Genomic DNA, 144,179 nt, shown 5'->3' on the forward strand with positions numbered 1-144,179 from the left:
AGATTTTTATGGTATAATAAGAGAATACAAGAATTACATGTCTTAGACACTGAGATATTGGGTCTAATAGGATCATTTCATTGGTTATCAAACAGTTTGGGGAAGTAAAACAAATTACTTCTAGTTCTTTATTGAGCAATTACCATGTGTCAGACACTATACTGAATATTTCAGTTGGATTAACTTATTTCATCATTACAGCAACTGATTGAAACAATTTTATTTATTATCCCCATTTTATGGATGAAGAAACAAAGGCTCTAGAAAGAAAATTATATTTCCCAAGATCATGTCGTTAATAAGTGAAGGACCTAGGATTCAAAGCTAGCTTTGCTAGACTGTATCTTGTTTATTTACAGAAGAATCATCATTGGATACCATATTGATCTGAATTTAAAGTCTATACTCTTTCCATAATCTTCTACCAAAGACCTTGCATTCAGAGGTTCTTATTTATGTTTCTAGATTTGCCATTAATAATATAATTTTGATCTGGCTGGGTAACCCTGAGGGGTAACAAGATACATCTCACCCGTAAAGTTTGTTTTTCCTTTTTTCAACTTTTGGATTTTTTAAAATTTATCCAAACATATGCCCATTAGTTCAAACTTTAGACTTGGGTATTTAATAATAGAAAATACTGTTGGGGATACAGTGATTACCATAAGTGTATTTGGTTGGAAATAGAATTTGGGTTTGTGGCTATTGGAACTGAACTGGAAAAGAAATTATTTTTATCATTCTTTTCAAGTGCAAGGAAGTGTACTTTGCTGCTTCAGTGTCTCATTATAATGGTTTCTATAGTGAGGTTTGTTGCATTTGTTTATTTACTCAGTCATTGGCTCACTCACTCATTTTCAAGACCCTAAAATGTGCTTCGTAGTATTTTGGGTTCTGGGAGTCCAACACTAAAGACAGCAAAGCCCCTTCCCTCTGGAGCATCATTTAGTACACATCTGTTCTTGGAAAGGTTTGTAGATTTTATTTCATCACAACTTTCAGAAGTGATATAATTTTAGTGAACTTATTGTTGCTTACAGAAGCTTTTGGGTAATTTATTTAAAATGTGGTATGATTGTGAACTGAAGAAATGTGTACTTTCCTTGGATTTGGTAGACTTCTATCTATAAAAATATGACAAGATCCCTCCAAATCATCTGGAATGTCTTGAATGATCCAGATATTCGTTCTCTAGATATTATTTAGTAAACTTCACCCTAGTCTTTACCTCTTTTTGTTATCCCTGGTCATAATATATTTGTTAGTAGCAACGCCATTTCTTTTAATTCTTGTCTGTATCATGAGCAAATTTTAATATCAAGAGGTCATTTTCATACCCCACCATTTTTATATTTTTCCCTTTCCTTCAGATATTAGTTTCTCCTGTAGAGAAGCCATATATTGCTAACATATAGCACAGTGTCTGATGTACAGTGTTTGCTCAAATAACTCAAGATGGAAAGAGAAGTGCAATTCAGGTTGTTGGAGTCGGTCCCAGTGATGCCACTCAGCAGTTCCAGGAGGAAAATAAGATGGAATTTTTTGAGGAAGAGTTGAGCACCCAGATTTTGTAGCTATTGAAATGACTACTGCGATTATCTTGCTGCTTTCCTCTTTTAGCTTTTTCCTCCCATGGAAGTGCATTGTTGCTGAAAGGAACTTGATTGTCAGCCAGAGATAGTGAAAGTCTTTTGTCTAGTTCCAATCCTCAACTGCCTTTGCCGGCATAATGCACACTTCGTGCTGCGTCAGGGATGTAATTCAACTTTCACCTGGCACAAACAACTCAAGGGGTCAAAGGGGAGTCAGCACACAAAGGGGGTGGGGGCTGTTCTGGTTCTGTGGCACCAACAATAGAAGGCTTTGTGTGGTGAACATCATTCTAGAGCAACACTTTCTCCTCTCAGACTCCCCAATAGAGCCTCCTGAGTCACCATGTTTTCTTTTCCTTTCCCAGTGGTTCTGCTTTGTCTGTAGTGTGTCTGTTCCAGCTTTAAGAATGGAGAGAGCCAGCGCGGCTGGCTGGCTGGATTGGCTGTATCATGTAATCATTAAGTGTCTTAAACTGAGTCTGAATTTGAAGGTGTTAGAAAATTCACAGGAGGCCATTCTTTGTGTGGCTTCAAAATTATTTTCAATTACAGATTAGAGCACGGCAGTGTCTGTAATGTCATTTAATGAGGCATAATGCTTCCTTTTGTCATTTTCCCCTCTGATTGAGATGGGCACCCTTAAGCCGACTGACAGATTCCTGAGTGCTGACAATCACCGCTCCAGCAGATGAGAAGGAGGACAATGATGCTGCAAATGAATGCCAATGAAAGTGATAGATTTTTAAAATAAATTGCGAAAGGGTTCCAAATTGGATGTAATTGGGATGTATTCATCAAATTTTGAATTTGGACTCAATAGTAACAGGAAGTTAGTATTGAAATATTGAATAAGAGACCACTTAGGAAATAGGAGTCATTGATTGTGTATATACATGCAGAGGGGAAAAGGTCGCTAAAAATATTCAGTGGCTAAAATTCCACATCTAGAGACAACTAATACGAAAAGTGTAAGACATTTAATACACGGTATTGCCTACCTATGTGTGTGTGTGTGTGTGTGTGTGTGTTCATCTCTTCACGTATCCCTTTATCTAGTTGCTTTTTATCTCTCTACATTTAAATTATCAAAAATCTACTGATTAACTATAATGACTCTCAGGAAGCATGGTTCTGAGAGAGATAATGTAGTTGACTATACAAACAAACAAAAGCCATGGAAATAAATTCACCTCTGATAACTAATTTTTTAAACACATAAAAGTGAATGTGCTAGAACATAGTAATTGTTCAATGGAATACCCATCCAATGGGATTTTAGGGTTTTTAATGTGATTTGGAATTCTGGATTTCCGGATCTTTTGGTAGATTGCTGAAATCCATGCTAATGAAATAAAATAATTTGGATGAGAAAAGTTATTTTATTTTTACTCAATTTACCCATTGAATAGTGTCCTGAGTATGATGGGAAATCCAAAGGCTTAGAGAGGAAGTAGGCAAAGAAGATAACAGAAAGAATCATGAAGATTTATGGATGATAGAAAGAATAAAAAATGGAGAGCAGTTGCAGTGAAGAGAATGAAGAGAATGTTGTTATTACTACTACTACTACTACTACTACTACTACTACTACTACTACTACTACCAGGGATTTAATCTAAGGGTGCTTAACCACTGAGCCACATCCCCAGCCCTTTTATATATATTTATTTAGAGATAGGGTCTCACTGAGTTACTTACAGCCTTGCTAAATTGCTGAGGCTGGCTTTGAACCTGACATCCTCCTACTTCATCCTTCCAAGCCTCTGGGATTATAGGCATGCACTTCCATGCCTAAAGAGAATGTATTCTTTATGGGATATAATGTCCCAGTAAAAAGCCAGGTTATTAGACAAAAGGTTATTAAGAACCCTGATATTCATGACAAGAGTTTGAATGTTATTCAGTTAAGTATAGTAGGTTGTTTTAAATATTTACATGAATAACAGAGTCCAGAAATACAATTTTTAAATATAATAACAGTTAATTTCTTCTATGTGCAAACATAAGCAACGTGTGGATAGTGTTTGTTAAGGACCCAAGTTATCATCCTCAATGTGTGGTTCACAACTGTTTATCTTGTATGGCTATTTAAATTTAGTGATAATATTTCCCTTTGGGTCTCTGAAAAATGAATAAAAGAGCAAATGTTATAAGCTCTTTAAATCCATATCCTGGAAGTCACACAAACCACCTTTATTTACATTCTTTTACCCAGAACATGCTACACCTATCTACACAGAAGAATAAGGGTAATTTTTGTGCTATTCCATCACACGACCAGGTGAGAATAGTGTAATATTGCTGTAGAAATAAAAGTAAATGGATACTGCAAGAAAATTACTGATTTTTCAACAAAATGCCATAGAAAATGTTACATGACACAATATCAAATCTTTGCAAATAAATGATGCAGTTAAAGAGGGAAACCCATCAATAAAACAGGTATGCTCTGGGAGCAGTGCTTTAGTTAATAATTAGTGACTAAATTAGGAAAATGGAGAGAAACCCCTGTATAAGTTGAACATCCATTGAAGACATAGGGTTATAACCATATTTGTTGATTCTCTTGTGAAAGATTATCAAAGATCTGAAGGTAATAACTTTATTCTGTATTTCTGCATTCATTATATAGTTAACTCTTTAGTTTTATGGTTGTTATTTGTCAACATGGGATTTATTTTCACTGTATTTTTTTATTTCCTAAATTTGCATGGTATAGCCTCAAGTAACTTTTTTTTTCAGACAGACACAAGAACTCCAAACATTCAGAGCCACTGACTTCTTTAAACTCCCTCATTTTGACTAGATTTTGGATTCTTGATTCTGAATTATGTTTTCAACTTTGAAAACAGTGTCTTATGAGCAAAGTTTTTGTGAAGATTTTAAGAAAATAAATTTATTTTCTTCCTCTCTTCTTCCTTTCTTTTTTCTTGCTCTACCTCCTCTTTCTTCTTCCTCTTCCTCCAAACTATAAGACCATCACTTTTCTTCTCACTTCTTGCATACTTATTCTAAAACCTCTTAAAATTATTTTCACACAATTAAACTCCCCCCAACCTAAGTCAGAGTACAGAACTGTTTATACTGATACTATTAGGCCCCAGTAAGAATATTTCATGCTGAAGTAGACAATTTTCTTTCTTTCTTTTTTTTTTTTTTTTTTTTTTGGAGGGGGGATTGGGGTATCAGGTATTGAACTCAGCAGTGCTCGACCACTGAGCCACATCCCCAGCCCTATTTTGTATTTTATTTAGAGACAGGGTCTCACTGTGTTGCCTAGATCCTAGCTTTTGCTGATACTGGCTTTGAACTTGTGATCCTCCTGCCTCAGCCTTTCAAACACTGGGATTACAGGCGTGCACCACCTAACCCAGTGACAATTTTCTTTAACATAGGAAATTTCTGTCTTTTATAACCTCTTTCCCTCTCTTGCCTATATTTTCTAATTGTGAAATCCCTTATAGATGTCCCTTGAAGTTCCCAAATCTATAGTTCTTCTACATTTACTTCTTTATCTCTATTTTTTTTCTGAATTTTAGCTTTCCACGAGTTTTGTCTTTCAGATCTCCAACTCTAAAATCATATTCAAGATCCCACTCAAATATTGATAAAAATCATAATTTGGATTCATAGAATTTCCTGTCTTATAATAGTATCATTGTGTTTAGTAAATTGCTGTAATAAACCTATAGATAATATTAATTTAAATCAAACTTCATGCAGGGTTAATTAATTCTGTTCATCTAGAGAGTTCTCTTTAAAGTTAATGGCTTCCTTCACATTTCTGGTGACCCTAAATTGAAGATTTATATGCTGAATTGAAGGGAATCTTCAGGCTGGTTAATTTAGGTGGAGGGCATTGTTGGATAGACATTTTTCCCCCAAATAGCCCCTCAATGAGAGGAAGTCATATGCGAGTAGAATAAGAGTAAAAGATATGAGTGTCTAGAGTGTCAAGTTAAGTACTGAAAACATGGCATTATCAAAGAGATAGGTAATTCCACACTTCCTAGCTAGAACAGTTACCATGCATCAATCTCAATGCCACCTCTACATACTAATATGGACATTAATATTCATCTCTATGCAGTTTGAATTTTGCAGATAAAGTGAGTTGGCCTGCACAGAGAAAAAGAAATATGCCCAGAATACAGTTCTGCACTATTTATTTCAATTATAGGTCTGAGGTAGCAGTACCAATGTCACCAATACAAAGGGTGCAAAGGGACATTTAAAGGAGACATTCATACATGATTTTGATGAATTCTAGAGGCAACAGTGTCTGCAAAAAGAGAATGTGCCTGGGGAAAGGTGATAGAATGGACTTTTCCCCTGTCTGTCATGAGAGTATGAAATGAAATTAGGACTCAGGTAAAAAAGAATAAGGACAAATGAACAATTCAAGTATGGAATATTAAGTGCACAGGAAATAGGAACCTAGTCGCCCCCCTCCCCCATCTCACATTCCCTTCCTCTCTTGGGAAATTTCAAAGCATGCATTGAAACAAATAGGGTAGAAGTATACTTTGGGAGTATTACATAAGGCTGGATGTGTTGCCCAGCTTCCTGCCTCCAGGCAGAGCTCTAGTTAAATAATTCTGGACAGATGGATGCCTATCCTGGGAGAGCAGGGACAGTTAGGACTGAGGATGGACACAGAAGTTGTGTGCCAGGCTGCTTCCATCTGGAACTAGTGAATTCTTCCTTTTGTACAAAGTTAGTAACCATTCTGCTCACACAATGCTCTGCATAACTGTTATGGGATATGCTTTGAGATCATTATCCTTTCCTGATGATCCAGGTTAGTTATATTTTAGGGCATGCATTTGTATCTGGTATGTATGTATGTATGTGTATGTGTGTATACACACACACACACACACACACACACACCACTTTTTCAAGTGTACACAAGAGATTGAGTCAGCTAAGCTCCACTTTTGTTGCTGTGATACACATGACAGATGACCTTCCCATGCACCAGAAGAGCAAGGCTCTGAGCTACTTGTGACACACCACTCCCACTTAAGAGGATTCTGAATAACACCCACTTTACCACTCCCATTTTGGAAGCATTTGAATATCAAAATAGGAATCAAATATTGGCTTCACTACTGGTAAAGATTTGAGAATAAACATTGAATTTTAGAAAATTCTCTCTGTTCTGCTTTTTACCCAACGCCTGATCTTTGGATGAGCTCACTCTTAAGGTATCTTGTATGTTAGATCTATACCTGGAAAGGTAAAAGGAAAATATCTGCTTCAAGTGTTGAGCCTCAATTTTAGGGATAGAGAGTGATGAGTATTCAGACTTACATATAAAAGAAAAACTGAAGTCTAGGCTAGATATATTTGCCCCCATTGAAGAAGGATCAAAAGAAATACCTATCCTTTCAAGGCAGGCAAGCTCCAAAGGCAGAACCAACAAGTGATAGGAGTTCCTTCTTCTATTTTTGCCTTTCAGATAAATTACTTGTAGTCCCTTGAGTCAAATTGAGTTAGAAGGATGGGCATAAATCTCTTCTCAAAAATAGCAAGATGTCAGTCTTACTCTAAATGCTTGGGAAAAACACCAGAAAATTATTTTCCCAGTATTTATCAGGTATAATTCCACCTATCCTACAGTGTTCTCACATTAGAAAAGGTAGCAGAGTATAAAGGAGAGAGGCTGATAAAAAAATATATGGGTATCATTAAATCTTATGTAAAACAATATTTTAACTATAGTAAGTTAGTTTCTAATAAGCATTGCACCTGGGAACAAATCACTCATTGTTTAAACAAAAATAACTCCAAAGAAGTGGTCTCTTTATAATCTGTGTTGGTGAAACAGCTAAGTAAGAGTAGTATGAAGTGTTAGAGATGAAAGTTCCAAAAAAATCTCATGAATCCCCTTTTTAACATTACTCATTGAAGAGTAACCAGGTTACTAGAGGCCTTTGATGTTTATAGCTATAATATCTTAACTCTTTACTTAGATGTAATTTACATAGCATAAAATTCACGCATTTAAAATGTATGTCTCTCAGACCAGAAAATCTGAGCTTACTGGAAGATATAGTAGACCCAACTCTCCATCATGTAAGCATAGGAACTGACTTCCTTAATAAGACCTCTGAAGCACAAGAAGTAAAATCAAGAATCAATAAATGGGATGATACCAAACTGAAAAGCTTCTTCACATCAAAGGGATCAAGAATGTGACCAGAGACCCTACAGAATGGGAGAAAATCTTTACCATCTGCACCTCAGATGAAGCATTAATCTCTAGGATGTACAAAGAACTCAAAAAACTGAACACCAGAAAAATAAATAACCCAGTGAATAAATGGGTCAAAGAACTGAGCAAACATTTCATAGAAGAAGAAATATGAATGGTCAAAAATATACCCCCAAAAATGTTCATCTTTTGCAATTAGAGATATGCAAATTAAAACTACACTGAGATTCTATCTTATTCCAGTCAGAATGGCTATTATCAAGAATCCACATAAGAATATATGTTGGTGAGGAAATGGGGAAAAAGGTACTCATTCATTGTTTGTGGGACTGCAAATTGGTGAAACCACTTGAAAAGCATTCTTGAGATTTTTTTTTAAAAAACTTGGGATGGAACTATCATTTGATCCTGTTTTCACACTCTTTGCTCTATACCTAGAGGATTTAAAAACAGTATACTATAGTGGTACAGTCACACAAATGTTTATAGAAACTCAAATCATAATAGCCAAGCTATGGAAACAACCTACATGCCCTTCAACAGATGAATGGATAAAGAAAATGTGGTGTATATACACAGTGAAATATTCTAAGCCATAAAGAAGAATTAAATTATGGCATTTTGTAGTAAATGCATGGAACTGGATACTATCATGGTAAGTGAAATAAGCCAATCACAAAAAATCAAAGGCTGAATATTTCCCCTTATATGTGGATGCTAACCCAAAACAAGGCAGGGTGAGGAAGGGAATAATAGAATTCATTGAAATAGACAAAGGGAAATGAAAGAAAGGGAGGAAAAAGGAGAATGGGAAGGACAATAGAATTAATTGTCCATAACTTTCCTAGTCTTATATTTGAATATATGACTAGAGTAACTTCACATCATGTATAACCACAAGAATGGGATTCTAAACAGAATATGTTATACTCTAAGTCTGTATAATTTGCCAAAATACATTCTACTATAATGTATAACTAAAAAGAACAAATAAAAAATAATAAAATATAAAATCTATGCCTTAATTTTTTTTTTTTTTTTTTTTTTGTATTTTATGGAGTTGAGCAATAGCCAATTAGTTTAAATTTTTTTAAGGAATTTTTGTACCTATTAGCTGTAATTTCATAGTCCTAAGGAACCACTAATCTTTTTATATACATTTTCTCTACTGCACATTTCTTATAATGTGCAGGTATAAATGTCTTTGTATGTTACTGGGTTTGATTTGCTAGTCTTTCATTGATGATTTGAAATTCTTTGTACCTAAAGAACTCAGGCCTATTGATATCCTAGATTATCTTTTCTAGGTTTTGCTATTAGAGTAATACTGGAAACAAAAAAAATGAAATGTAAATGTTCTGTCTCCTGTTATTATTTGAGGATATTTAATTGGAATAGTATTAACAAATAAGAATTGGTATTAATTTTTCTTTCAGTATCTGGTAGAATTTACCAGCCATATGGTTTGGGACGCATCTTCATGGCAAGTTATAAAACTATTAATTCTATTATTTAGTTATTATGAAGCCATTCAGGCTGACTAGTTTTTGGTCAGTCCAGTCATTCCTGTTTTTCTACAAATCCATCTATTTCATCTCAGTATTTTAATTCATTGGCATATAGTTGTTTGTGGTGTTTCCTCATTTTTTATAATTATTTCTGTAATGGTAATAAGAATACTCTTCATTTATTCCTCATTCAGGCGATGTGAGTATTCTCTTTGCTTTGGTTAGTTAATGAAATATTTATCAGTTTTGTTGATTGTTTCAAAGAATCAGCCTTTAGATTTATTGATTTTTTACTCTTATTTTTCATCATCTACTTTTCCAATTTTTACAATTTTCTTCCGTCTGCTTACTTCCGTCTGTTTGCTTTTTCTTTTCTAGTTTTTTGTGGGTTTAGTTAGCTCTTAATTTGAGTGTTTCTTTTTTTTTTTTTTTGCTGTTGTTTGTTTAAATAAAAGGCATTGTACCTAGTACCTATTAGCTGCCCTCTGAGCACTGTTATCTTGCACCCCATGAGGTCTGTATGTTTGCATACATTCTCACTTATCTCTGGATATCTTCTGATTTGCTTTTAATTTCTCTTTGATTCGTTGATTGTTCAGAAGTGCATTATTTTACTTCACCATATTTGTGGATTTTCAAGCTTTCCTTCCATTGTTGATTTTCTCATCTTACTTTGAGAGAATATATTCTGTAAGATCTTGATTCTTTAAATATATTAAGGATTTTCCTTTTGTTTTGAGTTCTCAATGCTGGAGATCAAATCTAAGCCCTTGCTTATGTTAGGCAAATGCTCTCTCACTGAGCTACATCCCCAGCCTCAGGCATGCTTTAAGTCCTTATAAATATAATATTTTGAAACAAAAAATGTTTAATCTTTCCCAACAGTCTTCTTGCCTGGGCTTAGCTGAATGGTTATAACCCTAAAAAAAATATTGTTATATATGCATCATAAAACATATTATTAACTAAACTTTAAAAAATATTTTTAGCAAAATCAATTTCAAGATCACTGAGCTTTTATTTCTTCTGTGTTGGTATTATTGACATCTATATCAATAATATAAAAATAAAATTTTATATCAACATGTCTATATGTTGTCATCATATATCTATACATGTATATAAATACTTCCACACATATTATGCATATATATTATATTAAGTTTATTCCTTTTTCTTATTCTACCAGAAACAGATACTTTATATAACCAGAATCATAATTAACAACCTAACAATTAAAGACATACACACAAAAGCTATGGCCTGGAAGTTCATTTGCATCATTAACATTTTTCTATTAACACTGCTGAGTATAAAGAATGTCTATATTAATTAACCAGCATAAAGATAGACAAAAAGAGGTGGGGGAGGGAAGGACATATTTAATGAGTGGGTCTTCTCCATGACCTTTATTTTACTTCTGCACACATAATAATGAAGGATTGCTATAATGACAATATATTGTTGGTATTATTTTATTCCTAATGGTAAGTAGAATTAGTGAAGCATTTAAAAAAAATACTCTATCTGAAAACACAATGCTGTTAAGGATAATTGATGAGGCTTTATTGAATATGCATGTTAATTGCCAAAGTAGAGATTAAACTTGAAATTTGTCCTCCTCGTCTCTCTCTGGGGGAGTTCTGAGAGCTTTTCCCTTAGATGAATATATATTTCTCCAGATAATGAGCTTCCATTGGACTTCACTGATGTTTTTCATTCTCTTCTCAAGAGCACCTACTCTATTTATTTTGATCAACATATGATTTTAAGACAGTACTGATGTCTTTTCTTTAGGGATGCTATTGAAGAAAAGATAAAACCAGGAGAATCATAGTAGCTGAGTGTATTGGTCCCTCTCCTTGCGGAGCATGGAGCATGTGCTCATAGGAGCAGGGCCACAATCACAAGTCAACCCATGGAAGAGCAGGAGTTCAGTTGTCAAAACTTGATTCTGAAAGAATAAGCACATGACTTTGGGTAATTCCCTTAACTTTAGGGCCTTATGTTTCCTACCTTTGAAAAAAGTGCTTGGATCAATTAATCACTTAACCCCATGGATAGGAACTTTTGACTCTCTTACAGTAAATGTAAGGTGTTAAAAAATAAAAGGTTTTACTATTTATTTGTACTACAAAAGAGACTTTTCTTCTAGGAACCCAGAGGATTTGATTTAGTTTTTTTGTAGAATTGATTATTTGTTGCTTGTTTGTATTATTTTATATTTTAGTTGAGAAACAACAACAACAAAAAAGAAACAAACAAACAAAAAAGAAACAAAAAAGCACTCCAATTTTTGGCAGAAGTAAAACTGAATTCTTGAGAGGTGAACAGGAAGATAAGACCAAAAGTTTCTGCAATTTTATATAAAATGTGTCTTATGGATCTCTCTAGAAGCATTCCAACCAGTTAAGAAATGCTTTGTGGAACAAAAATGGTAGTACCTTGGCAGGATTATCCAGAATGAATTTGTTGCTGGTGTGGATCTTTGGCAATCAAACTTATGCAATGGAGCTACTGAGATGGATCCAGTTTCTCCATATGTAATAGGGCCAAAATCCAGACAGAAGTCTATACTTGGAAGTAGAAGTGTTTGCTTAGATAGAAAAATTAACCAGTTATTATCTTTATTGCTTATTTTCCAAATAACATAAGTTTCCTGAGTCTTGAACTGTATAATTTTTATAACATTTATTTTTCAACTCGTATGCATTAGTCAGTTTTGCATTACTATTTACTTCTTTTGAGAAGAAAAAAAAGGAAAAAAAGAAGTTATGTATAGTTTTGGAGGCTGAAAGTCCAAGATCAGGCAATACCACATGTTTGTTCTGCAGTGGGAGCCTAGCAGCAGATGGCATTGCAATGGCAGGAGCATGAGGAAGACAAGAGATCACTTTTGAGACAGGAAGCCAGAAGTGATTCAGGGGTTAGGCTTGGCCTCAAAACAACTCACGCTTACTAGAACTAACCAAAAGTCAGCTTGTTAACCTTGGAAGACGAATCATATTGAAACTATAGCACCAAGTATGACATTCCTTTGTGTCTGCCTTGTAAGCAAACAAACAAAATTTGATTCCTGGTTTGTTGAAAGAACCATACCATGTAAAATTAATTGGATGCCAGCAATGGTTGTTTAAATTCAGGCCAAATTAATACAGATAAATAATCCACTTAAAAACAAGTAAAATACATACAAATAAAAATATAGGCCACTGAGATATAGTACGGGTTTATTTTGTTTTCTATATTTTTTGTTTTATTATCATGTTCTATATAACAAATAAAGGTAAGATAACTTTGATTCAGCTGAACTCAACTCATTTATTAACCAAAATATACTTAATGAAAAGTCATTGGGTAAGACAATGCTAGTACTTGAAATTCTAAAATTAATTTAGAAATGTTAAGACAGGTTGAGAAGAAGCTTTAGAAACAGACTGCCTAGAAAATCTCAGTACTCGTACACTTTAGGAATTTATGTAAGCCCAGTTATGGTCTCAATTTTCTCACTTGAAAAAAACAAATTAATGATACTATGTATCTCAAAGTGTTTATCAGAAGACTAGATGAAATAATGTGTTTCACCAGCACCTGCTGTGTTTCACCAGCACCTGCCACACTCTGTATACATCAGGTATATCATTGATCTTTTTATCCTGTGGAAGCCATCCCTTAATGACTTTCCCACAATAAGGTTTTAAATAGTTTCTGTTGTATTGAATAGATCTCAAATGAAAAATCTTCATCAGGAGATAACTTTAATAATGTGAATTTTCTAAATTACATTTTTGCAAAATTTCACGTTTTAGAGATTATGTTCTTAAAAAATAAACAGTATTAACATACCATATAATGATGAAGGATAGTTAATGATGCTTAAGCTATACCAACTCTCAAAATGTGAATGACACTGGAAAGATGTTTGGCAAAACCCTGTACTAAAAAGAATACTTATTTATATCGTATTTACATTACCTTGCACGCTAAATTCTATAGGTGCTCATTAGGAGTGAAATGGTAGCACTTTAATCAAATTAATACTCAGTGAGCTTCCACTTAATGATGAAAATTTGCTGTGTGAAAACTTATTTACCTTCTCAGGGTACTATACTGAGTATGGACAACTGGTCATCTGGGAAAATAATCCCTGGAGGATTTATGACATATCAAGGATCTGATGGAAAGTGCTGATTCCCAGAATTTCCACAACCTATGGGAAACTTTCTAAGGTGCCAGGACACAACTGTGCAATTCCTTGGATAGCAGGCAATTATTATCATTTCTCCTATTTGTCAAAGAATATGAAACACAGACTACATTCAGAAACCTGATGGCCCTCAGATTAAACCAGCCTTTCTTGTGAGCTTTAGTCAGCCAATCATAAAAAAAAAAAAAAAAAAAAAAAAAAATTCTGTGGAGTGATTAAAACAGAACATAAAATTATTTTTATATAGAATAATTTCAGGATTCATAGTACTTTTTCTTGAAGTGCGTGACTAAAATCATTCTCGTATTCTACATTCATATCCATTCTTAAGGCAACTTGTTTTTTTTAACATTCAAAATGTTGTAGCTATTAAGTGAGATTTCAGACATAATGTACAGGCTATTTTATCTGGAACATATACTGATGAGTCCTCCCTCTTTCTAAATTTCAATAAAGGAGCAAAGAAGTAAGAAAACATGAGCAAGGCCACACACACATGCTGCTCAAAGATTATTTGATCCCCACAGTTTCCTAAAACTTGAAGAATATTCTTCACTTTTGTCTCCCTAGAGAACCACATTTTATCCCCTTGGATAAACTTAAAGGTTGAGTTTTTTATTAAACTTTTCCCAGTATGTCTAAATATCAATAGTGGACTCCCTCTCTCTGATTCTCACTTCTGTCATAGGATTTCTGTTACTGTATTTGATTTATTGATAGGTCTGTCCGTCTCCCCAGCTGTACCTGGAGAGTTTTTGCTGTCTGAATCCCAGGACCCTTTTGTAGTATCTGACTTAGTAGTTGAGGCTCATAATTCTTTTTCTGAATTAATGAGTGAATGAAGTTTTCATGTGGGTCAAATCCTGAAAATTTCCCACCTTTTCTTTCCATGTTACAAAACTGGTGACGTTAATTAAATTCATACACTTAATGAGGAGGCACTTTATACTTCTCTAATGACTCTTCCAATAAAAGTGTTCACGTAATTCATCTGTTCATGAAACACAATGATCTGCTATGTGTTTTAAAGAAAGTTAATCTACCATTGCTAGTATATAATACTTTCAATTTCTGGAGAATTTTCATATTCATTTGATCTTCACAGTACCTTTGTAATGTTGGTGGGAACAAATATTATACTTTTCTCAAAGAAGAGTTCAATAAACTCAGATAATTGGAAAAAAAACCACAATTTTGAAATGAGGTTTTCTAAGTCTAAATTTAGATTTTGTTCAATTCTAATATGATAACTTTTTAAAACATTTGAACTATCCAGAAAAGGAAATTCTCAAATGAATCTGTGTTCTAAATTGGTCAAGTCTCTTTGGGTTGCAATTGGTAGATCCAGATCAACTTGCTATAACTAAAATAAGAAATTTACTGCATTACAAAAGAGTCTAGGGAAATAACTGCAGGCATACTCAATTACAGCAGTTTAAACTAGATTACTGGAAATCATACTTTGGTTTTCCCCATCTTTTGGACCTTTATTTATTTATTTACTATCTATTCCCTTCTCTGAGTTGGCCTCAATCTCAAGAAGTATATCCTACCCCCACCCAAACTTGCAAAGTGTGGATAGTTACAGAATTATCACAATTTTGAAACTACAAGAGTTCTGTTGAACAAATATTTAAGAATTGTCATTCAATGGCTTGGTCAAAGTCATGTATTCACCACTGACCAGTCAAATCCTGGAGATGAATAATAGCTATATTGGGAATGATTCTGAAAGACTACTGTAGCATCAAGCCCAGAGTAACAGCCCAGAGTAGGAACAGAGGAGGTATACTTTCCCAGTGAAACCGGAGTGCTATTTCCAGGAGAAACAGGGATGGATACTGGGTTAATAAAAACAACTTTCACTACAGTATCTTTGAAACCTTTAGAAGTTATGAATTTCCTTACTTTTTAACTTCTATTAATAAAAAGGTAGCAATTTTCAAAATAACCTTGTAGATTTGAAAATCAAAGACTTTTTTTAATCCCAACTTGATTTCCAAGTTGTACAGATAAAAAATGTGAAAAGTACATGATTATTTAAGTTTTTAATACAACCTTGAAAAAATAAAATAAGAAAAGTCAGCTTCTTGCTTTTTATTTAAGAAAATGAGTAGGTAAAAAAAAATGGTTTAAGAATATTTCCTGAGAGGGCAAGGTATACTCGTTCATGATGGATCTGGATCTTTCACTGTGTGAGACACCGCAGAGCATAAGAAAGATACAAAATTCTCCCAGTCTGGTCAGATAGACAAGCTTTTAACTTATTAAATATATTAATTAAGTGTCCACCATCATCCATTTTTGTTGTAGACATTGGGGATGGAGCAGAGAAAACAAGAATACAAAGATCCCTACCCTTCCAGAGCCAAAATTCTAGTGGAAGAATGCAGATAGAAACAGAATATACAAGTTATTATAGAGAATGACTCAGGAGAAAAATAAAAGAGAGAATGAGATACTTGTGAAAATATTTTTTGGAGGGGTTTTTGGAGTTTGGGTGATATTTATTGTGTTTTTTTTTTCCTTAATTTTTTAAAAAGACAAGGAAGGATTTACTGAGAATGTGACATGTGAGAAAAACTGGCAGAAGACAAGGAACTGAGTCACAAGGGCAGCTTGGGAAAGAGCATATTAGGCAAAAGCAAACAAGAGGTGTAAAGTCCTAGAGTGTTACCATGCTTAGTCTTGTGGAACAGTAGCTCATTGTACTGGGAGCAGAGTGAGCCAAGGAAAGAGAAGCTACAGGTGAAGTCACCAAGCAGTGAAGTGTAAGGGCTGGTGGGCGGGGTTGCTGGGGAGCTTCTCTAAGGAAATTTGGAAATGGGAAGGCCTTGGAAGGTTATGAGCAGAGAACAGACAGGATAGACTTATAGAAGGATCACCATGGCTTCTCTGTGGAAAGTAGACTGCAGTGAGATAAGACAGATGTGAATTGTCCAGTTTCCATGTGTCTATGGGGCGACACTATGTAGACTGACCTAATCCTTGTCTTGAGTTACTTCATGTAGTGGAGAAAAAAGAAAGACCCTAGGATCAGTACCAACTTACATTTCTTACTTCCATTATTTTTTGGAAGAATATGATTTGCTCTGGTATACAGAGATCAAAAACAACTATCAGAAAGTTAACTATCCCCCACCCTCAAAAAAAAAAAAAAAAAAAAAAAAAGGAATAATACTACCTTCAATCCATAGCAGCTACTTACCCTGATTGCCCTGTCCTTAAAGTGAGCAGACTTCCCCTGAGCTCTGGAAATGTTAATCCTTCTGGCCTCAGAGGTCTGAGTCTTTTTTCCCCTTCTTTTATATTTCTGACAGTGTCTCACTGAGGGTTTCCATCAGCAAGCACTTCCTTTGTACCTGGGCAACCAGAAACCTCCAACCTCCCCTGGGAAGTCCAGCTGTAGTTGAAGTCCTCAAGGGAGCCCTGGCTGACAGGGCAGTTCATCACTGTGCTGGGTGTAGCAGTCTGCAGTCCCTGCTGCCACTCTCTATAGCTCAGCTGGTGTGTTACAGTTTGGGCTGCCTCTGGCAGATGGTGTCTCAGTCTCTTCCCATTCAAGCTTTGAAGACACATCTCAGCCTTGTGTTCAATCTGTAATAACTCTGTGGAGCCGCAGAGCTTTGGGGATGGAGTTTTTCCTCTTGGATCCCACACCAGACTCTTTAAAATGGGACAGAATAGATGACATCTGACAGATTCTTTCTAATTATCTCTTGTTATCCCTGTGTGCCTAGATTGGAGCATTTTCTAGGAAGCTTTGCATTCCTCTGGTCATACTCCTATTTCCTTAGACTGACTTTTGGACAAGAGCAGCATTTCATGTGCCTTGTATCCCTGTTATGCATATATACACTTTCATTAAAAGCCAAAGGAACTGAGGAATAAATTCCTCAAGCTTTCTGAAAAGCCTACTCAGGAACTTCACAAATCTTTCTGTTAATGCTTAATTATTATTTTAGGCTCCTGAGTAAATGAGAATATCCTAATTTTTTCATGTTGATAATCCAAGCTGGAGTACAGTAACATTTATTTTTGAGGGATCAACACATAAGGCGTGGATATGATTACAAACTGTGTGGGTAACAAGATTTCAGCAGATAGGTAAGATTTTATTATGTAATAGTGCTTGAGCTGGAAAATTAAAGATAGATGGGGTTTGATTAAGCAGAGGAAAGGATTTTCAGGTGGGAAGAATAAGACAGACAAATTCTCAGTGTGGGGAAGGGTCTTGGCATATTAAGGTAATGAAAGTTAGGAGGAGTCTCACATCATTGTAACTAACCCCAGGGAGCCCAGAGAAGTAAGAATAAATGAGCAAGATGCAACCAAAATATATATGGATCTCTGGAGGTTTTCTCCCCTCCCCACCACCTACTAATCCTCCTCTAGAAGTTGGGTTAACCTTAAGGTGCAAATCCTTTTTCATGTTCTTATTGTAATCACTGATGACTTTACATGTTCCCACTCTTTCTGCCCCAACAACTATTTTTTTCAATTTCCACTAAATATTAAGTCAAGGACTATCTCCTCCATTCAGAACCCTGTAATCACTTTCAATATCTTCTGAAAGGGAGGCCCAAATCCTAACCATGGTCCTTGCAATGAAGGTTTGGTCTTGATCCTGCAAGACCTGGGGATTTTGCCACTGAGAAAGTCTAATAAATCAATGCAGATGGAACACTATACATAATCCTCCCATTACCTCTCCCCATATTTTCTTCCAAGCTTTTTTACAAAATATCAATACTAATTCAAAAGTTTTACCTATTTGGGAAGCAGATAAAGTAAATATCTCATGATTCAGAAGTTTGGTCAAGTACCTAGTGCTATAGCAACTTAGGTGGTGGGCACAGAGGGGATGGGTGCCATGCACTGCCTCTGAAAATGGGATTGAGGCAGCCACAGTCTGAGCAGCATATGCTGCTAGTTGGCTGCCTGCTTACCCTGACTGGGTCCATTAATATAAAGCATAAACAAAGCCTGGGTGTGTGGGGCTGGCCATTTTATTGCAACATATGGTGGTGGCGTCCCGGATATTTTTATACTGCTCCCACCCAGATGTTTAGTTCTCCTGGCACTCAGTTTTATCTGGCAGACAAGGTAGTAGAAAATGCCCTTGTGATTTGAGTAGGGGAAAGTATGTCGATTTTTATTTGATGCCTTGCAAAAATAGGATAGTGGTCAATTAATAAGGCTTCTAAGGATTTTTAAAATATCACCACATTTTTAAACAAACCAAATAAATATCCACTAATTTATCATTCTTCTGCTTTCACAGTTTCTTCTTGAAACTCTTAAAATTCAAACAAAATAAAGCATACCTTTTCCAGGAAAGGTACAGATAAACCAAATATAATACTGCAGTCAAAACTGTTCAGAGAGTTTGCTTGTTTTTCCCTTTAGTTCCACAGTTCTGGAGACAGAGCTTTATTATGTTCAGCCAACAATCATTCTGAAGAATGTATGCATGGAGCCTGCAGGTATAGCATAAAAGATAAGTGTAAGTCTTATGTTCTTTCCCCAGCTGACTGGGTCTGTGGACCTGTGTTAAAAATCATGGACTACCATTGCTTCTAAGATTCCCCTGGAGTTTTTGGTTTTGATTCTTTGTTTTCTTGAAGCACCATGCTTAGACCTCTCCACTTATGCAATACTAAGCCATTATGTGCCTTGCAACTTTTGGAGACCAGCAAGGAGATGAAAAAAATGCTCTGGATTTGGCTATTTTTGCCTCATTGGCAAGGTTAGCAGTTATCACACTCTACCAGACAGAAAAAGAATGAAGCTTGCCCTTCCAAAAGCCCCTGTTAAAGCTCCAGGGTAGCTGAGAAATAAGCAATCTTCTAATAGGAAGGAGAGTAGTGTTGAGTATAATAATAATAATGTGCCTGCATGGATATTTCATCCTCAGACTCCAAGGTGCTCTGCCAACATTCCATCCACTAATCCTAAGTGGCAAGTATGATTGTCAGCATGTTGTAGGTGGGAAATCCTGAGATGCTAGGTAAGACAGAACCTAAACAAGTAAGATCACAGGTGGTAGATTTGCTGAAATTCTCAACTAACTACTGGATAAGAAATAAGAAAAGAAGGTGTTTAAGTCACTGTTTGCATTTACTCTGAACCTAATTCTCCCTATTAGGCTTTAATTTTTAGAAGTATTTAATCAAGTATATCTTTAAGTTTTTTGAAATTCCCTCAGTCCTCATATTTGCTGGCCCAATTTTAAAGTTCACAAAGCAAGTCATCCCTTCTATTTGAAATATTTTTGTCTCTTCTAGGTTTGGAACATACCTCACTCTTCTTGTGTTTTTTTTTTTTTTTTTTTTTTTTTTTTTATGTCATAGTTGATGCTTATCAGCCTCCTTATCTCCACAAACTTTATATCCTTGGATGATAGATAGATAAGAAATACACACACACACACACACACACACACACACACACACACACATACACATATCTTCTGTTGACCATTGTATAAATACCATATATTTACATGTCAAATTTCACATATATGTGTGTATACATGTGTGTGTGTTCCCTCTCCTGTCTGCTACCTGCTGACAGGCAAATATTGGTCAGGGACCCTGTCAGTCTGAATTCATCTTCAGAGTTAGTGGTTACATAATTTTCTCCATATTTCACCTTTTTTATTTTCTCTCCTCAGTATACCTGATTTTGTGGGAAGTCAGAAAGTTAAGATTTATGAACCCTTATATTCTTTTACCTGAGTTGTTGCTAGAGGCTCTGAAATAGTCTTCTTGGTATTTTTATTGTCCTTCCAAACAATCTCTCCACCCAGTCCTATATATCATATCACCAATCCATGGCTTAAAATACTTTTTTTCTTCTCAATTTCAAAAGCACAACAGACAAGCAAGCTCTTTTATTTCTGTATTATTTATAATACACAATAATATAATATTTGTCATGGTATGTAACATAAAATGGTTGAAAACAAATTAACATCAAAATTGACTCTATCCACAATTCATTCTTTAAAACCATTATGGAATTATAGTTAACTTTGCATTTTGAATGTTATTTGCATAGTAAGTTAAAATAAAAGTTAAAAATATACACACTACAATGTAATATTATTTTGGTGCTTGGTGTTTTATGAATGTATGTGTTTGAAGATATATGCAATATAATGATTAAAGTAATCATCCTTGGGTTTTTACTTTTATTTACTGTACTATTCTAAATTTTTATGATAATAATTTATTAATTATTGCATGAAACTAAAACTATTTACCCACCTAAGATTTAAAAAAAAAAAATACATGAACTCATTGATCTGACATTCAGTGCTAACATGGAACCACCAGTTTTGTTTTAAGAAAAGTACACTGCATGGGAAAATGAAAACTACTTGAAAAACATTTTTTACTTTTGATTGTCATTGCATGTTTGTTGTCATCAATTAAGTTCTTATTTATTTTTTAACAAAATAAAAATGGACAGCACATTTATTTTGTGAATGGCTACAAGGATATAAGTCAGGTGATAAAAGTAAGATTAAAGAGTGCAGAAAGAAAGAAATCATTAGATACTGAGAAACGTGAAGATATCTGCACATTACTTAATGTGAAGAAGATCAATTCATATTAAATGTCCTGCCTCCAAAATAAAAAAAAAATGTTTCAGCACTTGGACAGCTCCTGTCACTTTTCTGCAAACTTGTCTTTTCCAAAATAACAGAGATTTCAGAGAGAAAGCTCCAGTCCTGTCAGTGTGTGCTTTTAGCACCATGTTAAGAGCCAAAGGGAAAGACTAAAGCATGTAAAATTATTTCTTCAAGACACAATTTTATCAAAGATGAATTTTTATCCAACTATGCCCAGGTATGCATTGCAGCAATATACATTGTGATTATTCAATGCATGGAGAAAAGAATGGCATGTGCTGGGATTATCAGAGGAGATTTCAAGGAGATGTTGCAAATTCATCTGTATCTTAAAAGGCAGATGCAGCAACCTGAAGAGAGTAATCCTGGGCAGAATGAACAGCAAGGGGCATGTCAATGAGGCTGAAATTGCATGGCATGTGTGCATGGATAGGTTAATGGGATATAAGTCTGACAAGCTATCAATGTTGTATGGATAAAGCAAAAGTTGTTGTGTCAGCTGGCATGGAAACTTAAGGTGGTCTGACTGCTGGCCAAGGAGCTGCTTGTAGAATTAGTGCTCATATACAAGTCTCCATTGTGGTGGGTGGGCTGAGAATCAAGAGATTGAGTTCCCTGCCATACCTCTTCGTAACTGGCCTACACAGGTAGGTTGTAGCTCTTCTTCAGGATTGTTGAGTTATTATAACATAATGAACTCAGCTTCCTCAAATGTAAAATGAGGATAATGAGTCTGATATTGGTATTGCTTTGAGAAAAAGATGATGCATATTAAATATTGCCACAATTCTTAGGACATTTCCGATATTCAATATATCATAGATAAAACATTTCATCAAGGAATTAGTATCTGGGAGGGTTTTAATATCAATTTTTTTAAAAAAGGAGAGGAGAGGGAAAATGTAGATGAAGGCTCAAAGGAAGTGATCAAGGTAGAAATAAAGGAATGGAATAGATAATTCTAGATCATTGGGGCTGGTTGCCTAGCAATAACTAAAAATCTTTAAAGTATCATATGATTGAAAATGTTTGATGTCTGAATATTGAAGATAACATTACACCTTGATTAGGGAGAGAGTAAGAGAAAGAGAGAGAGATGTGTGGTAGAAGGCAACCAGTGGCTGAAAGGACTTCATTCATATATCCCTGAAGAAAGGTGGGAGGGAATTCCTGCAGTGACTGGGCTAGTTACAGCTGGAGACACCATTTTGCCCATTTGAGAGGACTACAGGGGCCCCAGTTCTTCAGGAGAACAAAAACACCAGTTCAAATGGGTTCATCTGAACATGTAAATCTGACCTTCTTATTCCCTAGCATGCCCACTGAAAAATCAAGAGGTACTTAGAATATTGAAAACTCTGTAAACAACTCCATGGTATTTCATATTGTAAGGCTTTTCCATCAGAAAACTTTTTTTTTTCTAGAACATTGATAATATTTCACCAACCTTCTCTCCAGATACTCCCATTCTATATGCACTTTCTTTCCTTCTAAGATTCCTTATCAGTGCCCCCCTCCCCCCACTGCACAGTGATTTTATGTTAACCCTTCTGATGTGAAAACTGAGAAAAATCTTTCCATGATCTTTTTGAAGCTTTGATTGATGTAAAGCACAACAAAAGCACAGCTGGAATTAGAGATACCAAGCTTTGCTTTTGGGCTCATCATTGAAGAGTGGAGGAGGGGGGGCTTTGTTTGGTGTTGAATGTGAAAGCAGAGCCAAGATGAAGCAGGGTGCCATTTGTTAAAATACTTTGGAGCAATAACTGTGCTGTGAAACTAATGAGAATAATGTTTAGATTAATAGCTTAGGTCATATTTCATGTATTATATTTAACACTGGAGAAAAAGAACAAAAGGAGAAAGTTGGCATACCCTTCAAAACCTACACACATCACTAATCAAAGGACATGTTTTAATGTTCTTGCAAAAATGCAATAAATGCTAGCTAAAATCTCAAACAATGCATACCATTTCTTCTGTAAACTTTGTGTTATCATCTTGTAAAATCTAAAATATCTCTGTCAAAGAGATACTTAACACTTTTTCAAGGGGAAAGGTAATAGTATTTTGTGAATCTGAAAAACACCATATATCCTCAATTTTAGGAATTCACATATACTTCCTTATATATTTTTGGACCTGATTTGAAGGGGATAAGAAATCCATGATGAATACTTAGTTCCCTGAATGCTAGTCTAAGGGTTCCTAATCTAAAGCAAGTCAGTGTCAAAGTAACTCCAATGTGAATGAAAATAAGTGTCCCCAACTCTTAAGATGGATGCAAAAGACTGAATAGGTAAAAGTAGTTTAAGAGGTCATCCCCATGCCTAGAACTCAATAAATATTAGTATTTTCTATTTCTTATTATTATCATTGTCTCTACTTTGTTAATCCATTTAAAGATTTAGAAAAAAAAATGGTTTTGAAAAGGACCTTGAGTTTCATGGGAAAAAATGACTTGATCTACATTTACTTAAGATCTTCAGTAATAAGAGCTTACAGGTTTATTGTTTTATAAAGTAAAAAAAAAATCAATCTTAATTATATTCCCTATAAGTTTTTAAAATAAATATGTTATATGAAAATAGTAATTTACCATGATTCGAACAACTTCACAACTGTTAAGGGTATGTTAATTAGAAATAAGCTTTGTTCATATCTTGCTTGATATTACTTGAGAGAAATTCATTTTATGGGAGAAAATTCCAGCAATTCATAGCATGACATGTAAATAATACAGTTCATAGTTATAGTTATCCAGTAAATGAGAATAAAAGCAAGTTTTGAGATGGAATTCCACATGAAGGATTCCACATGAGATTTTTATTAAAGAGCTATCCTCAGCAGCAGTAGGATTGATGAAGCCAGACTATGCTCAGCGTCAGGAGTAAAATATCTTCAACTAGTACATATTGTATGTTCTTGTTTCCATGACATCAAGTAATACAGGGACTTCTGTGTATCTGGCAGGGTATTTAGGCTTACAGGGCTCCTGATGTGAGATAATGATTATTTTTGTTTTCATCTTGATTTTTTGCCTTCCTCAGTTCCATACACCCACTATAGAATCTTGGTCCATAATCCAGTAGATAGACTTAGTCTATGTCATCTTCCTAAGGCTGATGGTCAGCACCATACATCACTACTGCCTGCCTATGCCTACGTGTGAGTCAGAAGACTGTGATCAAAACCTATTGAGTCTTGGTACCTAGCACTTTAGGAGTCAAGGCTTTATAGAACACTGTTTTCTTCTTCTTTATTCTACTCAATAGTATCTTCTCATAACTCTGCTGGCAATTGTGTGTGTAAGCTTGAGGACAGAAAGTGTGAAATATTTAGCTCTTTAGCATAATGACTGTCTTGCATTGGAACCACCCAGGGCTTGTTCCCAATATCCCTTTGTGTTTTCAACAACATCGCACTTCACAATTTCATCTCCTGTAATGCAGTGGGATTTTCTGCAGCTTTGTATGGCAGTTTGATTTCCAAAAAAATATATCCTTTGTGTCATTTATAATGAATAAATCAGATCAGTTTCTTACATTGAGTCATTTTACTGTCTCCAAGATCTTCCTTGAAATGACATTTGCTCCCTGTCATGATTTTTGCAAAGACAGCCTCCGAGGTCAGTTTCCTCTACAATTTACTGCCTGTGGTGTGAACTTGCTTTCTGTCCCCTAAAGACAGAGATGTACAGAAGGGGTGGTGAATATGGGGTCGTAACCTCCTGTGCATGACACAGAGCAGCCAAACCTGGGACGAGATGGCACCTGATCCAGTGATGGTGGCTTCTCAGGGCTTCTCAGGACCTTTTGCCAATGACATAAACTCTCTTACTGTGAACAGGAAAAAGGTGGTGTTACCATAAATTAAGTTTCCAAGATTCATAGAATGGGACAGCAGGAAAGTCCTCTTAAAAATCATTTTATCCAAACTCTATTCTAAGCATTCTTATTTCACAGAGTCTCAGGGGAATTTGCTTGTCCAAGGTCAACTTGGCTCTAATATAACAGACTTGCTCTCAAGGTCTCTTGCTTTGAGACAAAAGGTTATACATAAAACAGAAGTAGCTTTAGTTCGAAACTTTAGAAGTCTTTGCTCTCAGCAACTAGGAAGCCAGAGGAGGCACATTCAGCCTCATGCTGAGAACTTTCAACCTCCATTCCAAGAGGAAATTTCCCACGAGGCGTGTGTGGCTGTCTTCATTATTGCACTGTTTGGCCTGCAGTACTCTTGTTCTAAGAAGAATGCCAGAGCCTTCACAGTTGAGGCCATCCTTTCTACTTGTTAGAGATGTATTAACTGAAGGAAAGCAGCTTACCCACAGGCTATCTCCTCCTTGCTTCAAACCCTTCCTAATATTTGGGAACGCAAGCTCTTAACCTTGACTTAAGTGTAACTACCTTTCCTCCCATGCTCAGATGGATGTTTTTTCTTTTTTTACTTTTTGATCTCTGAAGACTGCACCCCACTGAAAAAAAATGTTCTCTGTATATAACCAATGATGGGTGGAAAGTCCTGACACGCATATAATTCAATGATTTTGTTCAAAGAACTTGTTGTTCAAGAAAGAAGGTTTTCTGCTCGTGTTACCAGAACTATAGAAGAGTTGATAGTGTCTCGATTCGCCAAATAAGAAATATGAATGCAGACATTTATGCACATGACTTCTTTTTTCCATAAAGTATCTTAACTTTGGTTTTGTGGGAAATCTTGCAGGCACTTATTAATGGTTTTCTAAAATTTTATATCAGAAATTAGAGAGATCTTAGAGATCAGCTATTCCAAATAAACTCATTTTACAGTTAGGGAAAACTGAGACTCAGGATATTTCATATGCCAAAACCATATACCAAGTCTGTAGCAAAATTATAAAAGTCTATTAATATTTCAAGCCAATTTATCAATACCACTTTCCTTCTATAATCAGAAAAGGCCTGAGTACAAGTTTAGGAAATCAAGATTGCCTAAATCATGCCTGAAAATTAACATTTTGAGACTGAAATCTAATAATAGCTCAGAAACAACTAATTTTAATAGAATTTGTTTATTCTATTTCTGGGGGCAGACCGAGCTGGTGTTCACTGGACTGTTACCTGTATTGATTTGAATTTTATTTTTTAATAGGGAGCAATTCTTGGGAAAGAAGTCTTTCTGGCTTAGAAATCCTTGTGATACATTTTAGAAATTTTTCACTCCTCATAGCATATTTATTAGATTGTCTTTTAATCAGACAATCTTTGAAAATAAAGATTTTATAAATTTAAGACAAGCAATGTTGTCTAAAAATTTGTGATTTAACTTCCCTTTAATAACAACTTATTGTTTTGCTTTCTCCTATGTTCTCCATCCCCAATTTTCTGGATCTTTCTCTAATCCCTGTCCTTTCTTCTATATTGTCACAAATATTAGACCTTACTCATATCTTCTCCAATTAGCTCTTGTATGCATCTACTTTGTACAATATACGCTGCTGCTGTGTCACCTAAATGTCTCAGAAGGTTATTTAAAACTTACTATGTTATGTGAAGACTCTGACAATTCATTCAGTTAACAAAACCACTAGATCTAGATATCAAAAAATAAATAAATAAAACTTGACCAGAAGAAAGATAACCTGCTACTATAAGTGGAGAAAGATTGGAGTCAGTATATAGAGAAACAGGAATAAAAAATCTTTCAGTCACTAAAAAGATTATACAATAAAAAAAATCCCTTGAGTTTGTCTGTTTAAAACTATTAACTGTTTAACTGCTAGGTACCAGGCACTATTTAAAATGTCCAGAATATATTCATGAACAAAATCAACAGATACTTGCTTTTAAGGAATTTTCATTCTGAAGTCAGGAGATAGTACAAACTGAATAAATAGTTCAAGTATATAGTATATCAGAATTTGACAAATGCTAAGGGAAAAGTTGTGCTAGGAGATCAGTAGCCACAGAATGAAGTACATTGAACAGGGAAGTCATCCTTGAGAATATGACATTTGAGTAAAGACTTGATGGGGTGAAGGGGATAGCTTTGTGGTGTCTCTGGAAAGGGGACCCTAATCACAGCAAATAAGTGTAAGCTCCTGAATGTGCAAAAGCAGATGGTATTATGAAAAAAGAAAGTGGCTAAATCAAAGTGAGGAAGGGGAGAGTGGCAGTGATACTTCCAGTTACCTGTGACGAGTCCTGCTCCCTCAAATGCTGAAGTATAACATTAGAGAAGCACGCCAAGGCAAGCCTATAAAGCAGGGTTTATTTAAAGAGGGATAACATAGACTTCTCCTGGGAGGGGGCGGCGATAGCTAGTATCCTGGTATCCCAAGAAGGGAGGCATTCTGCCTTTTTTCATATGTTCTAGGCTTCCTTTGTTCTCCTGCTCTCTTCTCTTATCTCTCTCCTTTCTGCATACATGATTAGGCCCAGGAGATGCTGGGTGGGATGGCCAAAAGGTGGGAAACAGGTGGGCTGAAGGGGGAAGGGCAGGATGGAGCAGCCCTGGACACAGTAATTAACAACTTTATAACTCCCTGTAGGGAGGGGCAATTCCTGGGACAGGTTACCTTAGCAAAATGTTGGAGCAGGGGCAGGTTCCTGATAAGGGTGGAGGAAGGGCATTAACATTTCAATTTCACCATTCTCTGGATCTGATCCTTGCCTATCTGGCTTCAGCAGGATATGAGCTCATAGGAATATGTGTCAGACATAGTTTTCTCTTCTCCAGCATTAAGGACAGGTCCATGGCATAGAGTTAGAAGAATAACCAAGCAAACAAGTGGAAGAGGAGAAGGATTGAACAGCACTTCCTGTCATTTAAAGGGGAAAACTGGGTAGGGTGAAGTTGCATCTACTGTCCAAGATGACTAAGTATCTGTGTATATACTAACATGATAATGAATTAGATTTGTTTTAAATTTTTCTAAACTGAAAGAGATCAGACAATAATTTAGTTCCAGTGTTGCACATCAGGATATAAGATAATTAGTGTCACAATGTCTGATCTGGTTGAGTTATTTCTTGCTTTAATTTTGCTCTTCACTATTCTCACTTTCCCTTCAATTATTGTTCTCTTCACTTCAACTCCCATTTCTCTTCCATTCTAACTTATTTTTTTATTTTATTTTATTGTTTGTTCTTTTTAGCTACACATTATAGTAGAGTGTACTTTGAAATATTATATATGCATAAAATATAACTTATTCTTATTAGGATCCCATCCATTCCAACTTCTTACCCAATGGTTATCTGAGTTTATGGAGCTGACAATGTGTAGCAATAGTGCACTTATGTTTACAGAGTCTCTGATTAACACCAAAAGAATTCCAAGATAGAGCTGAGATCATGAGAAATAGGTAGAAAAAACTTGTACTGCATCTTGTGGACATCTCGAAAGCTAACAGCTAAAAAGCTAATTTCTTTTTTATCAAGAATATCTCATTCCTTTCTATTTGTCTCAGGGTGCCCTTAAAGGAGAGTGCAAATCCCCCTGCTTGATAAACACAGGGTTGGTCTTTTTATGGGTTCTTAATTTATCTGCCATTGACTAATTTCATGAAGCAATCTTTAGTCCAGCTGTTTCTGAATTATGAAAAAGAAAGGGAAATCATTGAATTTTACTATGTCTCTTGAGAACTTAAATCCTGGTATGATCGAATATCCCCCATTCACTTAGTGTAAGATATTTTTTGTTGTTTTTGTTCTGTGTAAAGGTGAAATTTCTTCATTTATCTTCTGAATGTAAGGTTTTAATGATTTTGAAAGGAGCTGATAATATTGCATACCTTGCTAACTATTTGTCTAGAAAACATGGAGAGTGAATATTATAATTGTTCTCTACCTTCCACCTGCAAGAAGAATTAGAGATCAAAATCTACATGGATCATTTGTTTATTGAGCTGAGTTTTTACTTTCCTATGTACACCTATGAATATATCATAGTGAATCTCACCATCATGTACATCTATATACACTAATTTAAAAAACTATTAGTAAACAACAGAAAGATCAGTAGAGTAGAAAAGGGAACAAGGGGATGGAGGAGGAAAAGAAAAGGGGAAGTGTTGAGTCTAAATTACAATAAATTATATTCCATATTTTTATAATTATGTCAAAATAAATCCTATTGTCATGGATAACTAAAAGTGACTAATAAAAATATGATGTTTTAACATTTTTTTAGATTAGTTCCTGCTCATTAAAAAATATCAAACATTACATAAAAAACTAAAAATGTAAAAGCCCCAAATAAAGTTCCCTAGTCCTCAGAATTTTCAGTGTTAACAATTTGGAGTCAACCCTCAAAAAATTCTATGCATAATCAAATATAATGTACTTACAGTTTTTTTTTTAAATAATGCCATTCATGTTATGCAGACGTGGTTGACATCATTCCAAGTCACTGCACAGAGATCTACTTCATTTCTAATGGTTACATAGTATTGCTTGGGTAGACATGCTGTAAGATATTTTAGCTGATCTTTTTTTGATGTTCTTTCCATTTATCATTATTGCAAATGATGCAAAAATTATTGCGTATACATATTTATGCATTGAAATCTATTTTAAAAGCACTTCAAATTATTTCTTTAAAAGTGAACTGTATAGAAATCTATAAAAAGGGAGTGGCAAAATACTACTGATTTCATGTATTCCTAAAAATACAGACACTAACAGGCAGATTGTTCCTAAATATTATTTTTTTTTCTTGGAGAAGAGGCAAATTACAGTAAGCTGAAAGTATTTAAGGTGCTTTAACATGCAAAAAGGAAACATGAAAATATAACTCCTCCTCAATTTGAAGTTCATTTACATTCCTCCATTCATCAGAAGATCTTTGTTAGTTCATGCTTCACTGGAGTACCAGTTTTGAAAGAGATAGTGAAATGCATTTCCAGCTTTTTCAGAACAGATGTTCCTACTTTCCTGGAGGCCACTTCAATGTCATGAATCTATATAAAGATTAATTAAGGTGATTTCTTCTCTGCTGTAAGATGGATTCACCTTCCTGGTTTATAAGGCCTTTCATATTATGTTACCTTGCAAGCCGATTTTATCAAGTGGTTTTCTGGTAAAATTGAACAACAGATTCCCCCTACCCAAAAGTAAAAAATATATATCTAGTATGAATATACACATATTCAAGGGCATTGTAAAATTTATTGATGTAAAGCATACAGAGGACATCATACATAAGGTACATGTCTCTTTAGGGGTTAGGGGTTATGTATACCTGTATGTATCTTTTATTATATAAAATTTATAATTTAATAAAATATTCACTATGCTTTATTCCAAATAACAAATTATTCTCATACAGTACTCATATAAATTTTTGTTAAACTGTTGTATCAGTAACCAACTTATATTTGCAATTCTAATGAATACAGTTCTAAACAAAAACATTGGTTAAGAGTTTAGTTATCGTGCTGGGGCTGGGGTTCAGTGGTGGAGCACCTGCTTCACATGTGAGGCACTGGGTTAGATCCTCAGCACCACTAAAAAAATAAATAAGTAAATAAAGATATTGTGTCCATCTACAATATATATATATATATATATATATATATATATATATATGAGTTTAGTTACATTAAAATTAATACAAAAGTGAAACAATGAACACCCATGTGAAAATCTCTGTCATTGTGATCACCAACAAAATGAACCATTGACTTCCTGAATAAATTCAGATAACACCATTTTGATACTGGAACACTATTATTCTCAATTTCATGTGCTATTCACAATGTAGTATGTACAGCTATGAGACATTTTTTAATTTAATCTTCACTATCATTTTTTATCACTTCCATTAATCTAGAAATGAGCAAAATAGCAAGTTAATCCTGATCTTCAGCATTTGGTAATATTCACACCATGGTACACTTCATGTTATCAAGGTGAGGTCACTAAAGAGCAGGGAAGAGATGTGCAGTAACAGGCCACTGTATATAATTTTTGCCAAACAGGTACAAGGGACATAGGTAACGGTAAAAAGCATTAGACTAGTTAGGAAGTGATGTGTTTTGAATATGCATTAATTTTGTTTTTAATAAAACTTATTTAATTTATTTTTATACAATTTTACATTTTTTCTTTTTTTCCGTAACCCTAACCCCTAATAAAAAGTTTTACTATTATTAATATTTTTATATAAAACTGATGCACAAAATTCTTCGGAAATTAAATTGGATTTGTGAGCCCATACCAAGAGCACCAGCTTACTAGTGATTTATATTTTATCACTTTCCAAAGGGTAAATTTTACTACTGTGTAATATTCCTCATGTCCCTCAAGATGGCTCAAAACATTTTTAAGTTCTAATTATGCAGATTTGTTGTGTTTGCCTTTTTGGTAAAATGTATACAATAGGCTAAAATTTTGTTATGTTTGATCTTTTGGTTTTGTGTTTTTAAATAATAGAAAAGGGTGACCTATTGGGTTAGATCTTGGTATGCTAGCAAAATTCTTTTATTCAAATTCGTATTATATGAAAAATGAGGCTAAAATGAGTAGGCACAGAGGGAACTGTCCCATGGAGAGTTGTGTTCTACCCTCCAACAGGAAACCAACTTTGAACCTGACATGTGTTTAGACAATAAAAGGACTTTTGAATTGAATTTAAAATTATTTCAAAATTTGACCATTTCCAAGCTTAGAAAAATGCATAATAATAAAATCTTCCGAGAGAGAAATATGCAAATAAATAATAAAGGCCTTGTAGGGTCATATCCCGTATTTTGGTCATTTTGGAAACCAATCTCATCTCACTGCTATACCTTTGCTCACTGAGTTCTACTCCATGTCTCTTCACTCAGTTGGGGGCAAGCATCCCCTTTTAGCCTCTTGTCCTTGTGACACTCCATGTCTTCTTGTGATGTTTATTATGATCTGCTCACAACTTCCTTTACTTCTCATTTCACTGTGAGTGAATGTGAAACTTCATGAACTAAACTATATGTGGTCAGACGGAATACCCAATTGGAATTAAATTACATGAACTGGGCAGAATTTACCTTGCGAGGGACTGTGGAGGATATTCCCTGCAGAGCCGAAGCCTTCACTAAAACAGTGGGCTCGCTTTGGTTTAACAGAGTTTCACCTCGACAAGGAGGGTGACTTTGCAGTTTCTCCGCAGCATTTTGCTTTTTATGTTTTCATTTAATGGTGTGACATCCTATGACAATTATCATTATTTTTGGTCCAATTTTCCCTCTGAAGCAGCTTTGACACAGATCAATGCGTCTCAGTGTCGTTTTTTATGGAGCCGCAACATCAGAAACTGACAGCTGGAAATCTTAATTGGTCCAGTGACAGAAAATATAATGACTACTCACAGTGACTTATTTTATCTGACCTTGTGTTTAATTCAAAGGTAAATTTGAATCTCACTATTGGAAAAGAGAAAGTTGTGGGGCTATAAGTGGTACAGATGGGCCGGAGAAAGGCCCTTCGTTTAGAAGGAAATTACTACTGTTTGTAGGGCTGTTATTAAATTATGGTTTAAGTGCTGGCCTTGAATGATGGATACCAAGGGTCTCCACGCCTATTTGAACTGCCACCCTTTCTGCTGTGCCTGTCATTACAAATGGCAACAGGCACAGAATGCAGCATGGAAAGTTGCCGACAAGTGACTGGCTGGAGGCTTTATCACAAAGGCCACCAGACAGCTGTCAGACAGACTAGCATTTGATCATTACTGACTTGGTCCAGAGCCCAGTGACTTTGACCCAGAGGCAGAAGGTTTCCAATAATACCACCCAAATTGCCCAATCCTCCTGGTCCTATAGATGAATTCTAGAATAAGAACATTAGATTTGTCCTATTGAATGCAGTTATTCAACCAAGATTTCAAGTGTCCTTACTGGCAGTTTAAAAAGTATTACATTTCTAACATCTTTATTTTATTCTTGAGTAAAGACATACCATAGAGGAAGAAGTGGCATAATGAATTAAAAAAAAAAAAAGCTGATTTAGGTTGAAAGGTATCTCTGAGGGTCAATTGCAAGATTTGCCTAATGGGTATAATGAGAACTAAATGGCAGAATGTATATTTAAGTGCTTGATTAACTTAAAGATGAAGATGAGAATAATCATGATGAGAATGATCCTAGTGTTAATGGTGTCAAATTAAACTTTCTTTTCCCCTGCAAATATATTATTAATGTTTTCTTATTGTGTTAGTCAGTTTTCCATGACTGAGACACACTACCTGAGACAGACAACTTAAAGTCAGAAAGATTATCTGACTCACAGTTTCAGAGGTTTTAGTCCACAGTCACTTGGCTCCATGTTTCTGGGCTTAGGGTGAGGCAGAGCATCATGGCAGAGCATAGCTGCTCACCTAATGGTGACTAGGAAGGAGAGAGAAAGTGAGAGGGAAGGGGGAGGGACTTGGGACCAGATATATCTTTCCAGGGCATTTCCCCAGTGACCTATGTCCTTAAACCAGGTCACACTTCCTAGTTACCACCACCTCCCAATATTTCATTGATGGAATTGAACCCTTCAGTGAATTATTAATGAAGTCTGAACCCTCATAGTTTAATCATTTCCAAAAGTCCTACCTTCCATGAGCCTTTGGGGGACATTCCAAAAACAAGCTCTACCATTTACTATATAAAAGTATATTAAGGATATTTTTGAATAATGATTTAGTTAAAAACATACATTTTAAATTTTGAATAAATAATGTAAAATAAATAGCAGGCTTAGAATTTTGTCTCTAAGCTCATGAACTAGTGAATTGCAATTTCTTGTTTTTCTTTTCCTTTATTTTCTTTTGGTACCTGGGATTGAATTCAGGGGCACTTACCTAGTGAACCACATTGCCAGCTCTTTTTTGTATTTTATTTAGAGACAGGGTCTCACTGAATTGCTTAGGGCCTCTGTAAATTGCTGAGGCTGGCTTTGAACTTGCGACCCTCCTGTCTCAGCTTACCAAACCACTGGGATTATAGGTGTATGCCACTGCGCCCGGCTCACAATTTCTTTATCAATACAGAAATAGAATACTATTTTGCCTTGAAAAAGGGAGTTTAATCATTCAAAGAAGCAAGGATGGAATTAGAAAACATCCTTCTAAGTGAAATAAACCCAATACAGGAATGTAGATACCACATTCTCTCACTTATAAGTAGAATCTAAAGCAATTGAACTAACCAAAGCAGAGAGTAGGATGGTGGTTACCAGAGGTTGGCATGTGGGAAGAGTGGGGAGAAGATAGTGAAAGGATACAAAGCCTGGGTTCAATAGGAGAAATGGTCCTTTTTCTTTTTTAAAAAATTGATTGCACAACCTGATGAATATAGCTAAGAATTGAATGCTGTATATTTCAATATTACTAAGATTGCAAAATTCTAATGTTCTCATCACAAAACAAAAAAGTTAAATATTTGAGGTGCTGATCAGCTTAATTGAACCATTCTACATTGTGTTAAAAATCCTAACACCTTTGTGCCCTGTAAATATATACAACTATGATTTGTGACTATATAATAAAAATAATTAGCTTAGTCTTAATCTTGGCATTAGTTCTGGTCTCCCAAGAAGAAGAAACCAACGCTGGATTTTTTTTTTTTAATAAGGGCTTTTGAAAGAATGAGGATGTAGTTCAGCAGAAGAGTAGGAGGACTATCAGCATAGTGTGCCGAGAGAAGGATAGAGGGAAGGGAAATTGGTGACTAGACGGCTGGGGTGCCTAAAAGAGGCACAGCAAGTCTATCAGGTAGTCACTGAGACAAAGTTGGCTGCAAGAGGAGCCCCTTACCTTCCAAAAATAGGAATATCATGCTCATTCATAGGGGGAAAGTAGCTTGAAAGGAACCATAGCCTTAACACCAACGTGACAGCCAATTTCAGTGTACAACATTTGAGTTCCTGGCTCGATCAATGGTTTCCTAATTTTGGAGATCTGTGAGGCAATCTGGTGGCCACAATCTCCCTGCCTTTGAATACTGTGATTGCTTTCTTACTGTCATGAATTCATTCAATCCTTCAATTCAAAAATAAACATATTCATCATATTTGCTAGGCTGCTCCAGGTGCTGGCTCATGTTTGCTGTTGTTTTCATCCTTCCCATGTTTTCTGTTCTTCATAAACAGTTAATAAGGAAAATTCACCTTCTTTACTTGCTTATTCTTCCAAACATTAAGAGTCATCAGAAGTTCATGGAAATATCCAGACCTGGTACCTCATTCCTCAGTCCTTTGAGATGCTCATTTCTTATGAGGAACATTGGCTGCTCTGCTGGGAAAGTTGAACATAGCTATAGGGCCACTGTGCCTGTCAGGGCTCCAAGGGACCTGCCTCTTTTTTTTTTTTTTTTTTTTTGGAGGGGGGACCAGGAGGTACCTGCCTCTAGTGACCTGGGAAGTTCAAGCCCCCATCCACAGCCCCTATGTATTCTTGTCCTGCTCCTCTTGATCACATGTGTACCTCTGGGTCTACGGGTCTGGTTTTTATTAGTGGAAGGCACAGACCTTGTTTGGTGTAGGAAGTTGTTTAGCTGTCCACCTTTGCTCTTTTGCCAAGTGAAAGTCAAAGTGAGGAAAGTAATCAAACGAGTCATGCTTTGGAATTTATTCTGAAGGGTGCTGGCAACATTACTCTACGTTATAGCCGCACTAGCTCCGCTCGATACCTGAGTCAGGACCCAACATTGACACAGCTTTGGCTTTTACCATCTTTGAGCAGCAGATGAGCTCCAAACCATGTTTCACTGCCTCACGATCTTCCTCTTTCCAGAAATAGAGATCATTTTATCATTTTAGCAAGGGCCTTCTTGCAGTGATATAGGATACCTCTCAGAAAAGGTTGTTCAAAGGAATAAATGAATAAATGTGCAAACTTGTCTGGTGAATATGTTTTTCTGAATACTGTGCATCATAATTTGTGTTTCCTCTTTGTTACAAAAGAGAATCTTTATGAATCGAGTCCATTTGCTAACAAACAATTCCTAGAACAATCAAATCCTAATATAGGAGAACTGGAAGTATCCTCACACAGCAAATGTTCTCTGTGACTTAAAAAACAAACAAACACTGAATTCTGAAGGGAAATGACTGATCCCAGGTCATATAGCCAACAAGGGTAAAGTCAATCTCCTTCCTTGTTATTCTTTTATTCTAAACTAAATCACACTGCTTTACTTTCTCATATTTTATAGTTTATTTGAAAAGGAACATTTACTGGTTCTCAAAGTATATAGAAACTTCATCTTCATGATCCATCAGCCATCCACAGTCATGAAGATAGCATTTGCCAAATAAGATACACATTCTCACATCCATTCAGCAAATACTGAGAGCTTACTATGTGGTCCAAGAATAAAGCAAAACAGGGAAGATCCTTTCCTACTGGGCTTTACATTCTAGTTGCTCTTCAGGAAGAGTGTTCCCTATACAACTGTGTCACTCACTGACTAGATAATCTTGTATTTACTTACTTGAATAAGAAAACCAGGTAATCCACTTTTCTTTGTGGTTGGAAAAACCAAAGTCATAACGTCACTGCATCATTTAATAGAGTTCCAGTCACATAATAACTTGGTACAGGACGGCTTTTGTTGTCATCAGCTCTAGTGTTCCTGTTATCCCGGGGTCAGTCCTATCAGTTTTCCTCTTCCAAAAGATGCAGTGTGATACAAGCAGAGTGATGAAATTCCCTCCTGCTTATACGTCGCAGCCACACTCACTCTCTTTCACAAACATTCTGGTGCCCCCCTCTAACACCTTGGCCTATGACTCTTTTCCTAGAATATCCTACTTTCCCAATGTTCACCTCCATTTTCTGTTTTCGCATCTTTCTCTACTTCTGTTCATGTTTCTATCTCAGTTTAATTGTCTTGAAAATGAATTCTTCTCTCACTTGCTTGGCTGAGTTAGTTCTTTTTTGCAGACTCTTACAACCAGAGCCAAATACTACAAAATTTGTGTAAATAACTTCAAAATGAAAATGTTTGATTTTGTGTTCCAAAAGGAAAACATCTGTAATCCTAACAATGTAGGAGCTTAAAGAAGGAGGATCCCAAGTTTGAGGCGAGTCTAGGGAATTTATTGAGACCCAGTCTCAAAAAAAAACTGGTAATGTAGCTCAGTGACAAAGCATGCCTTTGTTCAATCCCCAGGGACAAAAGATGAAAATCAAAACACAACTGTTTCTGGTGGTATAATGTACAATCTCAGTTTCTTTGGGAGGCTAAGGCAGAAGGATTACAAATTCAAGGCCAGCCTGGACAATTTAAGAAAACACTGAGGGTGTGGTTCAGTAGTTGAGCACTAAAAAAAAAGGAATGAGCTTTCTTAATTGTATTAGATTAAAAACATTTTCCCTTCCTTTTACCACCTCTTTTTCAACTTTTCATGTTGTTTTGTTTGATATGTAATATTGTCCCAAGTAAAGAAAAATTTAAACATTCACTTATTAGTGTGGATTTTTACCATCCATCTTTATATTGTTCAATGGAAGTTTTTATAGAATCATAAAAGCCTTTAACACATGAGGTAATGGGAATTGCAACTCCAATTTCATAGTTCATAAGCATGTGTATTTCATTCCTACCAGAACATTGCAATTACTTCAGAGAGCTAATAGGTGTTTTAATTCCACTTCTTAAATGCACACATTCTTTCAATATTCTCTATTTTCAGCTCACTGATTGATAAGTAACCTTAAATGAACTATGGGTTGCCCTATCTTCCCCTTTGCTGCAAAGTCTTTTTTTTTTCAGAAGTGGTTGGCTAACACAAAGAAGTAGCATAAGTAAGAACAAAGAAATATGATAGGGCCCTTTGATCATTCATGTGTCTTTCAATAGTATTACTCTCTTTCTGAAGTCAAGTACTGGTTAGAAGAGAGGTGTTGCCTCTGTGAGCTGTCAGTACTCCTGCCTCTTCAGTCATTGATATAACACACTTACTTTGTACTCATTTTAAGTCTCACTGAATATTCATATTGTAGGTCCACTGGAGTCCATGTTACATATGAAGGGAGGAGGTTCACACTGCACTGTCACTTCTGCTCATGCACATATTCTATTTACAATTTTATGACAGATGTAAGACGTAATTTCAAAGGTGATATTATTAATAATACTGAGATAGCAAGGGATAGCAATAAAGGAAGGCCCCAGACCTCTGAGCAGGAGCCCCCATGTGATTGCAGAGTCACTCTACCTGTGAAGCTGTCCCTGATTGTTGCACCATGAACTTATCCAGGATAGTCCTCACAATTATTGCAATTATATATCTGTGAAGGTATATTTCCTATTCAGTTCTTCTTAGTAAATTATAGGAATATCATAGGAATAGATACAGAACATACATAGGTTGGTAGGCAAGAAGTCTGAATTCTCCCTGAACAAACTTTCAGGGAATGACTTGAAATTAAAAACCTGGGTTAATATTTATATATTCACTTTGAATTGATAAATACTGTCCTTATCTGTCAATTCCTTTTCTCTTTGGGGTTGTATTACCTCCTAATTTTGTATGTTCTGCTTGGTCAACCCATAGTAAAAAACAAATGAGATAGCCATCCATTCTAAGAGTCACTTTGTGTGTGTGTGTGTGTGTGTGTTAATGAATGCATGACTAACACACATAAAGAAAAATGCTGTCCATTTCATTAATAATAGATTGTCACATTGCTCAAGTTCCGAAAGGGAATGCATTTTCTATTTTTACAAGTCTTACTTTATTAACCACACAAAGAGAAATAACAGTTCATTTAACTATGTCAAAACCAATAGAGACTCATTGCTATTTACTTTCTTTTGTGTAAATTTTAATGCATTTTTAATTCCACCCCACTGGTTGATAAACCAACCATTACAGTTACTGCTGCCCTGTAATGCATTTCAGTCATTTCTAATAAGCCTAGACTTTAAGATGGTTTATCATTATCTCTCTAAGCTACTGTGAATGGATTCCCTGCATGAACTGCTGGATCTTGCAGCATACTAGCTAATGAAAGTGAATTTGGAAACATTATTCCAATAAACAAAACTACTGAGATTTTTTTTAGCCAAATATAATGTTCAGTAAATTCTGTAATCTCACATTTTGACTTTCTTTGCAGAAGTTATTCATTTAAATACCAATCCCCTGGTACCTACTGCCTGTGTATCATTTCTTTTACAACATAATTTCAAAGAAAATCATCCAGACATGTAAGTCTAGAATTTCCATGAATTTTCAATAGAAAAGAATAGACTTAAGCACAATATACTTTCATGATTTCTTAGCCATGAAAGAGCAGACATGTGTAATGTATAAATGTTGATGCAATATCACCTCTGTAGACTCAAATGAATGGATCACAATCACATGTTACTTGATAAAGTAATACAAAATAATGGAAAGTGTGTATAGTTGTTAGATTTCCAATAACAATGAAATTCATCATTTAAAGGAGAGTATAATGACATTGGAATTGTGAAGATTGTATTTGGTTGCCATTTATCCACCAATATGAATTACTAATGATCATATCAATAAAGAAGACTGAAAATGAGTTCTCTCTTTAGAGTAGGGACAGGCAAAGTCAGTGAGGAGACCAGGGCAGCAAGTCATTTTCACTCTCGAGTCTTCTGTTTTATAACATCTTGATTCCCTTAATTATAAACATAACTTCCATGTATTATAGTAAAAAGAAAAGAAATGTTATATGTCTATTCATTTTATGGACCTTATATTCTCTAAATAAGAAAGAATTAAAACAAGGCTTCCTTGAGGATACAATGTTTGAATTAGTCCTTAGGAGATGTAAGCAATTTGTGAAGGTTGAGATAAAGGAAGAATGGGAATTATAAGGAAAGAGAATGGAGGATACTTAAAGTTGTGAAGACTACATGCAAGTATATGATACAATCCCATATGGCTAAGTACAGGGGATTTGGATGCTTCGTGTGCATACTTTTAATGACATGGTCCATTGATATCTGCATGGACAACAAGGCCAGGCCTCTCTTGCCCTCCCAACACAGCTGTCTCTACCTTTCCCCAATAGGGCTTTTATGAGGAAACCAACCATTTCCTGTGTTGTGCCACTGCATGGCTGTATTATTACGGGGCTATTTATTTATGAGGCTGTTAGTTTTACTAGATTTCAATTTCCTTCAAGACAAGCACTGTATCTATCCCCTTTTGTTGTCTAGATTGGTTCTGTCCAAATAAATGTTAAATTAAATTGACTTGGAGTCAAGAGAAAATGTGAATGTTAAAATGGATTGAAATTAGATACCAAGAATTTTGCATGGTCTGTCAAGAAATTTAAAGCTATGATGCCCCCTTTCCCTGAATATAATAAAAATAGCAAATCATTTTGTTCTGGTCCCTATTTTAAGTGATATGCATATTTCATACTAGACAATATTTTATATAGTCTAGTCTTTATAACAACCTGATGATACAGGTGATATTATTATTCCCATGATAAAGTAAGGATGCCAAGTCCTGCTGATTCAGGGACTGTTCCAGAATGACAAAGTGACTCAGTGGTAAAGACAAAATTGAAACTCTCATTACCTGGCTATAGGATAAATGAATGCTCACAAACTATGAAGGAGAACAGTTCTTCAAAAGAAATAATTTGATAGAAATACCCAAGATGAATCTGAGAGGGAAGACCAAAGTCAAGCATTTCAATTTGGAAGTGAATGCAATAGAAAACACACACACACACACACACACACACACAGTGTCTAAATGATGGTGATGGAGGCAACAATTAAAAGGAGAGTTGTGTTTGTTTTTACTCAGAATTAAAGGAGTTGCTAAATCATTACATGAGGATAAGTGAAAATATAGGAGTAAGAGATCATTCAATGTTGAACTCTTGCAACTGGGAGGAGTGTGTTCTTATTATTCACAAAAAGACATAAAAGCACAGAATAAGCAAGTTCAATAGGGAAGATGGTAATTCTGTGATCAATAGTACAGTTTATTGGAGATTCATAAATTATAAAAGTCTGAATGTATCATCCTTTTGTGAGGCTACTTCATAGATAAAAATAACTATTTACAATAAAGCTTATTATGGCTATCATTGTTGCCATTTGTATTCTGGTTTTGCAGAGTTTTTTCCTCAAGTCGAAACTGACTTATTTTTGAAACATAAGCACCACGTGTAAAAGTATTTTTTTGTATGTGTGAGGTTTAGAAAGAAATCTAAAGTTTCAGGCCACCATAGGAAAATAAGGATTTTTACCATTAGTTTCTATTACAAAAAAAAAAAAAAAAAAAAAAAAAAAAAGTATACTTTTTAAAGAATTCAGTATTTAAATTAGTCCAGAGACCCTGTGTCTAATATAAGTTGGCCCAAATTTTCATCATGTTGGATTAGGCCCCAATTGCCTTAACAAGGCTTCTAAAGTGCAAGAAATAAAATCAAGAATTAATAAATGGGAAGAACTCAAGTGAAAAAGCTTCTTCTCAGCAAAAGAAATAATCAATTAGGTGAAAAGAAAGACTCCATTTGGAGAACAAATTTTTGCCACATGCACGTCAGATAGAGAGCACTAATATCCAGTATATATAAAGAACTCAAAAAACTTAACATAAAAAAAACATAAGCACACAATCAATTAATGGGCTATGGAGCTGAACAGACACTTCTCAGAAGAAGATATCCAATCACACAACAAATATATGAAAAAAAATGTTCAATACCTCTAGTAATTAGAGAATTCAAATCAAAACTACTCTAAGATTTGATCTCACTCCAGTCAGAATAGCAGTTATCAAGAATACAGACAATGATAAATGTTGGAGAGGATGTGGGGGAAGAGGCACACTCATACATTGCTGGTGGAACTGCAAATTGGTGCAACCAATATGGAAAGCAGTATGGAGATTCCTTAGAAAACATGCAATGGAACCACCATTTGACCCAACTATCCCACTCCTCAGTCTATACCAGGACTTAAAATCAGTATACTATTTATTTATTTATAGTATATGCAGCCACATCAATGTTCATAGCAAATCAATTCACAATAGTTAAACTGGAAGCAACCTAGATGCCTTTCAATAAATGAATGGATAAAGAAACTGTGATATATATACACAGTGGAATATTACTCAGCATTAAAAGAGAATAAAATTATGGCATTTGTAGGTAAATAGATGGAGTTGGAGAATATCATGCTAAGCAAAGTAAGCCAATCCCCAAAAAACCAAAGGCTGAATGTTCTCTCTGATAAGTGGATGCTGATCCATAACAGGGTGGGGAGTCATAGGAAAAATGGAGGAACTTTGATTGGGCAAAGGGAAGGGAGAAGTGGGGAAGGTACTTGGGAGCAGGAAAGATGATGGAATGAGATAGACATCACTACCCCTAGATACATGTATGACTGCACATATGGTGTGATGCTACATCATGTACAACCAGAGAAATAAAAAGTTGTGCTGCGATTGTGTACAATTAATCAAAATGCATCCTGCTATCATATGTACCTAATTAAAATTAATTAAGTAATTTAAAAGATAATTCATTGTTTTAAAAAATAAATATAATATTGAAAAAAAAATTACTCAAACTCAAAAAAATTATTTACTCACCTCTAAAATGAGAACAATATTTGGAGCAATTTCATGGATTTGACAGGATAAAATGAGATATTATATATAAAATATTTAGCATAGCTTTTAGACCATATTATGCTCATCAAAATATTAGCAACTATTGTTATATTATTATTGCCAGTTTTATTTTTACTGGATTTCTTAATAATTAGTGTTCACTAGAGCACTAATATCCAGTATATATAAAGAATATATAAAGAATATATACTGGAATATATATATATATATATATATATATATATATATATATATATATATATATATATGTTGTTCAAAACATTACAAAGCTCATGACATATCTTCTTTCATACATTTGATTCAAGTGGGTTATGAACTCCCATTTTTGCCCCAAATACAAGTTGCAGAATCACATCGGTTACACATCCACATTTTTACATATTAAAGAATAATCATAAGAGTAGCTTATATTTATTTCAAGGTAGTTTATTTCAAGGTAGTATATAAAATGTTTTATAGCCACAATTGCAGAAATCCTAAATTCTTTCTTCCTAAAACCTATAACATTAAAGATTTACTTTATCTTATGATTTGAGGTAGAAAGAGTAAAGACAGAAGGGATAAATAGCATTGAACACAAGGAAAAGAAATATATTATAGAGCAGTCCATCTTCCACATGTTCAGAAAATGTAGCACATGGAAATACAATGTTACTATCTGAAACATTCAAATGGAATTTTTTTAATGACATGCATTTTTGATGTGTTTAATTCCATTTTAAAATCTGGAATCAATTTTAATACATTAAAACATTAATTTACAAAATTTAAAAGCTCTAAATCCTCAACTCTGTAAACACAAGTCCACAGAACATAAATGAACCAAAGAGTGACTTTTTCTGAGTTCTTCCAGTAACATTTTTTGCTACATTTTTTATTTTCTTTTAATGCTCAAGATGTTCAACAGCAATAACATTTTTAAATAGGTAGTAAAGTAATATAAAATTAAGTCAATATGATAAATAATATTCTTTTACCTCGCTTACAAAATAAAAATACTTATTTATTTTTATTGTAGCCTGAGAACATGATCTACTTGTCAACCAACAATGTTCCCTGTGAGCATAGCCTTTGAATCACATCACGCAACTAAGAAAGCAAAGGAAAAGCCCTACTTAAATAAGATATGTTTATGCATCTTTAATTGCAACACTTTAAAAAAAGACATGGAGACGATATTTTCCCATGGGTATAATAAGAATCAATGGTGAGATGTGGCTGCCAAGGAAACTAATTGGACTTAGACTACATTAACAATAAAATTATCTCTGAAGCAAAAGAGATGACATTTCTTCCTGTTCTAAAATGGAAAGGAAACACCTAGATTACTTGATTTGGTTCAGAGTTTGGAATGTTAGCTTGGGTAGAAATTTAAAAAAAAAAAAAAAAAAAACAGACTTTTAGGATTTTGTCACAATTACCAGGAAGGAAAATGACTCTAAGAGGCACCTCATTCCTGCTCTCCAATTATCAGTACACTCAACCCCAGCAAATACTGTTGGCCAGGAATTCTGCCAGCAGAAAAGAGAGAACAGGACAGGAAACAGGAATATAGTAAAGTGCAAGCATGCTTTTCAGTGGCTGGGGACCTCACTAAACATTAGAAGTCCTATCACCTAGAAATACATATGCTAGCTGCTATCCAGGTGTTTTATCTGAGCACATGAGATATGTTTAGTCTGAATGGAGAGGAGCTATAGATACAAAACACACTAAATTTTGAAGATTTAGCCCAAGAAAGGAATGTGAAATATTTTATTTTTAATTTTTATATTTATTTGTATTAAGATGATAATGTTTCAGTGATTACCGTGTGCCTACTGAAAAATTTTAAGACATATATGTACCTAATATTATATTTCTATTGTACATTCTTTTTCTAGAGTAGTATTCAACATATTTCTAGTGATTAGTTAGATATTAAGTTTTTAAGGCTTTATCATTGAATCAACTATTTAACTCTTTAATGCAGTGTGGTAGCAGTCACAGACAATGTACACAAATTTATGTAACTATGTTGCAATAAAAATTTTCATGGGTGCTGAAATATATTGTTCCTAATTTATTTTTAAATGAAAAATTAAATTACCTATATTTACTTTGCACAACATGGTGTTTTGAAATATGTATATACTGTAAAATGACTAAATTGGACTAATGAATATATGTGTTATCTTCCATACTTAATAATTTCTTTGTGGTCAGAACACTTAAATCTACTCTCTTAGCAATTTTCAAGAATATAATACATTGTTATTAACTATGTTATAATATATAGTCACCATTTGGTGCAATAGATCTCTGGGATGGAATCTCATACTTCAGTGAAATTTTGCATCCTTTGACCAACATCTCCCCGAAACCATACCTCTTCATCTCCTAATAACTACAATTCTTCTCTCTAAATCTATTAAGTCAAGGTTTTGGGGCGGGGTAGGTTTTTAAGTAAATTGGTTCAAGAGGAATTTTTCTTTCTATGCCTTTCTTATTTCACATAAAAATTATTCTAAGGTTGTCAATTTTCATAAATGATAGGATTTCCGTCATTTCTAAGACCAGATGGAACTCCATTGTGTATCTATCTATTCACTCACTGATGGGCATAGATTGATTCCATATTTTGGCTATTTAAAATAGTGCTGCATTAAGCATAAAAGTAGTACAGATATCTCATTGACATACTGGTTTTATTTCCTTTGGATACATACCCAGTAGTGGAATTGCTGGAACATATGGAAGTTCTATTTTCAATGTTTTCGGAACCTCCATACTGTTTTTCATAATGGCTCAACTGATTTACATTCCTACCAAGAGTATGCAAAGATTCCTTTTTTCTCTGCATCCTTGCCAACATTTCTTATCTTTCCTCTTTTTGATATTAGCTATTCTAACAAATATAAAGTAATATATCATAGTGAGTTTAATTTTATTTTCCCTGCTAGTGCCCTTGAAAATGTTATACCTATTGATCAAGGACCTATTGAAGTCATTTGCCCGTTTTTTTTTTTTTTTTTTTTTTTTTTTTTTTTTTTTAAAGAGAGAGTGAGAGAGGGAGAGAGAGAGAGAGAATTTTTAATATTTATTTTTTAGTTATCGGCGGACACAACATCTTTGTTTGTATGTGGTGCTGAGGATCGAACCTGGGCCGCACGCATGCCAGGCGAGCGCACTACCGCTTGAGCAACATCCCCAGCCCCCATTTGCCCATTTTTTAATTGGGTTACTTGTTGACTTGCTACTGAGTTGTTTACATTTCATATATATTTTAGATAGTATCTCCTTATCAGATTTATGGCTTGCAGATGTTTTCTCTCATTTTGAAGGTTGTTTCTATATTCTGTTTATTGTTTACTTAAAAAGCTAGTCACTTGATAGAATCATGTTTGTCTATTATTTTGTTCTCTGCTTTGGGAGTATATTAAAAAACTTCTTGTCCAAACCAATGTCATGGTGCTTTCTCCTTGATTTATTTTAGCAGTTCTATAACCTAAGACTTATATTTAAGTTTTAAATACAGATTGAGTTGATTTTTGTATGTAGTATAAGATAAAGGTACAATTTCATTCTGCTGTATGTGAATGTCTAGTTGCCCCAACATTATTTATTAAAGAAATTGTCCTTCCCCCAAAGTGTGTTCTTGGCACCTTTGTCAAAAATTAATTGACAGTAAACATGTGGATGTATTTCTGGAACCTCTATTCTTTCCCATTTATTAATTTGTCAGTTTTTATACCAGTATTATTTTATTGTGAATACTATAGCTAGGTAGTATAGACTAAAGTCAGATACTATAATTCCTGCACTTTTGTTCTTTTTATTCAAGATTACTATTCTGATTTTAATTATTTCTTGCCTTCTACTTCTTTTGCTGTTGTTTTGCTCTTCTTTTTCTAGGATTTTTGATGAAGTATGAGATCATTTATTTGTTGTTATTTTCTTTTTTCAAGGAATGACCTGTAAGCAATGAATTTTCCTCTTAGAACTGCTTTCAATGTGTCCCATAGATTCCGATATGTTGTGTCTGTGTTTTCATTTATCTCTAAGAATTTTTTAATTTCCTCCTTGATGTCTTCTATAACCCATTGATCATTCAGTAACCTATTGTTCATTCTCCAAGTGATGTATGCCTTTTCCTTCCTTCTTTTATCGTTGATTTTCAGTTTCATTCCATTATGATCAGATAAGATGCATGGTATTATCTCTACTCCTTTATATTGTCTAAGAGTTGCCCTGTGACATAATATATGATCTATTTTTGAGAAGGATCCATGTGCTGCTGAGAAAAAAAGTGTAACTGCTTGATGTTGGGTGGTATATTCTATATATGTCAATTAAGTCTAGGTTATTAATTGTGTTATTGAGTTCTATAGTTTCCTTATTCAACTTTTGTTTGGAAGATCTGTCCAGTGGCAAGAGAGGTGTGTTGAAGTCTCCCATGATTATTGTATGGTGGTCTATTAGACTCTTGAACTTGAGAAGAGTTTGTTTGATGAACATAGCTGCACCATTGTTTGGGGCATATATATTTATGATTGTTATGTCTTGTTGGTGTATGGTTCCCTTAAGCAGTATGTAGTGTCCCTCTTTATCCCTTTTGATTAACTTTGGCTTGAAATCTATTTTATTTGATATGAGTATGAACACTCCTGCTTGTTTCCGAAGTCCATATGAGTGATATGATTTTTCCCAACCTTTCACCTTCAGCCTATGTAAAATCAGAGCTGAAATTAATGAAATCGAAACAAAAGAAACAATTGAAAAAATTGACAAAATTAAAAGTTGATTCTTTGAAAAAATAAACAAAATCGACAGACCCTTAGCCATGCTAGCGAAGAAAAGAAGAGAGAGAACTCAAATTACTAGCATACGGGATGAAAAAGGCAATATCACAACAGACACTTCAGAAATACAGAAGATAATCAAAAATTATTTTGAATCCTTATACTCCAATAAATTAGAAGATAGTGAAGGCATAGATAAATTTCTTAAGTCATATGATCTGCCCAGATTGAGTCAGGAGGATATAGACAACCTAAACAGAACAATATCAATTGAGGAAATAGAAGAAACCATCAAAAGACTACCAACTAAGAAAAGCCCAGGACCGGATGAGTATACAGCAGAGTTTTACAAAACCTTTAAAGAGGAACTAATACCAATACTTTTCAAGCTACTTCAGGAAATAGAAAAAGAGGGAGAACTTCCAAATTCATTCTACGAGGCCAACATCAAGCTGATACCTAAACCAGACAAAGACACTTCAAAGAAAGAAAACTACAGACCAATATCTCTAATGAACCTAGATGCAAAAATCCTCAATAAAATTCTGGCGAATCGGATACAAAAACATATCAAAAAATTGTGCACCATGATCAAGTAGGATTCATCCCTGGGATGCAAGGCTGGTTCAATATACGGAAATCAATAAATGTTATTCACCACATCAATAGACTTAAAAATAAGAACCATATGATCATCTCAATAGATACGGAAAAAGCATTCGACAAAGTACAGCATCCCTTTATGTTCAAAACTCTAGAAAAACTAGGGATAACAGGAACATACCTCAATATTGTAAAAGCAATCTATGCTAAGCCTCAGGCTAGCATCATTCTGAATGGAGAAAAATTGAAGGCATTCTCTCTAAAATCTGGAACAAGACAGGGATGCCCTCTCTCTCCACTTCTGTTCAACATAGTTCTCGAAACACTGGCCAGAGCAATTAGACAGACGAAAGAAATTAAAGGCATAAAAATAGGAAAAGAACTTAAATTATCACTATTTGCAGATGATATGATTCTATACCTAGCAGACCCAAAAGGCTCTACAAAGAAACTATTAGAGCTAATAAATGAATTCAGCAAAGTGGCAGGATATAAAATCAACACGCATAAATCAAAGGCATTCCTGTATATCAGCGACAAATCCTCTGAAAAGGAAATGAGGACAACCACTCCATTCACAATATCTTCAAAAAAAAATAAAATACTTGGGAATCAACCTAACAAAAGAGGTGAAAGACTTATACAATGAAAACTACAGAACCCTAAAGAGAGAAATAGAAGAAGATCTTAGAAGATGGAAAAATATACCCTGTTCATGGATAGGCAGAACTAACATCATCAAAATGGCGATATTACCAAAAGTTCTCTATAGGTTTAATGCAATGCCAATCAAAACCCCAACGGCATTTCTTGTAGAAATAGAGAAAGCAATCATGAAATTCATATGGAAAAATAAAAGACCCAGAATAGCAAAAACAATGCTAAGCAGGAAGTGTGAATCAGGCGGTATAGCGATACCAGACTTCAAACTATACTACAGAGCAATAGTAACAAAAACAGCATGGTACTGGTACCAAAACAGGCGGGTGGACCAATGGTACAGAATAGAGGACACAGAAACCAATCCACAAAACTACAACTATCTTATATTTGATAAAGGGGCTACAAGCATGCAATGGAGGAAGGATAGCATCTTCAACAAATGGTGTTGGGAAAACTGGAAATCCATATGCAACAAAATGAAACTGAATCCCTTTCTCTCGCCATGCACAAAAGTGAATTCAAAATGGATCAAGGAGCTTGATATCAAATCAGAGACACGGCGTCTGATAGAAGAAAAAATTGGCTACGATCTACATACGGTGGGGTCGGGCTCCAAATTCCTCAATAGGACACCCATAGCACAAAAGTTAATAACTAGAATCAACAAATGGGACTTACTCAAACTAAAAAGTTTTTTCTCAGCAAAAGAAACAATAAGAGAGGTAAATAGGGAGCCTACACCCTGGGAACAAATCTTTACTCCTCACACTTCAGATAGAGCCCTAATATCCAGAGTATACAAAGAACTCAAAAAATTAGACAATAAGAGAACAAACAACCCAATCAACAAATGGGCCAAGGACCTGAACAGACACTTCTCAGAGGAGGACATACAGTCAATCAACAAGTACATGAAAAAATGCTCACCATCTCTAGCAGTCAGAGAAATGCAAATCAAAACCACCCTAAGATACCATCTCACTCCAGTAAGATTGGCAGCCATTATGAAGTCAAACAACAACAAGTGCCGGCAAGGATGTGGGGAAAAGGGTACACTTGTACATTGCTGTTGGGACTGCAAATTGGTGCAGCCAATTTGGAAAGCAGTATGGAGATTTCTTGGAAAGCTGGGAATGGAGCCACCATTTGACCCAGCTATTCCCCTTCTCGGTCTATTCCCTAAAGACCTAAAAAGAGCATGCTACAGGGACACTGCTACATCGATGTTCATAGCAGCGCAATTCACAATAGCAAGACTGTGGAACCAACCTAGATACCCTTCAATAGACGAATGGATAAAAAAAAAAATGTGGCATTTATACATAATGGAGTATTACTCTGCATTAAAAAATGACAAAATCATAGAATTTGCAGGGAAATGGATGGCATTAGAGCAGATTATGCTAAGTGAAGCTAGCCAATCCCTAAAAAACAAATGCCAAATGTCTTCTTTGATATAAGGAGAGTAACTAAGAACAGAGTAGGGACGAAGAGCAGGAGAAGAAGATTAACATTAAACAGGGATGAGAGGTGGGAGGGAAAGGGAGAGAGAAGGGAAATTGGATGGAAATGGTAGGAGACCCTCAGGGTTAAACAAAAGTACATACAAGAGGAAGTGAGGGGAAAGGGAAAAATAATACAAGGGGGAGAAATGAATGACAGTAGAGGGGGTAGAGAGAGAAGAGGGGAGGGGAGGGGAGGGGAGGGGGGATAGTAGAGGATAGGAAAGGCAGCAGAATACAACAGACACTAGTATGGCAACATGTAAATCAATGGATGTGTAACTGATGTGATTCTGCAATCTGTATATGGGGTAAAAATGGGAGTTCATAACCCACTTGAATCAAAGTGTGAAATATGATATATCAAGAAATTTGTAATGTTTTGAACAACCAACAATAAAAAATTTAAAAAATAAATAAATAAATAAATAAATAAAGATTATTATTCTGTGTGTTATGTGGCTTCAAAGGAATTTTAGGATTTTTTTTTTCTGTTTCTTTGAAAAGTGTTATTGGAATTTTGGTAAGCATTTCATTGACTATATAGACTACTTTGGGTAGTAGGGACATTTTACCAATATTGATTCTTCCAATCCATGAACATAGTCTCTCTTTCCATTTATTTGTGTATTCGTCCATGAATTTCAGCCATGTTTTATAGTTAGCCAAAATAATGAAATTTAAATGTCATCAGTTTTTACGTGCCTCAAAATATTATAGTTTTCTAAATTTGTTTTTAACAATTTGAAAAAGCATTATTTGGCATATAAAATAGGCTGCTGTGGAAATAGTTTGCCATTTTCTGTTCTAAACATTTGCTATATGTTTATAAGTTTCAGTTCTTAGTGAAAAAAAAAAAAAAATATATATATATATATATGTGTGTGTGTGTGTGTGTGTGTGTGTGTGTTAATATGCAGTTTGGTATAGAAGTATTCCCTCCTGGAACATTCAATTAATATAGCTTGTAAGTGACATTATAATTTTCCACAAATGAAGACTAAATTTGGCTATAGATAAACTGTTTCTAAAAGTAGCAATTTTCTGACACTGCTTCTATTTAAATATAGGGTATATACCACAAAAGTTTTTTATGAAAATTAAACACTAGGTGTGTGGTTTAATTAGAAGTATAATAACTTCTTTCCAAATCCTAAACATAGGATTTGTTTTGTTACATATTGACACAATTTTAGTTGAAATGTGTGTGGGGTAATTAAAAAAAAAAGATCTTGGTATAGTTTCTGACTGCTCTCACAGAAATAGTTTATTACATATAAAATCATCAATTCATCAAAAAGCTGTAGTAGTAACTTCAAGTCTGATCACATCTTTTTTTATGTTCATGGTAGAATACTGTATGGTTTTAACACAAAGAAGTAAGGGGTTATAGTAAGAAAATTTGTATAATTTTTCCTTCAGCTATCGATGTACTAATAATGAATTATTTTCATCTTATCTGGGCACATAACCAGTGATAGGAAATAAATTGAAAATTAGTATTTTACACTGTACTTTTAATAAATACTCCTACAAAGTTTTTATTCTCTTTACCAATTCCTTTCATGCTCTTTGGCTGAGTTATAACTATAGAATGTGTGATGCAATTACACTCAGTTTATATTTATTTCTTTAATAAATTGGTCTCAATCACTAATGGATTCTTTATACTGATTGAATTTGTGTGTTGAATTGCTTTAAATTGCCCAACCCATATTTCAAGGTTAAATACAAAAGTATGTCAAACTATTAATTTTGTTTTGCTGCTGTTGTTTGAATGATGTAGGTAGTCGAAGCTATAGCAAGAGATTAAATTAATTTCTGTTGTTGCCTGAGTCCAACATTTCTATATGTATAATATACCTATGACATTTATCCTCATTCCAGGAGAGGATGAGAAAAACTCATCAGAATGAATGACCAGTCTCTATTAAACTGATGACTTTCAGGGAGACTTCTTTTGATACCCAATGCATTGAAACATTACCTTTCTGAAGAATGAGTTTAGCAATAAGAATCCCATAACTGAATGCACACCAAACTCAATTAATCAAATCAACCTATTTCAAGGAGAAAAAGGAGACAATGCAGAGTATCTTCTAGCTTCTGTCAGAAATCAACATGCCTGACATCCAGTGTTTAAAGAGCCAATTCTTTCAATAGATGCTTTGCTCTCTCAAATCCACATGGCCTGCAAATTTACAACTTTGTTCTGGAGTCTAGGAAGAATTTTTATTTTTAGAACATAAAATTCAATCTTATGCAAATGTCCTTAGGGAGTAGACCAAGAGTTTCTCCTGTAATCTCTCTAGAGGGTAAATTTTCATTTGCAAAACAACCATAACCCTTAAAGCTTTTACAAAAATGTAGATGGGAGGCAGGACAAAAAAGCCTTTATGAAAAAGACTTTAGAGAATATATGGAGCCCACATTCATCATTCTCAGTGTCTCTCTTATTGCACATAATTTTTTCTTCAAGAGAGGGAGGAGCAGTTCATGTTGATTTTATCTGTCTGGGGATAGAAATTCAGAACTTGTCAATTACAGCACTTCATATTTCCTTGTTGCTGGTTTGAGCATACAAGTTTCCCAACTATTAGGCATATATTTTATTTAAGTTTATAATTACATTCCTGATTGTCAATCAAAATTAAAAGTAAACTTTTTTAATATGATATTTTAGAAAAAAATGTCTTTTGTTCTGTTGGGTTTGTAAATGTAAAAGTAATATACACATAACCTAGAGACTATAAAAATATATTAAAACCAACAAAATAAAAAATCAATTATAGTCCTACTATCCAGAGACAACAATGTTCCATTTTTTAAATATACATCTTTCCAGTCTAGTTTTATTAATTTATCCAATTATTTCATATATTTACATACATATAAAGTACTATACTGTCAGTGGGGAAGGTGATGGTGAATACATGTGATTCTGTTTTTTCAGTCACAGAATTTATCATCTAGTTTAAGAGAAAAATTAATGAAAATAACGTGCTTTATGCTTTGATAGAAAGAATGAAAATGTAAGAGCCACTCAGGAGAGAAAAAATGTGTTCAGACCCGGGAGACAGCTGGGAAGGCTTTATAAGAGAAGTATGTCTTAAGCTTTTGTTTAAGACTGAATAACATTTAGTCAGGTAAATCGGGAGAAAGGAAATGGAAAAGCATGGACCCAGGGTAAGGGCCCTGGTAAAAGGTCTGGTGGGTATTCTAGGAAATTCATAGAAATTCATTATAGTTTTTAGAGAGTGAGCAGGACATCTGAAGAAAGTGGAACTAAGAAATAGTGTCCATTACACAGTGATCCATCAAATAAATATATAGGAATTAGGCAATAGGCCAAGATTCTATAAAATGGGACCTTACATAAACTATTGCAAAAGAGATGAAAATTAAGTTATTTCTCAAATAATCATAGAGAAAAAGGTGAGTGGCCCATTGTGGGTAGGCCATTCTGTTCTACCCAATCATCCAGATACCACAATCCTTCCTTTTCTTGGATTATCTATTCCCCTGAGTGTTCTTTATATGGCACATAGTCCATGTTAGGTCACCTGTACTACATCTAGTTTTAAACCTAAAAGAAAAATGAGGATGTGGACAACACACAATTTTTATTTGAGGATTTGGCATGAAATTATTATATTCATTCTATTAGTAATAATTTGGTCGCATGACACCTATGAGAAACACAATCTCTAGTTGGGTGACCAAATGCATTTTACCATGAATTCTGAAATTAAGATTCTGTGTTAAATAGAAAAATAGCAGAATATTTACCTCACCATGATATGGAGACCGAAATGTATTTTGAGAATTACATAAGGTCATAGAAATTTTTAAACAAAGGAATATTATTATCAGATATGAATTATAGAACTTATCGATGGCTCTGAAATAGAAGAAGAATTGTAGTCTAGCAGGAAATAGAAGTTGCCATATGGGAGGTTATTGCAAAAATTCAGGCAAGGGGTAAAGACATCATGGGCTAAGATAGAGATAGAAGAACTGTGAAAAGAAAGTATTTAATTTATAAAGTAAAATGAATAGTCCATTTAATTGAATTGCATGTCTGAATGCACAGTTTAATATGGAGGGTGATGATGAAAGATTGAAAATTCAAGATGTCTAGTTGGCAACTGAGTGGATGGTGCCATTCACTGATCATACCCGTGGATTTTGTGCTGTTTTCGAGATCACTACAACATCTAGTAGCTTAAAATAACAACTCTTTATTTAGCTCTTGATGGTGTGAGTCAGTTGGACACTGCTTGGCAGAACTGTTTCTTGCTGGTCTCAGCTGGACTCATGCATCTTAGGCCATCTGTGGGTCAGCTAGGATTCTGGGACTGCCTGCCTGTGAACCTGGCACGCCAAGGGCACCTTGGCCCAAATTCTCCAATCCACCAGTAGGTTAGCATGGACTTATTAATATGGTGCTAGCAGATTCCAAGAGCAGAAAGAGAAAAAAAAAAAAAAACTATGCAAAACAACTTTAAAATCTCTGCTTATGCCCTTTGTGCTTTGGTCTTATTAAGCCACATAAAGCAAAGCACATGGCCATGTGTAGGAGGGAGCTATGCATATGATGCAGTAGAGAAATCACATTGGACTTGACTTTTGGAGAAAGTGAGTGTGGTGTTTCTTTCAAACAAGTCTGCATAATTTTGAACATCACTTTATTTCCTTGGACTCCAATTTTTATACTTGTAGAGATTAAGCCTGATGAGCTCCAGTGTATTTATTCTCAAACACTTATGATATAAATTGACTAATATTTTGTTTCCAGTGTAGAAACAAAAGACCATTTTGAAATTTGGGCTGTCATATATGGTTTATTTTTAAAAGGAGAAAAAAAAATTGGAGTGTATGTTGAGTTTTCCTATTCTATTGATCTGAGAATTTGGCATTGATTGGCCAACTGTGATATGCAATTTGTTGTTATTGCAATATTTTTATAAAATCATCATTACTCAACACATAAATGATCCATTATGTATTACTTTAAATTTTAAAAACTATATAAGTGACACTGTTAAAACACATGTTCTTTAATGTTTGAGATGACAGGAAAAATATAAAAGAACATTTTTTCTAAATTATAGTTTGCAGGCTGTTTAGTGACTTTCATTATAAATCTTTGACTAACTGACTTGGTTTATCTAAAGCTGGCATTTAATCCGTACATCATAATGTCATCAGCTGCTGGGATATGGCTTACATTGTTTAGTGTAGGTAAAGGAAATATAATAGAATCTTGTGTTATGACTTAAAAGCTAAAAGGGATTATGGAAATAATTGTACTTAAATCACTCATTTTATTGTGATTTCTCTGTTTAAATAAATGAGTAGCCAGAACATGGAGACATCTTGGAAAAGTTATAGGCTGAGAATGCCTTATGTATTGTAACTTACTTCCAAGTGCAATTTTATTGAAAAAACTAGTCCTATACTAGAGCTTATAACTGAGAATACATTAGTTATCCATAGTAATCAAGATGTGCATAAGTGCATTCGGTCAAACCATTGTGAGGTGATATAAAATAAAGTTGTGTAAAGAATTGGACTGGTCACTACAGACCTACCACCAACTAATTGTAAGAACAAATTAGTTTTTTCTTTCTTTCAAATTTTAATTGGTGCATTATAGTTGTACATAATGATGGGATTTGTCATTATATATTACTGTATGTACACAATATAACAATATAATTTGGCCAACATCACTCCTCAGTTTTTCTCCCCTTCCTACCCACCTCCAACCCCTTGAGACCCATAGACCCCATCTTTGTTTTCCTTTTTCCTCTGTAGCTTCTGCATAAGAAAGAAAACACAGGAGACTTGCCCTCTGAGTTTGATGTGTGTGTGTGTGTGTGTGTGTATCACATATATATAAAATCATATTTTCTATTTCAATTCATTTGCTGATAAATTAATGGATACCTAGTACCTAGGCTGATTCCACAGTTTGGATGTTGTGAATTTTGCTGCTATAAACATGGATATGCATATATCTATGTAGCATGATGACTTTAATTCTTCAGGATAAATTCCAAAGACTGGTATAGTTGGGTCATATGGTAGTTCCATGCCTAGTCTTTTTAGGAAGCTCCATACTGATTTCCAAAATGGTTGCACTGATTTACAGTCCCAAGGAAAAATTGTTCAATGTCCTCAAATGCCTCTGTTTCTTCATATAAAAAAATTAAAAGAAATATTTTCAACTTTCAAAGATTTTTATGAGGTTTAAATAAGTTAACATTTAAAAAACACCTGGTATAGAACTCAGGCCATAAAAGTTTACACAAAAAATATATTTTTTTCTCATATACATCAACTCTCTGACTCAATGGAGTGGTCTTGGATTATAACTTTGAGGGAGAATTTGTAAAAATGAATAAATTATCAGTATCTATTTTGATAATGAAGGCTTTATGCTCCAAATTTGATAGCTGTCCGAGTGAATCTATACAACACCCCTAAGTGCTATATGTATCCTCTGGGAATATTAATAGTTTGAGTCCTGAGCTGGATTCTAGTTCCATCTTTTATGAATAAACACAAATTCTCATCCCATCTTTCATGAATAAGCCCAGTAGTTGTAAGATTCTGATTTTACCTCTAAAATGAGAGTAAAACATATATACCTATATATTTTGAAAACTATTATAAATTATTTTGAATTCATAAATCATTTTGAAAAATAATATCCTAAAAACATGAAGTGATTACTTAAAGAGCTAGAATAAATAATTTGAAAGAAATCTGGGAAATATGTAGTACATTGCTGAAGGGAGACAGAGAGTGACATCCAGTTTGCCATTACGGCCCAGAAAAATTAAAGTCTTAAAATTTGAGTGTGTCCTTTAGTCCTATTTCTATTTAATATTCTTTTCCAAAATGCTTATCTAAGTTTTTAGAAAAATTATTGTACATTCTGTGAGCACTGAAAATCCAATACCTACTGTTTAAATAACTGCATTTCCTTCTCCTTTGGTCCATTTACCCATTTTTACATATTTCTTTAAAGTCCCCTCTTCTTTGTCTGAGTACCAAAAGATATATGAGATAAAATATGATATTAATATATTTTTTATATATATATATATATATATATATATATATATATATATATATACATATATATATACTGATGCAGAAAACAAATTCAACAAGAAAATGCATATATACACACATACACAATAAAACATTTTATTTTAGTTCCTAAAGAGATTGTGAATTTACACACAGTATCCTCATATACCAAAGGATATTTCAAACTCTTTTTATCTTAATGTTTTCCCCTTCTGACCAGAAATTGTGCACATGTAGAGGACTACAGAGGGCAAAACACACATGTAGAATATATCCCAGTTAGAAGAAAATGAACTGTCTGTCTTTCTTTAGATTTGATGTGCTACTTATTTGTGATAGTTTCATTTTTATTTCATTACTGGACAACCAGAGTGAATTGACAGAGAAAGCAATAGACATTGGATGCACCCACTGGAACTTCGAATTCGAAATGTTGACTGCTTCTGTCAACATGGCCAATTACCAAATGTACTCAAAGGGTGAGTGATAGCCAGAATAAGTCACATGATTTCATGAACTACATCCTGCATACCTATTAGTGAATTCAAAGTCAACGCCAAATGACAGACTGCTTTGTCAATATTACATTTCAGGTGAATGCACTGTTCATACCATGTTCTCAGAGCAGATGCAGATGTCTGCAGAAAAATAACTGTGAGGATATTTGTGTATATGTGTGAGAGAGAGGAGAGAGAAAGGGAAAATTAAAGAAATAGAGATATTGATTGATGGTATATGGATGGCAGACTCCAAAACACAAAACATGAGAAAAATATTTTTTAAATAATTCAATCTAATCTACTCACCATTTGGATTGTTTCTTGTGCTAAAGAATAAAGTTTAAGGGCTGGGGTTGTGGCTCAGTGGTAGATCGCCTACCTCGCACGTGTGAGAACCTAGGTTCGATCCTCAGCACCACATAAAAATAAACAAAATAAAGATATTGTGTCCATGTATAACTAAAAAAATACTTTAAAAAAGAATAAGGTTTAAGATGACAACAAAGACTCCGATTTTAGGAGCTTATTGACTCATGCCCTACAAACAGCCTACAATCAGCTGTTCATTTAACAGATATTTATTGAACATTTGCTATGTGCAGGTGCTCTTTGCTGAGTAATGGAGATATAAAATTAAACAATTCAGATATAATATGTATCCTCATGGAATTTATAGTTTGGTAAGGGAGAAAGAAAGATTTAATACCTGAAAATTATGGTATGGAATAGAAAAAGTATAGGATGCTCTCATATCTGGAAATCCAGATTTTTAGATGAATGAAGGTTTTAGAAAGAACTGATACCTAAATCAAGACCTAAACTACAAATAAGAGTTACCCAATAAACTGGTAAAATAATGATTACTTCTCACAATTATAGTCAGCAGAGTACTGGTGATAAGAAAACATGATGATAAGAAAACAGAATAATTAAAGAACATGCAAATATTTAGAATGTCAGTGGGGCAGGAGTGAGAGAAGAGCAGAAAGCAGAGCTTCAGAGGCAGGCAGAGGACCCATCCCAGATGGTAATGTAATTAGCTTTAGCCAGTGAGTGCTGAGGAGGTAGTAAAGAATTTTGAACTGTGACAAGGTTTAGTTAGATAAGGTATAGTAACAGTAATAATCACTGTAAGTAAACATATATTAGATATACAGATACAGATGGTATAGATACACATATGCATTAAATATATTATAATTTCTAGGAATTAAGCAATTAAGAGGAACACAAAAGTGGAAGCCGGTAGCTTTTTGGCAGACTTGATGAAATCTTTATGGGAAATAAACATTTAATTTTAATTTAGGTCTTGAAGGGAGAGTCCTTGTCTACTTTTGGCACTGAGTGATTTTGCAGTTAAGTTGCAGCTGCATCACACTAATGGAGAAACCTCTGCTCATGCCCTGAGTTGATTGTGTGAGTTTGTGAGGTGCTTTGGACTTTGCTACATCTAAGAGAATTCCAAGGCAAATAATTACATTTTTTCATACAGAAATATTGGATGCGATGTATTTATAAATAACTCCAGCATTACAAAGTATTCACGTGGCATCAACTTTAGTCAGTTTCTTTGGGATTCCCACCATTCGTCTTTATTTTGTCTAGTGTGGCTATATTTTTTACAAAGTCTAAAATGTCTTCCATGTATTAGTTTGCTGTGTATTTGAAGTGAGGAATTGTCCCTTCTGATTATTTTCTTAGAGTCTTATAGAGTAAACTGTCCCAGTTTTTCCAGCTATTTTTCATGACATGAAAGCATGTGATCATTTCCCTTCCATTACTTCTGAAAAACTGACAGAGAAAGTCATTAGCACATGCTGTTACCTTTGTAACTTTATTCATTCATTATTTGGTGCAAGGGATTGAACTTAGGTGTTTAACCGCTGAGCCACATCTCCAGCCTCATTTTTTTTTTTTTTTTTTAAGACAGGGTCTTGCTAAGTTGCTTAGTGCCTCACTAAATTGCTAGCTTTGAATTTGTGATTCTCCTGCCTCAGCCTTGTGAGCCTCTGGATTTCCCAGTCTCTGAGTTCTTAAAAACTGTATTTTTACTGCAGGCATGGGTCACTGGGCACAGCTACCATTGTAACTTCTAATGAGAATTATTGTCTCGGTTAATCTCCCTAACATCTTAGCTACTGTTTTCTGAATACATTTTAATCCTTCTTAGTGCAATTCAAAAATCTCATTCCTTAAAATGCTGTTAGGATATAATTTCAATAATGAAAATAGCATTTTTATTAGTATATTAATCAGAGAGTTACCTGAAAGACTGAAAGTTTTCAAGCCTCTTTGATCAGCATAAGGAATTGGAATAGAAATTGATATTTTTATAGATCGGTGAAATATTCACAACTATTGACAACAATAATCATGAGAATGTTGCTAGAGATTTGTTAGGAAGGCTGATTATTAGATTCTCTTCTGAATCTTTATTTTTTCACTGCTATTCATGCATTCATTTACTTTGGTTTAGTCTTAGGATTTCTAAAATCAAATCTGAGCCCTGGTTTGCATATTCGTGCTTGAGTTTTTTCATCTGTACTGGTCCTTGGCTTGACCCTGATAATTTCTCTCCATCATAGGTAATACCTGAGTTTTTAAAAAGTCAAAAGACAGAAGCAGTTCAAAATAAGATGTCAAAAATCATAAGAGGTTCAGTTGTGTGTTTTATTCCTGGATACAACGTTGCTGGTTTACTCATTTGTTCAATTCAGATCAACTGAGCATTTATTTTTTTTAATTTATTTTTTTTTATTAGTTGCTCAAAACATTACAATAATCTTGACATATCATACATTTGATTCAAATGGAGTATGAATTATTATTTTTTCCACGTGTACAGACTGCAGGATCACATTGGTTTTACAACTGAGCATTTATATCAAAGCAACAACAAACTTATTAAGCTCTAGGCATGTTGCATATTAGAAACTGGGGTACAGTTGTAACCCAGGCAAACACAGTCATAGAACTCATGTAGTTGATGTTCTATACAGTCATGTTGACAGTGTTCATTAGGACACTGTCCAGTCAAACAAAATTGTCCTTCATCCCACATAAGATGAGAGTGGCTCCCACCTTTCTGTCTTCATGAATGAAGTTCCCCTAAATGAAGTTCCCCTAAAAGTTCTGTTTGTCCACTCACCACTACCAAACCTTTCAACTTGGCAATAATCACCCTTTAACACAAAAGAGGCAAAGAACATTTTATTTTAATTTTTGTTTAGTAACCATAGAGAAATAATTACCTCAGTACATTGTTCTTTTATTCAGAGCTATAAATTTCCCAGTCTCTGAGTTCTTAAAAACTTTATTTTTACAGCAGAGATCTTTCACTTTCTTTGCTTTTACTTAACTTCAAAATTGATATCTAGGATGACTGCCAATGATATTATATCATCCCATATGTTTTGCTTAATTACACTATTTCCTGAATTCATTTTTTGAAGTTAAAATTTTTCTCCACCTCGTCATCAAAACATTATGAACACACTTTGTCACACTGAGATTAGAAGATAAAACATCTTTTAAAATTGTATCTATTTGAAATGTTTCCAGAGTTTGGGTAGAGAATGATTTAACACCCTGATAATTTAAATCCATTTTATAAATCACAAGATATCAGAATCTTGTAGTACATGAGATTGAGTTAATCTAAAAGGCAAACCCAATAAACCTTTAAGGGATTTAGACATCTTTTGAATTTTAAGCATATTTTCAATTTATAGGTATGTTATATCTCAAATTATTTTTTCCTAATATATTGGTGCTGGTTCTGTCCATGGTTAATGTATTAATATTAGAAAAACATCTGCATTTTATTAATACCGGTATTATACAGAACATTAAGATGCATTATAACTCAAACTGAATGCCCTCTAGGAAACCTTATATTTCTTTTCTATTTTTACATCTTTGACAAATTGTAAATGATCTCGAGGTCACTGGAATGTGTTTGCATACAGATTCTTAAAATTATGTTTTGAAAGACAACTGAAAAATTTACTTAAAAAAAACATGTCAGGTTTTTCTTCTTTATCTAATTTAATTTTATCATCCAAAAGAAAAACATAAGCGCTGGGATTGTAGCTTTATGGTAGAGCGCTTGCCTAGCATGTGTGAGACACTGATTTCAATCCTGAGAAACCACATAAAAATAAATAAATAAAATAAAGGTATTGTGTCCATCTACAACTAAAAATAAATAAATAAATAAAAAGAAAAACATAAATGCCTAGTAAATATGCAAAGTAGATGTTCAATTTTTAAAATATTTTCTCCATTAAATAATTCTATGCCTTCTGTCATATTTTGGCAAATTACTATTTTTATATTTAATATCCTTTTAAATCCTCTCTCTTACTTTCTCTTATTCACAGCAAGCTCTTTCCATTTGAGTACTTATGAATACTTCTCTAGGTAGAGTAAGGATAGTTACAGAGCTAAAAAAATATTTTAACTTTGAATATAAAGGTAAAAGTGACATTACCTACTAAGGGAACAGTGGTATCATAATTACTTGGCAGTAAAGTAGATGGTAGAAAGAATGGGGAAGAAAAGTAGAAATTTTATAATACTGAGTTAAATCACTTGGAGATTTCTGAACTGGGGCTTCTGCAGATAAGTACTATAAACAGTGAGGAAGAAACAGGAGTAGAAACATAAATAGTTCTTACCGTATAGGATGACCAGCTCTTATATGGACCTTGATTTGCTGCAGGACAACTCAAAACTGTGTGTGAACAGAGTTGCACCCATCAGAAAATGGCATGGAACCCATCTCCATGGTACCTAAGAGCAAGCAGACAAGATATCTGAGCATAGGTCCCAGAAATCTATATTTTAATCCATATTTCAGAGAATTCCTAAATAATTGAAAAGCACAAACAAATATGTTGGACTCTAATTTTTAGAAAATAGTCAAAAATATTAAGCAGTATCTTCAATGTTTATACACCCAAGTGGTTAGTTGAAACCCAAAAAAAGGTCTTTGATTTCCAGTCAGTTGATTTTTCTACAATGCAACACTGTATATATATTCAGATATTCTTAGCTTTGATATGGATCTCTAATTTTTCTAATTTATGCCATCTAATCAGAAAATGTGACCTGTATGAAAGCAAATGCCTGGTACAGGGCCTGGCACCCAGAAGACTCTGAATGTACCAGGCAAAATGGAGTGGCTGAGCAGACCTCCGCAATACAGGGTCTCATGGTGTAGAGGCCCAAGAGATAATGTCACAGTTTAGAGAGGTAATTTTAAACACAAGGTGTCAAAGGTTTCTCACCAAATACTTATGCTCAGGAAGGTTGCTTGGTGTTTAAGGTGTCTGAATTGAACATAAAGGAACTCCCTGACTGGACACACTTTTAACTTTAGAACACATCACTTATGAAAATGCACGGGGTGCGTTCTTTTAAGTTATCTGTAAAATTCATCTATTTACATCATATCATTATAGGCCTCCAATAAATGGATGAAAAAAACAGAAATCAGTCTCTTTAGGCCAAGAGTTGCCCAATTAGTAAAGGTTCAAGGCTACTATTGAGGCCATCTAAGTTGATAGAGAACAGATTAAAAAAAAAAAATCTCTGATTTTGGGGTTACAATGAGGCACACTTGAGAACATGAAATATGTAAACCATGGTTTCCTCTATGTCATGCACTCTCTCTTTCTCTCTTCCATCTCCTCTCTTCTCTTCCTGCTCTGCATTGCCTGGTCACAAGTCAAGAAGGTGAACCACCAACCGCAGAGTATCTGAGGGTTGTTTGAAGTGTCAGGTGGGACTAGATCTGGATGGATCAGGGAGGTCACCTTGTGGGTGGGTCTAATTGGTTATTTTATCTGAAAGTATCATCAAAGAAAGACTGAGAAGGGATCCAAGGCCAGCTATCAACACATTGTTTTGGAAAGCATCTACAACCTAGAATAATGAATAAGGAACTCTCAAAGGGAGGATTTTACTCTTAATTCACCATGCCTTCGTCTCCAGCTTACTCATTTGTCCTGTCTTCTTGAACACGTTTCTTAACTGAAGGTCAGTGGTTTGCCGTGTTCTCTTAGGAGTAAAAGGTTGTTCTGCCAGGAAGAGTCATTATGTGGACATAAATGAGAGCTGTTTTCCTCCTTGGCAGGGTGGGATGTGACTGGGTGCTTAGTTTTCCAACATTATTATTTGTCATGGTCTTTGTGTCCTCAAGATTCCTAGAAGTCTGGTGCAATGGGATTCTGACCTGCCTCATTGCTGTGATTTTTATCTCCTATAGAAATCCCCAGCCCTTTCCATACTGGATTATCTACCCTTTCTTTCTCACTTGCATTTGTACCCTTTCTGTTTGCTTTAATAATATCCCTTTCTAACTCTTACTAGTCCTGTCTATTGCCAAATTTTTAAAAAAATACATCCACAAATTGGGTCTTTGATTCACTCTTTTCCTCTTTTCTCAATAACATGTATGAATCTAGTTCCTCCTGTCCTGTGTATGTACAGAAAAAAAAATCAGTTTAGATTCCCTATAAGTTTCCTGGAGAATCCCTACTCAAATTCCATGAAGTGCCTTGTTCTGAAAACTTTTGTTTTGGGGACAAAAGGCACAGCACTGATCTCATGTAATTCCAATAGTTTGTGACAGATTATATGTAGAATTCATTAAAGGACCATTGTATCCTGTCATAATAATCAACATTGCAATCCTCTTTTTACTTTGGTTATGAGGTTACTCTTTGGGCCTTGATTTTGTTGCTGGAGGTTGAAAGTCAATGTTCACATATTTGGAAATTAAATACCCAGTTATCTTTTGTCACTGCCATCTTATTTTTCTCCAAAGAATTATTGCGTATGCATCATTTTTCTTTTTCCTGGCTTTAGATTTTGTCTACTAAATTATTCATTCAAAAGAGAGCTAAAACTGAAAGAATCAAAACAGAGTACACTATTAATATGTCAATATTAATTTCAGGTTCTTCATAAATCTTCAGTGTCTCTTAAGAAAGCCTAATTTTCTCACTTGGATATTTTATAAAGGAAAATGCTACTAAATTAACTACCTAAATATTATTTAAAATGATATATAATAACATTATTTTGTTGAAAACACGCACTGTACATAGGATATTATGTGGGAAAAATCCATCTTAATTATAATCTTTCATTTATCCCTCAAAACACTACATGTCCTCTGAGTGTTTTTTTCTCTACCATTATAGCTTTTTATATATTCCTTTATTTTAATCAAATGAGCTATAGTAGGTTATGCATTGATATCTGCTCTCCATTTCTGATGGTTAGATTCTCCAGAACAAGGATAGAACCTTTGTCCTTAGTCTCATCATGAAACACTCAGCTACATTTTTTTAAGTTGGTTCTTTCTCATTATACATGACAGTAGGATCCTTTTTGACATAATAATAAAAGCATAGAATATCTCATGTTGTAGTTCGGACCCCAGTACATCTCCTTCCTCTTGACTCTCTCTACTCCCCTGCTCCCTTTCCTCTATTAATCTTTATGCTCTTAACATAGAGTTATTTTTTAATTAATTTCTTGTGGATGTTCTCCATGGTGAGATTTACAGTGGCAGATTCATGTATGTACATAAGAAAGTTATGTCAGATTCATTTCACTGAGCTACTCAGCCAATAGTTCTTGTCCAAGAGTTGTGTTGAAAGGAAGGAATCATTTAATTTTTTTTCTCTCTGTACCAAGGTGCCTGGTAGATATTAAATAATTGTTTCTATCCCATTGGTTGTTTTCTTCTGTGTATGTTTTTTTCAGGGCAATCAATTTAGATGTTGTATCATCCTTTCTATTACATAAAGCTGGACATTCAAATAACAATTAGAACAAAGTGTTTATGATAAGCTATTGATAGACACACTTTTATTAACATTATCAAACATAAAGGTCCATACCTTCAAAAACACTTGAATATTTTATCTTTAAGTTTTAATTTTAATAGATTTTATTTCAATGCAATTTTAGTTTTACAGAAAAATGGTTCAGAATGTAAAAAGAGTTTCCATATTCCCCTTCTCTACCATATACATACAGTTTTCACTATTATTGACAGTTATCAACATTTTAGAGTAGTTTCCCTCCTTAGTACTAGAGATTAAACCCAAGAACATTTTACCAAGGAGCTATATCCCCAGTTCTTCCTATTTATTTATTCATTTTTTTTAGATTTTTGAAACAGGGACTTACTAAGTTACTGATGATCTCCCTAAATTGTTGAGGCTGATCTTGAACTTGCAATCCTCCTGCCTCAGTCTCCCCAGTTGCTAAAATTATAGGCATATACCACTACACCCATTTAGTATAGTATATTATTTATGTTTGACAAGAGTTGAGTCAATAATGATATCTTAATGTTAACTGAAGTTCATAGTTTACATTAGATCCAGTCTTTATGTTATAAACTCTGTGGGTTTTGTATAATGCACGATGTCGCATATCCACCATTCCAGTTTTATACAAAATCATTTTCCTACTCTATAGTCTCCTTTTCTTCTATATTGCAAATATTTATCCTTCTCTTCATATCCTCCACCTCAAATTCCTGGAAACCATTTATCTTTTTGCAGTCTCTATACATCTGCCTTTTCAAATGGGGACCATAAAGTATGTAGCTTTTTTATACTGATTTCTCCCCATCAGCAATACTCATTTAATGTTAACCCATGTCATTTTATGGCTCAGTAACGCATCCCTTTTTTATTGATGTATAATATCCCATTGAAATTTCCATAGGTTGAATGTCTGTTACCTTGTGAAGGATAGATTGTTTCCAACTTTGGCAATTATGAATAAAAAAAGCTACAATAATTTGTGGAGAAGTTTTTGCATGGGCATAGATATTTGCACATTTGGGGAAATTACTTTTTTCACTTATTTAATATTTTAGTACTGCTCCTGTTGATGTACTACAAGTTCTAATAAATGTTGTGGCTTTGAGTATATAATTTGTCAATATATGCTCAGTAAAAACAGATATTTCAACACTAGAAAGGTTTATCATGTATAGATTTGAGTTAGAGGTGAAACATCATGCAGTGGTTGAAAATGTAAGCTTAAAAAAAAATATGTGCCCTATAGATTTTTGAGTTCAAGTTTTGGTTCTTTATCTCTTCAATCTAAGGTCCTGGTGCTTAACTGTGGCTCAACTCTCTTACTTTGACTCAGAATGGGATGATAAGTGGCCTATCATTTATATAAGATAAAACGGGAAGAACACAAAATGCTTAGAAGAGCACTGGATGAGTGAGCTGTTAAAGATGGGGATTATTATCTTAGTGTAAATCTTCCTACAGAAATAAAATTTGTGAATGCAAGAAACTGGAAAGTGTCACTGGTGATGTTCAAAAACAAAGCTTGTCATTTGTTCATGCATTCTGGGAAACTATTGTTGATATGCGCCAGATTAGGCCAATATTTGACATATCAATAGGAAAGACAGAATCCCAAGAACAATAAGGAAACGAGGCTATATTCATATAGTGTGAAGGAGGCTTGGTTTTCATGAGGACAGTGTCTATTTCCTAGCACAAGACACATAGCTATCTGTGAAGTCACAGACTCCTATTCCCACTTCACCATGGAAACTTCTGCAGTTTCCTTATCCATTCCAAACCTTAATTCATTTTTTTCCAGCTTTTTAGTAGCACTTCATTTACTCCTAAGATGTGAAGATTTGTTGACACAATGAATAGAATATTCCTAATGTCACCTAGTACATAGTAGGTGCTGTGTAAATGTTAGCTATATATTAATAATTCATGGATTTTCATCAGGTAGTTTCTATAGATTTTTAGTTGTAAAAAGCAACTGATTTTTCAGGTTTCCTGTTCATGAAGATCCTAGCCTCAAAGACAAAAGTTTAGGATATTCTGAGTAACTTGTGAGCTGGGGATCAACAGATCAGAAGTCTATTTTGGATTCATTTAAATCAGTTTAACATTTAAGATTTAGCTGAATTCCTTCCTTTATTTAAAGAGACATGTTTGATGCTTCTGTAACTGTCTTGTACAGCTAAACACTGACAGAAGTGTGATGTCTAAATTAATGCCAGCCATACTAATCAAAGGTTATTTGCTTTACTGTTTAAACAGAGATTATTCATGGCATGAGCTGATGTGTTTTGATTTTTCGACATGTCAGCTATAAGATCAGAGTAGATATTTTAGCCTTGTGATAACTCCCTATAAATAGAGGCATAAATTATAAATGCTCATTGATGCAATTATAAATTGGCATTTGGGATCCTTTGATCCTAGCAAAATATAATGACCCTGAGTCATTTTATTGCACTAGGGGTGACTTTTGTCTTTAACACTCTGTAAGTCTGGAATTCTTGGTGCTAGGAACATCTTATTTCTTTGCTCAGATCTTTTCACTAGAAGTCCTTCTTGATGACTTACATGTTCAGTAACCCATTCTCCTCTAAAGCAGCACCTGGTCCAGCCACACATACCAAGGTTCTGCTGAAGTCCCAGCAGGTAGACATTAGTAAAATATCAATCAAATACATCAGTATGGCTCAATCTGATTGCTCTTATGAGAATACCCTTCACTCTATCCTTGGAAGACTATACTCAAGGGGTACCACAGGAATTATTAAGAATTCCTTGGGTCTAGAGGAATATTTTATTCCCCCCTTTATTAAAAATCCTACCTCTGTGATTTATAAGGTGAAAGATGGACAAAGTAAATTTATCTTCCACTTTCTAGATATTTAAAATGGGAGCAACAGTGGTACAAAATTAAGGACATTTCTGTTTTCTTTTTGATTCTGCTTTCGGAAGCATACATAAGACAATTTACAAACATTCAGTACATGAAAAAGAGCATGCTTTCCCATGCTAATCCCTTATGAGCTCTCAATGACTAAACTGAGTACCATAAACAGGACTGAGTGTTGTAGGGGTGGAGCTGAGTATGTAGCTAGGCATGATGTCCTGATCTGTTCTCAGTGGCACAGGATGCTTTTCCACTGTGCCCTGGCAGGTCTCTATCACTTCGCTTTGCTTTCTCAGTGACTCCAGCACTTCTTCCAACTTCAATGTACTGTTGGGATCTCTGATTTATTTCTCTTTTCAAAAAGGAATCCTCCTGCAGGTCCAATTTCTCCATTGTACACCTTCTGTTTATTAAGTAATACATGACTCATTTTTTCCACTTTCATAAGCATCCAGTAGGTATTACTCAAAGTATATCTTAAGGAAAAATAAATACAACGTGCAGCTCTTCCTCCTCAAACCCTAAGAAATTGAAGTAGAGCATGAGAACGAATGCTAAGTGAACAGATGTATAAAAATTCAAAATAAACACATTGGGAAAATCTTATTCTTTTAGGAAATGGGGAGACACTGAAATCTGCCCCTTTGCAGCCCTTTGTCCTCTGAATTTCAGGATATCTTCAATTAAGGAGAGCTCAGCAAAGCCAAAAACACAGACCTGAGACTTACTGACACAAGTACGAGTTACATGTTGATTCAATATGTGCCCCAAATTTACGAGGCCAATTTGCACCAATTCTCTAGGTTAAGTTCAGGTTGCCTCCAAGCTGGTGTAGAGGATTGCTATCTGTGTGTTCATACAACGTAAGCAGCAATCATTGGAATGTGGTACCTGGATGTCTCACGGAACCATTAAATTGTCAGCAATGGCATTAGGATATCAGTAAATTCCTTGTTCCATAATATACTTGGCCTCTTGTGTGTTCATGATACAAGGGAGCTCTAGGGAGTTTGTGAAGACCTATCAGGAAGAGTGTCTTCAAAATATTCATCACTCCAAGCATCAACTGAACATCCAGGTTTTTTTTTTTTTTTTGGCCCAGTAATAATAGCTTTTGAACTGGTCCCATCAGCCTATAACACTTTTATAGTGTACTTATGGGTGCCATGAGCTCCATAAAACCAGGGCAATTGAAGTTGACATAATTTCTTCTTTAAAAGAGGTGTCACATTTTGAAAGGCCCCAAGGGATTACAAATTACAAAAGAGACAAACAACCTGAGAATACATCTTACCTGGGGGTCTCCTTTTTCACCCTCTTCAAAAGATAGAAATGCATCTAATTGGAAAAACAAAACAAAACAACAACAACAGAAAACAGCTGTTTCTCTTTTCAAATGAAGGTTACAGAAGTCAGAAGCACTTCAATAGGAGCAGATAGTTGTAGGCTGCTTTTCTCAATGCAGATTTTTACTATATATATAAAATCAGATGAAGGGTTGAGGAGGTTTATTGGGGATAAAAAAAAAATTCCTTTATGAGCTGCCATATTTCATCCTTGAGTCAATCATGCTGTAATGAGCACCAAGCATGGGAGGTAAAATGAGATGGAATGTTTGAGGCAAAAGGAAATCTCAGTGGAAATTAGCCTGGCCTCAAAAGAGCCTTTAAAAAACAAAATGCTGCCAACAGCAAGGCAGTTCAACTACAGATTTGAAGGTCAGCATTCAAAAAGGACAACAAATGCAAATATTACAGCAATCATTTACAAAGTTGCTAAGGCAAAAAGAGAGAATTTATTCATTCCACTTAGAGTAGTACTGTTGCTAGCAGGAAAAATCACTAATTTGCTTTCCCATCCCTTTTTCTGACATGTGCACTATTGCTTTTGATCCAAATACGATCATAGCCCCAGGGAAACTCTCACCTTTATGGAAATAAACAGTCCTTGGTTTGCCTCTGTTTCCACAGCAATCACCATGACTGGACTCCCCATTAAAGAGTAAATAAAGAGTTAGAAATTGACAAAACTAAGGGGAACTTCAAGGGGCCCTTTATAAGCTATTGCTTTTCAAGTTAGGCATGGATGGGTCTTGTGAATGCACAGTGAAGGGGGCACACAAGCGAGACTATCCTCAGTTTACTGTTTTGTAATCCCTGCCAAGAAAGTGCCAGAGAAAGGTAACAAATGTCATCACAAACCTGGGGGTACTTGAATTAAATTATTTGCTCTCTTAATATGCAACCATATGAGGAAATGAGAAGGAGTGATTGGGAGTAGTGACCCACTCAAAACTAGACCAAAAGTCTTTGTCTTTTTAGTATTATTAGATAGGTTTAAGTATTATTAAGAGTGTATGTGCATTGCAAATCCGTATATATAAACTGAAACTGGGAAAGAGAATAAGAATTTTAAAAGGTCAATTTCATGTGATTCTCTTTCTCCGAATATTTATCTTGTAGCCAAAGGCAGAATTATGTTTTAAAACAAAAAATGTATCCAAATAACAATATCCAAGATGTCTTGGATCCCAACAAAGTGCATCAGTATTAATTACACATTGAATCAAAGCAGTGAGTCAACAGACACAGATATATGTGACAAAATAATGCAGAAGAGTTTAATTAACCCCAGTGGAACTTAAGGGCTTTCCAGAATGATTAACCCAAGGAAGCATCCCACATTAAAATTATATATGTGGGATTTCCAATTAAAGAAGAGCTGAAAAGCCCCATCTGGTGAGAGACACTTTGCTCTTATTACCGCGTATTTGTTCATTACAGTTATATGGTGTTTTTACTCCAAAGAGCCTAGAGTATTTTACTGAGACATTGTAACATCTGAGATTATAAAAATAAAAGTGAGGAAAGCTAGAAGAGATAATAAGAGTGGAAGAAGAAAGGAAGGTAAAAGCAAATGACAGAAAGAATCGGAAAAGTGGAAAAATCGCTAGCATAGATTTCCTTTTGAGTACCGATGGTAACTTGCAGTCCATCAGAAGTACTAGTGAGGAAAGGAGACCTAATGTGACTGAACAGACTTGCTAGAGAGACCTCATTTGATCTTCACAGTACTTCCATGAGGTTGGTATGCTTGACTCCAGATCACAGATAAAAAGCAGATTTGGGAATGCTTAATGGTCTGATTCTTAAGATTAAGAAGGTTGTATTATATTATTCTTGCTCCCACCACAACTTGACCTGTCACGATTTACCAAATGCAAGTTCTAAACACTGAGAATATCTCAGGGACCATTTGGCTATGTTTATCCCATGCCTTTTGACATAGTCTACTCATGTGGTTTTCAATTTTCTAAATGTTTCTGAATCTTAACCCATTGGACACATGTTCAGGATCACCTGAGCTAACTACATTGGGTACAAAAGCCCTATTAAAAAGATGAAAAAAGTTTTTTTTCCATTTCAATCAGTGCTTGATTATTAGTACAATTCTCCTTGAGATGACTTAGTTAAATATTTTTTTTTCCCAGTTAGAAAAACAAATCATTGTTATCTCAGATTCTTTCTCAGTGTCAGAAGGAGAACTTCATTCATCACCTGAAATGGCAGGCCCACACACTGTTGTCCATGTGAGCATATATGAGAAACCTGGCTATGGAAGCCCATCTCTGGCTCTGAGGATAACTTTGAGTGTGTTCCTCAAAGTGCTTATACTGCAATATTGTAGACAAATGGTGTGATTTAATATATTTATTTATATTATACTACTGACTTATGGAAATAGACTTAACACATAAAATAACACAAATATACAAAAAAAAGTGCTGTAAGAAATAGCTTTTATAAAGATTCTGTTAAGTATGGGGTATTAGCCACTCATAGTGTTCTTTTGCTTGGAAATTTGCACAATTTTTCAGAAGGTACCAAATGGAATTCTAATGGGTAATGAGTCATATTATATATAAAAAATATAATAAACCTGAGTTGTAGTTTTTATATGAGATGTACCCCAAATTCTCAGAAGGTTCAGAGGTTAGAGTATGAGAGGTGCAAAATAATAAGTGGATGAATCCATGAACATGGTAATAAATGGGTGAGAGCTTGTGTCCCAAGGAGGAAGGTCCCTGGGGGTATGCCATTGGGCACATTTTTTTCTAGTCAGTTTTTTCCTTTTTGCCATGTCCTGAGCTGTGTTCCTCCACCACACCTTCCATCATGAGGGTCTTCCTCACATTAAACCCAAAGCTATAGGGTGGACTGACCAAGTACTGAATCTCCAAAACTATGAGCTAAAATAAACTTTTCCTCCTCCACATTGTTCTTGTCAGGTCCTTTGGTCACAGTGACACAAAGCTGACTGAAACAACCTGTTGAAAGTGGGTTTCTAATTTGATTAAAATAATCTCTTGTGCTGAAGAAGAAAAACAAAAGGAAGGCTGAGATTATGCCAGTTCTGACTACAAAGATCAAAATTTGAGAGAATAGTGGAAAGAAACAGGCAATATGAAGTCTATTTCTTCAATGTATATGAGAGAGCTAATTTGAGCAGATTCCTAGTATTCTTGTCAAAAGGTTCTCTGACAGCATAGGACTATGAGAACAGTTTAATAATGGCTGAACTATACATCAGGTACATGACATGTGAAGCTACTTAATTTTAACCTGCATAATAATGTTAATGAGTACCTACCTCATAGGACAAAATCAAATGGAATCAAATAAACAGAAATTGGTATAATTTTAGTATTTACCAACTGATTTTAGCTATTGTTAGTGGTAAAGTTTGATACACAATAATATTTCAATGCACTCTAATTTTAATCCTAATTTTTCCATTCTCCTTGTTGATCATTTCTACTTTCCTATTTACACTACAGAACACAGATATTTCTGAGAGATTCCCCTGTGACATGACACAAATTGATTATAGAAAACACAAGACAATGATTTCTTGTACTTGACCATCAAAGCATAAGAAACAAAAGCAAAATATAGGCAAGTAGGATTATATCTAACTAAAACACTTCTCCACAGAAAAGAAAATTAACAAAGATTTTTATTTTAAGAGAGAGAGAGAGAGAGAGAATTTTAATATTTATTTTTTAGTTTTCGGCAGACACAACATCTTTGTATGTGGTGCTGAGGATCGAACCCGGGCCGCGCACATGCCAGGCGAGCACGCTACCGCTTGAGCCACATCCCCAGCCCAACAAGATTTTTTAAAAAATGGCAAATTGGAAATAATATATTTTATGAATGTTTGATATCTAATATATATGGCAATCAATCATACAGCTCAATTGCAAAAAGCAAAAATAATCTGATTTTCAAATAAGCAAAGGACCTGGATAGAAATTTTTCAAAAGAAAACATACAAACGGTCAACATGTATATGAAAGGTGCTTAACATCCCCAATGACCAGAGAAATGCACATTGAAACCATAGTAAAATATCACCTTTTGTATGTTACATGAATAACCAGAAAGGAAAGAAGAAGGAGGGAAGGGAAGTATTGGCAAGGATGTGGAGAAAGAGGAATTTTAAAAAATAAAAAAGGCCATCAATAATTATAATTTTGGGTATAAATAAATAAGCAAATAAAAATTTTAAAAATTAATATTTACAAAATATTTTGTATATATGCTATGTTAGTTCTTTGGGTATCCTCAGTTATTTGTTCCCTAAAATCAAAGTGCAAGACTCTGCATAGGATCTTTATATAATGAATTATTTTCAATCATGCATATCTGTAAAGCAGTGAGACTTTCAGCCAATGTTTTAATGCTCAAAATTTTAATGTCTTTACAACAACTAGACTCAATATGATGCCTGGAGAAGGATATAATAGTAGCAACAGCACCAAGAGAGAGCCATCAATGGCAAAGAAATGGCTTTGTCATCAGCAAATGAGGACAGACTCAGGTTTCCAGGCTCAGAGACAACAGTTTACCCTACACATGTCATATTTCTCTGAGGCCCAGATGATCATTTTATGCTGCTGCAGCCTGACATTGGCTCTCTTTCTGCTCTCATGAAAAAATTTGTTATGACATAAAGTTATCCAACCGATTTTTAAGACCAGAGACAATATTTATTTGACAGTGATAAGAAATGCTGAGATGGATGCCAAATTTCAACATGCAATATTTCCCTATACTTGTGTTAAATAAATTGATGTATTAAATACCACCTTGGCTGCAGTTGCTCTAGCTCAGGATTATGAAATAGGCTTTAAAGGCATATCCAATTAGTTAACTGCAAATTTATAGATTGTTTTTGCCAAATCCATTATCTACACTTTTTTGCCAAATCCACACTGATGCTTCCTGCTCTCTTATTACCAAGAGGAAAAGGTAGTTTTCCTCCTTCTTTTTAAAATCACTTCATCACTAAACTGGTTAATGCTTTTCTCAGTAGAGATGAATTCTCCCAAATCATGTGGGCGTTCATTCTCTTAACCATGGGATTAAATGCATATTGCACAATCATGCATAGCTATGAGATACTTAAAACAATGCTTGAGTGGTTGTCAGGGAAACAATGTGAATATCCAATCTGCAGCAATATTGAGCTAAGTGCATGCTTGCATGTACATGTGTGACCTATCTCTTTCTCTTTGTGTTTCATGTGCAAACACACATAAAAATAGCTGTCAATCAGTTTGTTAAATTTTGTCAGGTGGAGAGAAGGATATATTTTTTTCTCTTTGAGGACATTGCTGATTATACATGTGTGAATCTCACTGTAGCAGTTATTTACCTATGTATATTTGTAAATAATCACTACACTTATGTATGTCACTAGCTCCAGAGACCACATACATTTTAGCTGTATATGGCAAATCTAACACATACATATATATATTCATATATATTTTATTTGTAATTTCATATATATATATATATATATATATATATATATATATATATATATATATGAATCTCAGTCTCATATCCTTTCCCTTTATATAAACTTTACATCCTACACATGGCTTTACTGAAATATAAGTGATTTCACAATTATCTTTTTTTTTTTTTTTTTTTTTGGTATCAGGTATCAGGAATTGAACCCAGGGACACTTAATCACTGAACAACATCCCATCCCTTTTTTATATTTTATTTAGAGACAAGAGTCTTTCTGAGTTGCTTGGGGCCTCACTAAGTTGCTGAGGCTTGCTTTGAACTCATGATCCTCCTGCCTTAGCCTTCAGAGCTGCTGGGTTTACAGGCATTTGCCACCACACCTGGCTTCATAATTAACTTAATAATACATGAATCCTGTGAAGATTGTGAGCGGCCCTTTTCTAACCTCCATATGACAATGGTTCTAAAATCTTTTCTCAGAATCATCCAGAGAACTTTTCAAACATAGATCCATGAGTACTTCCTCCAGAGATACTGATGCAGTAAGTTTGGGATGGAGCTCAAGAATTTGTGTTTCCAACAGTTCTCAGTTGCCATTAATACTGAGTGCCTGAAGCCACTATTAGAGAAGCACTTGGGTAAAAATATACCTTACTCTTGGCTGAACTTTATTACTTAGAACATTTTGCTATAATTAAATGTATGCGGGATTAACGTTGATGTACTACTTACCACCCGATATGATACTAATTTCCACAGGAAAAAAGGGAGTATCTGGAGAAATTAAGGAATTAGGCATTATGCTTTGTCTCCCTCTTCAATTTTCCTAATTAGTTATTTAGAACCAAGAGAAAGAAGTAGAAAAGCAAATCTTCAGCTTTAAAATATAAAAGAAACTTCGGATTTCTCTCTTTTCTGCTTTGAGTCAGTTACTTTGATTCACTTAACAAAAATGTAACAACTAATAGCAGTTAGGATTATTTTGGTGTGAGTAAATAGTATACCATAGAAACTAGACATATATTTTAGGCTTAATATAGAACCATTAGTTTTAAAATAGTTTTTTTGGAACCACATGAAAACTAATGGGTATCTTTTAATTCAGTAATTTCATATCATAATTAGAATGGTATGTTGTAAGTAGTCCAAATGAATTATTGAATAAATATTATTTAGGAATTATCATTACTCATTAGGAATTATTCTTCCCAAACATTATGTTAGAGTCTCCTATAATTTCTATACCTATCTCCATATATCTTTCAGTTATCTTGGTTTTCCACATTTTAATCTCCTTTTCTGTTCAACCAATTTTTAGATAAGGTTCTGATTTAAGTCATTTTCACCTTAATATGATTTTAATTCATAGTTCCTTCCTTGATGTTCATCTGAAGTTTACTTATCTAAAAGAGTTGAAAAAAATGATGGGTTTGTACATACCAAATATTGGGAAGCACAACAAGTGCACACAGACACACACATTGATTTTATTTCTAACTCCATGCTCGTATGAGTTCCAACACTACTTTAGATTTGCATTGAGTTCCACTCATGCAGGCATGACAGAGGATCTATAATCAATTATCATGTCAGAACAACTTTTGTTCCTACTGTTTAGTTCTGTGTCCTTTCACAATAAAGGCATATGACCAGAATCATTCATTCCAGCTTGGAGAAGACAGGTTTGGGTGTGTAAGGCAAACCTGACATCTACATAGATAAATGACTAACAGTTCATATGATGACACATTTACTGTTTCATAAGGCTATCTGATCCACGGTCAACAATTAATTCTAGAAATGCAATATTTAAATTTTACCTATCCATTAATATTATTTCTGCCTCATAGAAATAGTTAACCTCTATAGCTCAAGTGCTACATATAAAAGATAGGCGTCAATATTAATTAGCCATTTTTGGATGACCCCCACATGGTCCTAATATGCCTACAAGGAAAAAAAGTCAATTTAATTATTCATGGAAATGCCTTTTTTTTTTTTTTTGGTACTGGGGATTGAATCTAGGGGCATTTCACCACTGAACCAAATTCCCAGCTCTTTTTACATTTTATTTAGAGGCAGGGTCTCACTGAGTTGCTTAGGGCCTTGCTGAGTTGCTGAAATGGGCTTTGAACTTGTGATCCTGCCCCACCTCCCGAGTTGCTGGAATTACAGGTGTGAGCCACCATACCAGTCGAAAATGAATATTTTTGATCAGGAACTTTTATTCTTCTTATGATAATTTCTGTGATTACTTCTAAAGGTTTCTCATAATAAATGTTTTACCAAAGAAAATAAGCTGTCAAGTTAATCAAGTGAAATAAGTCAGTTCATTAAGTAACCCCCACCCAAATCTTCAGAATCAATTTTTTCATTTGTTTTACGTCAATCTGCTGAATTTATAGCCTTCCTAATGGGATGGCTATCTTTACAGTTTGGTTCCTACCAAGTAAATCCACAGTATCATGCTCAAGAACCTAATAGGCCCAGATTTAGCAAAAACTCTCTCCCTTGCTATTTACTGAGTTCATTATATATCATGGAAACTCTCAGCTATCCCATAAGTTTTTATTACTTTATGTTAAACAGAGTTTCTCAACCATGATAGTGTTTACATTTTGGAATATATACTTCTTTGTTTGGGAAGGTGTTTTGTGCATTGTAGGATATTTGGAAATATCACCGACCTCTACCACTATATGCCAATAGCACTTCCACCACTGTAACAACCCAAAATACTTCCAGATATTTTCAAAGTTCCAAAGGAGGCAAAATTGATGCTGACTGATAATTACTGTGTTAAAGAATGAGGTATCCTCTTATTTTTTTTCCTCCCAAAAAGCTTCAAGATTCTTTTCATAATTATTCATTCTCCCAAGAACTTTTAGAATCCAAGAATTTCTCCCAGAGCTGGCAGGAGTGCGAAGGTGATTCCAATCTGTAGGGTATTCTATTGCAGAAAATGATTAAAAGGTAGATTCAAATCACCAAAATATAAACTAAGAATTTTAAAATTCAAACTGAGTATTTGTTCTTATTCCCTGCCCCGTACAATCTAACAGAATTGATCTGATTACAAAACTTAAGAGAAATGTTACATATGTGACCCATAGAAACCACAACAAAAACCAGGCAAGTACCCCAAACCTTGACGGGAGAAATATTGCTGATAGTATAAGTTAATCAACAGCTCACGAAGTGCCAATAATCAGTTTATTTATAAGGATCTACAGGACATGACATTTCACTGTCATCCCCGTGATCAGCTAATGAGCTGTATCTTTTGCCTACTGTCTATTTGGTGACATGGAGTGATACTAGACAGAGATGAGATAAGAGCCTCTGTTGTACAATCATTTTGTGTCATTACACTGCTAAGAATTTCAAATAAATGCTTCATTAGTGGCCCCAAAGACCATCCACTTGAGCCTGAAGCTACGATTGAAAGGACCTCTTGTTTTTTTTCTATTCATTGCCTTCTCTTTGGCTTTCAGTCTCATTGCTTCTCTTATGCTATGCTATTTATAGAACACTAGATAAGTGGTAAAGGTATGTAAGTGTTATTTTGGAAATAAGACCTGTTACCAAATATAATTTGAAGTCTCTCTGGTAGTAATGGCATTTTTGTTAGGAGGAAAAAAAATTATGAGCAAAGCCAGAAAGATCATGTATGAGATGAGAGGCCTCTCCAAGCACGGCCTTTCTAAGCATGCATTTATTCTGTTCCTCAGGGACTGTCCTAATTTTCTCTGTGGCTCCTTCCTTATGTACAAATGGTGTTTTAGGTTATTAGAAATACACAGAGCACTGTGTGGAGAGAAGACATTTTTACTTCTCCATCCCCAAACACACACACACACACACACACACACACACACACACACACCCTACCCCTGCCCCCCCCCCACACACAAATGCTTGCATGATCCCTTTTGTCTCTTGCCCCAAAGGAACACTTGCAAATTCCTCTGCTCACTAAAGTTGGTATTTCATCAAGTCCTTCTATGCCAGGACCAGGCTCCAGCATCTGGCTGCAAAGCTGTTTAATCTCTCTGTGAGTTTATTGTTTTAAATCCATGACTAACAAATTTCTAAAATATGGCAAATCAGATGCCCATAAACTTCTATAGTTTTGTTTTCTTTTGAAGCTGGAGTACGTATGTCTCCTGTTTCTTGGGTTTTTGCACACGCCAAAGATATTCCTATAGATCTCTTTTTTGGTCAGCTCCACTACTTTCTGGGTTTCCATATAAGGGCACCAAGGAATCAGATCTATAAGATTAGTTCTAAAAAACTTTTTTGGAAGTTTTTTTAGAAGTTTGGAAAACTTCTAAAAAGTTACTGTGCTGGAGGCTTTAATTTCCATTTTAACCTCACAGGGGCTGACAAGGCAGGTTCTAGTAAGTGGATAATATTTTAATTTTGTTTTTTTAAATATCTTATATTTTTACTACACATTAAAGATATTTATAAAAACATACAAGAAATAAACATGATGAAACTTGCTCTTAATTAATTGTTACTTGGTTAATATTTATCTTGCCTGCGTAAGTGCATTAGTTGGAATCATATAAGCTATATACTACAAGCTTAGAGAAATAAATATTATTTCTAAAAATATTAATGTGATAAATACTTCAAGTTTAAGTAGGATCCTAAAATGATTATTTATATGGTCCACATTTTAAAAGCAGCTGAGTCATGTAGAGAGGAAATGACTTGACAAATGTTCACATTTAGGAAATGAAGATTGGGATTTTAAGGTTGGCTTCATGATAGACAAGTATTGTGTATCATTAGTCTCTGCTAAGAATTCTCAAATAAATGCTTCATCAATGCCCCAGAGACCACTGGATCATGCCCTTAACTCCATGTTATTGTGACTCCATCTTTGCCCAATAGTTAATTGGTAAGTCTAATGAGGACAACAGTGCTTATTTCTAAGCGGAATGTGGATCCACCTATATGTGCTGTTATACATGCTCAAGGAAAAGCCGAAGATTACTCCAGAAACATAACTGTGGTGTGGGTCACAATAAAATATTTTATATTAAGTACTTAAACTTCCTGAAAGCCTGGCACATTCAAAGCTTGACATTTAATAGCCACCTGGCCCTCCTTGTTTGGTGGCACGTCACAGAATGTCATAGGTTGGTGAAACTATTGCATTTTACTGATAGTAAATCTGGTGCTTCTTAAAAGAAAAATAATAAGTTGTTAATTTCACATTCCTGGCTACTCTTATTTCACTCAAATACTGTCAATTGTCAGGGAGGGTGTTTTGATTTGAAGTTTTTTAAATTCATTCCAGTTGTTAAAGAAAATGTTCATTTTCTATGTTGGATGGATCTCAGAAATACCCAAACCCTTCCCTGTTTTTCATTTACAGAGAGCACTTCAGTGTAATTACTGCTGTTGGGAAAGGGATATTGAAATCTGTTTGCCAGTATTATTTTTCCCCTTCTAAGAGGATATGTTGCTAATAAAATGGAAAGTGTGTTACCATGTATGACTACAGAGTCTTAAAGTTAAGATTTCATAACTCAGTCAGCTATATGGCTTAGAAACTAATCTGTTACCTTGATTCTATTACTAGAAATTCTGTTCAACTGAATAATATCTTTAAAACCTCAGGGAATCCATAAGGATACAACCTACTATTTTTCAAAAATTAACATAAAAATTGTTAAAACTTTAGCATAGTTGCTTGCTGGATATGTGACTGCAGACCTTTCCTTTAGCCACCTTGTATTCAGGTTTTCCATTTTTGGTAAAATAAAGGGATTGAATAAATGACCTCAAAGTAACTGGGGGCTTTATTTTCCCCCAACATTAAATTTCAAAAGATGGTGAAATTCATTGATGACAAATGAACCACTTAGAGAGGTAAATATAGTAACCTGGCTAATAACATGACAGTATGTTCCACAGAGGAAAGAGGAGTCTTAGAATTAGCACATCTCCTTTCTGATTCTCCTGCTCTCTCTTGTGCTTCCTGGGTACAAAATGAACACCTACGGACATCTGAAATCTCTGAGTGGAATAAGATAAAAATGTGGAAGTACTTGCTAAGAATTTTTAAACTTTAAACTCCTACAGAATTTTTGTTTTTGTTTTGTTTTTGTGAATCCCTCCTCTGTTTTTCTAGCACATGTTAAGTATTCAGTAAACTATAAATATTACTTTTTCTGACAAGAATCTACATAAGGAACATTGAAGTTAAAAAGTAACAAGTTACTAAATCCATTAAATGGTAAGCAACTCAGTTTCAGGAACTACACACATTAGCCATCCATTTCTGTTTCTTCAGAGTCTAATACAATATCTTGTATAGAGTGGGAAACTAATGAATGAATGCTGAATGAATGAATAGCATTAATTATACTCATTAGGGTCAGAAAAGACATAATGGTTGCTACAACCACCAAACAACAACCACAAACATTTATTTAGCAACTTCAGTGTTCTAGGATGGCTATTAAGCCTTTTTTTACTCATTATCATGAAATAGTTGTGTGATTTTCATTCCTAACAACAATGAATGAGAATTTTTCTGGGTCAAAATTCTTTCCAATGCTTGTTATTGTTAACGTTTTTAATCTCTGGCAATCTTCCTAAGGAATAATGATACATTCTTGTGCATTCATTTGAATTTTCTTGTATGCTAATTAGTAGAGCATTTTTTGTAAGTATATTGGTTATTTGATTTTTTTAATTTAGAAAGTGCTTAATGAAGTGTACACTTATTGATTCTTTCTGTATATGGATTTTGCAATGCTTTTGTAAATTTTTTGACTTGTACCTTTTTTTATGCTGGGGATAGAATCTAGGGCTTCCTGGATGCTAAGTATGTGCTTTGGCATTGACCTAAACCTCTTGAAAAGATTTTAAGATATTCTGCATATTAATTCTTTGCTGATTGTAGGTGTTCAAATGTCTCCGCTCATTTCACCACATGAGTTTTATTTACTGCATGTTGTCTTTTTTAGGACACTTTTGAGGTTTATGATCAAATTTACCAAATTTGCATGGTTAATGCTTTGTATACCTGTTTTATCAATATACTTCCCCATCCTAACTAATGTCATGAAAATATTTTCCTATATTATCTTAAAAAAGTTTTATCATGTTGCCTTTCAAATATTATTTATTAAATAATCTTTTTTGAAAAGGTAAGGGATGCATGTGGGGAAAACTACCAGACATTACAAGACATAGTAATCTTTTATTCACAGATGAGAGTTACATACCTAACATAACTAGCTATGACTAGCTAGGTTATTCAACTTACTGTAATTTTTTTAAAAAAATCCCACATTCTCTGACTTAAAACGAATCCCTTGTGGTTCCACAAAGAGTTTCTGCTAAAATAGATCCTACGATCTACATAATCATGTCAGACCCAAATATCCAATCTCACTATGTAATCAAAAGGTCAAGCATGTTTGTTAAATAGGACTAATAACAAAACAGACTGCTCTTCCAATCACTACACATTGAGCTCAGTATTCCTCTTGGTAGTGACATATATTCTTTCTTTCCAAGAGAGAGAGAATTCAAAATTCCCATCCCAGGCTGGAATCAAGCACAAAATCCAGGATGACTGGTATGACAGGCTGAAAGCATCCCTCCCACCCCACTAATTATCCCACTAACCCTAATCTCCAGAACCTGTGAACAGACTAGTTTCATGGCAAGAGATTTTGTACATGTATTAAAATTGCAAACCTTAAAAACACAGATCCTACTTGATTCTCTAATGGTACAAAACTAATCTCAAAAGCTCTTAAAAGAAATGTCTGTCTCTAGGAGAGGAGATCCAAAGAAGATATGTGTATTTGTTACCAGGTGTCCATTACTTGTTAGAGATCCTTAAAATCTTCTAGAGTTTTCTTCCTTCTATGCTGGTAATATCAGAAATTATCATTGAACAATTTTTGGGAATGGGCAGTTCTTCAACCTGTTTCCTGCATGTTGGGTCCCAAGAATTGTTGTTGTTGTTGTTGAATCATAGTAACAGGTAGTTATAGACTGGTAGTTTTCATGAGAGTAAAAACTATTTTAGAAATCTAATTGGCTTTTAATATCATGAGCTAAAGCCCACAACCATGGCTTGTTTTCAACAAATGTTTCTTAAATTTCCAGACATAACAATGAAACATACTGCCATCTTTCCCATTTCTTAATACCATATAACCATCCAACTAATAGCAAATTCTATGAAAGAGCAATATTTTCCTGAGTCACATTGTCCAGCTGGGAGCTTCATCCTTCATTAAACCTTTGTTCTGATCCATTTGATCATCTCCTACTATTATGCATACACATCTACCTTAGCACTGTTTATAGTTTTAGGTTTCTCTGAGAATTTCTCTGAAGTCCTGAAGGCAGAACCTTGGTCTGATTTAGCTCATGTAATCATCTTCAAGTACATAGCTTGGTAAACAGGTATCTGTGATCCTATCTGAAAGAGTTGATGTGCCAAAGTACTTACTTAATGAAGATGAGGTTTAGATACAAAAACAAAAAAGTTCACATAGTCTATAGTCATTTATACTCTGATTAAAGATGTAGGCAACAGTTAGTTTGTACAAAATGAATAGATGATTAAACTAATACATATTTACTCAGACCAAAGGTGTTGAGTCCAAACCTCTGGATCTGAAATAGATATTGTCTTTTAGAAGAAGTGTCAGAAATCTATAAGTGTCAAAAATCTTATTTATTTTCAAAGAACCATTTCCCCAACGTTGTAGAGAATATATGTCAGAAGTCTTATTACTTTAGCTGAAAAATCTCAAGTAGATGTGAACTGTGGTTTGTAATATTGGTGAATTGCTTATAACTAAAAAAACCCTCATGAGTTCAGATGTCTATGGGATTTTTAATATAGAAAGTAAACAGTATAAAAACTAACAACCCTCTGCTTCAGTGTATGGGGAGAAAGTGCCTATAGTATGAGTGGTTTTAAAAAATTATTTTCATTGATGTCTTTGTGATCTAGCAAGCAATACATCTTAGGCAAAAAGAGTGTCTCTATGTCTGAGGGTTGTATTTAGACAAGATTCTTCAAAAAGACAATGTACAGTGGCAATTAAATATGATTCATCCCATGTTAAAACTTTGCAAAGATTTGCTAAAGTGAGCTTATAAAGGATGCATTTAAAAAGGTGGTCCTATAAAACTCCTAAGCAACTGCAGTGCATTAAAAACAAATTTTAATTTATTTTATTATTTGGATATTTTTGGACAATTTTATTTTATTTTGCAGACAGTTTTCCATCTCTTTGAAAATAAACACTTGAACAGTATGAGAACTGTCTTAATTCTCCTTGAAACCCCACACAAAGATGATTTTAATAAAGCATTTTACTAAAATATTTGCCACCTTCTTTTTTATTGTTTTTTTATTTATATATAACAATAGGGAACATTTTGATATAATCACAAAAGCATTGAATATAATATGCTCTAATTCACTCCTCAGCACTTCCCTCCTTCCCCCTCCCTCTCCTTGCCCTCCCCTCCCTCTACTCTATTGATTCTTCTGTAATTTATTTATAACTTTGTTTTTAAATTAATGTCTTGTGGATATACTTGATGTTGAGATGCACTGTGGCAGATCCATGCATGTACACATGAAAGTTCAGTGAGATTCTTTCCACTATTCTTCCTTCATCCTGTCCCTCCTTCCTCTCCTCAATTTTTGGATTAGGTTCTGCCTGTCAGAAAAAAAAAAAAAAAAAATCAACATTTGTCTTTGGTGACTGGCTTAATTCAATTACTATGATGTTCTCCAGTTCAATTCATTTACTGGCAAATGCCATAATTTTATTCTTCATGGCTTTGTAATACTCCATCTGCATCGTGTGTGTGTGTGTGTGTGTGTGTGTGAGAGAGAGAGAGAGAGAGAGAGAGAGAGAGAGAGAGAGAGAGAGAGAGAGAGATTATCCATTGTGTATAAAAGAAACCACATTTTTCTTTATCTATTTGTTGAAGGGCACCTAGGTTGGCTTCATAGCTTGGCTATTGTGAATTGTGCTGCTATAAATATAAAAGTGGCTGCATCACTGTAACATGCAGGTATAAAATCTTTTGGATATATACCAAGGAGTGGGGTAGCTGGATCATATGGTGGTTGCATTCCTCATTTTTTGAGGAATCTCCTTACTGCTTTCCAGAGTGATTGCACTAATTTGCAGTCCCACCAACAATGTACAAGTATAACTTGTCCCCTCATTCTCACCAACATTAATTATTATTTGTGTTCTTTTTTAAAATATACCTTTATTTTATTTATTTTTATGTGATGCTGAGGATTGAACGCAGGGCCTTGCATGTACTAGGCAAGTGCTCTACTGCTGAGCCACGAACCCAGTCCATTATTTGTGTTCTTCATAATTGACGTTCTGACATGAAATCTCAAAGTAGTTTTGATTGGCATTTCCCTAATTGCAAGAGATGTTGAACATTTTTTCATATATTTGTTGGTCATTTTTATTTTGTCTTTCGGGACATGTCTGCTTAGTTCTGTTGCCCATTTATTAATTGGGTTATTTGATTTTTGGTGCTAAATTTTTGAATTATTCACATAGCCTTGACATAATGTCCTGTCTGAGCATTAAGAAAGTGCTACCTTCTTTTAGCTGTGGTTTCAGAGCATAGCCTGGCAGAAGTCTTCTCAATGTATTTCTTTGATTCTGGTTTTTGTGTCTATGAATTACAGTTTAATGACCCTGAGTCTTTATTAGCTGGTTTTTAGGACCTTGATATTCTTTGTGCATATTAAGGTTGTTTACAATATGTATAAAATTCATGCATTTTTTTCTATTGTTATTTTTCATATTATCCCTCTCCCAGTTAATCTAATCTCTAAGGGTGGCTTCATTATAAAATTTGCACAGAATGACACCTTCTCTTATCATCTATCCTAATGAGGATGAGAAGAACCTGCTGTGCCATCTGCAGTGGTGGTTTGGTGAATGTTTCAGATTATGCAGTCAGTGCTTAGGTCCCTGCCCTGGGCCTTAGGTTGACATATTGCATGCTGTGTATGAGATCCCACCTGGGCCAGCATTAGTGACAGTCAGAGAATCCAAAGCTGGCTCTCAGCTCTGTCTTCACAGGTGTTGGCTTTAGGGGATCCCTCAGGCTTGGATTTAGCTCAGCAATCCAATAAAACCCCCCGTTCTTACTCAGATATAAGAATTCTAAAGTAAATTACTTTTAAAAGTTCCTCCTGCAAATGGAAGTATTCTTGGGACTACACGCTGCCATTTTTATCTTAAAATAATTTCTTTGACTTGTATATACAAAAAAGAAAAGTGCAAAAAACAAAGCAGAAATTACTGATCAATATGGAGTGCCAATAAAATATTCAGCAAGTTTGCCATTTTTTCCCCTTTTCTCTTTGAAAGGTACGTCTTTGTTTTAAACTAAAATTTTAAAAGTATTGTTTGCATATTTACTTCCTCTGTTTAACCATTCTGATATCAACTTAAAAATCAGTAGATTGTAAGTGTTCTTACCACGGAAAAAATAAATAAATAAATAGAGGTAAGTATAAGAGTTACTATATTTGTTAATCAACTTGATGTAGCCATTCCACAGTGTGTACATATTTCAGAATAAGGTGTTGTACATGATAAATATATATGATTTTATTTGTCAATTTAAATATTAATTAATTTCCAAAACTATGGAGTATAATGGGATAATAGAAAAGTATGTATTGAAAAAAAAGAGAGAAAGTTGGGCCCTTGAAATGTCCTGCTAACTGAATAGAAGTATGAACAATTAAATTGAAGGAGGCAGAACTGATCCCAAGACCTATCTTTAAGGAATTCTGATTTGGAGTTAGCTGCTTTTCCTTTGGTAGCAGACTGTGTCTTATCTTCCAATGTGCACACTGTATATGTACATATGTACTTGATACATACTAGGTGACCAATAGTCAAATTCTGAGTGGAAGTAGTCAATAGTAATCCCACTGCCTTTATCTTATTAAGTTGAATAACCATTATCTTGTTATCTCATTAACCATTGCATAAGACTTATTCATTTTTTGTGTAGATACTTTATTTATAACATGCAATTAATCTTACAGTATCCCTTAAAATCAGCTTCATTATCATTCTGTTGCTGCTTAGAAAATGGTAGCCTAGAGAGGTTTGAAGACTTGCCCAAGGTGACATAACTGATAAATGATAGAACATGAATTTGACATCTGGTTGATCTGTCTGCAATGCCCATGAGACAATTGTAAAATTATACTAGCACTATTAAACCCAGACTTATCTTTGTAGAACAATATATGACCTCATAGAAAGCTCTTATTTGCACAGAACAGAAATTCACTTAGGCTAGCTTATAAAAACAAATGAACCAACAGGAATTATATTATGAAAATGCAGAATTAATTCTTATAGTCATCACTAGAGGCCAGGAAGGAGAAGGGGAAGGGCAGATAGAGATTAAATAATGGCTACCAAATTACAGTTGGATAGGATGAATTAGTTTCTGCATTCTATAGCACAGTAGGGTCACTATAGTGTACAGTAATTTTTGTATATTTCAAAATAGTTATAAGAAAGAATCTAAAGGTTCCCAATATGCAGAGATGATAAATGAGGAGCTAGAAATGCCAATTAATCTTACTTGATAATTGCATATTGGATATGCTTATGGAATTATCACCCAAAATCCATTAAACATGTACAAATATTTTACTTAAAAATTGATTTTTAAATGCAGAATTATATTCTAAGACCCATGTGCAGACATGTTATCATGCCTTAAATGAAACTAAAATCAGGAATTGGGAGACCTCAGGAACTGAGATCATTCTCACATAAAGCTTTCAGTCTAGTGAGAATGTAGTCATTAGTTGAATTGCCACACAAACATAAGTACAAGTGCCCCTACATTAAGTCCACTGTAAAAAATTTCAAGATGTCATGAGAAAAGTTTTGACTCAGTGTTCTACAGAAGATTTCATGTGCTCATATCTGAACATTGAAGAATCATTAACTAGGATTCAGAGGAGAACATCTTAAGGCAAAGACCCCTCTTTCAACTCTACTCAAGTAACTACTTCTAAAATATCATCATGTAACTTCCTAAATAATATAGTATCTCAACTATTATTCAAAATAACCTATACTTTTTTTGTATCCATCTCTAGCACAATTTAATATTATTTATGTGTTTATTTTTAAAATATATATTTGTTTCCCTCTACTCTATAATTAATACAAATATCTGGGTTGCCTTTAAGAATGCTGCTGTCTTAAACGAGTCAGCTACAACAAAAGGCAGGGATCCTAAAACAACATGGCAACCAAGATAGTCAAGGTGTACAGGGTTGGAGGGAAATTAATTAGTTAATATTTGAAATTTTAAATATTTGTTGAATTCTTACTATGTGGAAGGCATTATGCTAAAGACTTAGGCTATCGATTTTTTTAAAGGCAAGATTCTACCTTTAAAAAGTTTACAATTCAATAGAAGCAGTCATATTATAACTAAATAAAATTGTACCAAATGCAATATTCTGGAAGATAAGTGCTATAGAGAAAGGGAAAAAAAGAACTTGTAATTTTAAGTAGGAAAGTCAGGGAAGGCCTTCATGAAAATATGCCATTTCCTAAATAGATTAAAGCAGATGAGGATGCAAAATCTGTGGATAACTAAGTTCTAAAACCAGGAAGTTTATGGCCTGGAAGACAGCCAAAGAAATTTACATATAATATTTTGGCTTTTACCATCACTTTTCATACTTGTACTTCTATGTAGTGACACCACCTTCATTCTCATTTAGCATCCATATTTTCAGTGAGGCCTCAAAGCACTTCATTGTAATAAAATAAGGAAGAAATTATGAGGATAATTCTTCAAGAAATATTACTGCAATGTCAAAATGCTGCAAATTATGCATTTTAATGATGAGATTAACTAACATGATCTGTATGTGGATTACCATTGAAAAAGTTTCTACCAAATGAATTTGCCACACTAGAGAAATGACTGCATTTGAATTGGTATGCATCTGTGTTGTATATATCAGTGGAAGAAAACAGTCAATAGAGCTCTAAATATAGTACAACTTAACTTGTGTTCTTTCATTCATTTATCAATTTATTGTTTAAATCAGAATATAAATTAATATCTACAGTGAGTTTGACTTCATGGTTTGAACTAGAAATATAGTAGCAAATAAGATAAACATGGTTGCAACATAAATAGGGATATAATATACAGTAGGAAAGCAGGTGTTAAATAATGTTTGATTGTATCAATTTTATGTCTGTGTCTTAGTTACCAAACCAGATTAGATTCTTCTTCTGAAAGGAGATGTGTTTCTCTGTATCTCAGAAACAGAGATAGAGTGGGATGACAACTCAAATCGCTATTATGGAACAATAGAACTTGGATTTATATTAGAATTCATCTAGTCTACCTACCCCCACCATCATATTTATAGATAACTGAGGAATGTATATAGACTTGCCTAAAATCAGCAACCTAGTTACAATATTTGGACTTGAAATGAGAACATCTGGGTGCTATTTCTACCACATCATACCACCAAATCTGTCTTCCTTTTCTTTCTCTTCATTAAAATGTCTTAGTCAAAAATTTGTATGGATGTACATAAATGTTATGTGTGTGTGTGTGTGCCTAGCATTTAAATTTGTATCAGTATATGAGAATACACACATAGACAGCTATATTTGAGATGTATATATATATATATATATATATATATATATATATATATATATATATATATATATATATATATTTGATGCATATGTATGCTGTAACACTCAGAGAAACATAGTACATTCATGTAAGCCTTGTCTTTATGCACAATTGGTAAACACTAGTCTTTTATAACTTGTCTCTGAATTATCACTATCTCCTTCATACACATCCTCACAGTATCCTCAGTATAATGTTATTTATTCTACAAATTATACCCTAAATTTCAACTTATTTATAAATGTATTCCTAAAATCCTGTTTAACAATATCTTCAGACATTTAAGCCTATTATGATTGTTTCAACCAGTACCAAGCATTGTACCTTGTTCACAATGAGCATTCAGTAATTAATTCTGATGTATGTGTGTGTGTGTGTGCATGTTTTACCCTAATACACCATAATTTTCTCATAAGTAGGAATCATTTATTTTATGAGGTTATTTTCTCCACAGTTTCTGATACAGGTTTGAGTAAATAAACACAAACAGGAATTTTTAACTGGAAATGACCTTTAAAATAATCTGTTTTAAATTCATCATTTTGTGAGAGAGAGAAATTTTTAAAAATAAAATGAAGCTTGTTTTAGGTAGTGGAGCTAGTTGTTTTATGAGATTAAAACCCTGGTCTCATAACATTCTAATACAATATAGTGGATCCCTTAATTTTTATTCAAAAGATATTTGTTGGAATGAATTATTTTTTTTAGTGCATGCATGAGAGTATATGTAATGTGTGTTCTCATATACTGGGGTAAACTTTAAATGTTATTGATAGTATTATTGGCTTGCAATGTCAGATATAATAAGTAAAAAGAGAGAGGTCTATACCTCTTACAACCCACTCAGGTACTTTAAATAGAATAAATATTTGAAAAAAATTACAAGTGACAATGAAGTTAATTGTTCTCACCATGTCAAGATTGGCATTTTTGTTCTGCATCGTGAAGATCTGACAATCATCAGTTTGAGTCACCACCCATGACATTTACTTCTTCTCTTGTGCTATTGTTAAAAAAAGAAAGAAAGAAAAAAAGAAAGCTTATCCCTCATCCCTTCTTTGATTAATATATCCTCCTGCTTAAAAAAAATAAAATAAAAATCCCTGAGCTTCCTCTTTCCCCAGGTTTTCCTTCATTTTCCCTTAGCACCCTGTGGCAAGAGATTGCCAAGAAAAGACATTAGGGATAATGTATCAGCAGGTGAAAGAACCACAAAAATTAATGGAAGCCAATACCTTTCCTTTGCCTATGAGAAATGGCAGCACACCAGAAGAAGCATCTTTCTTAAGGACACATAGTCGCAAGTAGAACCGGAGAGACTCATGTTATCTAACTTCCTGGTTCAAATATGCACGCCCATCTAGAAATGAACCCAGCAAAAAGGAAAGATGCCACCTTAACAGTTTAAATCTCCTATGTATTTTTAAATCATATTTTAAATATACGTATTTGACACAGCACAATTCTTTAATAGATTCAAGTAAACTTTATGAGCTTTCTGAAATAGCCTCAAGTTTCTCCATATCTACCATTACCAACATATTTAATTCCTTTGTGTAGATCCACATTTCCATCTGCTGCCATTTCCTTCTACCTGATATGCCTCTTTTAACAATTCTTCTGGTTCCCATCTGATAGTGATGAATAAACAATTCCAGGTCTTTTATTTTTGAAAATGATGTATTTTACCATCATTTTGGAAAGATATTTTTACAGAAAATAGATCTAGGGTAACAGGTTTTTTAAGTGTGCTTCTTTTTTATTTATTTATTTTTTATCAGTATAGTACTTTACAGGTATTGTTTCACTTTCTTCTGACTTACATTTGTCCTCAAAAATAGATCTGTCCATCTCTCTCTCTTTTTCTCTTTAATATTTTGGATTCTCTGTAGGAAATGGATCTTTTTTCATTTGGTCATTTATAAGATTTTTTCACTAGTCATCAGTGATATGATTTTGATGTTTGTTTCCTTCAACTTTTCCCAGGTTTGTTGACCTTCTTCAAACAATGATTTTATAACTTTCATTACATTTTTGAAATTTTTGAGCATTGTTATTACAAATAAGTTTTTGTGCCCATTTTGAGACATCATCACATGCATACTTTAAGCTATCATATAGTTAATTTATTCTCTGTTCAAGTGTCTTTTATTTTTAGTTCTTTTAAGCTGAATTTCATTCAGGAGAGCTTCTATGTCTTTAAGTTATATTTATTTCCACAGTGTCTAATCTTTTTTAATTAATTTATTTATTTTTAATTAGGTATATATGACAGCAGAATGCATTTTGATTCCTGTACACAATTGCAGCACAACTTTTCATACTAGCCAGTTTATTTACTTATTTTTTTCATCTAGTTAATACATTTTCTTTCTTTAGAAATTTAATTAGGGGCTGGGGTGTATGTAGTTCAGTGGTAAATTGCTTGCCTCTCATGCAAGAAGCCCTGGATTTGATAATCCCCAGTTCCAAAAAAGAAACAACAACAACAACAACAAAAAATAACAGAAAGAAAGAACTTTAATTTGGGTCATTTTTTAATATTCTATATTTCTTCACATGTTCATGTTTTAACTCTGGCTTCTTGAATATATGGGATATATTTGTGACAAAGGTGTAATAACTTTATTAATTCTTTTAAGTCAGTTCAGGTTCTATTTTTAGCAACTGCCCCCATGCACCCAGTTGAGGTTTTATTTTCCAACTTGTTGGTATATTTATTTATTTATTTATTTATTTATTTATTTACAATACTGGGGATTGAACCTATAGTCTTACACATGCTAGGTAAGTGTCTAGAATTTATTTGACTTTACCTCTGAGCTCCCTATCCAATGCCTGTTTGTTAGGAAATCTTTCCATTCTGTCCATTGGAAACATGAACTTCTTCTGTTCCTGTGTGAGCTCTGGTGTTTTCTCCACCTGTTCCTTTGTGCTGATTCCCTCAGACTCCTGGGCTAATCAGTATTCATTGTTGCTGAGAGCCACTGCTGAGTCTGTATGGCCCCTGGCATTTTGCCAACAGTATTGATTGACAGGCGAGGCATTACTATCCGCCTCTGCCGCAACTTTTGAGTTCTCGCACTATTTTGGAGTTCTCGTGGGGATTGCCGGGGATTCCCCGGGAGTTCCCATTGGTTGGGGAAGTGCAGGAGGAGGGATTTCCGGGAGAGATATTTCCGGGTGGGGGTTCCTGGAGGAGCCACATGGCGTTCGGGAGGATTCCCCGGGAGCTGTGTGAAGTGTTTTCCTGCAGTTCAAAAATAAAGTTTGTTCCTGCTTCAGTGGCTCATGATTTGTGCCCAGCCAGACTGAGGCACATTGTATGATTTTCAGGGAAACCTCAGGAAGGCTCTGCATCTCGACAGAACACTCTTCCCTTTCGATGTTGTAGCTCTCAAATTCTAGTCTTCAGTCTTCCAAATTCTTAATTCGGGGAGCAGACTCTGCTTGGGTTCCTTCTCCATGCACTGTGACCTGGGATTTCCCTGTAAGTGGTCAGTTAGAAATGGCATAGGAATAATTTCATTTGTTTACCTTCCTTCAGACAGTAACGTATACTACCTGTAATCGGAGTTCTGAAAACCCTTGTTTTATATATTTTCTCCATTTCACTGGCTGAATTCTTTTAAAATGTGATAGATAGCCTGGTACAGTGTTGCATGCCTGTAATCCCCAGTGGCTTGGGAAGTTGAGGCAGGAGGATTGTGAAAAAGCAAAAGCAAGGCAGTAAGCAACACAGTGAGACCCTGTCTCTAAATAAAATACAAAATAGTTCTGGGGATATAGCTCAGTGGTTGAGTACACCTGAATTCAATCCCCTGTACCTCCCCCCCAAAAAGTTATAGATGCATGAGATTTTAAGACCAAATTATGCTTTCAATATATGTTTGTTTAAATGTAGAAAATTACCATCTTAATTTTCAGAACTCTTTCTTTCATTTTGGAAAAAATAAAACTCTGGTTTAAGAGGCTTAAAATTGAGTTCTATTAGATATGGGTGAGGAGCAAAATTTTTTTAATTTTTTTTAAGCTGTAGATGGACACAATACCTTTATTTTTGTTTATTTTTATGTGGTGCCCAGGATCGAACTCAGTGTCTCATGCATGCTATGCAAGCGCTCTGCCACTGAGCCACAACTCCAGCCCCAGGAGCAAATTTTATTTTTTAATTGTTTGCTTGTTTGTTTTCCCTGGATCTTGTAGACATAGTGTAGAATTGGTGAAGATCACACCAACACAACTAGTCAGACGTTCTTTTAATACTGATTCTGATTTTCTGCCACACAACTTTAGATGGCATAAAGGGTTTCAAAATGCTATGTAAGAGGTAAGCCTCATTGGGGTGGGTTGATTGTTTGCAGCTTTCAGTGCTATGTTAGAGAACTTGAGTATATCCTGCAGCAAGTGGGAAGCCAAGAAATAATGAAGCAGGCAGATGTTCCCACCAAAAGTATATGTGCAAGGATTATTTCAGACATAGAATACAGTGAGATGGGGAAACTAGAGGCAAAATACTCAAAAAAAATATAGCTTATTCTTCCTAATTATGATAGTTCACATACATATCTCAACTAAATTAAGAAATAGTTTATTTGACAAGCAATGAAATTAACACAGTTTCATTGCAAATAATGAATGGCTTTGGGATTGGGGAGTGGAGATTTCTCCCTACTGAGAAAGATGGACTCATAGCACTAGCAAGTCTAAAATATTATGACAGCTTATTTCTGAAGCAACTAGAATGTGATATGCACTCCACCACTGGATCAGTGCTCTGTTTCTGGACAGAAGATGGGACATTCGGTTTGTGTTATTCACTGGCTAGTGATTCTAATAAGGGCTGTGTAGTAGCACTGAGCTTTGAGATGAGCATACATCTCTACCACTTATCAATAATGAATTACTCCTCTGTATCACTAGCCAACACCTTTCCTTATATCTACTTGACACATTAGCTAAAGGAGAAACAAAAGCTTTCCTTTTCCCTTTTCTTTAATCATATTGACTTTTTTTATTGTACGGTTTTAGGGGTTTGTTTGTTTTTAATTTATTTTTTCTTTCTATTTTAATTGACAAATAATAATTTATTACTTTTTGGATACAATGTGATGTTTTGAGTTATGTATACATTCAAGATCCAATCATTCAATAGACATCTATTCGAAACTTTCTATTACTAACATTTACCATTTCTCTGTTTCTTCTCTCCTCCCATCTCTGGGAACCATTTTTCCACTCTGTTTCTATGAGATAGACTTTTATTAAACAGAAGATTAATTAAACTGGCCCTTTAAGCTGATGAAAATCATTAGTACAAAACAAAGGAACTATTTGTGGTTGTGGGGAAGAAGGATGAGCAGGAAAATCAGTAGAAACTCAGAAGAGCCTCTAGCTCATGTTATTTGTGAGCTTTTGTTTGAATAAAAAAAAAAAATCAAACCGCTCAGGAGCTTGAGGCAGGAGCATCATTTAAGCCCAGAAGTTCGAATCCAGCATGGATAACATAGAAAGACCCCACTTAAAAAAAAAAAAAATCATCACTTCCTTGGTGATATGCTGGGACCAGATCTTAACCTACTATCACCATCAAAACAGGAGCAAGAAGTATTTTCTGAAAGAAAAGGAAATGGCTACCTGTGGGGATAGAATGGTACCCAGTGTTTCCATAGGTTCATTTGCATACTTTGGAAAGCTTTAAATGATAGACACAGAAGGAGATCACCCTGAGGGACCATGGCCCTAATCAGTATTAAGCAGTCAGCCTGGCAGGTGAAGGAGAAGGCTGTGTTAAGAGTTGGAATAAGGAGGCTGGATTTAAATTCCAAAATGATCAGGAAACTAAGGACGTGACCCCAGGCTTATCTCATCATCCCTTCAAGCCTCACTTTCTTTATGTTTAAAAGAGAAAACTGGATTTAATTTGAGCTAAGTTCCCTTCTACTTCTAATGTAATTTGATTCTTTGTTTCATGCCCAAATCTTTATGACATTCACATGTACGAGGAGGAGTTTGTAGAACTTGGTGGGCAGGCTTGTCATGAGCCATACACTGTGAATGTGTCTCCATGATTTGAAGGGACAGAAAGAGAGAGATATTCCATTTTTGGTAAGATATACATTTATCTTATTATTATTATTTTTTTGCTGGTTAATGGAGTTTTACAGATGGAAATAAATGATTTGTGTCTATTAAAGAAGCAAGAGCAACAATTGAACATTTTTGAGAGCTCCATTAAGTGTGTTCAGTTTCCTGCACTGTCTCTGTTCATTTGGGTAAGCACTGAAGTGCACAATAAAAGGCTGAATTAAGTGAAGGGCTAAATGAACCAATTAATTCCTTTTTTTTTTTCTTCCAATACAATGGAAGTGCCAAGCAGAATGTAGAGTAGCCTTTAGATGACCCTTGCTTATCTCCTAAAGTGACTTCCTTGGCAGGTAAAGAAAGCATGTTCCTATTCTTCTGTAGTCTCAGAGGTATATACAGATTCAAAAGAAAAAGAAGTTTTTACAATAAGATACTTTTAATAGAATAGCAGTCACACTGAATGCTTGAATTTCTGCCAGCCCTTTCTTTGATCAGTTTTGGTCTTACAATTCTTCCTTCTCCCTCAAACAAATTTCACCATTAACCTTGCATTTCTTAATAATATTTTCACCTCCAAGGAGCATAACATGGTGCTAGATTTCTTGACAATTTTACATGAATTTAAGGGACACATGGATAATGCATGGTTTTTAGTGTACACATGAACATTGAATTCAAACAGAACTGATGTTTAATAGCAGCTTTGTGACCTTGAGCTTATTACTTAACATTTCTGAGTTTTATTCCTCATCTGTACAATGGAACAATTCTAGTCCTTCCTCAGAATGTTTCTATAATTATGTAAGGTAATTCATGTTGAATGATTCAGAAAATGTCAAGCACATACTAGGCACTTTTAAAGATAAGTTTTCATTCATTCCTGTCCCTTTCTTGGGAATGCATAATAGTATGGTTTTCTTATAACATAGTGATCAATAATTTACTTCCAAGGCAATACAAAAACTCTTTGATCCACGGAACCCTCTACATGTCACTGTGTGTTGTTTTACCAGATCATCGGTGTCCCTCTACACAGCCACATCCTTACATAGGCACAATGAAATGGGATCCCCCAGTGAAGAAGACAAGCACAACATGACAAAGCATGCTACTCAAGTTCTACCTTTACCCTTAGCTCTCAGACCCTGAAAGTCTCTCTACTGCATTAACCTCTCATGAAATAGGAATTATAATAAAACCAACCTCAGAATAATTTTCAGGAAAAATTAAGTTAATGCATTTTTTAAGTAATTGCCTAATACAGTGCATATCATGTCCTGAGCATTTCTCTAAGTGATTATGATACAACAGATTTAATCATCATTGCAACAGGGTTTTGCTGGATTGACTCATGACAGCAAGTTATTAAATATTCAAGAACTTTGTGAGCTGTTTGTTAAACTGTTAATGGCTAGTAACAGGCATCAGGAGAAGTGTACCACCCACTGAACAAGGTACCATAATCATCAACCCCATTTTGCAGGTGAAAGACTAAAAGAATAAACAATTTGCCCCAGACTAGTTAATGAGTGCCAGAGCTGAGATTCAAACTCATTCTGTGTCTGATTTCTAAATTCATGTACTAAGCCTTCTACGATGCCATTTGCTCAATTCACTACATGATAAGTACTCAAAAAATGTTAGCTATTATTAACATGGAAAAAGCCATTTCCTCATTGCTTATCTACCTTCTGTTATTTTTCTTTATCTCTCAATCTCATTTCTTGACTCCGTATGTTGAAGAATGAATTATTTTTTTAATTACTATTATTTCTGTCATACCTTGTAATCATTAAAAGCAGCAATAGTTTTGTATAGACATCTCTTAGTATCATAGGAGGAGAAAGAGGCAGTGGAGTGCATGTTGTCTATTGTCTGAGCTGTTGGGACCTGAAGTGGCCATTCTGGTTTTGAGAATATCCCAGTCACTGCTGCAGATGAAAATAAATCTACAAACAGAAAGAGTGACAGTGGTGGAAGTATCATTTCTCCCCCTAGTTTACACTAACTGGCTGTGACTTGGGGCTCACATGGCTTAAGAGCCAAGCTCAGCTGTACCATTTGTGTGATGCAGGACCTATGGGAAGATAAATCTCAGGTCCAGGGAAGATGAATATACTGGCTACCTCTTCAACAGTATAATGCGAGTAGTGGTGATGCTTCGTTTTCTGGATAGAAATGATATTTGTATATTTGCCTTTGGAAGTCTTCTCTTGCTGAAGTCAAGAATCAGACCAACTATCAAGGGTTATTAAACAAGATGGAAACTTCAAGATGTCTCTTACACAGATCTTAACTTTAAGATCCTCAGAAAATATAATGTTAAATAATCTCAAATGAGTCATTTCAATAAATCCTGGAGCAATCCAGAATCTGGAAGGAGTAATTCTTCCCTGGAGTGTTGAGGATGGAGTTATCCTAGAGAAAGAAACATCAAAATGCCTGATATAATAGGTAGGGTGAGCTCTCTGGATTGAAAGGCTAGCAGAGAATAAGACCAGAGAATTACAAGAGCCTCATTTATTTAGGGAAGTAACCTGGCATGAGGAGATAGTACATCTCTTGCTGGAGACATAAAGTAATTTACTTTGACCTTCTAAGCTCACATCTCATTTAATATTTATCTTCTAAGTTCACTTTTCCTTATGAGGATGCTTTATTTTCATTTGTAAAATATGAGGAGGTGAACACATACAAAATCTTCCAACAATGGGTTTTTATAAAACTCATAATTCCCTCCTTTTATTTTTTTTTAGTTACAAAGTTAGGCATGGATATATCTTTATATCCTCACTATTAAAATATTCAAACTTACATAACTTAATGAAAACAAGAAAATCTCCCCCATCAGCTTAACTTATAATTTGTTTTCCAAAACTCAGTAAGGCTAACTAATAATGCACTTTTTTTGGTTGCCTTTGTACTTTGAAAAATCTATTTAAAGATGCATAGAATGGTGTGTGTGGGTGTGTGTGTGTGTGTGTGTGTGTGTGAATCTTTTACTTTTCTGTGCTTCTTTTTTTAAGTGTATTTTTCTACAACTTGCTTTAATTTTTTTAAGTTTTTTTTTTTTTGTGTGTGTGTGTGTATGTGTGTGTGTGCATCTGTGTATAAGGAAATAAAAAGATGCCTTTTGCAATAGCATATGTAGGTCTGCCTCCGATCATTTTTAGGTATTGTTTTATAGTTATCAGCAGCAGCATCATTAGTAATACTGCATGGATATATTAATACATTCAAATTTTTAAAAAATGCCTAAAATGCAAAAGGCAAAACATGTCTGTTTTTCACCTTTCATTAATCCTCATACTATTAAATGTGTGTGTGTAAATATATATATATATATATATATATATATATATATATATATATATATATATCATATATCATATATATGATGTATATATATATACAAATAATTCCATTTATATATAAATAATTCCAGACATTTACAATTATTGTACATATATATACATCTATGTGTATGTACAAAATGACTTTTGCATATACAAATTTAAACAAATGTGCTGCAACTTCCTTTTAAAAATACTAAGCGATAGAACTTGAAGATATTTAGGCTTCATTTCATATAGATCAGCATACTGACTTTAGTGCTTAAAAGTGTCCTTATCTAATGGATGCCAAGTAATGTGTTTAAGTAGTCTCTTATTAATAAATGTAGGTTAATTCCATAGTTTGATAGTACAAATGTTGCTTCATTGTGTGTACAAGGTGACAATCATTTGTAATATGTCAAAGTATAGGCAGTTGTCTATATTCAGGAATTCTGCATCTGTGGATTCAACCAACCACAGATAACACACATTTGAAAAAACAAATTGCATCTGTAATGAACATGTATAGACATTTTTTTGCTCATCACTATTCCATAACAATACAGTATAACAACTATTTACATAACATTTACATTGTATTAGCTATTATAAGTAATCTAGAAATGATTTAAAGTTTATAGGAAGATATTCATAGACTGTACATAAAAACTACACTATTTTACACAAGGGGAATAAACATGTATAGATTTTTGTACCTGTAGGGGTCCTGGAACCAATCTTATAGAGTCACCAAGTCATGACTATATTTATAAGCCAAGTTCTACTAACAAACATTGTCAACAGTAATAAGCCAGCTTAGCTATACTGTCTTCAGTTCTGTAGCATATTTTCATTTCTTCAATGACCGTTTTAATCAGTATGTATTAAATATTAGGCACTATTTTGGGCAATGAATATGGTAACAAATAAGAGAAACATTAACACTGAACTTACAGAACATTAGGTGAATGAATGGAAATCTGAATAGATCAAAAGATGAATAGGTAAGAGGGGAGATAAGTAGGTAGATATAGAAATTATATAGCATTATTATCAATATGCAGTATAGATGGAGGAATAGGAGTCTCCCTTTTCCTAGTCACTGCCTGACACTCTTTCATAAACAATACAGTATAACAACTTTTTATATAGCATCTATATTTTTAAATACAAGTAATCTCTGAAAAGGTGCTTTCAATTGAAGTTTTAATAATTACATCAAAAATTACAAACTGATACAAGAAATCAGTGTCTCTTTATTGTTTGTTTCTTTAAAATAATTACGTTATATACCTTTGCATTGTTTTTGAACAATTTTTTTTCTTTTTCCACCAAGTGGCTCTCATCCTCACCTATTTTTTTCTGCTAAGCTGTAGATATTTTCCTCATTGATTTATAGGAAATAAGACTTTACTCTTTTAAATGCTTTAATTGAATTGTCAAGATTTAAATTTGCTCCCAATTTGTGCACTAAGATGTTGGAAAAAAAACTGAAGATGATTAATTTTTCATAATAATACTCTTTAATTTCATAACCATATGGCTTCTAAACAGACAAGACTTGCTATACTTTCTTTAGAATGATTTAATTGTCTTGCTTTTTAAAAATGTGCCAGTAACATGATATCTACCAAACTCCAAAGCATAACACTAAGCTATAATTTTTAAAGAAAACCACAAAAAAGCTCCATATTAAAGATCAAATGTTCAATATCATCCCTACATTTTCCAAGTACAAGCAACAACAATTTATATTTATTTTTACAACTGAAACCCAACCTTGCCACTCAGGCAAAGGCAAGACAAGATATGAGAAGTGATGTATCAGCTGTGATGCCTATCTTTGCTTCTATATTTTGAACTCTGCAAAAAGACGAGGTAAAAATTAATATAAATGTAAAAGTTTTTTACAGTTCATATATTTTAAGTGAAGAAAGAAATGAGAAACATCAGGCATCAGTTGGTTTTAGAGTTTCTGACAGCTGAAGCTTTATACAGCAGCCTTTGATGTGACACCAAGAGACAACTTGCAATGGAGCTTTGGCAAGTTCAAGGTTTTCTTAGTTTGTTTTGAGAAGCGTCTACCACCAGAATATCATAACTAACAGAAATCCCTGGATGGTAATCCCTATTGTAGAATCTTAACTTCCATATATTCTCCCCATCATTGACAAGTCACCATATGGGCTTAATTTTGATGTTTGCAAATTAAAATCCTTTCCCTTTGTTTCTTATCAGTATTTATGAGAGACAGATCTCATTTGTGCTTAGTGAAGGAGAAGTGGAATAAACAGACCTGAGATTTAGCCCAAGCTCCACTATTAGTAGCAGCATTGAATTGCATAAATTGTTAACCTTCTGCAATCTACAATTTGTCTTTTGTAAAGTCAAGATAAAATTCCTGCATTGTGTCACTGTAAGAAAGGAGAGAATATCTACAGTGTACTTGCAAGAGTACCTGAACATTGAAAATAGTCAATAAAGATTATTATTGCTGCTTTTATGACATTATAATTATACATTATATTATAATGGAAGTATGTAATTGGAAAAACTTAGCCTTCCAAACCTCTCTATCATTCATTCCCATTCTCCAGCACCTGACCACACAGGATTCTTCAATCCCAGTATACATATAGTAGAAGAGTTTTCAACATGCTTGTTTGGATGAGAGACGGTGTGCAATAGCATCCTAATCTATTGCTTCTTATTTTTTTTTCTGTTTCCTATAAGAGTAGAATGCAAGCAATACTAATATTTGAACTCTCCACTGGTCCAATGATGAATTTCTTGTGTTTATGGCTATGGGAATAAAACAGAAATCAAAATTCTGTATGCACTGTGTTTATTTTGTTGTTGTTTGCTTGCTTTTGTTAGCTTTTGGTTTTATATGTGAAAAAAATAAGACATGAGCTTGGGCAGGATGGGAAGTGGTTTAGAATAGATACTAAGGAAAATTGAAGTGCAGTAATTTGCAAGCTAGAACAGTAAAAAAAACTTTAATAAAATTGTTTATCAGTTATCTTTTCTAGTTTTTCATCTAAAAACACTACAGTGAAGAGTGATAAAAGCCATAAAGCCAGGCAATCCTCAGATTTTTATTCTCTGGAAACCACATATGTCAAATTTCCAAGTAAATGTCAGTGTCTTTTCAACTTAAACTATTGAAATCACCTTCACATTTTATAATTCTGTCTAAAAACATGCATCTATCCTTCCCCTGTGATGAAAGTTCACAAAATAAGGCAGAGAAGAGCTTAACATTATTACTATCAGTAAGGTGTAACAAACCTGCTATTCAGTTAAAACATGTCTAATATTTCAAGCAATATTTTAAGATAATAAAAACGTTCTGCTGGAAACATGTCTTACCATTGATGACTTTATTTTCATTGGAACCCATGACTAAATTGCTTCATTATCCTACATTCAATCACTATAGTTTAAAATAAACTGATGCCTATTCTATGCAAGTTATTGCCCAAAGCATTGGGGTAGGGAAGAGAACAATGTGGTGAAGGTAGTTTGACTTCTAGACTATTATTTAAATTAATTTTAAGTCACATTAATTTGCACAACAGCCTCATGAAGTGAATTTATCATCATCATCATCACCATCATTTTGCCCATTTCAAAGATAGAATAACAGTCCTACATACAAAAGGTACCTTTTCTAACTAACAAATGTGGAATTTGAGGTGTTTCATATTTTATAATCCGTGCCATTTTCATTGTGATGTGAAAAGTTAAAGCACTGTGTGTTTTGAGATAACTACTACTGACTGTCCAAAGAAAACATAGCACACCTGACTGCAACCTTCTTTTCTGGGTACAAAGATTGCCGATGGCAAAGTGGTATCTATCACTCCTGAACCAATCTAAGGTCTCTAGCTCCTACAGAGTTAGATAATGTGTTCCTGGGAGGACTCCAGTGTTTCAAAACACTACCTGTCACACTTGGGCTGTGAAGTCTGCTTTAATAAGGAGGAAAAGTTGTGAAAACACCCTCTGGTCCTCTGTACCTGGTTACTCATCTTGAGACAGGAATAGGAAAAGAGTGAACATGTAAACCCAGTGCATGACAATCATCTGTGGCTACCTGGAGGCCCCAGGTGACAGGGTGAGTCATCTTTGCCACATTGTAAATCTGTAACTACAGGAAACTCTTTCTTTGTACTGACCAAAAAATATCAAATTTCCTATCTTGCTCTTCCAAATTTTATTTCCAATGAAGAGATTAGAGACTAGATTCAACTCTTGTGTATTCTATGAAGACCTCTGGAACAATTTTACTTTTCAGTTAACCTACTGTCTTCTTTTAAAAAATCACATTCTCAGTTTTTTTTTTTCATGAGAATATTACTAAAGAAAGTTTTCTGAGATATAAAATTATAGTGGGTCTACAAACTGATAGGGAATTTTCATACCCATTTCAAGATTGAATTACCACTTTTGATCGTATAAGTTGTTGCTCTGGGTTATATCCAATTAAAATATATTTAGAACTGTCCTCTGGAAGTCAGGAGCATGCTTTCAGCTGAACTTTAGTATCTTGAAATATTCTGTCAAGAAGAAAAGGGGGGGGGGGGGGAGACTTCACTTATCAATCAAATCTGATTACTCCCATATTATCCCACCTCAAGGAGAGTCAGAATTCTCAAAATAGTTCAATAACCCTGTTATTTCATTCAATAATTCCCAAACATATTTGATTACAGACCCCATTTCATGTCAAATTTGTAGACTTCCTTAAAGACATGTTCTTTGGAGGTCAGAATTTGGTCATCATGATAAAAAGAAGTTGAGCTAAGTTTCCAAATAGCCACACCTTCAAATGGAAAAATATGGTCAATATTAAATCATTCTAGCTCCATATCAAAAGAAGTTTTAAAAAACTGTTTTGAAAGTATCCATTTCAGCGGGGCTGGGGTTGTGGCTCAGTGGTAAAGTGCTTGCCTAGCATGGGTGAGGCACTGGGTTCAATTCTCAGCACCACATATAAATAATTAAATAAAATAAGGGTCTATTAACAACTAAAAAAAAAAGTATCAGTTTTAGAAATTAAAAATACATGTGACAGGATTTAAGAGTAGAAAATGTAAGCAAAGATCTCCACAGTTTGATGAATTATGCAACAGTATGTTGTCTAACTTTACAAGGGTAAGAGATGTGGAACTAGAGGTGGATATTTAAGTTTGGCTGAATTTAGGAACGCTGTGTCAGACCAGGGTTCAAGTGCATCTTGGAAAGAAATAAAGATGATGGTGGATGACTGATAAGCTTTGTTATATGATAAATGAACCAAAAGACCAAGGGAGCAAAACATTGACATAAGAAGACTTTGGCTGCCAATTTGTTGTATTCAAAGCTACAGTAATAGCTTTATAAATGACTTATCAACTTGCATTCCTCCCTAACCATCCTCTACACAGGAGTTACAGTATTTGTTTAAAAAAAATGTAAATTACATTTTAGCATGTCTTTCCTGAAAAACCTTTTAACAACATCCAAAGTCCTTACGATGGCCTGTGAAATATTTCTGATCTGCCCTCTGATTACCTCTGAACTCACTCTTACTGCTCCAGTTTATAGTGGTTTTCCCATGGTGTTTTAAAAATTGTAAGCATACTCCCACATCAGTGTCTTTGCTCTTCGTTCTCTCTACCTATAATGTTCTTTCAATACCTGTACAGAAGTCTCACTCTCTTTTTTTCTGGAGGACTTCCCTAACCACTCTCCTCCACTTTCTGCTCCTCTATCAGACTTCGCTTTTCCACAGAACACTCAGCCCTAGCAGATACTAACTTGTACATTTATTTACTTACTCTCTCCATATTAGTGGAAGTAATACCAAATGCTTTAAGAGATAAACCTTGAAATGTTAGCAGCATACTACAGTAGAAGAGTGTTTTCTTATGTAAATAAATTCTGAATGTCAATGGCAGTAGGGATTTGAGTTTGGAGTTCTGCACGATACATATAGGAAGAAATATTGGCCCCTTTAGAGGGTGGGTTTCAAGTTTATCCTACTGTGTTCTTATGGCTAATAAGCAGGAAAGAGAGAAAAGTGGGTATATGCTAAATATTTATGGGACAGTGCTAAAAATAGCACACTTCACTTCTTTTCATAATCCTTCCGCCAAAACTCAGTCCTATGGACTCAGTCCTATGGACACATATCATTGCAGGGAAGACTGAGATGTGTAGTTCAGATCTGTCAAGAAGGAAAAGGAGTGGCTAGAGTGCAGAAAATAGTGGAGCACTTACTGGGCTCTTCCATCTGTAGTACAGTTTTAAAAAGATAAGAAAAGGAAAAAAAAAGGTTTAACCATTCAAGTTAAATTTTATTGGTGTAGGAAAAAAAATATGTTATTTTGGTATCCCATGACCTGCAACAATTCCTGGTGTATATTATTCTCTCACACATACACACACACACACACACACACGTATATACATATATAAATGCATATTAAAAACCTCATAGCTAATGCTTCATATGTGCAGCCACTGGAGCCACTGGTCTATGTGACTGACATAGAATGCCCAACAAAATGGTCCTACGTGGTAGCTACTATTAGTGTCCACATTACAGAAGACTTAAATAGGGCACTAATAGTTTCCACATTTTACAGATGACATCCATGCATCACAGAAACTAAAAACATTCCTGAGGTCATGAAGCTAGGAAAAGTGACTTGAATCCAGGGTCCTTGGATCAAGAACTCAAGTTCTTACCTGCTTCACATAGAGTCCCTCTTGACATGTTTTGAAAGAGTAACCACACTGCATAATATGTAAAAATACATCTTACTGTCATATATATCTAAAAAAGAAAAATAATAAAGAAAGAATAACCACATAAGGAAGGAGTTTAGATGGGTCTATTCTCTTTGGGATGGGCATCCTCATAAAATTCACTTCTTTAAAAAAAAATATTTATTGTTGTATTTGTAGCTGAACACAATAACTTTATTTATATGTGGTGCTGAGAATTGAACCCAGGACCTCGCACATGCAAGGCGAGCGCTCTACCACTGAACCATAACCCCAGCCCCTCATAAAATTCACTTCTATGTGACAGGTACACAATCAGAAAAAAGGCTGTGATCTTACAAGGATGATAAAATATAATTTTCTTCTCTTGGTAGACATCTGAACTAGGCATAGCCAACAGTTCTAAGGCTTTCTGCTTCTCTATTCTGGCCACATATTAATTTTTCATGCTATTGAAAATTAATACAAGTAGAGTCCATTCATGTTTATTAAAAGTCGGGGTTCTTTAAAAATTTTCTATTGTTTTGGCTCTTCCATTTGGTATGATGCTTAAAATGCCCTTTAATAAGAAAGTTCATCTTCTGTTTTACATGCCAATAAAATAAGGCTTATATGTAGGGTTTATCGACTGAAAGAGAAATGTTAAGCCTAAATCCTAATTCAGAAATATATTTGGGGGATATGCCTTTAAATGTCACCTATAGAAACATACCTCTTTCTCAATATAATACAAACACCTGTGAATTAAACTTCTAGCATAGACACAGGTCACATCCTGATGTCTGTGTATGTGGTATGGTTTCTCTCCTAAGAAAAAACAACTCAGGAAACAAGACAATGATGAAACCAAAAAATGTGTACAACTTTTTGATTTAGGTAGGCCCTGAGTTTTTTGTTTATATATTTTAAATGTAATATCAAGCATATTTTATGACTGAAATATTGGTAGTTCCCTAGTTGTTTTAAGTTCTGAATACATGGGATCTTTGGAGCAACCAGATACTGAAACTAACTCCCAGTGAATATTGATAATGACTAATTAAATTATTTCAGTGACACCAATTGATTACCAGTGGCCAAATCACTGCAATCCTGTATGTTTGGGTTTTTGAAATATTGGGGATCAAACGAGGGTCTTGTACATGCTAGGCAGGTGCTCTACCACTGAATTACTCCTCCAGCCCTCTATCACTGAACTACTCCTCCATGTTTTGAGCTATTGTTCTTGTTTTGTTCTCTCACAATTATGCTAGGAGTTCGGGATGTAGATTAACTGTGGACCTCTGAACTATCTATCATCAATATTAAGCCTTTTGAATGTTTCATGTCTGAAAATATATTCAATTCTTTCAAAACTGGAGAGGAAAAAATATTTTTTGCTAGCAATTCTAAGGAGCTATTATTAATGAAGACTATGTTGTTAAGTGAAATTAGAGTAATGGAAGGAAGGAAGGAAGGAAGGAAGGAAGGAAGGAAGGAAGGAAGGAAGGAAGGAAGAAAGGGAGGGTGGGAGAGAAAAGAATAAAAAAAATAACAGTAAAAATTTAAGACAGAGTTTTACAATTACATTAGTCTTTTATCATACCTCCCTCTTTACTTATTGGATGATTTGCTTATAAATACATGTATATGCATATGTAAAAATATATGCACACATATATATGTTTATTTGGTGACTTCAGTATTCTACTTAATCCTCTGTTCATTAATGTACTCATAATCACTGAATTCTTGCAAGTAACCACAAAACAGTTATAAGTTAACACCCCCAATGAGATAGACTGTAGATGGCCAAATAAAATGTTAATTACCTTCCTCCCCTACTCACACTTGGTGGTGTATTGCTGCAATATAAACTGCTTTTACGACGTTTTATTATGTCCTCGACTTATTTTCCTAAACTCTAACCTACTGTCCTTATGCATAATGGTGCCCAGTGGTATGCTTTTCTTGTTGTTGTCTTCTGAAACCATTATTAAAAGTTTCACTAAAATGTTTTAACTGCATCCTTGGTAATAAGAAAATGTTCCCAATGGCCACAGCCTTAATATTTAGAAATTGTGTGATAGTCTTACCAAAGACCTTTAAATGCTTGATAGGTGCCCCTCAATATCGAAGGGAACAGGATCCCTGGTGGTTTCCTCTTCGTACGTAGTGAAACACAGCAAGGATAAATACCAGGTTAGGGTTTTACATCTTGAGCCATGGACTCAAGCAATTACACCATCTAAGAAAGTTATCTTTTCTTGGTTTATTTTTTAATTATGCTTACTTACATTCACATATGTATACATAATTAAATAATATTAATGTATTACTTACATTCACATATGTATATATAATTAAATAATATTAATGTATTTATAATGAGGATGATCCATAAAAATTACATTTGCCTACTAGAAATAAGTGAGCCAATGGAGCAAGGATTGCCTTATGATTTATTATACCCATAGGAGAAGCCTACCAAAAATTGCTTTAAAGGTGGGATTTTTTTGGTGACCAAATATTTTCATTTTAATATTCGGCACTCGCTGCATATTTGGATTCATATGAACATTAGCATGGGTCATCAGATCATGTATTCATTTGGTCATCCTTTAATCTATAGATTCATGATCAATGATAAATAATAAATATTAGAATTTATAAATATTTGTGTGATAAACATCATTTCTGCTTTTAAATAAAAGTTTCATACACAGAGAGAAATATAAATCCATGCTCAGGACATGGTTTGATAATTTATTTAGTGGAGATATACGTACTATATATAATGAGAACAGAGGATGAGGGAGGCTAAATATTTCATATTAGATATACAACAGTAGCCATGGAAACACAATCTATGAAAGACTAGAGAGTGGTCAGGTAGACAGCAGAGAACACTTCTATCTATGAACAATCATGATGGAAGATAATGTGTTCAGGGAACTTGATGTGCCTTACTTTTGTTAGAAAATGAGATAGACAAGATGTCAAGAATGAAATTTCAGGGAAGGAAGAATCTTTAAAAAGAAATATAAGAATACAACAGTTACTAATAGGGCATTATGTATAAATGTGGATGTGTAACCGATGTGATTCTGCAATCTGTATTTGGGGTAAAATTGGGAGTTCATAACCCACTTGAATCTAATGTATGAAATATGATATGTCAAGAGCTTTATAATGTTTTGAACAACCAATAAAAAATAAATTAAAAAAAAAGAAATATAAGAGAACACGTTTAAATGTTAGTGATGAAATTAAGCAAAACTCCTTGTTGAGAGTTGAGCTGCTTTTCCCAAAAACACATATTGAAGTTCTAACCTCTAGTAGAGGTGAATGTGACCTTATTTGGTGTGTTAGCTGGTTTTCCATCATTATAGCAAGTATCTGTGATAATCAACTGATAAGGATAAAATGTTTATTTGGCTTGTAATTTTGGAGGTTTTGGTCCATGATCAGTTGGTCCCTTCACTTGAGGTCTGTGGAGAGGCAGCTTATCCTGGCAGGAACACATGGCAGAGAAAAAGACTCTCACCTCATGGTCAAGGAGAAAATATGAGAAATAGAAGGTCTGGTATCACACAATACTTTTGCTCCCTGGGACCTGAAGACTTGCCACTGGGTCCCACCTCCTAAAAGTTGCACCACCTCCCAAGAGTGCCATGCTTTGGACCAGGCCTTTACCACATGGGACTGTAGATAACAAATGATTAGCATTTGGAAATGAGGTCTTCCCAAATGTGATCTGCAGAAAATGAGATTAGTATTTTGGTGGATCACTAAATCCAATGATTTGAACCTTTATAAGGATAGAGAAATTCCAGAAATTCCAGAGAGCAGAAAAGCACATGGATGTGGAAGCAGAGAGTTGACTCAGGCTGCCACTAGTCAAGGAACACCAGGAGCCACTAAAAGCTGGGAGAGACAGGGGAGGATGTTTTCATAGAAACTTCGGAGGACTTGTGGTCTGGCTGCATCATGATTTGTGATTTCTGATCTCCAGAGAATACATTTATTTTTTTTTCTTTTATTTTCTCCTCCTTTTTTGGAGAATTAATTTCTGTTGTTTGAAGCCACTCTGTTTACAAACAGCCTTAGGAAAATAACACACTACTAAAGTATATTCAGTTTTTTTTTTTAAAGAAACTGCATAATATGGAGAAGAGTTGTTTGTTTGTTTTTAACAGAAGCTACCTCTCCCATGCTACTTTAGACATTATGACATTTGGGCTAATGCTGATAATCCCGTGGTATTAGTCAGTTTTTTTCCAGAATGTGTAGGCACGTGTGGATATACACATATACGATTTATTATGGAAATGGATGTATATGATTCTGGAAGGCACAAAGTCTTAAATATGCTATTTGTAAGCTGGAGAACCAGGGAAGCTTGTGATATTATTCAGTCCAAGTCTTAAGAACAATGAAGTGGGAACAGGGAGCAGTATTTTATGTCCCACAATCTGAAGGTTCAAGAGCCTGGAGCTCTGATATCTGAAGCTAGAAGAAGAGAGATATCCCAGTTCAAGGAGAGAGAGAGAGAGAGAGAGAGAGAGAGAGAGAGAGAGACAGAGAGAGAGAGAGAGAGAGAGAGAGAGACAGAGACAGACACAAATACAGACATAGAGATGGATGTACCTCTCCTTTCCCCTTTTCTGCAAGGGATTGGAAGATGCCTGCTCACATTGGCACAGGATTATTTTACTTAGTCTGATGACTCAAATTCCAATCTCTTCCAGAAATACCCTCAGAAACACATTTTGAGGTATGTTTTACCAACTATCTGGGAATCCTTTAAAGTAGTTGATAGGTAACACTGTCCCTCATACCATCTCACACTCTACCACATAAGCAACATAAGCAATTCATATATACTCATAATGCAAATGCAACTGCTCCTTTATTAAATTTGATTGAACCAGCAGACACATTGGATTCTGAGAATGATTTTACTGAGCTAGAAAGTAACTACCAAGAACGTGTGGAAACCTTAAGTGATAATAAACTATCTTCTAGGGCAGTCCATTCTACCCATGGCTAGTCTTGGGGACTGGAAACTTTCTTTTTTATTTTTTTCTTTTAAAAACATAGAACTTTAATTGCATCTTCCCTCATTACTCTTTGGTTCTTGTTCTATACCTTAAGGCACACAAAAGAATCTTAATCAAACCTTTCCAGAATAACCCAGAAATCCTGACTCCTTTCTGCCCATTGCTTACCAAGTCTGCCTGCTTTCTGCAGAATCACACCCTCAGATCCTTCCAGCCCAGCTCACGTGACACAGCTTCTGCTCACAGCCCTGCCCTGTTGCTCTGCTCACCTGGCTTACTTTTACCCTGTTTGCAGGCATCTCAGTTTCAAGTCCCTCTACTTCCAGTCATGGAAGTGTTGGGGAGCTGTTCTCCTGTCACATCACTGCATGACTAGTTTGCCCAAGTGAAACAAGGTTTAATTAAATCTTAATGTTGTGCCCACTCTCTACAGAACTAACAGTTATTTTCACTTCCATGTGCTATTAGCAGAATGCGTAATGAGAGCGTATGGGGTACAGAATCAGCCCCACGTGCAGAGTAGCATTTTGTCACTCTCATTCTCTCACTGAGCTTACTTTCCGGCTCAAAATAGAAGCCTCATTCCCACACCCACTCCAGACAAAGAGACTTATATTTATGACAGCATTTGTTCCTGTTGAGATGGGAGAGTGACACCATATCTTTTTAAAGTTATTAAAATATTTAAGTTTTAAAGTTATTTAAAAATATTAAGATGTATTAATATACCTATATATAAAGAAGCCATATTTAGTGCAGAAAGTTTGGGGAACCTCCCTCCCCTGACTTCTCCTGTTATCTGGTTACCTTTTCCACATTCACGAGTTGTCTAAATTGAAATCACTAATCTTCTGAGCACACTAAAACAAATAATTCATAAAATGTTCTGTGTTTAATCTGATATAATTTTGCTCTTAGTTTTAAGTTATGGCCAAAATAATCCTCAAGTTTATTACTATCCAGTAGGGAAAAAAAACCACAAAGTGATAACCTCCAGGTACCCCTGGAATTACTAATTTTTTATCCTGGTTGTAAATTCTCAAGAAATATTGATCCAACAGTAGCTTTTCCAATGATTGACTACTCTTGTCTGCCTTACAAAAATACAACACAACATAAAAATTCATGGGCTGACATACACTCTCAACTTCTCAAATATGAGAAAATCATTGTGTGTATTTATCATACAATATTATTTAGCTCATAATTATATAAATATATTCTCCTGGACAATTCATCTCTTGATGCTTAAATGTTTGATTTGATAACAGTAGTGATATACTCTGTTTATTTTTATTTAAAAAAACCAAAGAGCCTTGAAGATATCCTGGACACCAGGCTTCTCATTCCCATGTTAAATAAGAAAATAGTGACTACATAAGAAATTAACTTCACTTTAGATAAAAATACTGTGCACAGAATGTTGAGCTGTCTCTTTTCAAAGCTGCACAGGCCATGGAAATGTAAAATATCACGTTTGGATGTAAATGTTCTCATTTTAGTTCATCCTGTACAAACTAAATTCTTTGAAAATGTATGTAAAAAAAAGTTCATCTTGAGAAGTATCTGTCTATAAACCAAGTCAGCTTCAGTGCTACATACTCATTAACATGTGTAAAGACCATGACATCATTTTTACATAATGATTGACCCCATTCTTTTTACAAAAATAAGAAAAAGGATAATTGTACACATCCACAATTAAAATTCAGAAAAAAAGAACGAAATGAAAAGTTTAATTTTTTTTTTCCTAAAAGTTGTGAAGCTTTCATAGTTAAATGGAAAAATAATGGAAGTAATTATTTGCTTTATCTTTATTTTTGTCAAAAACACAGAGCTGATGCAGATTGGAGTGAAGTCAGTTTGTTTTCTTGTTGCTCTTCAGATATTTGTTTTTGCTAAGTATATTAAACATCTGCAAAATGTATAAGCAGAAGATGACTTAAAGAGAGTCATCTCTAAGACCTGCACCAGTGCATGGCTAATTCATAGTAAATGTTTATTGAATATGTGACAGACTGACAGATAACTGACTAAATCAGTGACCACAAAGAGCCTATGATTATGGTGAATCTTCATAGCTTTTGTTGCATATTAACACAAAAGACTCTTCTTGGTCTTTCATTTTCTTGAAAGGAACAGCAAGGTTTCAATATTTTCAAAATAAATCTGAAACTTCTCATTTGGATCTGCTTATTTGTTCATGAAAAGTGGCCCCCCTATTTGAGAAGGGCATCTCACATGACCTAAAGGGTACATGTGCATCTGTAGGTAGTTTCTGCTAAAAGCCCTGTTGAAATCAGCAGCTTTCTGAATGGCCCTATGGAAGTCAACAGAAGGTTCATGTTTCGTTTCTTCCTGTCATTTCTAAAGATGTCCCTTAGCAACAACAGAGAACATTGCCGTCAATCACATCTCTTCTACTCACCACACTCAGCATTAAGATTTCCCAGAAGTTGCTCTTAACTATGAGTTTTTTTCTTGATATATTTTTCACTTCTAATCCACAATAAATCCTATTTGGATTTCTTCCAAAATATATCTCAAAATCCAGCTAAGTTTCTCAGGGTCAATTTCTATCAGGATGGTATGAATCTTTCTCACTGGTGCCTGAACTTCTGCAATGTTCCTAAACTTCCCTCTCTGCCCTTAATATTATTATTATCATCTATTTTCTAAACATTGGTTATTATCATCTTTAGAAATTTCAGAACAACTCAGTGACAGTCTTTGCATGCATCTTGGAGGATTCCTATAATGAAGACAATGAAATTCAGCAATATCATCCTGGAGCCGCAAGGCCCCTCATTATTTGTTTCTTGTCTACATCTCTAGTTTCAATTTCTAGCAGTATCTTCCTTCCCACACTCCAAATGTAATGGTTTCCTGCTGCTCCTTGGATATGCAAAACATTGTAAAGTTGTAGAAGCTGCTTTTTGGTCTTGCACAACATGTAGGATAATGGACTTCTGTTTTGTTTTGTTTGTTTGGTTTTGTATTTTTATTAATTTTTTATGATTTATATATGACAGTGGAATGCATTACAATTTATATTACACATATACAGCACAATTTTTCATATATCTCTGGTTGTATACGAAGTATACTCATATCAATTCGTGTCTTCATACATGTATTTTGGATAATGATGTCCCTCACATTCCACCATCTTTTCTAACCCCATGCCCCCTCCTTTCCCCTCCCATCCCTCTGACCTATCTAGAGTTCATCTATTCCTCCTCTGCTCCCCCTTCCTATCCCACTATGAATCAGCTTCCTTTTATCAAAGAAAACATTCGGCATATGGTTTTTTGGGGATCGGCTAATTTCACTTAGCATTATCTTGTCCAACTCCATCCATTTACCTGCAAATGCCATGATTTTATTCTATTTTATTGCTGAGTAATATTCCATTGTGTATAAATGCTACATTTTTTTAAATCTATTCATCTACTGAAGGATATTGTGAATAATTTCCAAAGAAGACTGGCTTAGGTGAGGGATAGCTTTATTTGAGCACCATTTTATAGTACAGGAATACCACTGGCCTCATTTTGCCAAACACAGAGACATTTATTAGACAGACATTCTTACAATACTGAATTAAAAAAAAAAAAATTCTGCAATGTGTTCTGAAAGTGCAACAAAGTTCCACTTTTTGTTCTTTTTGGTTCTTGGAATGCTATCTTTCAGTACCCAGCACTCCAGAGGCAGGATTCATTTAGATCATTATATGTCCTTCCCACCTATGGCAGGACATAGAACGAGTCAAGGCCTCAGGTGTCATGCAAAACTTAGTAATACACACTTCTGACCTTACTAGTCCCCTAAATTGTATCATTGTAAGTGTGCAGAGTGTCTCAAAGGTGTGCAAGTCAACACACAGATGTTAAATACTATTAATTTTTGAAAAGAAGGCTTACTTCAATTTTTCAAAGTGCAATTAGTACCATATTTATTTGATTAAAAATAAAAGTTTCTGACATTAACTATGGTCATTAGCTGACTGGTATTGGTCAAAGATGAGACAAAAAAAAATTTGGTTACTATTTCTGGAATGTGATTTTTCTTACATAATCCCAGCAGGTGATTTAATAAGTGCTTCATATAATCTTCAAATTGAGAAAAATGGCCCCTTTTCCTGATGTCAAAGCTTAAGCTGGAATTTATACAATATCTATTACACTGAAGTAGTTTCAACTAAATTGAAAACATTTTATTTGCACCAAGTCTGGCTGTGCCTAAAGCTCTTCACATGTCTAGATTTTTTTCATTTTTCAGGCCTAAGCTCAAATTTCACCCTTTCAAAGAGGCCTCCTTTGGGGCATCCCAAACTATCCATGGAGTAGGAAAGGAATTGATTAATAATGGTAACCATGACCACAATACTTATGAGCATAAAATGTGTGCAATGGCGGGCTTATTGCTCTACATAAATTAATTAGTTTCATCATCAAAACATGTCTACAAAGTGAAATATTTATCTTCATTTTACGGATTACAAAATATAGGCATACGATCTTGTCAACAAGACAAAATAAGGAGTGATGGTTGAGATGTGAATTGATAGTCCCAGTCCAAAGCTCTTCACAGTTAAGTGACCCAGTTGGACCCCATCTGAATTAGTATTGCACTGCCCTGTTTACTTATTGATAATTCTTACTATAAGCTACAAATATTTTTACTTAACTGTTTCTCACACTTCACGAGACTTTCTTGTCTTATTCAACACTTTATCACAGGGTCTAATTCTGTCCTTGCACAGATTTGGTGCTTATTTTACACCTTTTGGAAAAATGAGTGGGGGTGATAGAACTCTGACACAGCATTGGTAATTCTAGACTTTTATGACCCTTTTTTCTCCACCATCAAGAGGACAAAAAAGAAAACTGAAAATTGCTAAGTTTCTTAACTTTCTTCACTATGTGTGTTTTGCATCTAGTATCATAGTAATTCAAGCATATATAGAGTGAACCCTGCTTGCCATTCTTTAATTCGCTGCACTATTTGAATGGGCTTTACCTCTTAAATCAAGTCTATTAAAACCCATCAGAACCTCTGCAACTGCATAATTTTAAGGACAATGTCCAAAGTCCTTAGCTTGCTAGTTTGGATTGTTCATAATTTCTTTCCTGAGTAACCAGGCATGTCAATTTGTTATATCCTCATCATGTATTGTGCATCTATGTACACATACACACATGCATACACACAGGATGCACACACCCTTGCTATTTCTAGCACTATAAATTATGAATTTCTCATTCATTGTGGTGAAGGTATCAAGCAATCTTACAGAGTCTTTCCTCAAGGTGAGATTTTCTGCTCTTCCTTATTTGACTAATGCTTACTTGTCTTTTAAGTCTCAAGTCTTCAGAAATTTGCTTTTTTATTTTCCTCCAACATTATTCAGAGAACACTCCGTGTGAAGATTCTTTCATTACCAACCATGTCTCATTACTCTATGCCTGCTTATGTACATAAGTACAATCATACAATAGAAAATGAGTTCCTTGAAGTAGGATCTGTGTTGCTTTAGCACAGTTCTCTGCATAGGGTAGGGGCTCTACGAATGTTTGATGAGTAAAACTCATGGTAAAGAAAAGAAGTAAGTTCTGATCCGAAAGCATTTGCAGACCAGACAAAGTTCTATGGCAGTCTACCCTTGCAGGGAGAACAGGGTGCGTGTGCGCAGCTGCTGAAAGTATTTGCATGTTTAGTGGACAGGTCCAGCTTCATTCCCTGGTGAGGTCAATATGGTGCCTTTCATCAGCCTGAAAAATCCTTTGGAACTGAAAATACATCAAGTCTGCCGACTGTTTATGAGACTAAGTAGGTGAGTCAATAGACTCTCTTCCAATTTGGCAAGAATACACAGCATCCTAAACAACTAAACTTCCATAATTCACACTGAGCTTCTCATTAATTTAAATGTTAATGTAAATTTAAAACATGTCATATTGATTTGGAACTATTTTTATATGAATATTGAGTAACTAAATTCTCTAAAAGCAGAATCCAAAATGGACATCCTTTTGCAAGTTGTTACAACTAAGAAAAAAAGTGAGGCTTTCCTTTTTATTTTCTTTTTTGTCATGCAAAATCACTTGTTTCAGTTAAAATGTCTAGGTATGAGAAGAGTGCAATTACCTTGGACAGTCTGAGCCAAAAGATCAATTTTTTAATCTGTTCTTTCAGGGTATTGAACATTTAATTTCACATGTGTAGAGAGATTAGTGTCTTTTCCATTTTGCTATGAGAAAAGTAAAGTCACTATGACAATGCTAGTTTACTGAGTTCCTTTTGTTAGTAGTTTAGCCATAATTTTATTTTATATTTATATTTTTAAATATAATAATTATGTCTATATTTTATTTATAAACTAGTTTATAAATTTTGTGTCTTATTCTAAAATTTTTATTAAATTTACAAAGAATATTCCACTACTTAAGTCCACATGAAAGAAATCGTGATGATGATAGCAATACCTGGACATTTTTGTATGTTTACTCTGGGTCAGACATTGATGCAAAATTCATTATAAGACTTTGTAATTTAATCTCCAAAGTAACATGCAGAGGGAAGAGCTCTCATTGTCCTATGTTATAAATAAGGATATTGATCAATGGAGATATTAAGCCAGTTTACAAAAGTTCCACATCCAGGTAGTGATGCTGGCCTGGGTTATTCTGATTTTGAGATCTTTTGGGTAGCCAAAATGATGTCTGGGGTATTAAACAGGGCATATTGTTTGACACAAAAACACCTGGAGTCAGGACTTTCATGATTAAGAGATGCGTATAAACATACAGGTGAGGACCAAATGCTACTACCGAGAAGCAGAATGGGTGGGTGATTCGGAAACTGAGTTCTTAGATTGTCAACATCTTGTATCTGACTCCTTTACTTGCACATTGTAGAGTTTGTGTTAGCTGATAAGTGAGGCGTTGTCCAAGCCACATTTTCTGAATTTGTACAATGATAATATTCACTCTGTTCTGGTCAGCAAATACTCCGCACAGTTCTTCTCTGAGCAGCCACCCATTACATGCTTCTTCATATCTGAGGCCTGTGCCCCAGCAGGTAGCCCTACTAGCTAGCTCAGTTCTCTGAATCATATTACAGGCAAAGTGGACATCCTGCTGTCAACACCTTTGCAATAAGCTAAATTACAGGTAGGAAAAGCAGAATGAAACATGGAAGAAACATCATTTGTTGACCCTAAAATGGAAATGAAGTATAAAAATCAGAGCCTTGAGAGCAATGATACAAGACTATCAAATATGTTAAAAACTGAATATTGAATGATATATTCAAAGGCACAAGTAACATAGGTCTAAAAGAACCACCTGAAATTGAAGACACACTGATCCATGTATAGCCATCAAGCTGTGTCTAGCCAGAATGCAGAAAATAGTATGTAGTAAGGAGGATGGGCTCTGAAATCCACATACCTGTCAACTCTGCCGCTTTCTGGGTAACTGACTTAAAAAGTTCATGCCTCAGTTTCTTCATCTACAAAATGGGAAACATATTTTAAAATTTTCATTGAGTAGTTATAAGGCTTAGTTTTTTTAAAAAAATTATAGAGAGTTTAGCCCAGAGTCAGAAGTATAATACAGATTTAAATTAATCTTCTTTACTCAAATGACATCAACAAACAAATCTGATGTGTCAGTTTTTAAATCATCATCCCTGAGATTAGTTAATGGTTTCAACTATCACTTAGTTCTCAATTTCAGAAACTGTTGATTTTATGAGACAGTGACACATGAAACATCAACTAGACACAAATATTTTTTTCCAGAAATGTGTTTTGCCTTGGAAGATAATGTGAGGAAAAAAACAATCATTATATCATGCTAAATTCTATAAGGTATTTTGCAAGTTGCCTGTGGTCTTTCCTGTACCTCCAGAATTCCAACTTCTTCCCTTCAACAGCAGGATTGCTGAAGGTTAGACAGGTGAACCACTAGTTATCATACCCTAAAGGATTAATTTATTTTCTTAAATGTCAAATGTTACTATGTCCCATCAGGTGGATCATCGATTTTTCCAATCAATAGGTGATCCTCAAACTAATTGATTCTAATCACTTTACTATCATTTATATACAAGTAACTAATCGCTCAACAGATAGAAAAGCTAGTAACTGAGTTCATATAAGTTTATAAAAATTCACTTTTGATCTAAATATGTGGGCTTTGTTTCCACAAATTGTTCTTGATCATTTTATCCTCATTGAACCCTGCTCTTAGAAGGAAAATTATCATAAAACTTGAGTGAAGGAAGGGCCCTAGTGAAAACATGGTACAAAGTCCTTCATTTTACATGTAGAAAGGATTAAGACTCAGCAAGATTTGGATACTTGCCAAAAATTGCCTAGCAAATTGTGGTAGGTTTATGAATTTAATTGAGTTCTAATTCCAAATATAATGCCTATATTTGCCTATATTATCTGTAGCTTTATCAATCTGAGAATCTATAATTACACTGCATATTTTCTAGTTGTTTTTTTTAAGTCTAGCTATTAGAGTTGAAATAAACTGATAATTATCTCCGCTGTTTGGAGCTCATGGCCAATTGGTTGAGGTAAAAGCAAGAATTTTCTCAAACATACATATATATGAAGCTATTTATGGATGAAATATTTCCCAATAAAATTCATATCATACATTTCAATAACCAACTGCAATGAACATTGACAAAAAAATGAAAGACTAACAAATCTAAAAATAGATAAGCTAAAGAAATACAAATATAAATATGTATTAAATGTTTATGGATAAATATATATAGCTTCTGTCTAACTTATCTCTATACTTGTTATTAACATACAAACACATACACACACATGCATATGCACATGAAATATAAATATTCCATTATTCAAGTTACAAAATTCTACTGGGGAGTGTAGCAGGCAGAAATATCTAAGCCTAAATTTGTTCTCATTTGTATAGTATGATTTAAAAATGTTTGTGTTATCTTCCTCCAGGTGTAAAGAACCATCATCTGCAGAAACTCAGAGCATTTATTTAACTTCCTTGGATTTTCTCAGGAAGACAAGGACCTGTTGGATACATTTTCATAAGGTAAATTCCAAGCACCACTAATTTGTTTTCTAGGGGCTTCCATTATAATTGTTCAAGTTAAGAACAACACGAGTTTCAATAATCCAAAAGAATAGACAAATGGAGAGTCAGCTAGCACTTTTCTTAATGATTTTTGGAAAAGTCATTTCAGTATGTAGCAAAAAATAAGCTTTCTAATGTTCAATCCCAGAATTAGGAAGATTTACTCACAGAAGCAAAAGAAATGCTGAGCCACTGTGGGCTCTCCCAAGGAGAAGACCTCCCAACCTCCTCTATGGAGCAGTAAATCTTCCTGTGAGCAGCAAATACAAAGATGAGGGGGAAGAGGATGGGGTCAACTTTAATTGTAAAATCTTGCCTTGGAGAAGCAAGAGAAAAGGGAGGAAAGAAAGCAAAAGAGACCAGGGCAGATACTATAATGGAGTTATCTGCTCATGGTAAAATAAAAAAAAAACATATGGAAGATGGTTATTGTTCCCTGTTACCACTGAAGAAACATGCCAAGAGGAAGGGCAGTTGACTGGTTGCACCAAGATTTTTAGATCCTACCTACCAACTCAAGAGAATTTCGCTGGGAGGATAGAGGCATCTGTAGCACTGAGGTTTCCCCTCCTTTAGGAAGTGCACACCTGTAATTTGAGCAGCTCTTAAGGCTGAGCCAAGAGAATAACAAGTTCAAAGCCAGCCTTAGCAAGGCTCTAAGCAACTTAGTGAGACCCTATCTCAAAATTAAAAAAATAAAATAAAAAGGGTTGGGGATGTGGCTCAGCACTTAAACACCCTTGGGTGCTTGAATTCCTGGTACCAAAAAAAAAAAAAAGTGAGCAATATTCCAACAAGAATTTTTGTCAACTAAAGATCAGAAGTCACATATTTTCAGGGTGCCATGAGTATGTTCTTTGTGTTATCATCAAGTTGATTGAGTACCGTTTGTAATCGTAACTGTTTTTTTAAAAAAACAAAAGTCCAATGTATATATAATTTTTAATTGGGAGTACAATTAAATATTCTTTAAAGAGTATGTGGAAGTTTAGGTAGAATATGAACTCACTATGTCCTCAGTGTACTGGACTTTATGGGAATCTGGAGCCCTAATGTAATTAATTTATGCACTTGGATTTATTTGTGAGTAAAAACAAACCAAGGAAAAATAATGTATTGAGAGTACAGAACTCAAATCATAAACCTGTAGAAAAGAAAAAATAATAACTTGGTAAAGGACTATGAATCAAGTCAAGTATAAAAGACGGTATAAGGACCTACTGAATGTTCTCAACTGGATAGTGCCTGTACAATGTACTAACCCTATTTACTTCTTATTTGTGTTTTTTCATCTGAGCAAGAAAATTTTTAATTTATGTAGGTTGTTTGATTTTGTAAAAATTTGATGATTTGTCCTCTTGGCTAGATTAAAATAGCAAAGGACAAAATCTAACAGATCAAATCCTTTAAGCTTTTACTATGAAAGGTCACTCATCTGTATTTACTACTCCATTGTAGGCACAAAGCATGGGGAATAATTAATTGTCCAAAACCAGAGAGAACTAGTCTCAGAGATAGAATCTGCATTAGTATTATTTTTTATTTACCACTTGGTGGCATAGATGGTGTATGAGATAAAAGAGTAATCTCCAAAAAGTAATGGATACAGTGACATTTGCAAAGTTGATTAACAGCAAAGGTCTTTTGCGTATATCTTTCAAGAATATCAAAGGCCTACTAGATTGACTAACCTTTTCAATTTGACACTCAAAACTTAAACTCCTGTATGCTAATATGAAGCTGAAATGTATGATTAACTCTATAAAAGTCCTGACCCGACCTTATGTTCATTCTTAAAGGAAGGGAAAATTCCTGGTGAGAAGGCCTTTGCTATTGCAGAGAATAGAGACTGCTGATACTTAAAAGAGGAGCCTAGTTTCTCTCATCTGGCCCATTCAAGTATGGAATGGGAATAGTTTTGACTTAGAATATGCTGCTAGCTATATTTACCAAGAAGGAGCATAATTTTGTAATTTGGGTAATAAGTGACTAAAAGCATGCTTGAACTAATGAATCCATGAAAGAGGATAAGTTAATATGATTGTTAAGAAGGTGAGGTCAGGAAGGACATGTAGAGTGGACCAAAGATCTATCAGTGTCTAGATGGAAGATATAGAAGGGTTTGCAAGAGAGGAAGCATTAATACCAATTAATACCAATAAATACACACAGAAGAACTGGCCAGAATGTTTACTATTATCTGTAAGGTATGAATTGGGGCGGGGGGAAGGGGAGCAATTCTGTTACCAGTTCTAGATTTCAGAGGCACAGCTTCCTTCTGCTAGGATGCCAATCAGAGATACCCATAGCTCTAATTGGTATTTGGGAAATTGCAACCCATTAAGTAAAGAGAAATTTCCTACTCCTAGAAAATAAACAATATTACACTGAAAGAAAGATAAGGAATAGCAAAGAAATGGAAAGTGCAATCATACCTAAGAGTCGTTCATAAAACAAAGACTTATAAAGAGGGATAAAGCAGCCCCAGGCCTATTAGGAGTTCTGGTTCCAGAAAGAATAAAATTCTTCATTCAGGACCCTAATTTTAAGAATTTAGGATCTCTCTAAATTGAATACAAACAAATACATATTGATTTGAATGTTTAGTAAATATTAGTTGAATGAATGATTGAATTGGTTAGATTAATTACACCTCTCTGGCACTATTTTTTAAAATATACATATTTGCCTACCTAATTTGAAATGAACCAGTTTTCTTCCCTGATGTTTTGAAAACCTATATATCATCATTCCTTCAACATATTAAAAAACCAAAGAAATAATTTAAAAGCCCTGATACTTGAAGGGAAACCTATACCTATCTGCACTAGGTCTACCCTAAAACATTACACTCAGAAACTCAAGGTTATCTAGTTTCCAGGCACCAATAAAAATCACAGCATAATGAAATCATATCATAATGGGAACACTCTAACTTTAATTTGCCTTGAGATTTATGAAGTTTCAAGTTATATTGGGAATCAGTTAAATAAATGCATATCATGTTCTATAGGAATGTCTAGATATTTAAAGAAAATTGCCAAGAATCTTTTGCAAAAATTTATTGAAACCATGAGGAAATCAGAAAATGCAACCATTATTTAATTAACTGTCATCAGTCTTCCTCTTATGGGATGTATAAGCACTGGCATGCAGATTTTTTGACCCATTTGTAGTTGTTACTCTAGTAGGAATTGGTCCTGTCAGCACTGAAGTTTATTCTGCCTTCTCCTTGCTAATGGAAATGCTGAGAATTATTGTGCTCTGAGTGGTTGTTAAATGGACAGGGCAACAGATTGGAACGTGTAAAGTTCTAAATAGCCTTGTCAGGTTCCTGGTTTATATACAAAAAGTAGACATCTACATGGGTAAGTTGCAGTAGTTGTTACTTTATGATTGACATTTTCATTTAGAAACAAATAGAGCTTCATTTATTTCTGGAAACATATCTATAAATTAGATCCCCGGTGTCTAAAATGAGATACATAATTTCCAGTGAAGCAATATTATTGCCCCAATCTAAAGAGAACTAAAAGTATATTTGCCATTATCACATCCATGGGAATTTTTTGAATAAAAAATACATAGCTTTTTCCAGTTTGGATTGTCTCTGCAATGTGGCTGTATTGGTAGTGACTGAAATAGTTATTAGATCTGATTCATAGAGTTCTTGGTAATAGAACAAACATGCCCACACTCCCATGACTCAGGCCCTGGTTAACAAATCTTTCACCATAAATCTAATATAGCCCTACTCAGGGAGGTTTCAAGCCCTGTGGGATGCCTCCTCCTTGCTCTTTAAATTAAAAACTGAATTAAAACACGCAATAGTGTCAAGAGCAGAGTGAGAGAGCACTTTTATAAACGGCTATTGAGAGTGTAATTTGATATAACCCTTCTGGAAACCAATATGGCATACATATCAAAAGGTTCCTGCCCTTGACCTAATATTTCCTTTTCAAAGATTTATCTTAAAGATACCAGTGGAAAGTCTGGGCTGTATCTCAGTGGTAGAGTACATGCATAGCATGTATGAGGGCTTGGGTTCAAACCCTACCCACACAAAACCAGTGGATAAATGAATGAAGATAAATGTATATGTATGATCATTGGAGCATTTTAAAATGTTGCAATATATTGGGATGAACCACAATACCTAAAAATAAAGAACATTTTATTTGGACTTTAAAAATATAATTGGACTTTTAAAATCATGTTCCATTCTGTGGAGACAATAAACCACTAGATAATCATTCATAATTATGCTCTGCTCTTTATGTATAGACAGGGGACTATCTGGGGAGATATATATATATATATATATATATATATATATATATATATATATAATTAGTTAAATGTATATCATGTTTTATGTTTTATAGGAATGTTTAGATGAATATATATATACACATATATGTATCTATCTATATATATATTCTTCTCTTGCCCAAGTCAAGAAATACATTCATGATAAATAGCAAGACATTAATGAAATCCAGAGCTTTAACAGCAAGAGGAAAAGAAAAGAATACAGCATCATATCATACCCAAAGGGGGGAAAAATCACACTTTAAGTATGGTGTATTTGGTAAGTGGTAACCATTTGGAAAACAGAGGTGAAATGAAAATTACCTGTTATGTCTCAGCCATTCCACAGCACATTTCAGCTGAGAATGCTTAAAAATAAAATACCCGAGAAGGCAAGTTATTTGCAGTTATATTTGTACGTGATCTTATTTTCTCTGTGTGCGAGGAGAGATTTTTCTTCAAAGTTGTCACTGTCATCATTGAGCACTCACTCGCTCATTCAATAAATGTTTATTGAACGTGTACATCATGCCATGGCGCTAGCTGGGCACTGTGGCTACCTGGGTAAAAATAGTGCTCCCTTTCCTGGAGGGAAAGAAGGGCAGACCTTAGGAGCTTAATACCTTAATTGTATATGATAGAGAGGAGAGGAACAGATGCACATTAACATAAAGATATATACGCTTGCCCACATATACGCATATGCTATCTCGCCACACTGCAGGAGAGAAATATCAATCACACTGAGGATATTAACAGAATGTCTGGGTGGCTTCCGCCTCAATCGCAGATTTCATGGATGAGTTGAGTTTTGAAAAGTTTTGGAAAAAATGACAAGATAAAATATGGTGGCACAGTATATGGACGCATTTTCTGGTTTTGCAGAGTTAATGACATAAAGAATCTGAGGACTGCTAGGTGTGTTTAAAGACTATCATTAATTAAGAATCAGCATAGGTGAGCCATTTAGTGGAAGATCAAACTCAGGATTAATGCCTGTTTTTCAGAATATTTCTCAATGGAATCCAAACAAAACAATATATTCTCCCTTAACCCAATATTTCTTTAGGATCTTAAGTCTTTGGATTTGAGTTCATAGGTAATTATACTTAACACTGATTAATAAAAGCAAACAAAAATTCCTTTTTAATGTATACATTTTTTAGTTGTAGATGGTCACAGTACCTTTATTTTTTTTTATTTTTATGTGGTTCTGAGAATTGAATCTAGTGCCTCATGCATGCTAGGTGAGCACTTTACCACTGAGCCACAACCCCAACCCAAACAAAATGTCCTTTTTAAAAGCTTTGACTTAAGATCAAATTGACTTAAAGTCCCAACCTCGTGAGTTATTTTTTAAATTTAAAAAGGTCTTATTTTTCTTTCCTTTGGTTGTTGTGAGTTAATGTACCCAAAGAGCTTAGCGTGTTGCCTGACATAGAGTATATTCTCATTCAATATAAGCCAGGTTAGTATCAATAATACTTTGCTTCTTCCATATGACTGAAGAATATAGCATTCAAATTGTATACACACTGATTAATACACAATAATACACATTTTGCTTCAACAAAGTAGTTTCATTGAAATTTTACTACATCCTATAAATTGTGGCAATGTGGTATAAAGATGAGTAAGATAGTTTCCTACCTAAAAGGGTCCCAGAATCTCTTAGGACCCATTTTCACCAACCAAAATAACTACTTGAGGCTTTTGATTTTTTTTTCTGTATGTACCTGTCAATTCCTAAGAATTTAAAGTATTCCTAAAGCATTTTTCTGCCATCAGAAAACATTTTAAAATGCTACTAGTACATTGTACTATGGAAGTATAATTGGACTTTAAAAATCATGTTCCAGTTCATAAAACACTTTTACCATCATTAAGATGTGATCCTCAGAGTAGGCTTTATGAGGTAAGAATGGGCCTGGACCAGGGGAATGGAAAGGGGAGAAGGATTGCAGAGAATTGGCAATCCTGGGATTTAAACGCTTCCCCAAGCTAACAAGGCTAGTAAGAAGGCAGGACTTCCTTCCGCATTAAGTTGTCTATTTATTAATGGAAGAAATCACCTATTAGTCCTTGGACTCTAGGCTGGGCCCTCCTTAAGGAAGCAGATATGTCTCTGGCATGCTTCCACAAAATGTTCAGCTTTTCTTCTCAAATACCCTAACCCTTCTCTAGTTAAAAATATCTCCTTGCTGCTCTGGAGCCTGGACACCATTAAGAACACACCTCTGCTTCTGTTTTCTCTCTCCGTGTTACTCTAAAGCACACCATCCTGAAAAAATAATACTGTAATAAAGTGCAGTATATTTATAGGGTGCAATATTATCTGGTAATAAAAAGGAATGAAGTACTGATATACGCTTTGACATAGATGATCCTTCAAAACATTCTACCGAGTGAAAGAAGCCAGACACAAAAGACTACATATGGTGAGATTTCATTTATATGAAATGTTGAATATGAATATGATATGAATATAGATCTATATGAATTTGAATATAAAATAAGCAGATCTACAAAAATAGAAAGTAGATTAGTGGTTGCTGAGGGTGGAGTGATAGCTTGGGGGATGACCACTGATGGGCAGAGTTGCATTTTAGGTTGACATGATATTTTCAAATGGGACTGTGGTTGTGGTTGCACATCTGTGAATATGACAAAACAAAACAGTAAATTTACAAATAGATAATTGAATTGCATAGTGTGTGAGTTTTTTATCAGAAAGCTTGTTAAAATATTAATAATAACCATAATAACCAAAAAAATCATATTAACTATGTCAGCTTATATGTGGCATGCACCAACTTTGCACGTATTAATTTTGTGTATATAGTCAAACTTCAAAACAGCACTTGGAGGTTAATATTATTTTAATTCCCATTTTATGCATGAGGAAACAGAAGAACAAACTTAATTTTACACAGTTTCTAGAGGGCACTTAGGATGTAAACTCAGGAAGTTTGGCTTTAGCACCCTGTTTGTACCCCTAAAGTCCCTATGTTCAAATTCCAGTCTCCAAAATGATGCCATTAGGAGGTGAGCTTTAAGGGATTATGATTAGGGGATAGGAGCAGAACCTTTGTAAATTGAAATATAAAAGACATCCAAGAGAGCTCATTTGCTCCTCCTAAGAACACTGTCCTTGCTCCTCTAAGGACACTGAAAGAAGGCACCATCTCTGAACCATAAAGAGAGAACAACCAGATACCACATCTGTCAGTGACTTGACCTTGGACTTCCCAGCTTGCAGCATTGTGAGAAAAAAGAATTTCTGTTGTTTATAAGTAATACCCAGTTTGCAGTATTTTATCAGAGCAGCATAACTAGACCAAGACAGAAAACGGTGCTGGAAAATGGGTCCTGCAGTAGTAAATACCTAAATCATGCAAACAGTTTTGGAATAGGATCTTGGGTAAGAAGGAAAGAGTTTTGAGATGCTTGCTAGAAAAAGCCAACCCCAGGAATTATGATCCCCACCTCAAGCCAAAGTGGTCTCTGTGACCACAGAGGAAGTGGCCTCTTTACCCAATGTGACAACAGCATTCCTACTCCAATGGTATTGACTGTTTGACCTTCAGTTGAGGGGATTAACCCTGCCTTGCCTATGGAAGAGGTAAGGATCTCCCCTGAAGTAACTGCCAAGAAACACAATGATAACACTCTTTAGGACACACTGTCACCATCTCCCTATAATTAAACTTAAGTCCCAGCAGGACACCAAGGTGAGGTACAAAGTATGACCCAAGAGGAATATGCTATACTCCAAAATAAGTATTTTTGATTCTAGGAAAGATGTATGAGAATGGACAGTGGAAGGAACACAAAGTATAATAGGGCTGAATTTACTGATATGGACTCAGTAAGCAAAGGTTCTGCATTTAATTTTCCAGCCCAAGAAGTTAGGAATTCAACAGTTTGTTTGGTCGGTTGAATCATGGACAAAAAAAGCCCACTCTGAGCAAATTGAAAATACCCAAATACCTTTTGTTTAATAAAGAGATAAGGTTTCAAAGGTTTGGGGAGATTGGGGTGTTAGGATAAACTTATCATTTAAGCCCTACTCTTCCATACTGGGAATAGTTCAGAGAACTTACCTTTGACCAACACTTTGGAAAATTATATTTGTGACGGTAGCCCTGGCATTCTTGAGGAGGTCTGTGATCTCCCTTTTCTGTAGGCCTGAAGTGACAGCAACCATTCAATTGGAAAGACTAAAGGCAATGGGCATAATGGGAACCTGGCATGTCAGGGGTCAGGTGTTGGGGCTCACCACAACTAAGGTGGACATAGTTGCTCTAATGGACAGTAGAGTCACAGCAGCAGTCAGAATGGTCTGACTCATGTGAACTTAGGGCTTTGTTAGTTAGTCATGGTGTCCCTAGAAGTTAAACAGATGGGAAATCAACTAAATTCTTACTTGGTTTGTGTAAGTAAAATTAGTACCAAGAAGTGGGAGTGTTGCTGTAGCGAATACATGAAATGTGGAAGTGCCTTTGGAGCTGGGTAATGGGTAAAGGCGGGAAGAGTTCTGAGGTGCCTGGTAGCAAAATTGCTATGAATAAAATGCAAAGGGTAATTCTGGTGAGGCTCAGAAAGAGAAGAGGTGAGCCACATAGAAAGCTGGTCAAGTGTTCCTTAACTAAGTTCTATCCCTATGCTGTTCTATCCCCTTCTCTAAGAAAGTATTCTTAGAGAATACTTAAGTAGTTGTGAGCCAAATATTATTAGAATTATGGATGGCAAAATCCACTCTGATGAAGACTCAGACATAGTAAGGAGCTTGCCATTGGAGGAAAGGCCATCCATGGTGTTAAGTGGTAAAGAATCAGAGTGGATCATATTCATGTTCTCATGTTTTGTGGAGGTTTAACTCATAAAAGAGGTGACATTAGATATCTGGCTGAGAAAATATGTAAGTGTTGAAGATCCCAGTTCCTCTTGACTGCTTATATTAAAATACAGGAAAAGATGAATAACTCGAAGAAGAAACTGTTAATCAAAGGGAAAAGAGAACATAAAAAAATTTGGAAAATTCTCAGTGTATCAATGTTGTAGAGAATGAAAAGGTATGTTCAGGAATGAACACCAAGAATTTGGCCAAATGGCCATCTGATAAGGAGATTAGTCAGCCATCTAAGTAGAAGCCAGGACCTATTGTTCCAGATAATGAAGAATAACTTCTAAGTTATTTCAGTTGTAACTGGGGCTGCCTCTTCTATTGTGGGGCCAGAGTGTAAGGGTCCGTGTGTTGGCCATTTCAAAGAGACTGCTGCTCTCAGGTACACCTCTCATTGTGAGCTCTACTCCTTTGTACTCTGTAGCCACAATCTTTTGCTATCACAGGTATGGCTCCTGAAACTTCCATCTTGGCATGTGCTACATCCATGAAGCTGTAGGGTCAGACTGTTTCCACCAGTTGGTTTCAAAGATGGAACCACTTAGAGTCGGGTACACAACCAGGCAGAGATTCAGAGCAGGGACAGGTGATCAAATACTCCAGTTAGGATAATGCTAACTAGAGCCATAGGGATGGGGCCACAATCCCACACCATTGGAGCAAATAGCATGCAAGTGCAGCCCAGAAGGGCTGCAGGAACAGGACTCCAATTCACATGCACCCAGCAAAACTGTGGATACAGGGGTGTATAGAACCTTGAGGGTCCAACAAATGTGTGGCAAAACTGCTGAGCTCAAGGTCACAAAAGATTGTTCTCATATGTTTACTTCTAGAAGTTTTATGATTTTACATTCTACAGCTAAGTATAATCCATTTTGAGTTAATTTTAACATATGGCATGTGGTATGAACTCAAGTTCAGAGTGGTGCATATGTACATCTAATTGCTTTATTATCTTTATTATCTATTATCTAATTGCTTTCTACTCTGAATTATCTTTCCACCTTTGTCAAAAATCAGTACTTCAGGGTAGGGATAGAATTTAGTTATACAACACTTAACCAGCATTCTTGAAGTCCTGAGTTCAAGTCTCAACACTGAAAAAAAAAATTGCCCATATATGTATAGGTTACTTTCTCTTTGCCTACCATACTTCCATGTGTCCTTCAAGATCAAGTTTAGATGCCTCATTCTTTACAAAATTTCCCCCAGTCTCCTACTTACTATATTGTATTTATGGTCCATTAAAGAAAAAGCTTATATAGTAGCAGTTGTTATGTCTTGCTCTGTAGTGTTGAAAGGCTTCATGTTTGGGCTAATGTACTTATTAATATTATCTGGACTTTGTACCATAAGTATTTATAATCCACAAATAAAATCATTTTATATATTTGTCATGTTCTCTGTTCCACACTTTCATGTCATCACTTTTTATGTTTCCAATAAATAAAACCCAACCAAATCAGCTTATCAATATATCACATACATGATACATATGTATACCCATGCTATATTAAATATAAGTACATATGTATCCATATATATTAAACACATATTTTATTGGTCATATAACCAAACAATTTCTGAAGAGGATAGCTTCAGGCATGGCTAGATAAAGATGCTGAATAGCTTGTCAACTGATGCATGGTGTTAAGTGGTATGCTCAAAACTCTGCATTCCTCAGTGCTGCGATTTTCTCAGTCAGCCTTTACTATTTGGTGGTAAAGAAATTCCCAAACAACTGCAAGCTTATGTTCTATCACTCTGGAAACATCAGTGAACCCAAGGTGTCTCCTCCCTATTTGGGTTCTTAATAAATCTCTGCTTGGTCTGCCTTGAATCAGTTGCCTCCTCACCACTCTTAAATTGACTGATAGACCAAGTTGCTTGTCACCCAGCCTTGCTATTGTAAAGACCCTTGGGATTATAATGGAGATACCCAGATAATCCAGGATAATCATTTTATGTCACAATCCTTTTCTAAGTACGGTGTTATATTCACAAGTTATTGGGATTAAAATATGGACATTTTGGGGTCCCATTGTTCAACCTGACATAGTCCAAATGATAGTAAGTATTAATGTTACTGGGCTTGTCTTTTCTACTTTATTATAACTGCATCATATAACAATGGCTGTGAATAGACTCATCTGTATTTGAAACTCTAAGAAAACTGGGAATTTCACCTACTATAGCAAACAAGTGTGTGTGGGAGGGTGTTGGTACTTTTTACAAAACTACAGGAAGACAGAGGAAGGAAAATGTTGTTCCATTTCATTCGCATCATTCCACATTAACAGTGGCCTCCCCGACCCTCCTTCTTGATTATTAAAGGTAATAATGTGAATTTGCTTGTACTGACTTTATTTGATAAATTCTGTTTTTTTACAGAAGAATAAAAGTTCTATCAGTAGGCAAATCAGTTGATAGTTTCCAAATAATAACTATAATTCTTTCCCAGCTATTCCTACATGTGCAAAGATAAACAGAGAACCAAGGCAGTCTCATGAATAGTCTAAATAATAAACTTCTATTGGCTCAATTATCTGCCTATTTTAAAAGCACCTACATACACTTTCAATGTTTATTCTCTAATCATTTTGAGTTCACTCTAACATTTTTAGTCATTGCCTTATAATAAGTCATTTATTTATTTTGCATCTTGAATCTAACTTAACAAATATTTAATAAACAGTTAATGCATGCCAGAAACTGTGTTTCCTTACAGAAGCAAAGAATTTCATTGTCATGGAATTTTCAGTTCGAACAGAAAAGATGATACAATCATACAAATAACTATACAATATGACAAAATACGAAGGTCACAATTAGGGTGTGAAAGTGATTCTTTAAAAGTGTTTAGAGGGAGAAATACCATATATTTGGGGAAAAAAAATTAGGGGAAATTTCTGGCAGGAAAGGAATTTTGGAGGATAGATAGGGATTTGTAAGGGAGAAGTGAGGTAGGAAAACATTACACTAGTAAGAACCCCAAAGCTGAGGAGGAGGAAAAATGCAGGATTCATCTTGAGAACTCCAGGTCCTCTGGTTTTTCAGGGAAGCTAGAGCATCAAATTGCACACCAGTACCTGGAAAGGGACAGTGTATGTCCAGTATGTCCAGTGTCTAAAAGTATATTGTTTTTCACCATAATGTCCTGGTAGTTTTCAAAGGGGTGGAAAGAGGGGAGGGTTAGGCAATGCTGGTCAACACCTTGATTGTCAAAAAATGGGGCTCAGGAGTTTGGGGGGAGGGGAGAAAAGAGGTGCTACTGCCATCTAGTGGGTAAAGGCTACTGTTGCTGCTAAACATCATTCAAAGGTAGGGTGTCCTCCCTGAACGAGGAATGCATCTCACCTAAAATACCAATGGTGCCACAGACAAAAATTTCCACAGGGCTGTGGATATGGGTCTGTGATAGAAGTCTGTGCTTAGCATGACCAAGACCCTGAGCTCAATTCCCAGAATTCCCTATCTCACACACACATACATCACACACACACACACACACACACACACACACACACACACACCTCCCTGTATAACCTTATGAAGTTTTACAGTTACTTTCCTTATTTTATATGAGGAAACTGATGTCTTTTAAGATTGCATATCTTTACCAAAATCATTAAATAGTAAATGGCAGTCCAAGTTGAGGGCCATGTTATAAAGAATAATGAATGTAGATATAGTCAAGTAGCTAATTAGAATCTCTGAGTGTGGGCATGGCAGTCATTACAGCTATAGCTAAATGACAGTGCTTGTGAAGTGCTTAGCACAGTGCCTGACAGAGTAAGTACTCAATAAATGTGCCTTGCAACCTTGTGTGATAGCTGGCACTGTCAGCTATGTATCAGCTGTGAGTGGGCTGAATTGAAGGTGGAGCAAACTAAAGACTGAGAGACAGTCTGGGACTAGGGAGAGCCTTCTGGACCTAAACTGAAATGAAACCAGATGGAGTGTAAAGGGAGAGATGCTTGCAAAAAAATGTTACCTGTAAGGGGTAATGCAAATGAATGAATATGTAGAGTTGTGGGGGGGGGGGGATTTCAAAGGAGAACCTGGTTTAGAACAAGATACATTAATTTTCACCTTGCTACTGTGAAGTGAGCAACTGCAGCATTAGGAATGAGTATGCTTACCTAAAACAGACAAACTGAGACACTGAAAGGGAAAGCAATTAGTTCAAGGTCATACCACATTTGGAGATTTCTTTTGACATTCGGGAAAAGGAAAAGGCTGACCTTTTTAAAGATACAATAACTAAATCTTTATAGGAAAGATAAGGGCAAAATGACATTTTCCTTAATATACTCCCAGAAACAGTATTAACATTTGTTTTGCTATATATTCATGTAGAAGAAACTAACTTTAACCTCTAGTTGGGAAGTCTGGCTGGATGAGATAGGTAAAGATACCAAGGAAGAATTGTCCAAAGAATGCAGAGCAAGAGTCTGATTTCTTTTCCACCTTTGCTGCATTGTTAAGGGAGAGCCCAACAGTGATCTTGCTGGTGAAGTAAGAATATATGGAAGAGGACCTACAGTGACTGATAACTTTGTATCACATATTTGTAACAGCAGGTGCCAGTAATAACCAAGTGCTCATGAGATGTCAGCCACTGTGTTATTTCACATGCACTATTTCATTTTAATTCTTTTAACACTGTGGAATAGATGTGGCCTGTTATTGATGAGGTTAGGTAACCCAGCTAAGGCAGCACAGCTAGGAAGTAGTACAGTCAATGTTTCAACACTGGTGTTGGATTTAAGATCCAAACTTTTAGCCAGCATTAAATATACATGGTGAGAAGTTACAAACACATATTCTTCCTTTTTTGTTTTCATTTTTGTATTTGACAGGATCTAACCAACACTGGACATAAAGTTACCATTCAATTAAGCCCTAAGGGTGACCAGAAGCATTTGCTAAAGGAATGGCATGCCTCATTCTCAGATTCCTACCTTTACCCTTAGCAATGCTGTACAATTGGCTCCAGATCAAACATTTACTGTTTTACTCATCCTTTCATATATTTGAATTGACCACTTGCTCTGTGCCAGGGACCATGCAGTGAATAGAGGATACAGTCATAGCAAGAAAGTCAAGGTCCATGCTTCCAGGGACAGCACATCTAGCAGAGGCAGATAAACATCTCTACAAATAAAAGAAGACATCAGATAACAGTTCTGCAGAAAATTAAAACATAGTGATGTAACTTGACATTGGGAGGCTACTTCAGTTTCTTGGAAGAGATGGTCCAAAAGACTATCACCTGCAAAAGGCAGAGGGGAAAGGTGATAAGCAGAGGGAATTGGGAGTGCAGAGACCCTATTTGGACATGGAAAGAGGCTTCTGTGACTGGAGAGGACAAAATGCAGGAGCTGGTGACATGGGAGAAGGTCAGAGAAAGACTGAGAGGAGGTTGAAACCAGAGAAAGAAGGTTTTTATACATCAGTGTGAGGCATTTTAATTTTTTTTTTCTGTGACTTTGCATGGACCTTGTCCTCTTTCGCAAGGGACTCTTGTCCCAAAAGGTGACTTTGGTGATAGGAAAAAAGCTAAATACTTAGGAAAACTAATTTTACCTAAAATTTATCAGTTAATATTTCATATGAATAAGAGAGAATGAAAAAGCCCCCAAACACTCTCTGTGCCTTCATTTATATTTGAAAGGTACTTTTCTGACACTTCAATCAATCAGTGGGTGCTATTAATCTGCATACTGTGTTACAAGGAGCTGCTGTTCTTCTTGACTTTTTCCTTTTCTTTTTGTTCTTCTCAGGAAATTAATTCATGTCATTTCCATTTGAAATCCTGTGGCATTTGACTGCACAGACACTTAGAGGCACCCTTACAGGACTGGAAGCTTAGTTAAATGCAATGCTAGTCAACAGTACCTTAAGATAAAGGAAAAGGGGCAGCGGGCAGTTTCAGGGCCCCAAAGTCACATACGGAAAATGGCTTAACGCAGGCCTGAAGGTCTATGTGGAAAGGTTTCTAAAATAGTTGACTTTGGTGAGTGATGTTGGCAGTTTGGCTCTTAACATTTTTCCAATGTTGTATCTTACTGCGAAAGGAACATTTAAGCAAGTGTTTGTAAGATGTCATCAATTTCACTTTAGAATTTGGATTTTGAAAAAGACTGTACTTGAAAACTTTGGGAGCATTTTCTGCAGTTAGAGTTGGAGACAACTGATTTGTTTTATTCTAAAGGTTAAATAAAGTCAATCATATCATTCTGTTGATCTACACGAAAGTACTTCTCCACGCAGAAATATTCTGATAAAAGCATGCAATCTGAGTCCAAAGGGCCCTCAAAGGTCATCAGTCTAGCAGGTCTCAGACTTTAACACCTCTCATGTCATAAAAAATGGATAAATATGCAGTGGTTCAATATGGTGTTTGCAGTTTTGCACTTTGCCAAGTGATTATATTTTTGAATAAAAATTTTTAAAAATTAAAAATAATTTAATTGTAAAAATATAGGAAATATTTGTCACCAACTGAAGATGTTTTCATTACTTTTGACTAGTTAATAGGATATCCACTCTGTTTTGACCAGCATTTCACTTTAGTAGGCCCATGGATATTTAACTAGAGAAAAATGTTTAAGAACTGCTAATTTAAGTTTGCCTGAAAGACCCAACCACCCTAAAGACCCATGGTGACCTTGTTTGAGTAACTCAGATGGCAGGAAAATGACCACCTCCCCTAGAACGTCTATTCAATGTTCAGAAAGCATTTAAATACATTAAATGAGAGTTGTGCATAGCTTCCAACTAGAATGTTGCACATGTACATACATTCACACATATGCACAAGTAACAAATATGCAAATCAGTAAAACTTTGTATGGTCTGGCACTTCGCATTCCTTAGACCCACCTCTGTCTCTCCAACCCCAAAGTTGCTGCCTTTGTTTGAATCCTAATAATTTTCAATAACCTCTTATTTGTGCTCCTGTGGCCCCTTGTTCCTCTTTTCCCAATTCAATTGCATCCTGCCCCTGGGATGTCTTTTGTAAACCCCAAATTTATCATGTCACCCCTCAACTTAATATCCTTCAATGATGTTCCTTTACTTTCACACAAACCCCTTCAAAAGAAAAAAAAGAAAGAATGCTCCATCTGGCTGATATAAGTGGGTCCATTTCTTGGCCTTTCATCTCCTTCCCCTGCCACACATTCCCTTTAAGCTCAAGCCCAGAAGTATTTGCAGTTCTCCTAACACACAAACAAAGAATGTTTGTCAAGTTCAAACTCAGGTCTATGAAATTTCAAACCTGCTGCTGCACCTGGCTCAACTCCATGCTGTTCCCGTGGACCAAGCATTTGCCTTATCTGAGTATGCACTAACCCTTCCTAAAAATATAAGTGTCTCTGGGAGGTGATGACAAGTGTCTAGTATTTTGCCCATCATTATCTATACAGAATGCACTAAAATCGATACTCCATAAATAAGTTGGATTGGATTAAACTAAATTGCTAGTACTTTTGTGCAAACTTGCTCATTCAACTTCCTTCTGCAGGAAGAATGGTATTCTTCCTGTAGAAGGACAATACCTTCTGCAGGAAGAAGGGTATTGAAGGTTGAGGCCTTCTGTTTATACAAAGGCAAATAAAAAGGGAAAGTGATGAAAAAGCAAGATGGGCCTCTTCATAGAAGCTCTGTCCCTATAATTTTGCCAACCTTTAAACGTAGAAATAAAAGAAACAATATCAAGGACTGAAGAATTAAGAAATCTCTATGGCCTTTTTGACATCGAACCTAAAACTCCATAAGAACGGTCACAAAAATACATGGAATCATTTGCAAGAATTAATTAAAGCAGAAAATTAAATTTTAACCGGGCATAATTGTTATCCCAATGAAAATGTGAATTCCCATAAAAATTCTAAAAAGTTCATTAAAAATCCTTTTCAGGAAGAATATCAGCTGAAGGTTTTATTACAGTGTGAAGCATTCAATCACTTAACAATCACTCACTGTTTATTCTGTGCAATGAAACCACAAGTCTGGCACATGCCTCATGTTCCTTACCTTCTACCAGGATATTTATTTTAACTCTGATTGAATGTATAAAATTAACACATTTTTGATGGATTTAAAAGATCAGTGTAGTGAGTCAAAGAATTCCCATTCCAAGTCCACTCCCATTTTGAAAACCCACATTTCTTTATATAAACTATGCTTATTTACTTGGTGTAATATTTCATTCATGTGATGGTAACAGTGTTTTCTTTTTCATTGTAAATAGCAGAGATTGTTTTTTCACAAGTCTGCAGCATCTCTTGGGCAGTCATTTTCTTCCCTTGAAAAATTTGTGCATATTAGCAACCTGCACATTTAAAAATTCAGATTACTTGATGTTATCCGAATTATGTGCTAATGTGTTAATGAAGAGAACTGAATTTTAAGTCCATGCACTTGGTTTCCAGAAAACACAATAGTGAAGTGGTTGAGAAACAAGGTGACCATTGCTTGAATCTGTGTTGTGTGGCTAAAGTTGAAATAAAGTAACATTTTTAAGGGGTTGTTTAGTATCAAGTGCTGATTTAGCTGGATAAATGCAGCTATCTTCTCAAATTACACAACTGGATTCACACCATCTACTAATTCCTGGTGGAGTTTTAAAGATACCTTTACAGGCAATTTTCTTCCCAGTGCAAAGATTTCCAAGTTAGATGATACAAAAATACCACCATCTAAAATCAATCCACAAATACCACAGGCCTTAGAAACATTTGATAAAGGAGATGGTATTTTACAAGGGCCATGGTCACGATAGAAAAAAGGATTGCTATAATGTAATCAGGTCTAAATCAATTCAGAATCAGTTGTCAAATTGGCATATCTTGGTTACTCTCATCTTTTATTTAGTCAGTCCTAGAGTTTGCCAACCTGCCTAGTATGGTCTGAAAGAGAAGGACCCCTCTGTAGAAAAACCTGCTTTGCTAATGCCTTCCTCTCCAGACTTCTTTTGTTGTCTACATTTTCCTAGAAAGAATATTTTAAAACTACTTTCAAAATATGGACTGTCTGGATTTCTGTGTGGCACCAAATAATTGATCACTTCTCCCTTAGCTGAATATGTAAGTTAGTTAAACTTGAACTCTGCTCATCTTTGGGCAATGACTTTTTTCCCTCCTGTTGTTTTTAATAATGCACGTATCCTGTTCTTTGTCCTCTGATTGCAAAATGGGCAATTCTGTATCCACCCATTTTATGTTCCCATTTATGAAGCTTTGATCACATTAGCTATTCCTTTCATAAAGTCCTCTTGGATTGCCTCCTCTGTCCCTCAGGTCCTGCTCTTTACACTTACTTCTGATAAAATTTGGATCATATAATATCATTTCTTGAATTAGCATAACTACTATCTATCAATTGAAACTCCCCCAACCAAGTAAGACAGTTCATCAAATCAAAATTCACTAAGAGGCCCAAATGCCAGGCACTGTGCTAAGCAATGCAGGTACTAATAAGTGTTAAAGTAGGGATTTATTCTTCAAATTGACTAGTCCTGGTTTTCTCCATTCATCTTAGCTATTTATAAAAACTATTCATGTATTTAGAGTATGAATCTGTTTGGTCTTTTTTAAATATACATTGCAAATAGTTTCCCCGGTGTTGTAGTTTATTGTTATATATGGAATGGATTTTTTCTTTATCATTTATTCCCTTAGACTTTCTGATCTGCTCTTCTCTTTCCCAAGTTAGCGGGTATTAGCGAGGATATAGAATGAGTAAGAAGAAACACTAAAGGCAAAGAGTATGCATAGGAAGTTGTAACTGGTCTCTGCAAAATAACACAAAACAACAGGTAGATGTGTGAACCACTCCTATAACAGCAGCAACGAATGTCATCAAGAAAGTTGGGACAACTGAGTAGTTAGGTCTTCCATCAGACCTTGCACATAAGGGAGAGTTATGATTCATCTGTTGGAATAAGTAATTTGTTTAAATTGTGCCAAACATGGAAAATTTTCTTGCCAGTAAAACCCAGTAATCATTAAAGAAATATGCTCTTTGTCAGGGATAGAGGATGTGGTTGATTGTGATGACCACCCTGGTTCTTCGCTTTCTTGTGTTATATAACTTTGCAGGGACCTTTCATTGAGGGTGGGATGCCACGTCCCAATCCTTAACAGTGGGCTTAACCAAGTGATATGCTTTGTCCAGTGGGAAATCAACTGATCCAATTCACACTGAAGTTTGAAAAAACACTCATCCCCTTTTCTGCTGGCTCTCTTGGAATTTTGCCAGTGACAGGAATTATGCTTGGGCCAAACTGATGAAAGGGGAGAGTGAGTCATGGATTGTACTGGTTGGCCCAGTGACCCTAGCCAAGACCATTCTAGATCATCAAACACTGAGCCTGCCAAGATGAGAAGAGCCACTTAACCAGTCTCTGCCCTTCAGACTCATGAGAAATAAATGATTGTTGTTTTCAGCTACTAAGTCATGGCCTGCTTTATCGAGAATCGATTGCTAACTGATTCACAAGTCATATACTTCTCTGATGAAATCATCTCTTTTGGTCTCATTTTCTCTTTCTCTTCTTTTTTTTTTTTTTGTATTTCAATGATTGTAAAAAGTATCTCATCTTTCTAACATTTTGTATACTGCAGTAGAAAGAATATTGGATAAGAGAGAAAATATGTAGGCCATTCCATTTCCTAATATCATAATCTTAGACATTTATCCACTCAAAAATATACAAAGCATTAGAAATGTGAAAATGCACTTTTGAGATCTATCATGATTTACAGGGGAATACAGACTGGGAGCAAATTATTTCTATCCATTATAAGTATTTGTTAACACCCACAGTCCCTGAAGTGAATTAATCAGGGCTACAATCTTGCCTTCTTCCCTGCCTAGCTGGGTGCTTTTATTTAACTTCAACCCCAATTTCTCTTAAATGATATGGAATGCTATCTACCTTACATGGTTGGACAATATCATGAGCTGAAATCTGTAATCTACTTAGAACTATGCTTGGTATTTGTAAGCTCTCATTAAATGCTAGTTATTAGTACATATTTTTGTTTTGTTTTTTATGGTGCTAGGGATTGAACCCAGGGCCTTGTGCAGGCAAGTCAAGCACTTTGCCAACTGAGCTATATCCCAGCCCAAATTTAGTACATATTTTTAGAAGCATAAGAGCACAGGAAAGTAAGACTATATGGGGTGAGGACTGATATTGGGGTAGTCATCATGAAGGGTAGACCTTTCAAAAATGTAGAGATTTGCAAATGTACTGGGACCTTTGGCTCCTTATCCATTTTTTCAAGGAATAAAGAATAGATGGCTGTTAGGATCTTCTAGCTCTGGAATACAACATGTATGAAATATTATCTAGCACCACACATGTTGTAAATCCCCACTAATTTTGGTGTTTTAACATCAAAGTAATTTCTAAAAAAATAAGTTAATCTACTAGGCACAGTGGTGCATACCTGAAATCCCAACCACTCAGGAGGCTGAGGCAGGAGGATGACAAATTCAAATCCAACCTTTACAATTTAGTGAGATCCTGTCTCAGAATAAAAAGGAAAAAGACTAACAGATATAGTGGTAGAGTACCCCTGAGTTCAAGGCCTAGTACAAAATAAATAAATGAATAAATAAAAGTGAATCTGATGAAGTTAACTCATGTCATCTTGTGTAACTACAGAGGCAAGCTTGATGCACTTATTTTACAGGCTATTCTGGTCCTAGTGTAATAGTGTTGGAAGTAAAAAGTGAATATCAATTTCCAGAATTAATAACACAGAATAAAGCTTCACTGCTTAAGAATGTATTATTCTTCAATAGAGTAGCCTACAGACTATTAAATCTAATTAATAAACACAATACACACTTCTATATTTTTAATTTTTAAGCAAAGTTACTGAATTCATTCTATTTCCTATTTTGTATTTCTGATTACAAGATACTGTCCCCTGCTGTTTGCTAAAGATTACACCAGTTAGAGTCACCAAGACACAGTAAAATAATTTGATAATTGTGTTTCACTACTCAAAAGTCTGGAAATCAGAGAATCGGGGTGGAGCTCTGTATGTCCATGGGACAAACATGTCATGCTGACCCCTGCCTCTCCTTTTCCAACTCATCTCATTCCAATGGCATTTTGTCCTTTCCCTGATAACTAGACAGACTAATTGAGAGTATGAAGATGTGACCAATTACTGATTAGACAATTATTTCTTCTAACAGAGCTTTTATGATGAATTTTACCTGAACACAGACCCTGTCATTATTGACAGTACCTAGCAACCTCTACTGTATAACTATCTATATTTACATTGTTCTTAACAATGATTAAATTTGCTCCTGTATTTTTATGACATTTAGTTTATTCACTATTTATTTCATTTTTTTTTTTTTTTTTAGTAAGGTCATTCAGTGACAAATATGACAATGCTGTTTCCCCACAGGGTTACAAGTTCATCTCTAGGAATCAGTGCTGATGACTGTGTGATTCTGGCTATCTTAGAGGCATTCCCCATGTTACCCACAACCTAGAAGTCAAAGCAAAACTAGAAAATTAGAAATTGCATAGGTCTGGGTTCAAAGCTTGGCTGTCATTTACCAAGTATGTGACTTTGCATTTCACTTTCCACACCCTCAAAACCTCTCAGGAGGTGGCTTTGAGTATTAAATAAGGTGATGTCAGAGATAGACGGTGTGGTTGACTGTGATGACCACCCTGGTTCTTCACTCTCTTGTGTTATATAACTTTGCAGGGACCTTCCATTGAGGGTGGGATGCCCTGCCCCAATCCTTAACAGTGGGCTTAATGTGAGAAATCTAGCAACATATTGTACATATAATTATCAGTTGAAGCTAAATCTAAAAATGAAAGTCAAATAACTAAGTCAAGTTCTTATAGTGCAAATAAATAGCAGATGTGGGAAAAGGTACTGCAGCTGCTGCCAGTGTGATAGCTAACAGGAATGAGGACTCCTTGCTTTTCCTTTTTGATTAACTAACACCGATACTTCCCTGCTGTTTTTGTTCAATAGATTAATTCATTCTAAGAGGTGTTAAAGATGTCTGGTAGATAGCTATTAACCAGCTCTGAATAAACAAATCACTGGCCTTTTCCCTTGCAGTCAAAACCCCTAAAATATACATTTTTATTTCTCATGTTTTCCAGCATAGTTCCGAAACAGAGTGTAGACTCCTCTGAAGCCATCTAGAGAAGATAGTGAATATGCTTTTCAATGGTTTAGTTGTTGATAAGCTGCAATCAAAAAACACAAATTAGGGATGGAGTTGTATCTTAATGGTAGAGTATTCACCTTGCATGTGGGAGGCACAGGGTTCGATCATCAACACCACATAAAATTAAAATTCTTAAAAAATTGCCCTTCAGATCAAAAATATTTAATAAAACCCAAAAATTGAAGTTGTACTCAGTTGCCTATTAATGTTTTCAATCAGTGCAGCATTTATTAAAAATAGAAGCAATGCCTATCCCCCTCAACAGATATGCATTTTGACATGATTAATAATTACATGAAAACCTTCAAAAAGGTGGAGGGATTTTAATGAATTACAATCCATGTGTGAAGAAAGGTCTTTTGTTTGCAGGTTATTATATCTAAGGTCCATATTACAGCAAATTTTTAGCCCCCTAAGAAACTTATAGATGAAAATTTTTTAAAGTCTGAGCATGGGATTATATATTGTACTATAAAGGAAACAGGAAAAAAAGTAGAAAGAACATTTGGTATGAACTTGGATATGCCTCTGATGTTCCTTTAGTAAAAAGGCTTTTCTGACTGATGCTACTTCTCATAATGGTTTGCTCTCTTTGTTTTAAAACTAAGTACATACTCTGATCTCTCAAAAACAAAGAAAATCAGCACAAAGATCATTATATAGAAAATTTGAAACAGAAATATTTATCAACTCCCCCCTTCGCCACAGATTTAACTTTTTGTTGTCCTTTGAATTATCATTCCTAGTTTTATGCACTTCTAATCTCAAGGTTTCCTATTTGAATGACATAAAAGGAACAACCATAGTTCATAGAAAGGACCTTATAAGTATTACATAGTGGAAAGAGAAAGCAAATATAAACATAGTGTGAATATCTTTGTTTTGTGGGTCATGTCCCTTCTTCTTAGGAGACCAGTGAAGTTGAAATGTGCCAACTGCCTCCCTAACTCTAGGTGATGGGAAAGCCCACATCTAGGAGCAAGGGATGTGGAATTGAGTTGTCAAGCTGTCGTGGATGTCTTGTACAAACTGAACAGGCCAATTTATTGCAACACTGCATAGGCTGAAGGCTCCTATCTGGCCTTTACAGTTGCTTCCTTCTGGT

This window comes from Marmota flaviventris, chromosome 9 (genome assembly GCF_047511675.1).
Source record: "Marmota flaviventris isolate mMarFla1 chromosome 9, mMarFla1.hap1, whole genome shotgun sequence".
Lineage (NCBI taxonomy): Eukaryota > Metazoa > Chordata > Mammalia > Rodentia > Sciuridae > Marmota > Marmota flaviventris.